The following is a 144,179-nucleotide window of genomic DNA, read 5'->3' on the forward strand; positions in this document are numbered from 1 at the left end:
CACTTTGGCTGCTGTGGGATTCCCAGTGTCTCTGTTATTGGGGCGGGAAGAATAAATTGTTAGTACCCTGATTATGGGAACTGTGCTTGGAACTGTACTTGGCCTTTTTGTTATGATGGAGGACTCACCATCAACTGAGTAGCACTCACTAGGCAAGGGACATGGGTTCCAAAACTCTGTGAATTGAGAGAGACTTGAGACAGGTATTAGTGCCTGGTGGTGTAGGCCCCTTTGTGAGGGCCTGAAGCACCAATTGCACCTCTGTCTCTCTCCACTGTGGAATGTCAGAGCTAATTTTGGGTCTATTAAGAGTTTTGTTACAGGTACTGTGCTGAATTCACTTCAGCCTTATGGTGCACCAGCACTAAGGCTCCCACTACTATGAGCTGAAATCACTGAGAGCTGAAATCACTGAGCACTGTGTCAAGTAGTGGGGAGCCAGAAGATCTAGTGTGCAGCGGAGCTATTTATGAGATGGCGAGCTGAGCGGAGCCGGTCGCGAGACGGCGGTGTGTTCGTGAGACGGCGAGCTGAGCGGAGCCGGTCGCGAGACGGCGGTGTGTTCGTGAGACGGCGAGCTGAGCGGAGCCGGTCGCGAGACGGCGGTGTGTTCGTGAGACGGCGAGCTGAGCGGAGCCGGTCGCGAGACGGCGGTGTGTTCGTGAGACGGCGAGCTGAGCGGAGCCGGTCGCGAGACGGCGGTGTGTTCGTGAGACGGCGAGCTGAGCGGAGCCGGTCGCGAGACGGCGGTGTGTTCGTGAGACGGCGAGCTGAGCGGAGCCGGTCGCGAGACGGCGGTGTGTTCGTGAGACGGCGAGCTGAGCGGAGCCGGTCGCGAGACGGCGGTGTGTTCGTGAGACGGCGAGCTGAGCGGAGCCGGTCGCGAGACGGCGGTGTGTTCGTGAGACGGCGAGCTGAGCGGAGCCGGTCGCGAGACGGCGGTGTGTTCGTGAGACGGCGAGCTGAGCGGAGCCGGTCGCGAGACGGCGGTGTGTTCGTGAGACGGCGAGCTGAGCGGAGCCGGTCGCGAGACGGCGGTGTGTTCGTGAGACGGCGAGCTGAGCGGAGCCGGTCGCGAGACGGCGGTGTGTTCGTGAGACGGCGAGCTGAGCGGAGCCGGTCGCGAGACGGCGGTGTGTTCGTGAGACGGCGAGCTGAGCGGAGCCGGTCGCGAGACGGCGGTGTGTTCGTGAGACGGCGAGCTGAGCGGAGCCGGTCGTGAGACGGCGGTGTGTTCGTGAGACGGCGAGCTGAGCGGAGCTGTTTGTGAGACGGCGAGCTGTGCAGAGCGGAGCCGGTCGTGGTGGAGCGGAGCAGAGCCCTGTGGGGCAGTCAGCTTCAGGACACGTAAGGTGCCCCTTACCTCTTTCCCCCACACCCAGGCACATTTTAGCCAGACTGGGGAGTAACACTCTGCAGATGAACTTTTGAACTCCGGGGCTGGACTTTTTTTTTGGACTTTGGGTGATTTGTGGATTGCTGGACTCAAGAGACGTTTGGGTTCTGGGACTCAAGAGCCTGAGGGAAAGGATGTGGCCCAATTTTTCTGGGGTGGGTCAGTGTTCATGGTTTGGTTAATTAACACTAGTTGTGGTGTTTCCCCAATTTAATGCTGATGTTGTTTACCTCATGTTATTAAAGATTCTCTACTACACCAAGACTCTGTGCTTGCGAGAGGGGAAGTATTGCCTCCTTGAGGCGCCCAGGGGGTGTGTAAGATTTTCCCAGGTCACTGGGTGGGGGTCGAGCCAGTTTTGCATTTGCTTTAATGAGAGGGAACCCCTGTGTACTGAACCCGGCCCTTGCTGCTATCAGCTTGGCCTGGCAGAAGGGTTACAAGTGTCTTTAGTACACACACTCTGGGCCTGATTTTCCTTTACATTAAGGTTCTAGGCACATAAAGGGACCTTAAAAGGGTGGCCAACATGGAAGTATTTGGACCTGATTCTCATTTACACTAAGTCCCCTTTAAACAATTTACACACATTTTATCAGTTCTAGTATCCATTCTTTCTATGGTTATGTAATGCAACTACCTGTGTTTTCAGAAGGATCACCGCAAAACTGTTCTTGTAATGATGAAAATTCTAAGAACCTATTGTTTCCAAATGCCTTGCAGAGAAGACAAATGTGATTAAAAAGGTTTATCTTAAAACTAAAGTGATTCCTCAGGAAATTCTTCTTCTGGATTTTGTTTTAAAGGACTGTTTGAATATGCATCATTCATTTTAGAAGTCGCAGGGCCAAATTACTCTTTAGCCTAATGGGTTGAAATTCTAATGAAGTCAAACCAAAGAGCTTAACTTGGCCTTCTCTGTCTGCTATTCCAGGGTCAAACCGCAGAGGTTACACAGCACAGGACTCCAGCATACCATTCTATACACTCACCTCACACATCCTGAGTCAATATACATGTTTTTTCCCCCATCTCTGGCTTCTGTACCATCTAAGTGATGAAACAGTAAGATCTCATCTTCTTTCTTCCTCAGTTACTACCCTACCTCATGCATAACTATACTTCAAAGACCAGTTTTTATGCCCAGCCATTCTGTTTGAGTACAGAGACTAAATAAATGCAGTAATTCCCAGTTTCACTTGGTCTTAAATTTACAGCTTTCTGAATTAAGGTGAGTCACAACCTTAACCTACTTCCTTTGAATCAATCTGGTGAAAGTACCTATGTGTCAGCACAGATTTCACTTTCCTTCTGGAGCCATCAAAGAGCATTTCCTTTTGAAGTGGTAAGTAGTTGGCGTTTTGGCTTAATGCATTAGTAGATTGTTTTGTTTGGCCTCAGACTCAGAGAATTGCTGGTCTGATCCTTAGCACAGCAGAAAACACTGGGATCTGAGAAATCTGGGTCTGAAGTGAGTAATTGCAGGAGCTTGGCTGCACTAAGCAAGGGGTCATGCCTTCATCTTTCCCTGCTAATGCCTGCTTTGTGTTCCTGTCTCATTTGGTAGATTAGAAAGAATTTTATAAGTGGAAAATACCAAATCCTTAGCATTTGTCTTCTGTTACATCATTTCCTTTGCATATCAATTATGTAGCATGCTGTTTTCAAGCAGTGAAACAGATTGATATGGTGGTGTGAACTGGTGGTTTACCACTTTAAGAAAAAAAGATCTCTGATATCATTTAGAGGCAAGGTTCTAATGATGCTACGGCGGGAAATTGATCTTTGATCACACATTCAACACTAATATCCTAGGATAGTCTTCCAAGTGTTAACCAATAAGCCGTTTGTTTCCTTAACTTGAATCAGTAGTATGCCAATTTGAAATGTTCACACATGAAATAATTAAGTGTAACTTAATAAATGTTCAAATTCCATTTTCCCCCCTGTTCTTCTCCATGTAACTGTCTTGTAGTTTATGTCATTATGGCCTACTTTTCAACAGGAGCATGTCTTAATATTGAGTGTATCAAATCTAATCCTACGGTTTATTGTGGGCAGCCCCAGTTGGTCCTGTTCTAAGACTTTTCCTCCTTTTCTGGTGAATAGAAGTTATACTGTTGCCCTGCTGGTGGCCTGAATCACCTCAATTTGTTCTAGCAATCAGAGGCAGCTGCTCCATGTGAAAGGAGCGTGGACCACTGAACAGAGCATTAGGACTGACCTCAGGCTGAATGCAAAAGGCTCGGCCTTTTCTACTAGGCCAGTCGAGCATGTGCAAACAGATTTGCTGAAGTACAAAATGGTCCAGTGATTTAAAGCAGGTTTTTTTTATTTCTTTCTCTCTTTCTCCCTTTTAGAAATGAAACAGGATCGAGGACAGACTGGGTACAATCTTAGCAACATCTGTTGCCTTTCACTCGGGTCTTGGCTGAGGACAATATCTTTTCAAAGAGGTACTGACATTTTACTGAAAGGAAAAAAGCCTTAAATAGAGAAGCATTTGGACATGTTTCCCAACACACACAGTTGGGTCTTTTTTATGGGTGTCTGTCAGAATGCATTGGGAAAAACACTTTTTTATCCCCTTCCTCCTGTTTCTGGAAAATTTGTCAGAAAACAACTCTTCAGCCAATTACCAAACTCACTGGGCTTATAGCATTGAAGAACAGTTATATTTTCCCCTTTTGGCTTTTATTCTCCTAACTAAAGGGTGTTTGACAGCCCAAATCTTAAACATACTTGCAAAGAAGTATGGAGGAATTTATGCTTAACATTGTTTCATATCTGCTACTTTCTATTTTTCTCATTAATTTAACTTTTAAACTGACTAATGATTGCACTGCAGTGTTTTAACGCTTGCCATGACTGATATTATATGAAGATTAATTTTAAAGTATTTGGATGTTTTTATATCCGTTTTCACATATATTTCCCCTCTCCCCCACAAAATAATTGCAATATGCATTAATTTTAGCCAACACTAAGAAACAGTTACCAGCTTTTTTCCCCCACATTGCTTTTCACAGGCAATTTTGCTCAGTCCAACCATGACACACCTTCATAAAAATGACAGATGAAGCAGCTGAGTAACTAGTGGGTATATTATCCTCCTGCAGGCATCTGCTGCTCAAAAAGCACCTATTTTTTAGTTGGCCTTAGGACTGAGACTGTATATGTAACTCATACATGCAACCATTATTACAGCAGTTCCACTATTTTGAAGATAGAGTAAATTAAATAAAAAGCTACTCAAAAGAATTCCAATAGATTCAGTCAATGTCACAGATTAGCAATAAGGATGTGTAGATATAAAGAAAAAGATTTAAACAAAGAGGAGAGCTCAACAATCCTTTACAAGAAAGTATATTGCTATTCAGGGTTCATAACTTATTTATTTAATGATTATGGCATGATTCAAAAAATAAAGAGCATACATATATACATGTTATAGGTTATATATATTTTGACTATAAATATTTCAAACTATCAGGTGATACAAAATACCTTAAAGTGACCTATATCTATCAGTGTGTGTGTGCTTATTCTTATTTATTGGTATTGTGATAGTGTGGTATGCAGGACATACCATATAGGTATGGTACTATGGTATGTAGTACATAGTGTGGTATGTAGTATACTACACAGTGTATGTAGTATATCATTTATGTAATAAAAAAATCTAACGAATCAGATAAAATAGTAGTAATTCTATTTAAAATCAAAGAAGCCTAGGATTGACAACACAAGAGCTGTCCCATGGGCCAGCAAGAACAGCATCCTGGCTCTGGCAGTAGACAACATCTGGTGCTTCTGAAAGCCAGATGATGGCCCATCCTGTGTACCTGTGCAAAGGAGTAAAAGGGTTAAGGTCCCCTTTACTTCCTACCACCAGTGCACTGTACCACCACTTCCTGCATGGGGTGGGGAGAGCAGGCTCCACAGGGGTGCTACTTTCTATCCCTCCTTACACACATATTCAGGCAGGAGTGGGAGGGGACATGGGAGAAGCGAATAGGTGGAGCCTTGAATAAATAATGAAAGAATCACTGGGCAGGGAAGTGAGAGCAAGAGAGAGACTCAGTAGACTGTTGGTTAGAGCACTCACCTAGGAGATGGGAGATGCAGCATCCAGTGCCCCTGCTCCAATGGGCTTCTAAAATTATTTACCTCAGTGGAACAGCTTCAACAGGAGAAACTGGGGGACATACCTTTCAGAATATCCCATGGACAAAAGGTGGCAACACCTATTTCAAATCCCTTCTCCCCCTCAGGCGGAGAGGGGACTTGCCCCACGGGTCTCAAACATACCAGGTCAATACCTTAACTACTAAAAGTTACAAGGGAGGTCCTTCCTCCCCACCCTGGCTTCTTGCTAAAATGGTATAAGTGCCTATTGCCAAGAGAAGGTTTGCAGCCGGGAATCCCAAGCAGGGGATGATGCTTCCCTGAAGCCTGGATTTAGGTGCCTATCTCTGAGAGAGGGGCAGGACTGAGCCCACATCCCTTGGCTTGGCACCTCTCATTGCCTGATTTAGGAGCCACCGTGCCAGTTTTTGCCAGTCCCATTTGCCATGCACATATCTCTCCCCATTCATTCGATAGGAAGCCTGGCACTGAACTAAACCTTTTCGCCTAAAAGTTAGGCATGACAATGCTCGGCATCGCCATACTTAAGTTTCTTTGTGCATCTAGCCCCTTGTGTCTTGTAGACATTTAAGGACACTATACCTAAACATATGGGTATTTAACAGTTTATATCATATTTAAATGCAGTCAGTACTCACAAAGAGTTACTTCACCCCAGAGCCTCAAAAAGAAGTATGCAGAAGACCTCTTACATTGAGTGGAGTCCCACTCAAGTCAGTGGGGCTGCCTGTACGTCACTCTTGGCAGGGCCATTCATACATTCTTGCAGTCTGTTGGAAAATTGTCATGATGTGTGCTACAATATAAACCAAAAATGTTGAGCTAAATAGCCTATGAAAATGTATTTCAAAATATCTTATATCTCAAATCTGTGTAATGTACTGTAGATATTTATTTATGCATGGATGCAATAGCTCCAAGCAGTGTCTGGCCCTTTACAGACATGTAGAAATACAAAGTCCCTACCTCAAAAAACTTAGTGTTGATAGATAATGAATAAATGGAAGCCGCAGGAGTGCAGAAAGGCCAGGAATATCCTTATGCTGAATATACTAGTAATAAAGGTTAGATTCTCTGCTACCAGAAAGCTTTTTGCCATGTCTTGACAGGTATTTTTTGCTGTTTTGAGAAATGGGAATGAAGGAAATAATTGTAGACTGAAGACAGTCAGTGCATGGTTCTGTATTTGATTTATAACTATATCAGCGTGGATATGGAAATCGACAACAATCTCACTTCTGAGATAGAAGGTCATAAATTAAAGTCATACACCTGAACTTATTCTCAGAACACTTCTGGGCAATAGGAAGAGTGCTTTCCTAAAGGTACTTAAAGTTGTACTGGTGCTTTTTTTCAAACCATATGGTATAGTTATTAGAGGTGCTATCCTTCAGGTGAAATGTTAAGCAGTAGACTCTTCTACTTTCGCGAATAGTAAGGGAAAGTTAACTTTATGTCTCTGAGTGTAATATATTCTAATATCCAAGGCACTGCGCAAGCTGTTGCTGAACACATAATGACTGTTATTTTTGCCTCCACAGTCACTGAGCTACAGCTACCAGCATCTAGTCATTGCTTTTTAAAGCACATACTTTTGAGTATGGATATAAATAACAGTGTTGGGAGACCGGACAGCTTAGGGGATTAGTAATGCGGTTTAGAACTTTTTATGTCTATATCATCAGTTCAGAACCAGCCGTGAGCAGCAATGGCCAAAAGTTGTTACCATCTGATAGCTGTTTGAGAGTCTATGTGAAATGAGTTCGTGATCTCAGTTCAGACCAAATGTCTGCAGCACAAAAATCATCCATTACCACTGGTATGAAAGAAAAAAGGCATCCCTGTTTGCAGTCTTAGTAGAGATATCAAGAAGTAAAAGGACATAGTGATAAAGGTACTTTCTCACACCTAGGAGTGGTTCCTTCAGGATGTAGCCAAGGCATATTCATAGGGTGATCCAGCTTATGTTGCTGCTCCCCCTGCCACACCTGTTTTTCTGACAAACTGAAAACTCTCACAATCACTAAATTCCATAGAAAACATGTAAAAAGAAAGATAAAGTCATTAGAAGTGTAGGTGACAGCCAAACTCAACTAGCCAATGTATTGGATATAGCCTGCCTCTCTGTCAAAAACTCATCAATAGGTCAGTGAAGAATATTTATATATATTTTATTAGCTTGTGTTACTAATAAGACTTTAGATTTCTAAAACCGAATAAGAATAATTTACTATTTTATATTTTATTCAGTTTGTGCAGTGAAACTAAACTGGTTTGTTCAATCAATTTCTTTTTTTGTTTTTGGAGTCACTGGGCTCAGATTTGCTCCCATATAAATCAATTGATTAAATAAATTTCATTTCAATTTCGGAATGTAAAAATTAACACAAAAGAAAAAAAATGCCTATTTTCATTATAATTTGTTTTTAAAATATACAACTATTCCATTTATTCCATTTCCATTTATTAATTCATGTTTTGATTTAGAGTGTAGATTTTTGGCACAATATACTTGACAGTGTGCCTTTAAACTTTTTAAGACACTAAAAGCTTTTAACTTGGCTAATACTGAGTATTAGTATTCTGCCTCAGCGGTATAGCAGAATCAAAATAAAGGTGAAATAGCCCTTGTTTCATGAATAGTTTAAAATCATCAGATAATTAATTAGCCCACACTATGATTCTCAAGGGGACAAAGCTTGTTGCTTTCAGTTAAAATTTATAATACTAGTTCCCTCCTACTGTTTCGCCTCCCTTCCTTGTCCCATGTTCAAAAATGAAAGATTCTTTTAAAAACATATTTTCATCATTGAAGTTGTGGCTATCAAATTAAGTGTGAAAATATAAGGATTCAAAATTCTGATTAAATCTCATAAAAAGTGACAGGACGCAAAGCCCAGGCATTTATTGTATTTGGTGACTTAACAATATTCTGTTCTTGAACCTTGTTTTTTTAGATCCGTGCCAACCTCCCTAATTACCTTATTCATGAAAGATGCACTAAAATATCCTTTTTTTTTGCAATCTTGGACAAGTTTTGAATAGTTCTGTACAGTCATGTATCAGGTTTTCTTGCTTGAATTCATCCTATTAGAATATGACTGAGTACTCATGTGCTATGTAGGTTACAGAATGCAGATTGCTTCTAGTTACATCTTTAAACCACTTCTCCCTCAGTTCCTACAAATGCTATGATTCTGTATTGCCTATCTCTCCTAGAAGGATGACTTCAGAAAACACATGCCTAAAAATGAAGCTAAAAGACAAGACACACATACTGCCACAGCAACTGTTCCATTTTGCATTTATTAAAACATTTGTGTTTGTAATTTAGTTATTGCAAACTGCAAACAAATCCAAAGATTTACAGTATTTAATACAGTAATTTAAAATAGACCTCTATTTGTAAAAATAAGCAAATGACACTACTTTCAAGGTATTTTGTTATAAGTAGTGCCACACTTCACAATATGATCTATCAGAGAGCAACATTTAATTTCAAAAAGGGCAGGTTTTATGCTCTTTGAAAGTTCCAGAAGGCTTTAAAGAAAAAAAGACTATAAATCAAAAGACAACATTGGCCCAGGCCTATTTCAAACAGTTGCCCTTGATATGATTCACTGTTCTAAAAGCAGTTGGTGTTAAAAATATTCTGAAACTAAGGAAAATATCAACCTACTACATCATTTGTACCCTGTGCCATTTATATAAGGAAGCATTCTGATTTCCTGGTAATATCACTTAAATGGTTTTCCGTTGTATTGCAGGAGGAAAATGTTTAAAGAATGTTGAAATGAAACAAAGTGGTACTTCTGCTTTCAAAGATTAACCGAATACAGTAAGTCAGCGATTAATATCTTACATTTTTGTCAACTCTCTCCTGAGCTGTGAGATTTAGAATGTGTGTGTATGTATTGTATATGCATGTGAGCGTGACAATGTGTCTTCCTTCTCTTTCCAGTGCATACAGCTTCAGCACTGAAACACTGCCATTTACTCAATCTTCTATTTCCACCATGTGGTTTATGATAAGCCCTTCTGGTTTTTGAAACCTGCGGTGGGTAGGAGGGGCAGTTGCACTTTATAGGCTAAGGCAGCCACAGTTCTAGGATCCTAATGTGATCACAATGACAGCCGAAGTCTGATCCAAACATTCCCTCTGTATTTATAAGTTCTTTGATCCCAAGGCGCTGGCAGCGCGGTGTAATTAGACTGTCAAAGCCCCAACACCCCGCCACCCTGTTACAAGGCTGTCGCCCTCCTCATCCAAGGGAGAGACCCTTGAAGGAGAGAATCTCTTCATACCATTAAGCGTCCCCCTACGGTCTCCTAAGCCGCTCCTCGCCCGAGCAGCAGCAGCTGGCTGCACGGCGTCCCCCTTTGCTCAGGTGCCCGTTTCACACGGGGAGCAGCTCACACCGGAGCGAAGTTTTACCCCAGTGAGCCGAGCGCGGGAGGAGGGGGGAGGCTTTCTCCGAGCGCAGAGAAGTGGAAGTGGGCCAGGCTGAGAGGAGACTGAAAGGGCAAAACTCTAAAGCCAGAAGTTCTGATGAGTTTGCTGACTTTGCTTCCATGCCTCGGGAGCTCACTTGACCACGGCTCCTATGACAAGCTTAATAATAATAATAATAAATCTTAAGCTCTCTCCTCCAGCTCCGTGCGTTCAAATGCAAAGAGCTCACCCTGAGATAGACTGGCTCCAGCCCCACCCCCTGTAAGCCCTGCTCCTGCTTTTTATCCAGAGGACTCCATCTGTGTCTCCTGTCAAGGAGGAGGCGCGGGGGGTTGTGGGGATGGGGAGGACGGCTTCGTCTTTGGATTCCTCTCCAGCAGCCACCAGTGGGTCTCCGGGAGGGAGGCAAAGTCTCAGAGCCTCCTCTGGACAGCCTCCGATGGAAGTGACGGCAGGCTCCAGCCGCTGAGCGGTGACATCCCCCATCCACACGAGCATCGCCCCCCGCCCCATGCTCGTCTCCCCCGCGCCCGCTCCGCGCCCAGTCTGAGCCGCGCTTGGCACGGGGAAGGAGCGCTCGCCTCCGCGCCGCGGACCAGGGGGCTCCGCTCCGTCAAACGCGGGCGCTTGGAGGGGGCACCGAGGCGGGAGACCGCGCTCCGGGAGGAGTCCCCCGCGGCGCTGCCTGGCGCTCGGCGCCCTGTGATTGGAGGGCGGGGAGCCCCCCGCGCCGGAGCTGCCCGGAGCGCAGACAGACTCGGCTGGCCGCGCAAGTTCTCCCCAGCGGAGCTAGCAGCCGCCCGGGCACATGTCTGAGAGCGCCCAGCGAGGACTTCGCCGGCGAGCCACCCCCAGCCGTTTGGATTAAAAGCCTCACTGCAGCGGCCGATCCAGGGGAAGAGGAGGCAGGTAAGTGCCGGCTCAGACTGGGTGCGGGTGTTTTCGGGGGGCGGGGAGCCTGAGGAGTTGCAGGGACGATTTTTGGCTCTGATTTTCTCCCTCGCTAAACTGTTCCCAGTCCAAAGTCAGATGGTGCTGATCTGCAGAGTCAGGAGGTGGCTTGGCGTTGTTCGCCTTCAGAAGTTTCCTTTTCGCTGTGTTCTCTGGTCTGTGTATTTCGAAAGAGACTATATGCAAATAGCCTGAGCTCAGAGAGAGAGAGAGAGAGAGAGAGAGAGAGATCAGTGCGGTTTGGACAAGCCATCAGAAATACAGACACCAGATGTGACAGCAGAAATCATCGAGAAGTGTAATAACGATTTCAAAAAGAAAATAGCAAGACAGTCGCCCTGTTTCTGCAGGTAAGTCACGCAGAAAAAGGGAGACGATTAAACACTTCTGCAACATTTAGGAAGGAGCAAGTCTTTTTTCATTAATTGATGCAAAACTCAAGTGGCTCTCTTTGTTGCACCCAAAATCCAGCGTCAGGTTTGCAAACGTGGAAATGAGAAAGGCTTATTTCTTTAATTAGTATTCAGCTGGTAAGGTTAGCTCTGCGGTGCTTGAGTATTTGATACTGACCCCCCCCCCCCATCCATACACATACAAGCTAGTCCTTCTTTCTTGGAGTAGAGTACATGCATTGCTGGTAAGTGTTTCATGGTCTGGATCCTCTGGCTTCAAGTTGATAAACGGAGAAAATGGCTTTGAGTATTTGATACTGACCCCCCCCCCCCCCCCCCGCTCAGTTCTTGCCCCTGTGCTTTCAATAAATGATGTAGTTCAGGTGAGTCAGGGTTATGTTGTGGTTGACTTCCCTGGTGATACAGGGAGGTTTTTTTGGGGTGGGGATGGGGGAAGGATTAATGCTACTGAGGCTTTCTGATTCTGTGAATTGAAACGTTGATACTTTAATCCGTTTCCATTGCAAAGAAAAATCTTCTGCTTGATTGATAACTTCTCAAGTCCAAGCACAGACTTGAAAGGGCAGCATATACTTTATAGTCCCTCTGACAAGACATACTGCCCTGCCATTTTTCATATCAAAATGGGTAATCACAAAACTTGTAGAAAATAAATTCATTCTCAGGGAAGGGAAAAATAAGAAAACAAACAAAACCCCAGTCCTATAGCTAAACAGTCTTGAAAGCCAATCTCTAGAAGCACCTCAGCTTGGTAATGAAGTGTAGACACTTTACTTTTCTCAGACTTTATTATGATTAATACTTTTTTTTCTCTTTGCAAAATGTTTTGAAGTTAACATGGCAAGGTATTTTATTGCGTGGTCATTAATGAGAGCCAGGTGAGTCGATGAGGGTCATTTAAAGATCAGGATTGACAGATTACATTAATGGCAGAAAAATTGTGTAACTATAACTTGCTTGAACTGCTGCCTAGAATAAGGCTTCTAAGGATACAGCAGGTAAAAATTGATTAGGAAAGATCATGCTGTCAGCAACATTAAAACAGTTTTAAACAATGACAGCAGTGTAGTTAGGCTGTTTAGAAATAATCTGGCCATGCCTCATTAGAACTAGCATGGTTTGACTGTGCTGGTATTACCTTTGAAATATTCAGCTAGGGTCCAAATGTGACTTCTTGTTGAAAGTCCTTGTCTAGACTCTCTAGCCCTTCCAGCTTGCAACTACCAGGGGATCTAATCTAGACAACCTTTTGTGTTTTTTGGAGCAGTGAAAAAAGATGAAAAAGTATTTAAGCAAGCAAACAAACAAAGCCCACGGCAAAGCGGAGAACAAAAAGAGAGTTAAGAGCTGACTCTGACAACTTCTTATATTAAAAAAAATATATTGTCCTTGGTTTGAGAACTTAACAGACACAAACTTCTAATAGTGTTAGGTAAATATCAGAGTCAATAGTCTGATCTAGTACTGTACACTGGAAGTCTTCTTTGATTGAACCATTTCCTGTTGGTGAGAAGGACAATCTTTTGAGATTACACAGAGCTCTTCTTCAGGTCAAGAGGTCTGTAAACTGGAAATCTTGTCTCTCTCATCAACAGAAGTTGGTCCAATAAAAGATATTCCATCACCCACCTTGTATCTCTAATATCCTGGGACTAACATGGCTAAACAATACTGCATACTTTGGAAACATGTCAATTAATGTGAAGAAAAAAAAAACAATAATCAGTAATGCAGACCATTTACCTGCAAAAAAAAAAAAAAAAGCCATTAAGCTTTGCAGTTTTAATCAGAGGTCATTATGCCCTGATAATGTGAGATATTATTGTAATTAAGGGTTGCTATGGGTCATTAGGACTGTGTTAACAATCAGATGACAGCCTCACAACTCTTTTAAGTCTACTTTTATTGATTTAATAGCAAAGTGCTTTTACTCTTCTGTATAAAAGTGCAATTGTAAAGCATCTGTATAACTGCAATTTATCCTTGAATTGACTGTAATGTCCTATGAACAGAAAGTGATGCAGCTTCAGTGTAGGCTTCTGTTTATCCTTCACATATATGCTCAACACATTGCAACTTTTTATGTGTATGTTGTGTTCATCTCTCTCTGTTCAATCTTGTTAGCAGTCAGGCAGTAAAGATTTGAGGAAATCTTCATTAATATATATTAAAAAAACTCCATGTTACTTTACTCTGAGCCAAAGTCCTTATTTATTAAACAAACATTGCTGAGGGTTTCTTAAGGCTTCTCAACACACAAATTGCATCCTCTGTGCATAGAAAATTGTAAGTTGGGTATTTTCAACTTGAAGTGATTTGGGGCTAAATTTGCTACTTAGGAGCTAGTTCATGAGTGCGGTGTTGGCTAATAAGTTTTCATTTTGCATTTCATTGGCTATTTCTAAACCTGATATTCTGATACCATTTTCAATGGATCCAACTTCTTAGCCGTCTAATTTGTCTTAGATGATCACATACAATTTGTTTATGTCTGCTTTCATGTCACTAATGGGTATTACTTTCAAGTGGCAATAAAGGATCAGTTAATTCTAGCTGAGGGAGGGTGCATAAGATATGTGATGATTCCCTCAATCCCTGTCTGTAACACCACGCTTAACCATAAGCAGTAATACAGGAGTGCCTCCTCTGGGGATTTAGTGGTTCTACAGGGAAATACCACAAAGTAATTTCTTTCCCTAGGTATTGTATGAAATTCTACAAACTAACTTAGAATGCAAAAATCAAACTAAGACCATTGCTGAAATTTTACTATTTGTGCTGTATATTCACAACTGTAAAAATACTGTTAAATATTTATTTTCAGATATCTACATAACTGATCAAGTTAGCATGATCCTTTTCAACAACAATTTAATATAGGGAGGCTACAAAGAACTTTCCTATGGAGAAAATGACAGACTTTTTAAAAGTATACTTTAAAAATAGCATTTCAGCCATATAATGTCACATAATCAACTCCAGAATACCATGGAAGACTGAATAACAATCACGTTGCTTTCTGTGTACATTTTGAAAGACTGTTATTTATTAAAGTCTGCCTGTTGTTTTTCTGTTGTCTTGCCAAATCCTTTCACCTGAGTCAGAGGGTACTGGAGCTAGTTTTGTGTAACAGTGCCATATGTTTAGAGTAGTGTTAGTTTTTTGCTTGATAACCAGATGCAGACTACAGGATGTGCACTCCATTTACAGTGCTCCCATGTGAATATTTAGGCCAGTTAGCGGCAGGAGGTTGTGGTCTGTAGTTGTAATGTCATCTGGCACAGGGAGTTAATGGGTTTGATCATGCTGGCTTGACTTGTAGACCCTCACTTGCTCAAAGGAGCTCTTTTTTTTGAGAAGAAAGGTAAAGCCAGCAGTTGCAATCTATACTATAATTATCTAGATTTGTTCTCATATCTTCACCCGTAGTTGTCTAAACAAGCATGGATTTGATGTTATTTAATGTAAAAGAGACACCTCTGATAGCAAAGCCATGTATGACACTCTTTAGAGCCTGCAGTCACTAAAAGGGGAATTTTATTTTGCACAGAAAATGATACCATTTCCAACTGGCATTGTAAAATAGAATGCCAAAACATAAATATTTCAGTTGTAGTAGCTCAGCTGTCAAGGGGCTAACCTGCTGATTCCACTATGTTCAAGGGATCATGGTTCAAGTTCCAGTGGCAATAGTCAATTTTAGAATTATCTCAGCACAGACGGTGTTACTTTATTGAGTGACTGACCTGTAGTGAGAAAATTAAGGGATAACTTTGCACTATTGACCCATCTGGGGCATCATTTACTGGATATTATTGTCTTGGTCCCACTTCAGGGATATTTCCGGAGACAGTGAAGATCAGGGTTAACCTCTGTGTATTGCCATGGTATTGAGAAGTTAAAGCCATTTAAAGAAAGGATAACAGATGTGGGGAAGGAAAAGGGATTAGAAGCGGTAAAATTGTTCAGTTACACTCTTAAAAAATTGTCATGAGCTGGCTGGGAGACTTCACAACAGATTATTACACTGTCGTGTGAAGAAATGTAGGATTAGAAAAACTTTCAGACTATCATTTCCCAGCCTAGAAGTATTTGACCACATGTATTGGGGTATGAAAGGCAAGGAAGTTAGGGTGGGGCTGAATAGGTGGGATAGGAGGAGTAACATGGTTCATGGACTAAACTGGCAATGAGACAGTAGTAGCAATGTGTGAGTGGAGGCCTATGAAAATAATGAGATAGATTTTCTCTGTAAAACAGAGGAGGTGGTGGGAGGAACCGAGGATCTTCTATTGAATGGCCTGGAAGCTTGGAGAAAGCAGGCAAAGGAAGAACTTACACCTGGATATCTAGAAAAGGTGAGGGGAAGAAGTAGGCTCACCCTTAACCACAAACAACAAGAACAAGTTTCATTACTGGTACAGACATTAGCAACTGAAACAAAATATTGGTCCAGATCTTCAGCTGGTTAAAATTGGCCTTGTTGCTTTGAAATTAATGGGCTTTGCCAGTTTATAACATTAAGGACCCATGATCTGGCTCTTTTCTTACAGTCAGGATTGCCCTTCTGAAACAATGTACAATATTCATTCTGACACCATCAGATTGTGCTGGCAAAATAAAAGCATATCATTTCTCAGTTTAAAAGTGTTCACTGAAACTCCTTTACTTGTCAAGTTTAGTTCAAATGCAGTTAAAATCTTCTCAGTAGCAAGATTCCTTTAGACTTGTGATTTTTTTATGCCATGATGTTTTACCGATCAACTAGCTAAATGTCTGTGTTTAACTTAGATGTTTAACTTACATCAGTTGCATCTGCATATAATGTCTCCCTCAATCATTTGCACCCGGAATGCTGTGTGAACAACCTTATTCAAAACAAGAACATTTTAAAACAAGATAGACAATAATTGAGAATCAGTTTCTCCTTCACTTGGTACCTAGTCCTTCAACAGCAGATGACGCAAATGACACTTAAATCAGAGGCCAGAGCTGCATTCCATACAGTGCTTTCAATGTTGGTTGCTTCAAGTGAAGCACAGAACCCTACATTTATGCCTAGGTAGGAAAATGCAGTTTACCTTTTGGCTTGCAGTTTACCTTTTGGCTCCATCAAAAGGATGATATTCCGTATAGATGCTGCAGATGATCCAGAAGAGATAGTTATTCCCCATATGTATATTATTCTATATACATACAGTGAGAGAGAGAATATAAGATGATATATATGAATATACTGTATTGTATATCTGTGCAATCATAGAGATATGAATGAGAGAGAAAATGAAATTCATTTTAATAAATAATTGTCTGTTCTTCCAGGAAGCAAAGAATATTATGCACTGGATATTGATTTTTTAAAAGGAATTATCATGTTGAAATACTAAACATGCTGGAAGGGCAAAAAAAAATCCCTAAAGAATTAGTTCAGATAAAATATCATATTAATAGTAAGAGGAATAAAATATCCATTGGAAAAAGTGTGTTGCCATTTATCTGAATAAAAGTAATAATAAAAGTAATTGGAACAATGAGACAGTGTGATAAAACTATTTGACAATGGGTAAGGAATGATTTTTTCTAAAGTACGAATATTGTATATACTGCTTTTTATTAGATTGTGTTCTCTAGAATATGGACTGTATTTTAGCTAGTATTTTGGGTGTGTTTTCAATTCCATGCTGTGGTGTGTGGCTAGGGACCACAAGGATGGCACTCCATTTGGTGGTTTCCATACTTTCCTTCAGGTGTAAAAGAACGGGGATCAGAAAATGTTCAAGATAAAGGTTACAGAAATACTAGGTTTTAAAAGTCTGTTCAGAGCAAGACATTTCAGAGTGCTCTGTAGAGAGACTGTAACATACTATAAATGTTTTACTGACATTTTTAATGAAAATCCATTTCATATTTTTATCTCTGATAGATATTAGTATGCTGCCTCTTTCAAATAAACAGATAGTTTATCAATAGCAGATGTCTGCAGCTAACCTGGTGTAACAGAGATGTTGAGTTGGTTCTCTGAGGGTGCATTTACAATTTCTGGTGTGAACAGCACTTCCCTGGAGAACCATCTCTTAACTGAACTGAATGGTGGAGTGAGAAACATGTCATTCAGCCAGTGAACAAATCCTCTCCTGGTATTCTTCATGCTATTATTTTTTCTGTTGTTGTTTTTTTTTAATAAGACTATTGTCTTAATGTACGGCTCACATCAAAGTTGAGCTTTGGCTATTCAGAAGTAATCATTCAAACATATAATAAATAATTCATACACCAGTTAGTTGAAACTGGCACTTTTATGTTAGTCCCACTGCAAAAGGAATCTTCCATGTTCCAGAGATGCTTCAGAATCGTAGCATTTAGAAATCAGGGTCATGAGATAATAAGTTGCTTATTTTCTTCATTGCCTGTAGCAAGGCGCTAGCTCTTTACATATGGAGCTTTCAAATTACTGCTGCTTAGTGAACATGCTTAGTGGGTTTGTGGTTTATCCCACCGGTCTCTAAGTAGAGCCTTTCTGTTGCAAGGCAGTACCCATAAGGGATTACTATAAAAAGGCATTAAATACAGACTGTAATCAGAAGGGCTTTTTATTTGTTTTGGTTTTTTTGCCCTCTAGCTACCTTTAGGAGATATATAGAAATTGCACAGCTAAAAAACGAAACAAAACAAAACCTCTGGATACTGTGCACAACTATCAGAAACTGTATTTCACTCAGTTCTAATAAAGATGGTTAGTAATATAAAAATTTACCTAAAACATTTAATGTGTAATCGGTAGTCCACTCAGTTAAGTAAACCATGCAAAAGATTAACTCTTTTTTTCTTACAAGGCTTTCTAGATTACAGTATTTCACTCTGTATGAATTACTGTACTTGGTAACCATTTTAACTTCATCCTCATTTGCCCTCTTATATTTGACACATTTCTAATGCATCTTCACTGCCTGACACATTGGCCTGATAAGGAGCAGAAATCCTTACTGCAGAAGGAAACATTGCTTACATAGAGTTCAACCAGTCAGATGATATCTCTGCAATGTAAGACCTACTTTTGGCCCTCTCAAATAACTCTATTTTTATTTAATTATTTCAGTTAAAGGTTTTGGGAGAATAACCACTTTGCAGTATAATTATATAAATATATTTGATAGATCAAAACATATTTAATAAATGCAAGAGGACAGGGAGTATATCAGAATGATTTAAATCCATGTTTTCGTAAATTTCCCATGCTATTTTGAGGCATTTTGTTGGGGTTGGTCATCTTTCCTAGTAAAGTCTGCCAGCTCCTGAATAACCAGAATTTTGAAAGTGAAACAGAGAAGATATAGTATAAGAAAATGTTTGTGCTACTACATAAGAATCATTCAGCCTCACACCAACTTTGCATTGAACATATGAAATCAAATTATTTTCTGACCTTTTTGAAAATATAAATAGTTGCATAACATGCTTCATATCATATCTGACACTTGGTTTTGAAATGGGAAAAAAATGAATGGGGAAACTCCTGGCTTTTTAGGTAATCAGATTCAAATCAGAACACATCAAAACATCTGGTGTACTGTGACCCAGAATCAATCAAGTTGTTCTGAGTCACCTTATACTACCTTCTATCACTTTAAGTCAACATATGTCCTATCCATTGGTATGAATCACTGCTGTTAGATGTTTTGTTCTTATGTGCTAATAATAACAAGTAAAATTAGCTCTAACAGAGAGGAGAAAAAAATCAAAGCTAGTAAATGTAAAATAATTAGAAGGGGGGGGGAGAGAAGAGAAAAGACTGTGTTAGGAAAACTGCATAAATCAAGAGAACGTTCATCAGAAAATTATAAAATTGTGTATGATTTTATTATTAAAATACAGATCAACCAGCAAAATTAATATAATCAAAGTAAGACAATATAAAATTTCAAAGCATTATTGTATAAGCTAAAGTCTGTTAATACTACTAATGATGAAGAGAAAAGTTTTAGTAAAGTATAAGATGCAGCAAGTGAAAGCTGAAAGCAAATGTATGTTTTTTAACTTCCTGACAACAGTTCTTGTCTTTTCCTCTGATAGGTACCTATTATACCATTTCTCTGGTGAAGGCTATTCAGCAGTGGTGACCTCTTCCAATCGAACATTCCACGAATTATTATCTCTGGAGTCCGGAGGCTAGAGCTACTGAGCCAACTGGAATTGCGCCCACCCTCTTATCAAGGTTTTTTCTTACACAGGGGAAAAAAAGATGAAGTTGGGCAAAGTGGAGTTCTGCCATTTTTTGCAGATAATAGCTCTTTTCCTGTGTCTTTCTGGGATGAATCAAGCTGAACTCTCAAGGTCCAGATCAAAGCCGTACTTTCAATCAGGGAGGCCGAGAACCAAGCGCAGCTGGGTGTGGAATCAATTCTTTGTGCTGGAGGAATACATGGGTACAGACCCTCTCTATGTAGGAAAGGTAGGGGATTTGATCAGCATTTGGAAAGTGAACATGCTTGTTTTCTTGATGCATTTTTACAGTATGACTCTGAATTGTCATTCTGTTGACTTGGTAGGAGTAGGCCAAATGGAATACATTTTTTTTAATAAAAAGATTGTTGGAATTACATAAAAACAGTAACAATACACTGTATCTTTGATTCCTCATTCAGAGTTTTTTTTCCCCAGAGCCATATATGGTAGCTATTAAAAAAAAGAATTAGGATAACCTAAGTATTTTACCATTGTTATCACAAATATGATTTCTAATTATTCAAATAAAGTTAATAGATGCTCATTACATTCAATAGGACATTGATTTGTTACATAGCTATATAGCAACATAACTATACGTAGTCGTTTACAAGAAATAAGAAAAAAGGCAAACAAAGAACAGAGTTTCTGCCCTATATTGCTTACAGTCTTAAGATCAGGGTCTACATCACTGAAGACAATGGTGAAAGGGCAGAATGGCAGGTTGTAGGTGGTGGCTAGGAGAATGAGGGAGTGTCTGGAATGCTGCTGTGCTCTGGCCTTCTTTGACAGTCATACTGGTACTTTTGGGCATAGCTGGCCACTAATCTTTAGCTCAACCCAAATGCTGGGCTACACTAAAGGGGGCACTGGGCCAGTATAAAACAACCTCCAGCATCAGGGAGTCCCAAATGGTTCTTTTGTATCCCCTTTAGCTACACGGAGTGCATACTGAGTGTAGCTGTGAAGCGGGGCCTAAGCTTAGTCAATGTTTTGTAGTGGCATGTAATATAGCTCCATCAGTACCTTTCCAAATGAGAAATGCTTAGGTTTTATTTAATATCTCTGGTAACTGTTTATTAAATGAAAGAAACATTTTTCTCCTATTTTACCATCTAGTTTCTTATTAAGAAATATCTACAAATTAATAAAAGTAGTTAGTTTCTTGGCTAAATTAAAGCAAACATAAAATACAATATAATTATTTCTGGCAAAATTATAAAAGTTTACAAGAAGTTGATAAGAAGATCCAGGGTCCAAATAAAATAATTTGAAGCCTACTGATGCAAACACTTGGGCATGTGAAAAAAAAATTATTTATGTGATCCGTCCCAGTGATGTCAAATTACTTATGCTGTAAGTGTTTGCAAAGTTGAGAACACCTTGATCCTACCAGGTGCTTTAACCACATGAGTAGCGCCAAAAAGATCAAAAGAGGGACGGTTCATATGCTTAAAGTTATGCACATGTGCTGTGCTGGGCAGGGGTCAGAGTGCTGAGCACCTTACACAATTGAGCCCATAAAGACCTACTAGGATCAGAGATGATGAGATGATCAGATTCCAGTTATTTCTTATTATAGGAGTTATGAAAAGGCCTGCTATATTTAAGGTTATGTAAGAGTTTCCATTCTGATATCCTATTTTCAGTCATTTATGGGTTTCAGCCTTTGAGGTTAAAATTGTTCCAGCTTGATCTCTATCTGAAGGTGTAGGTCTGTTTAAATATTCAGCCACTTTTGGCTGGTGGTAGAAAGTTGAAGTTTGGCTTGGAAATAGTCCTAGCTGAGAAATATCTATGGATATTTTAGAGAAAGTTGGTTTTGATTTGATCCATTGCAATTAACATTTTGCACATGTTTAATACATTTTGCATGGAGGTCTCATTATAGCAGTACTGTGCACAGGTAAAGAAGTCCACACTACGCGTGCATGGCTAATTTAGTGGTACAGTGAGGTATTTATTGAAGGTGCATAGTGAATGAGGCAGAGGCACTCCAAAGGCACTCTTGCCTCATTTAGGGGAACATTTTCAGAAGTCGGACTACAGTATGAGCTCTCTGTTTCTAGGTACAATTTGTATGCTGCCTATTTTTCTTTTTCATCCACAAAATGATTTGCTGGTACCAGAACTCATATTTGCACCAGAAAATCATTTTGCAGATGCAGAAAATATAGGCATACATTTGCATGTGGGAAAGAGACAATGCTTTACTGAAAAATACCCTTTTCTGTGCATATTGTAAGGTAAGATGCACAGATCATAATGTTCACAGGAGAGGCGATCTGTAGTGTGGACTTCCTATGGGTCAGATTGTGACGTTAGCTATGCTTCCATGGAGGGGAATGAAGGAAAGCAAGGAGTTACTTCTCTGTATGGGCTACTGTAACACAAGAGTGAGCAGGCATGGGTGAGCTGCTGCTTCCACCTGCATGCAAATGGTTGGTGAGTGGACAGGTGGGAGTGGTGATTGGGTGAGCCTTGCACCCCAGTTTTCGAGGAGGGGGGAAATAAGCTGTGTTGGGATAGTTTACTTCCCTTATGGAGCAAGGGGGAAACAGGACCAAACTCAAGTTACATGCCAATCTGCTCTGCTCTTGGGCAAGCTCAGTTGTGCATAGCTCCTTGTTCAAAATGCATTGCAAGGTGCCAGTCCAGGTCTAACTGCACAGGACAAGACACCTTCCTGCAGCCCTCAGAAACTGTGGGGGATAAAGTGTTTCAATAACGTTTATACAAATAGATCCACATTACTGTATGTGTTTTCCTATCATTTTATTTCAGAAGACCTAGGCATTTCAGTTTAAAAAGCAGTGTTAGGAGGATGTTAGAATTGCATGGGAAATCATGCAAAGTCATAAAGTGTCCACGTTAAATGCATGCTTCACATTAATTTTGTCCTCTTCTTTGTATGCATTTTGACACATCTGACACATGATGACAGAGGGTAAAGTCATAGCCCCAGTGAAGTTAATGGTCAAAGTCCCATTGAGTTCAATAGAAACAGGATTTCACCCATATTTTTTCAAATGATATAATATCATACAGTTTTTCTAGACTTTAGGTGAATATATGGAGTGTTTTGTAATATTGCATTTTTGTATCCTTAAACAATTTTCCCTGCCATAATAGATCAATATACTTTTATATGAAACAGGGCCTGCTTCTTCTCTCACATTGGTGTAAACCAGGTGTAGCTTCACTATTATTGGGGGAGGTACATCAGTTTAAAACTGTTAGAAGACAACAGAGAATGAGACTATTAGCCTGTTTATATACATTCTTTTCTCTCCAAGGTTAGAATTTTAATAGTTTAGGTCTGTCACAGGGAAACTCTACTCACCACTGGGGCACCTCCTTGTGGCTGCATCTGTGGATTAGCTCCATTCAGGTCTGACACCCCCTTCTGCTGGTCGCTGCACACCCTGTTGTTTTTCTCACACTCCTTGTGACTCTGTCTTCATGGCTTGACACTCCGGCCAGGTCATTATGGTCTTCCCCTTCTGGGGTATCAAAGACTTTACATACTAGTGGCCTTAGGCAGTCTTCTCATTCACTTCTCTGACGGTGCCACCTCCCCAGTGGCTGGTAGGGGAACCTAGGCCAACTCGGTACTTCAGGCTCCAGTCCAGGGACCCTATCGCTAGCAATGGTGGCCTGTTCACTCCCAGATCATGTTGCTCTTCCCCTGGACTCCGTCCTTCATCTTTCTACTTCTCAGTTCTGTTTTCTGGCTCCCTCGCCTCTCTGGGTTTTCCCTCCTTCCAGGGATTAACTGCAGGCTACCTGGCACTCTAGCCCCAACACCTCCCTTCTCCCAGGGAGTGATGGCAGACTACCTCCATGCAGCCCCTTTCTGTTGCCAGCTTCCTGTCTTTATAAACCTGGCCTACCCTCTCCCCCAGCTGGACTTCATCAGCAAATTAGGTCTTAGCAATACCTGACTTTGCTCCAGTGGCAGCCTATAGGTTATTTTTAATTCTGCCCCCTGGTGCATACGTGTTTCCCATCACAATGGCTCAATCCTGCATTATGTTCAGTGCCTCCTGGGATGTGCTTAATACCTAGCAGGATAAGGTGCTTAGCCATATACGGCACAATTTCTTTCCATCCATCAGCACAGCATACCTCAGGTACAATTCAGGGCATGCAGCAGTTAATTATTTAGCAAATCTAACTGAATAAGAAATTATTTAGCAAATCGAGCTGAGCACTCCTGCATACGAGAGGTGAAATGTAGGGGATAAGCTCTTTATTGCTCCATATAATACAAAGTGATAAGAGTTGATCCTTAAGTCAAAAGGGACACCACCATTCTTGTCAATGATATTGCACTGCAAGTGCTGCCGCTATTTGGAACAAATGGGAAATAAAATGAATCTAAACTCTACTTACACATCTCAGCATGTCTTTTCTTATGGGCTGCGGACAGCCACGCTACCCATTGTACTGTAGGGCATACAAAGGGCTGAAAGCTCCCCTCTGTGTTCCTGGCCAGGTTTATGGGCTTGTATGGTGAGTCGTGGCATGGGCCATGGCTCTATTTCCTCCCCACTACCTTAGGGTGGGTTGTGCTCCCAAGGTACAAGAGGCGGAAGTAGTCTTTGCAGTCCCCTAAGCATAGGGAATGTGATTGCTCTTTCTGGAGGGGACTTATTGGGAAGAAGATTCCTTACACTCTCACTCTTGCACCCACACAAGGGCCAAGGACAATTTTGACCTAACTTATTTATTAGAAAAGATAGCATGATTGAAATTTGTGTGATTGATTTAGTTGGGGATTGGTCCTGCTTTGAGCAGGGGTTTAGACTAGATGACCTCCTGAGGTCCCTTCCAACCCTGATATTCTATGATTCTATGAAAGAACTAACAGGGGATACCTACTGAACTAGGAACTGGACAGTGTCACTTTTTTGATCCTTTAGCATAAGATAGAACACTGACATTTAAAGTGACGTATTGTGGAAGGGAAAGTTTTATGGAAGTGGTGACATCACCAGTAAGTTAAGTTGCCTTCACCTGAGCCTTTTCTTCAATGTCACAGTCATGCTATTTAGATAATCTTTTAGTAGCTGGTTTCAGAGTAACAGCCGTGTTAGTCTGTATTTGCAAGAAGAAAAGGAGTACTTGTGGCACCTTAGAGACTAACCAATTTATCTGAGCATGAGCTTTCGTGAGCTACAGCTCACTATGAAGTGAGCTGTAGCTCACGAAAGCTCATGCTCAGATAAATTGGTTAGTCTCTAAGGTGCCACAAGTACTCCTTTTCTTTTAGTAGCTGTTCTGCATTTTGATTGGCCAGTGGCCTTCACCTATAGCATTATGCTTGATGTTTCTTTGGGAAGTTATTTTAAGCTACGTTTTAAGTGCTTCTCTAACTATATAGAAACGTAAAAGCTATTTTTGCAGTGACCTACTGTAGTTGCAGGTCTCACGCATGCTTGGCTAGTTATCAGAAAATGCCTTTTCTATATGAGGACATGAGCAGATTTACAATTTTGAGGACAGTCAAGCTCATGCTGCTTCAGCTTATATTATTTTAGTTTATTTGTTTTCCTTTCCTTCTGTTTTGCACTAGCATTTCCCCTCCTTTTCATCTTCTGAAATTGTTCTTTAGTTCTGTACCTATCGCTTTTGACCATCACTAATTGTACGGTTTTACCTCTGTCATATACTTTTATTGTTGCAAATTACTGACATGTGAAATGCAGAACCATTAAATGGAGGTTATTGGTAATGTTGTTGAGCCTAAAAAAAATAAATCCTACATTATTTTAAACTTCATGCACTGATAACTGTTTGTCCCACCTTTAAGATCTGTCTCATTTGTGGTCAACGACAGGTCAGGATGTATGTTTGGACCCCTTATCCTCCATGCCAGTGCCTAGCTAGCTGTCCATAGGTCTTATCCAAAGTCCGGTGAAGGCAATGGGAGTCCTTCTATTGACTTTAATGGGCTTTGGCTCATGCCCCTTGTGAGGTGATATCAGAAACATGCCTAGCAAGTCTGATTCTTTTACAATCTGCTAGCATAGTGCATCTCTTCCGGTCAATCTTTCTCTTTACTTTGACATCTTTTGCCAAACCTTCCTGAAGCATTTGACACAAATGTCTATCTGCAGACCCATCAGGCTTTCATTCCAGGTATTAATTGTTTTTCATCTCTCACAACAATAAAGTGATGCTAGACCTACTGCTGTTCTATAGGCGATTGCTTGCATCATAGTGCTTGTGCCGTCTCATGTACGCTCTGTTTCTCCAGCTGTTAAATAACAACCTTGCCTTCTTGTCACAACCCTTTGTTTCTTCCATAATTCTAGAGACTTGAGAAAATGTTTCTAATGGAAAGATCCAATACATAAAAATCATATTCCTGAGTGTATGTGTGAGTGCATATGGGTCTTTTTTCTGTATGAACTTTTCCTCTTTGTTAAACAGAACATTTATGACTTGTTTAAGGACACTTGGAGATCCTGTATGTTCTAGTTTCTAAAGATTAAAGGCTCAAAGTTTGCTTTGAGTGCACAGTCAAGTGAACTTAAACATAACGGAGATTTGTGTTGCAGAATTTCCTCTGTGTAAGTGTACATCTCCTCTACACTGACAACATACTTGAGAGGAGAGGGTGCACAGAGTGTAGGAGGGGTGCATGTTGGGGCAGGTGGAGCTGAGTTCTGTTATTTCTGATTAACTCACACTTCCCCATTAATGAGTGCGTATTACAGATCCTCCTTTGTGTCTGATCTACAGAGAAAATGTGACCATTAAGCTCCAATTAGAGAGGATTGACTCTTTAGTGGAAGCTATACAAGCTAATGCTTTTAGCTCTCGACATCTCTGATTAAGTCCTGAGTATGTCAGCCACAGTGGTGGCCATCACACGATTTCCAGCTTCCGCCAATGGTGGAAGTTAAAGAAGGTCTCCTGGTGCTCTAGCTTCCAATGGGGGTGGAGGGATGAGGATCAGTGAGCAACAATCAGTTCCCTGTATTTTCCATTGCCAACTACATCTGAATGGGGAATTGGGGAACAGGATGTTCTGTGTTCCAATAAAATATTTTATAACCTTTTATATGCATAGAATATCAAAAATGGAATGTAAAGCTAGATTCCTCACTGTATCTTACTTTTCCCCAACCCATGTGTGCATATAACCTACTCCTAGCTGGGCACACAGTAATAACTAAGTTCTTCAAAAGTGGTTATATTGTATCAGTTCCACAATTCCATATGCACTGTATTTCAGGAACACTATAGCTGATTTATATTTGTCAGTACTGGTGAAAGTCTACATTTCTTTACATTTAAATATTTATGTCCTAACCCAGATTATCTATTTTGCTGTTTGCTTTGTATTAAATGAAATGGAACATCAGAAGATAAATTTACTTTTGTCTCATTCATCTGTGCTGTCTGAAATGGGAAAACAAAAACAAAAAACCCAACGCCTAAACAACTTCTTAATAAAGGGGAAAAAGCCTCTCTTTTGCTCTCACTGAAGTCAATGGCCTAACTCCCATTGATTTTAGTAGACGTAAGCCATGGCCCTAATTGCTTACATATTCTTTATGTTCATGTTCTATTTGGTGGGTAGTATTAACTTTTATAATTTTATAGTTCAATTAACTACCATAGCTGGAAATTTTCTATTTCTAATTCTTTCAACTTCAAAGAGCAACTATTATTTTGTTATATGCTCTTTATAATATTGGAGATATTTTTCAGTACATTCATATGAGGAAGAAAGGAATCATACAGTTAATTGAAATTAGCATCAGTGTTTTTGCTGTACGTTTTGCTTTGGACAAAAAATATAGTGCATAAATATTTTGCTGCTAAGCTATACACTATGAAAGGGCTAGCAGGTTATAATAGCATAAAATACATAGTTTATTTTGCCCCCAAAACATTGATAGGAGAATGATTATGTATGGATTTTTATTTTAGGGTAGCTATTTTTTTTCAGATGCAAAAAGGTGCAGAATAACCATCAGTCTTATATCCTAAATATAATATTAATGGCTTGCAGTACATATTTGCATAGCAATTGCACTTTTGTTAGTCAAATTCAATACATTTCCCTTTATAATTCTTGGTTATATAGAAAACATCTATCTTACTTACCAAAGTTTATTTTCTTCCAGTTTAAAACAAACAAAAAGAATACCTCACTTGTTTAATATTATTTTGTACAATCATTATTTAGGATAATTAATTTTAGGTTAGGAAAAGCTGATGAGGAAGACCAACAGGAAATATTGAAGGAACATGTGGTAAAATGGTTGGGGCAACCTAAACTGGAAAATACATGTGCGCTAAATAACTGTGTATATTCAAGACTCAGTCTTCCAGATGGTTAGAGACAAGTTTTGCACGTGCTGCCTTGGATAAGCCCAATGCTCAATAGTGTTTTGAAGGACTGGACCATTGCGGCAGAGACATTGTCCTTGTATATGTGTGTATATCCTAAAATACATGGGAAGACAAACAGTGCTAATGGAACAGGAAAACACTGAGATACAAGTACAGTTTAGTAATTTGTGATAAGTACATGTACCTTTTGAAGGTACATAAGGGTCACAGAATTTGCCATAATGTGACTCTCAGTCTATGTTGCTCAGTATTCTGCCTCCAGGGGGGACAATACTGGCTGCTTCAGAAGAAGGTGAATACTCTATAATGTGCTTTTCTGATTGTACAGTGGGGTGGAGCTGAAGATTCAGTCCTGATGCCTGTATTATATTGGCGATGCAAGGGAGAGTGGCCATTCTGCTCGGGGATGTGGCCAGATGCCCATTCACCTTGGCTGGGTGTTGCAACCCTGGGTGTATCCTGCCACTTTTTAAAGAGGTGCAACCTGAAATGATCAGTTTACACTCTGAAGCATAAGTGCTACTGACTCTGTTACAGCACGTGCATAATTACCTATGTTATTTTTGGCCATAAAATTATTCAGTCTGTTTTTTTAAAATCCAGTCACAAGATTTAACTCTACGAGTTATTAAACAAAGAGTGCTGAGAATTGCTGGACAACAGATGGCAATATATTCCACAGTTTAGCAGTGGGGAAAAAGCACACCTTAACTTCCTAAAGTTCTGTGTTCTTCGTAGATTGCAGCTTATCTTAGTGCTTGATAGAGTTTCCCATGGATGAACAGGATACATTTTAGGAACAGGAAAAGAATATCTGGACCAAAAATTCTACCCTTTTTTTGTGGGCTGAGAGAAATGAATAAAGCCCTACATTTGCCAAGTGATGTCTGGGTTTCTGACTTCCCCTGAAATGAACTGGAGTCACTTGGCGTTATCATCCTTTCACATCTGTGGAGATCAGGAGCAACTGCATTGATGTCAACGGAGCTATTGAGTTACATTGATGTAAAACTGGTGTGAGTGGAAGGAGTCTTGAGCCCACAGGTTTGTGTTTCTGTGTAATGCATTGGGAAATTAAGAACAAGTCTGATTCTTAAACTATGTCTGCACTGCAGTCAGGTTGTATTTTGCTCTCTTATGTGATAGCTAGGTCGCTAAAATTATCAGTGAGAACACAGCGATGTGAGACATGGCATGGGTTACGCAAGCCTGCCTGGGTCAGTACTCACGTTGTAAGCCCACTCTGAATATTGCTCCCCCGTGTCCTCCCTGTTTTTTTTTAGCAAGCTAGCTTGGTTAAAGCTACTGTGCTGATTTCTACATGAGCTGCAAATTACACCTCTGGGTGCAGTAGACTTAGATACAGTATATGTAGCCTCAGATACAGTACAAAGAGGATAAGCTGTTAAAATATTTCTCACTGAAATATTAACTTGAAGTTCCTGTCTACTAGTAAATCAAAGCCAGTTCGGTTTTTTTCTATAAGGTTACACGAGTGTTCTGTTAATATAATTTTAGCTTGTGATTCTACAACAATGAACAATTTTCAATCACAATCTGGGAAGCATATACCCAGTTTTTAGCCTAGATATGTCACAGCAGCATACATAGGATACCATAAATGAGTAAATAGCTTTAACTAGTTTTACATTAAAGGTGCTTAAGTTACATGGTATAAACTTCCTTGAAATTCTGTGATGCATTTTTATGTTTCCCTTTTAAGTTACAGAACTGTGATACTGTATGGGGCTTCTTTGAAGACCATTTATTAACTCCTCTCACTCCTAGGTGTTTATATTCTTCAAATATTTGTAGACTGTTATTATGCCCCTTCCCACAACCACTTAGCTGTTGCTTAGTCAAGCAATATGTATATTTCACTCTTGTAATTTTTCCTCATTAATCAGCCCTCTAGCCCAGTGTCACGGTTCCTCCCCCACTCTGAACTCTAGGGTACAGATGTGGGGACCTGCATGAAAACCCTCCTAAGCTTATCTTTACCAGCTTAGGTCAAAACTTCCCCAAGGTACAAAATATTACCCCCGTTATCCTTGGACTGGCCGCTACCACCACCAAACTAATACTGTTTGGATGCGTCCTTCCCCCCAAAATACTTCCCAAAACCTTGCACCCCACTTCCTGGACAAGGTTTGGTAAAAAGCCTCACCAATTTGCCTAGGTGACTACAGACCCAGACCCTTGGATCTTAAGAACAATGAACAATCCTCCCAACACTTGAACCCCCCCTTTCCTGGGAAATGTTGGATAAAAAGCCTCACCAATTTGCATAGGTGACCACAGACCCAAACCCTTGGATCTGAGAACAATGAAAAAGCATTCAGTGTTTTACAAGAAGACTTTTAATAAAAAATAGAAGTAAATAGAAATAAAGAAATCCCCCCTGTAAAATCAGGATGGTAGATACCTTACAGGGTAATTAGATTCAAAAACATAGAGAACCCCTCTAGGCAAAACCTTAAGTTACAAAAAAGATACACAGACAGAAATAGTTATTCTATTCAGCACAATTCTTTTCTCAGCCATTTAAAGAAATCATAATCTAACACATACCTAGCTAGATTACTTACTAAAAGTTCTAAGACTCCATTCCTGTTCTGTCCCCGGCCAAGACGACTACAGACAGACACAGACCCTTTGTTTCTCTCCCTCCTCCCAGCTTTTGAAAGTATCTTGTCTCCTCATTGGTCATTTTGGTCAGGTGCCAGCGAGGTTACCTTTAGCTTCTTAACCCTTTACAGGTGAGAGGAGCTTTCCCCTGGCCAGGAGGGATTTCAAAGGGGTTTACCCTTCCCTTTATATTTATGACACGCCCCCCAAATCTCAGCTAGGGTGAAACACTGGCTGGGATTTCTTCCTGGAGCTCTAGGAAAACAGAGTTAATAAGACACATGCATCTCTAAATATACTACCAAGTACATAAAGACTAACAATATTTTCCACATCTCAAGGACGATTTTAACCAGTTGATTCTGGGAAACTTTCACGGGAGAGTGCATCAGCCACTTTGTTAGAAGCTCCTGAGATGTGTTGGATGTCAAAATCAAAATCTTGGAGAGCTAAACTCCACCGAAGAAGTTTTTTGTTAGTTTCTTTGACGGTGTGAAGCCACTTTAGTGCAGCATGGTCGGTTTGCAGGTGGAAACGCCGTCCCCAAACGTATGGGCGTAGCTTTTCCAGAGCGTAGACAATGGCATAACATTCTTTTTCAGTGACTGACCAGTTGCTTTCCCTCTCAGACAGTTTTTTGCTGAGAAACACTACAGGGTGGAATTCTTGATCAGGTCCTTTCTGCATTAAAACTGCTCCCACACCACGCTCGGATGCATCTGTGGTTACTAGGAACGGTTTGTCAAAGTCTGGGGCCCTTAGTACAGGGTCAGACATGAGTGTCGCTTTAAGCTTGTTAAAGGCCTTCTGACACTTTCCGGTCCACTGAACAGCATTTGGCTGTTTCTTTTTGGTTAGGTCTGTCAGTGGGGCAGCGATTTGGCTGTAGTGCGGTACAAATCGTCTGTAATAACCGGCCAAGCCTAAGAAGGATTGAACCTGTTTCTTTGACTTTGGGACAGGCCACTTTTGGATAGCATCCACTTTGGCCTGTAGGGGGCTGATAGTTCCTTGACCCACCTGGTGTCCAAGGTAAGTCACTCTGTTTAGGCCTATTTGACACTTCTTAGCCTTAACAGTTAGTCCTGCCTCCCTTATGCGCTCAAGGACTTTTTGTAGATGTTCCAGGTGGTCTGCCCAGGAATCCGAAAATATGGCCACATCGTCAAGGTAGGCGACTGCATATTCTCCTAATCCCACTAGGAGACCATCTACAAGTCTTTGGAAAGTGGCGGGTGCATTTCGCAGCCCGAAAGGGAGTACATTAAATTCATACAGCCCGAGATGTGTGATGAAGGCTGACCTTTCCTTGGCAGATTCATCTAGCGGTACCTGCCAGTACCCCTTGGTTAAGTCCAAGGTAGAGATGAACTGGGCCCGTCCCAGTTTCTCTAATAGTTCATCAGTGCGTGGCATTGGATAGTTGTCTGGGCGAGTTACAGCATTTAGCTTACGGTAGTCCACGCAAAAACGTATTTCCCCATCTGGTTTGGGAACTAGAACCACTGGAGATGCCCATGCACTTTCAGAGGGGCGGATTACACCCATCTGTAACATATCCTGGATCTCCCGTTCTATAGCAGTTTTAGCTTGAGGAGACACCCGGTAAGGGTGGACCCTAATTGGGTGAGCATTACCTGTGTCAATGGAGTGGTATGCCCGTTCAGTCAGTCCTGGGGTGGCTGAGAACGTTGGCGCGTAGCTAGTGCACAGCTCCTGGATCTGCTGTCGCTGCATACGCCCAAGGGTCATGGAGAGGTTCACCTCTTCCACACCACCAGCACATTTCCCTTCGTAATAGACACCTTCAGGCCACTCAGCGTCGTCTCCTCCCTGGGCTGTAAACTGACCAACCTTTAATTCTCTGGAATAAAAGGGCTTTAGAGAATTAATATGATACACCTTAGGCTTTCGGTTGGAGGTGGGGAATGCTATGAGATAATTAACAGCTCCCAGGCGCTCCTGGACCACGAATGGCCCTTCCCACGATGCTTCCATTTTATGGGCCTGGAGCGCCTTTAAGACCATGACCTGGTCTCCTACTTTGAAGGAACGCTCTCTGGCATGTTTATCATACCAGGCTTTTTGCTCTTTTTGAGCATCCTGTAAGTTTTCTCTAGCAAGGGCTAAAGAGGTTCGGAGGGTGTTTTGTAGGTTGGTTACAAAGTCCAGAATGTTAGTTCCTGGAGAAGGTGTAAATCCCTCCCATTGCTGCTTCACCAACTGCAATGGCCCCTTAACCTCACGGCCATATACAAGTTCAAATGGGGAAAACCCTAAACTGGGATGTGGTACAGCTCTGTAGGCAAAGAGCAACTGCTGCAATACTAGGTCCCAATCATTGGAGTGCTCATTTACGAATTTACGTATCATGGCCCCCAAAGTTCCATTAAACTTCTCCACCATGCCATTTGTTTGATGATGGTAAGGAGTGGCAACCAAGTTATTTACCCCATGAGCTTCCCAAAGGTTTTTCATAGTTCCTGCCAGGAAATTAGTCCCTGCATCTGTGAGGATGTCGGAGGGCCAACCTACCCTGGCAAAAATGTCTGCTAGTGCCTGGCACACACTTTTAGCCCTGGTGTTGCTTAGAGCTACTGCTTCCGGCCATCGGGTGGCAAAATCCATGAAAGTCAGTATGTACTGCTTTCCTCTGGGTGTCTTTTTCGGAAAAGGACCCAGAATATCCACAGCTACTCGCTGAAATGGAACTTCAATGATGGGGAGTGGCTGGAGAGGAGCTTTGACCTGGTCTTGGGGTTTTCCCACTCTTTGGCACACCTCACAAGACTGGACATAGGTAGAAACATCCTTGCCCATTCCCTCCCAGTGGAATGACCCCCCCAAACGGTCTTTGGTCCTGTTCACCCCAGCATGGCCACTAGGGTGATCCTGGGCTAAGCTCAAGAGCTTGGCCCGGTATTTAGTTGGAACTACCAACTGTCTCTGAGGATGCCAGTCTTCCTGGTGTCCCCCAAAAAGAGTTTCCTTGTATAAAAGTCCTCTTTCTACAACAAACCTGGATCGATTAGAAGAGCTGAGAGGCGGTGGGTTGCTCCGTGCCGCCGTCCACGCTCTCTGGAGGCTTTCATCTGCTTCCTGTTCGGTCTGGAACTGTTCCCTTGATGCTGGAGACATCAGTTCCTCATGGGATTGTGGACCTAGGCTTGGTCCCTCTGGAAACGATATAGGGGATGGAGCTGTTTCTGTTGACTGTGAACCGCTCTCCGCTGGTGCACTATGTTGGGATTCAGGCTCCGGCTGAGCCTCTTGTGTAGGGTTATCGGCTGCTGCCAGTTCAGGTTCGGTGGGGCCCTCTGGTGTTGAGGTTGCAAGTACTGGATTCAGTGCTGACACGGGGTCTGGTGTTTGTTGTTCGGCTGGTTCCGGTTCTGGGACTGGTTCCGTCTGGGTCTCTGGGACTGGATCCACTACTGCTGTTGCAGACATTGGCCTGGGGTCCAGGTCCATCACCTCTGACTGGGTCCTGATAGAAGTTTCCGGAACAGAGCTAGGCCTCACGGCTTGTTTAGCCTGGCTGCGGGTGACCATTCCCACCCTCTTGGCCTGCTTCACGTGATTGGCCAAGTCTTCCCCCAACAGCATGGGGATGGGATAATCATCATAGACTGCAAAAGTCCACATTCCTGACCAGCCCTTGTACTGGACAGGCAACTTGGCTGTAGGCAATTTGAAAGAGTTGGACTTGAAGGGTTGAATCGTCACTTGGATCTCTGGGTTGATTAAATTGGGGTCCACTAAGGAAGCATGGATAGCTGACACTTGTGCTCCGGTGTCCCTCCATGCGGTGATCTTCTTCCCGCCCACACTCACAGTTTCCCTCCGCTCCAAGGGTATCTGGGAGGTATCTGGGCCTGTGGACCTCTGGTGTGATTCCGGTGCAATGAACTGTAATCTGTTGGGGTTCTTGGGGCAGTTGGCCTTTACATGCCCCCGCTCGTTACATTTAAAACATCGTCCCGCTGACGGGTCACCGGGGCGAGGTGGGTTGCTGGAGAACGGGGTGGTGGGACGATAAGGGGTCTGGAGGGTTCTTTGGGAGGTAGGTGGGGCTTTGGGCGGCCCCCGGTAATAGGGTGTGGTCTGGGGTGGTCCCTTCTGGTCTCCGCTCCAACTGCGACCAGGTTTCTTCTTCTCTGCCACCTCCACCCATCTGGCTCCAATCTCTCCTGCCTCGATTACAGTTTTGGGTTTCCCATCTAGGATGTATCTTTCTATTTCCTCAGGAACACCCTCTAAGAATTGTTCCATTTGCATTAGGAAGGGCAAATTTACTGGAGATTCAACACTTGCTCCTGATATCCAGGCATCCTAATGTTTCACAATGTGGTAGGCATGTCGGGTAAATGACATGTCTGGTTTCCACCTTAGGGCTCGGAACCTCAGACGAGACTGCTCGGGTGTTATCCCCATTCTGACTCTCGCCTTGGATTTAAACAGTTCATACTTGTTCATATGTTCTTTAGGCATTTCAGCTGCCACCTCAGCTAAGGGTCCACTGAGCTGCGGCCTCAGCTCTACCATGTATTGGTCAGTAGAGATGTTGTACCCAAGGCAGGCCCTTTCGAAGTTTTCTAAGAAGGCCTCAGTATCATCACCTGCCTTGTAGGTGGGGAACTTTCTGGGATGGGAAGTGGTACCTGGAGAAGGATTGCTAGGGTTTGTTGGTATATTCTGCTGGGCCTTTATCCTCTCCATCTCCTCCACATGCTTCCTTGCCTCCATTTCCCTCTTGTGGGCAGCCTCCTGTACCTCCTTCTCCAGCCGCATGAGTTCTATCTGTCTTTCATGTTCCCTTTGTTTTTCCTCAGCCTGAAATTTGGCTAATTCCAGCTGTAGTCGAGCCGAGGATTTGGCCATTCTAACCTCTCTGTTTTTAACTAACTTTACACCCGAGGTTTAGAAATAAACAAACAAAACTTGGCTGTAAAATTTTGCTGTGCTGGAATAGAATACCTATTCTCTGATAGTGATTGTCAGCCTACAGAAAAAGACAATTCCCTTGTCTCTGCTCTGGGCCCAAATTAAAGCAAAAAACCTCCAACTACTTGGAAACCTGCTTACCCAGCCCAAAGAAAAAAAAAATTCTTTTCAAACCTGTGCTCCTTGTAAAACAAAAAAAAAAATCAAAATCCTAAAAAAAAACCCTGCCACTTTTGTCTCCAGGCAAATGGGTAGAGCACACACCCCCTATTTACTTTTAGGAAGAAAAGAAAAAAAAAACCTCTGGGTTGGAAGACTGTGAATTTCCCTGCAGGAGTTAAGTACCCTGCCTCCAGGCAAAGAAAACCTGCAATTCACAAGATAATCCCCTTTTGTCTCTGCTTGGCCACAAAGCAGAGAGAAACCAAGCTGCTTTCAGTTTCAAAGCTGCTTTCTGGACTTCCTAAAAATTCCTTTTTAAAATCTGTATTTCTAGTTCAAAAAATCTCAACTGGATCTCAAAATGATTTCAGGTTAATCCCACAACTGTGCCACCATGTCATGGTTCCTCCCCCACTCTGAACTCTAGGGTACAGATGTGGGGACCTGCATGAAAACCCTCCTAAGCTTATCTTTACCAGCTTAGGTCAAAACTTCCCCAAGGTACAAAATATTACCCCCGTTATCCTTGGACTGGCCGCTACCACCACCAAACTAATACTGGTTACTGGGGAAGAGCTGTTTGGACGCGTCCTTCCCCCCAAAATACTTCCCAAAACCTTGCACCCCACTTCCTGGACAAGGTTTGGTAAAAAGCCTCACCAATTTGCCTAGGTGACTACAGACCCAGACCCTTGGATCTTAAGAACAATGAACAATCCTCCCAACACTTGAACCCCCCCCTTTCCTGGGAAATGTTGGATAAAAAGCCTCACCAATTTGCATAGGTGACCACAGACCCAAACCCTTGGATCTGAGAACAATGAAAAAGCATTCAGTGTTTTACAAGAAGACTTTTAATAAAAAATAGAAGTAAATAGAAATAAAGAAATCCCCCCTGTAAAATCAGGATGGTAGATACCTTACAGGGTAATTAGATTCAAAAACATAGAGAACCCCTCTAGGCAAAACCTTAAGTTACAAAAAAGATACACAGACAGAAATAGTTATTCTATTCAGCACAATTCTTTTCTCAGCCATTTAAAGAAATCATAATCTAACACATACCTAGCTAGATTACTTACTAAAAGTTCTAAGACTCCATTCCTGTTCTGTCCCCGGCCAAGACGACTACAGACAGACACAGACCCTTTGTTTCTCTCCCTCCTCCCAGCTTTTGAAAGTATCTTGTCTCCTCATTGGTCATTTTGGTCAGGTGCCAGCGAGGTTACCTTTAGCTTCTTAACCCTTTACAGGTGAGAGGAGCTTTCCCCTGGCCAGGAGGGATTTCAAAGGGGTTTACCCTTCCCTTTATATTTATGACACCTAATCATTCTCAACCAGGGGTACCTGTATCCCTGGGTGTATGCAGAGGTCTTCCTGGGGTACATCAACTTATCTAAATATTTGCCTCATTTTACAACAGGCTACATAAAAAGCATTTGTGAAGTCAGTGCAAACTAAAATTTCATACAGACTGCTCTATATACTGTACACTGAAATGTAAGTACAATATTTATATTCCAGTTGATTTATTTTAAAATATTGTAAAAATGAGAAAGTAAGCAATTTTTCAATAAGAGTGTGCTGTGACACTTTCGTATTTTTATGTCTGATTTGTAAGCAAGTAGTTTTTAAGTGAGGTGAAACTTGGGGGTATGCAAGACAAATCAAACTCCTGAAAGGGATACACTAGTCTGGGAAGGTTGAGAGTCACTGCTCTAGCCCTCTGATCATTTTATTGCTTTTTTTTTTCGCTCCATCCAATTTTTCAATCTCTTCCTGGTAATGAAAAGCCCAGAAGTGAATAGTATAGTATAGCTTCAGCTAAACAAGAGCTGCAGAAGGAAACTCTTACCTCCTGCTCCGTTATATTATTCAGATTTTACAACTCAAAAGTTGCATGCCCCTTTTTATACCGTATTATATTGCAAACTGATGTCCACTACCACCCCTGGGTGGAGGTCGTTAAGCATAGCTGGCTTTCAGGGTTTCCCCCCCCATTGAATGCAACGTCCTTCCCCTGAGTCACCCCCTGAGGGTGTAACATACTTATGTGAGAGGCATTATATGGCCAGTGCTCTTGAGAGAGTGAAGTCCATTGCACCACTATAAAGTTTTCCCTGTAAATGGAAACAGTAGCTCTTGCAACTAGTTGTTCCGCTCTTTTTTCCACAGCTAATGCCATGCTGAGTATGACAGAGCAAATAAGGAAAGGAGGACATCAGGGTTACTTTCTTTTAGGGGGAAATAATAACAAAGACTACAAGGGGCTCCACAGTTCAGACTGCCTGATGTGGACTGACTAGTTAGCTAGGATTCCTTAGATGCCCAAGTACATCAACCTCTGACTGGTGTGAATACCCCAGGAGATGCCCTTTGATCATAGTTTAGTTAGTCAGCAAACCCTTGGGAAGAGGACAGGCGGGGTGTTGGATTTTTATTTGTATTGAATTTAAAACTCCTGGATTTTAAGCGCAGGATCACTGTTTGTCTTATGAAGAAAAGGAGGACTTGTGGCACCTTAGAGACTAACCAATTTATTTGAGCATGAGCTTTCGTGTAGCTCACGAAAGCTCATGCTCAAATAAATTGGTTAGTCTCTAAGGTGCCACAAGTCCTCCTTTTCTTTTTGCGAATACAGACTAACACGGCTGTTCCTCTGAAACCTGTTTGTCTTATGTGATTTCAAGAAACAGTTCAACATGTCGTTCTCATTTGGCTTGTATTCTTGAAAATGATTTAAAGTTGCTCTTGATCCATTGGCTGCACTTTGTAGACCAGCTGTATGCCACCAATGGCCAAAAGAAAAGGGAGCTCTTAAAAATCTTATTTTTAGCATTAATCTACTAGCTGGACCATTAGGATCACATGCAGAAGCTTCAGAGATCGAAGGGAGCAGACAGCTGGGTTTTGGGGTCTGTTAATGGATACACTGATGTTTTATAGCGTATTATCTATTCCTTTCAAGTCCTTTTGCTTGAATATACGTCCAGTATACTTATCCCCCTTATTTTCCTGTGCCTGGAGGTATTTATGATAATAGTTTATGTGTGTGTGTGTGTGACGGGGGGGTGTTTTTGTTTATTTCTACTTAGAGCACTGCGTATATTATGCACTGGAATTTTTCAGAGGCAGAACTTTCTCAGAAAGTTGTCAGAGGCAGGCTGACACCAACTGTATCCTCAGGGGGTTGGAGGTAACACTTTGAGTCCACTTGATTATTAACCCAATTCCAGTTGCTGCTAGACCAATGACACATCAAACCAGGTCAATGACATCTCAGCCTAGAAACCCAAAGCCCTTATGACCAGCCAGATAGTGCTGTTTAGTGGAATAGGGTTTTCATTCAGTATTACTTTGTGTTTTTCTAAGCTGAATTTCATTTTAATGTTTTAGAAATTCTCTAGTTCCCTTTTTATTATTTCGTTGGTCTTACTAATTTTTTCAACTCCTATTAGTTTACTATTGGTGACTTTTATTAATATGTTGCTTACATCCTCTTCCAGATCATGTAGATGTTTAATAAAACCATGGGTAACATTTTCAGAAGTCCCTAAGTTACTTACAAGTTTAAATCTCATTGAGTTTCAATGGGACTTAGACTCCTAAATACCTGTTACCTCTGAATATGGGATTTAGGCTTTTAATTCACTTAGGTGCTTTTGAAAATTTTAGTTGAGATCTCACACTGATTCCTTTCAGTACCTCAACAGATACCTTTCCCCAAATTGTTACTTTGGCATTAATCATTACATTTTGCTTAAGGTCCTTCAATTGGTTTTCAGTCTATGTGTGTGAGTTTGTGTGCAAGCTGATTGCAGCAAGTGTTTGTCCTCCTGTATTGCCAGGTCTATGTACATCTAAAATTCCTCCTTCTACTGGGTCCATTGCTAGGCTAGATTTTTGTCTCAAAATCTAGGGTTCCAGGGGGCTTCAAACCAAGTACCATAGCTCATGTTACCAGCTGCTGTACTTCAGAGAGCTCAGATGCTGCCACCATGTTTCTTTCACAAAGAGTGAAGCTGAAGGCAGGTTAAGTTGAACAATTGGAACTTTATTAAACCCTGTGGACTTCTCTGTCCATGCCACTGAGTTGCTTTCAGCCTATCTCCCTGTGTTCCATGTTCCAATGGTGTCCCCAAAATAAAAGGAAAGAGGGAGATAAACTAATTACATCAGATCCCATTGACCTCTCAGGAAGGCTGCCATCTTGGCTGATGCACCATAGCTTGAACTAGGAACCTCCAGAGTTAAAAACAAGAGTCTTGATAGTTTGAGCTGAAGAGCCAACACTGTTTGGTTGAGGCTGTGACAAATTTATATTCTCCGTGGATTGGGCACAGAGGGGGACCTTTAATACACACTCACCAGTGGGTTACATTCTCATGCTTTTCATGCAAATATTGGTGAAAATCTTAAGCCATAAAGAGAAAACAGGAACATTGCCTTGTACCACAGTATTAAGAATTAACAGTTGTAGTTCAGATTCACTTCCCTGGAAAATTACTTTACAGAATGGTTAGCAAGATATCACGTGAAACAAATTATGGCTTGATCATTAAGATCGGAAGAATAAAGTTGTAATAAAGAGTGGAGTGATTAACAGTATTAAAAGTTTTCATTGAGTCCAACATTATAGCAACTGTAAATAGCCCTTTATCCATAACAAAACAGATGTGTACAGTGAATTCAAGGAGAGTGGTTGTACAGAGTAATGGACTGAAACCAGACTGTTTTTCCAATAATTAGATTGTTCTGTTGAAAATGTGAGTAAAATTAATGATAGACAATGTGTTCAACACTTTCCTAATCCACTGCCAAAACCAAGATATGCTGCTAGCTTAGTTGGTGACAATGGAGGTATTGTAGTTGTTTATATCACATAAGATTGGATAGGTTTTTCCAGTCCAAAAGAGTAAGAGATTCTTTAATAATATGTGACAGAGGATAAAATGATATTTTAGCAGAGATTTTAAGAGTCTGACATTCATAAATGCCAGGGTATATTATTTTAACTCACAGAGTTTTACAGAATCTTGGAAAGAGAAATTTGTTTGTCCACATTTGTGTTCCTAAAATCTGTTGTAAAGTTTATTGAACTGGTGAACAAAGAAATGTTACAATTCTAAGATTGTAAACTCCTTGCGGGCAAGGGCTATCTTTTTGTTCCATTTTTGTAGAGCACCTAGCACAATGGGGTACTGGTCCATGTCTGGGGCTCCTTGGCACTACCATAATACTAATAAGATGTATTACTACTATTAGTAATAAGAATGAACTAGCACATATAATTCAGCTCAGAGAGCTCTTTGATATTGATAATTAAGGAGAGGAAGTTAATACCTTTAGTTGGATGTCCTTTTAGAATGTTTCAAAGGCTTCTTGTATATTTCCGTATATTACTTTGCTTATAGTGATTTTACCCTAAACAGTGACTGTGTAAAATGGTGCTTGCTTCCCCACAGATCAGCTCCCTGTGAGAGTCATATCTGCTTTCTTTGGTGACACAAATAATGTTTTCTGCTTTTTATTTCTGTTAGCCCTGCTGAGCCAACAGTGCTGAGAGAGAGAGAGTGAGCTGTTTTCTATTTGTGTGTGTGTATCATCTACAGAATTCTTTATGAGGTTCCAATGAGTTAATCCTGTGTAATCCAATTGCAGGCAATGTGACTATACATTTGATGAGGGCAGAATTTGAAAATCAGACAGTTTTTCATGGTGTAACTGCAGGACTTTTATTTCTAGTGATGATGCAGCAGAATGGTAGAACACAGCTTTACAAGACTTGATTAAGGTTGCAAGATAGACAGTTTGCTTTTCACTTGTCCACTGAGCCCATTTGATATGCCATAAATTGAGAGGCAATAAATACAGATTCTCACAATGCCATTTTTAACCAGTCATGTTTCAGAGTACAATGCACTTTAAGAGCAAAACTGTTTTCCTCTGAATATTTTTATTATTATATTTGTTTTAATTGGTAGGGCTGATTAAATCAGTTCTTTGACCAGTACAGTATTTAATTCATGGTGGTTTTGTTTTAGACGTTTCATACATACATATTTCCCCTCTGTCCAAACCAAAATTTTATCATTTGCATAGACTCAAGGCCTTCCTGGGCTTTGTTACTAGGCTGGCACTCCTCTGTTGTTGCAGTGACAAAAAATGGCATTTGGATAGCCCCTTCTTGCTTCCTTATCCACTTATCCATCCAGCTTAGTGTGATGAACTGGGGCTATATCTGTATGACTTTTTTTAATTCAGATTCATAATATGAAGTTGCATAATGAATAACAGCTGCGTCATGAGTGCCTATATGTCCGTCACTGCTGAGAAGTTCTGTAGCACCAGAGATATAATGGGGTAGTGCTTAGAATTCAGCAATCCTATTTAGACACAAACACTTGAACTGCATCCTTAGAAAACTAGTCTTAGGTTAATTCCTCTGAAGGGAGGGGGGAGGCACGAGCAGTGGAAATTACCTCAAAGACAGAACAAAGGAAGCCAGTTGGGTTTAAGCAGCTAGCCACACAAGAACAGGAGGAGAAGACAGAAAGAGAAAATGTGGGTAGGCAGGCCATTTGTTTGGTTTTAAACCAGACAGTCCGCTTTTTGAATGGCTTGTTCTCCCGTTCGGTACTGACACAAAACGAGATGGGGGTTTGTCCGGCATCAGATGGGGGATGCCACTTTGAAGAGTGCACCACTCTGCCCCCACCAGCCTGACCTCACATGCTCCATGCATGCAAAGTCACATCAGCAGGGCAGAGCGGCACACACTTTAAAATGGCATCCTTCATGTGATATGATTTCATATGCACGATGAGAGCAAGTTCATGCAAGGTCAAGTGCGGGCAGAGTCACACCATTTCCAGAAGTATCAGAATGTCCTGTATTCTGGAAATGCATGAGTGGCCACCTTAAGTGTGGTGTAGGGTAGAACAAAGTCACAGAAGTGGGGAAGGAGCTCCATGAGGGAGAAAGACCAGCTATAACTGCATGAGGAGGGGACATCTTGCCTGCCTGGACCCCAATGGTGTCCCCCCCCAGGGCTCACAAGGGAAGGATGAGCTAGAAAGTGAGGGATATTGCAGTTGCAGGTGTTTACTGTTTTGTATGATCAGTACTCTTCTGTGCTTTGCATGATTAAATATATATCCACACTTAAACCGTTACAACAGTGCAGCTGTAGTGGTTTAAGTGTAGACATATCCTTAAACTGTAAACCAAAAGCTTCACACCTTTGGGGTGGAGTTTTGACAGAAGGGTGTGTTTAAGAAGTAGTTTTCTGACAGTTTAGCACTGCACCCAGAGGGGGTAGGTGGTGGGACAGCAGGTTCCAACACTCAGAGGCAGATGCCAGATAGAAGGCCTGCACCCTGAGTGTGCACCTAGGAACCCTCAGATTGGGGCAGTGGCTGGATTCCCTTTAAGTTCCAGAAGCATGAAACAAATCAAGGATCAAGAACAGCCGAGGCTTGGATTCCTCTCACAGTAGTCTTAGTGTGTGGATAGGGAGGGATGCTCTCTCGGATCTATGACACTTCATAATCCATTTACACATTCTCCACTGGAGTCATTTAGTCCTCTCTGTGTTTGCTTAGTCATTTGTAGCAGCATAGCAGACCCAATGATTCCCAGCTCCCTCTTAGATGACACCATAGGTGGCCATCAACTCTAATTCTGAAGACTATTCATGTGCTGTAAACTACATACTTTAAGTCTGTTAACATATTTTTAAATGGAAGAAAAAAGCTCCCTGTCTTCTCCTCTTAACAAATATGATTAGAGAGGTGCATGAAAAACAAGATACAACAGCAAGGCAGAACACAGGGAAAAAAACAACAACTCAGCATTCCACTAGTGCAGGAATACTGGGCACTAGTTGCCTATGGATCCTGGGGGAAGGGACACGAGGCAGGAAAATTGAGCGCAGAGGACACCAAGTAAAAGGGGCATGATACTCATTTTTTAAACAGAATTTTGGTAATGGTGGTTGAGCGCATAGAGGGAATTAAGATCAAGCCTTGAGCTGATCATTGAATTGATCAAATAGAATTTTCCATTTCGCTCTAGTGCTTGATTTTAATTATGTCTGAAATTTATTCATCCATGGTCTTCATTAATTTGACCAGTGTGCTTCAGATTTTTTTAATGTTTTTATTTTAAATTTATTTATTTGTTTTATTTTAGACAGCTAGATCTCATTAATTCATAGGCAATGCAATTTCTGAAGAGATCACCTTGTTATTTAAGGATGGTTACTGTAACATGCTCATTTTAAGTAGGGGAAAAGTATGCTTAGGTAAGTGAAAAAATAGTAATAAACGTACAAAAGCATAATTAACATTTGAAAGATATATATCAATGGTTTTAAAGTAACTTTTTTATCTTTGAAAGTTATAAATTAGATGAAAAATTGGTGCAGTCCTTTAAACTCCCTTCATATATACAGGATTTGGAGCAATGGGGAAATGGTAGATTATTTTCCTCCCTAAAAATATAGGGACAGATTTTCAGTTGGTGTAAATTTACATATTTCCATTGACGTCAATGGAGCAATGTTGATTTACACCAGAAGATCTGGCCTGGAAGGGACTGCTCCCTTAAATAGGGTTAATTAACATGAACAGAGTGTTAAATAAAACACCTGTTATAAAAAAGCCCACAAGAAGGTGTTATACAAAGTGAAAATGCTTTGTGTAAAAAAAAAAAAGTACATTGGCTTTAGGGTACTATAATTGGTGACAGAAGGCCAATCAATGAGACAATAATCCTGTAAAAATACTGGAAGATCAGATTGCTTGTAGAATTAGAAAGCGTTAACATGGTTGCATGGAAGGGGATAGCAAAGGAGTTGGAAACATTCCATATGCTTTGTATACAAAGTAATTAGATTGTGATCACTTAGTCCAAGAGGATAGAAATGATACACAATTCTGCCAAGATGAGACATGCAAATTGGATCAATTAAGCTTTGAGAGTGCTCAAACAATCTGGTGGAGAAGTTTACATGCTGTGTCAAGTGAAACTTAGCAAAGATCAGTCTTGAACGCTGGGGGCAAGTATTACACTGATTTAAACTCTAATCTTCAAAAACAACACATTGGGAATTCAGGTTTAAAAATGAAGTGTTCAGACACTGTAATAAAAGTTTCCTTTAGGAAATGGTTGGTGATATACACAATCAAGGAGTATCAGAGGGATGCAAGTAACAGTAAATTTAATAGAGTTGATGTAGATGGGAGGAAACGTAAAGAAACTGATTTAGTTTGCAGTTAATGAAATAACTAATGCAAATAACTCCTCTATTTTCATGATGATCACAATCCTTAAAATACATGGTGTGTCCTCTTGGTATACTGGGAGTGCACTATCATTTCTATTCTTATCCTACCAGAGTTCATTCAGAGGGAAAAACAGCATGAAACCGATGATTAGATAGAAGTGCTCTAATTTCCTCAGTTTTGTTTGGGAGTCTTTGTACATTCAACTTGCTTTACTATGGGAAATCTTTTGTTGGGGTAAAATGAAATATTTGTGTCATATAATCAGATAAATATTTATGTAAATCTGAAGTTCCCCATGACATGGAATAGTGGAACCATCAGAAATGAGCTTCTGAACTGAGACTTTGAACATTTCCAGTAGAAACCAGACAACTTTCAAGATTAGCACAGAGACTTCACAATTTGAATTTTAATGTAGATTCAGCAACCCTACATATCCATAGTAAAACAGCACATGCCATTTTACTAATTTCTTACCATTTGGTTGTAAATTGAACATAAATCCATTATATCACCAGCAATTAACAGTGGAGGCTAATTTACAAGAAACACAGAGACAATGACACAGATATGAAAAACAGATAAAAATCATGTCATTCTCCTGGTATTAATGATCTAGATCAGAAAAGCTTATATATTCACAGAGATAGCTTTGATTTTAGTCAATTAATGTCTTCAGCTGATCATATCAAATGCTACAGGGTGCTCTTTTAAGGAAACAAGATGTACTGATAGAACAGGAGTGAGATGAGATTATATTTATTTAACACTCTGCATATTCAAAGGAATAGGAAGGGGAAAAAGAAATGCTGTCCACTTCAACTACCAGACTGGTATTACACCATTCACTATAAACCCAATCCAACTCCCAGTGAAGTCAATAGGTACTATAAGCAGTTAGTCTGATAATCGCCATCCATACCACAGGTAGGTGGTTTGTTTTTGTATTTGCCCCCTTCCACTCGTCCCAGTCACCTACATTAAAAGTGCCTATCAAAATGCAAATCACTACCCAGAGACCAATCTGGTTATATCCAGAAGTCCCAGTAGACCTGCAAATGTTAATGTTAAGAAAAAAATTGAGAAGAAACCAAACCATTTAAAGCACTTATTCACTGGGGATCACTTTAAATGATCTGAACAATTTAAGACAGACTCTGAAACATCCATATTTACTGTGCATACCATACTTCAGCTTGTTCTGAATACTGAACAGTTACACTATCAATTTATATAATAGAATCCCGTTGACTTTTAATGTTGCTTTTTGCAGTTAGTCTGTTCAGTGCTTCCCTCTCATAACCACATTTCTGTTCATTAAAACACCGTTGCTTTGCATGCACATTAAGGCCCCAGAGCAGGAAATCACCTACACATGTACTTAGCTTTAAACATCTGTTTAAGATCCATTGACTTCAATGGGAGATTTAAGCGTGTGTTGAACCTTCGCAAATATGTCTGATTTCCTGACTCAGAGTGTTATTGACACAGATTTGGTAAGGTGTAATATTGATTAAATTACTTAATTCTTGTTAGTGAGGTTAAAGTTTCAGCAATGTACTGGTTGACAAAAAAAAAAGAAATCTTGGGAAGAAGAGAACATAGAATATCAGTATAAATAAAAATGAGTAAGATGAGAAAAAGATGAAGTGAAAAGGTACTATCTTGCCCATAACTTCTGACTGCATAAAGGGATATGTCATCTATTCTTCCATCTGGTGGTCTGCCCTACAGAAACCGCAACTTTAAACAAACACTAGTGGTGGCTGGTGGAGAACACTAAAAAAGTGTTATGATTGAACATCAACCAAGCCAGTAGCAGTGAAGAACCACTACCCACCCTAATGTATATATATTAACTGAAAGCAAGAGCATTAAATTAAATGGGCATCAATGACCAGTGATTTGATCATTCTCCCAGACTACTGCACTGGGCAGAAGAGCATGGGAAGGAGGTGGCCAGCCCTCTGTGGAGAAAGAAGTGGTTCGGGACTATTAAGAAAAGCTGGATGAGCACAAGTCCATGGGGCCGGATGCGCTGCATCTGAGAGTGTTAAAGGAACTGGCGGATGTGATTGCAGAGCCATTGGCCATTTGAAATGATGGGCTAAACAATGGCAGTGGATTTTGCTGTTATTTTTTTTTAATGGACTTTACCCAGCACTGGCACTAAAACACAACACCAGCATCTAAGGGAGCATAATTAAATTGTGAGGTCCACTAACATAAGAAGCTGAGCTATGCACTGGTTTCATATGTTATCCTCTGACATATTAGGAATGGAGTGTCTATGGCATGGTATAGATTTTCATTGGTTCCCTTTTTTTTTGGTAAAATAATTTACCCATGCTAAAGCTCTTTACTCATGCTTCTCTGCTACTCTCGTCTTTTAATTTCTTTGCCCACTCTCAACTCCTTGCTGTTTGTCAGTGATGTGCCATAAGCATGGAATAGCCACCTATTGTACGTACATGAAGGCCCTGATCCAGGAAAGCACTTAATCTCATGATTAATTTTAAATCTGTGAATAGTCCCATTGAATTTAGTGGGAATATTCGTAGGAATAAATCGGAGCAAATTTCTTTAGTAATTCCTGGTTAAAGATCATTCTTTGAATGAATGAATGAACAACCCTCCTAAACCTAGTCTGTGGAACATTCTAAGTATAACCATATAACTTCCTTATACTATATAACACTGCACTGACTGTAACAGACTGTAAGCTTGTCAGAGCAGGGACCTGTTCATTGTTCAGCCCAGATCACCCATACAGTTATATGGTTCTATATTTAATTATAGTAACTTGTCTTTTAAGCAAAACAGCTAGAGTTGAGCAAGATGTCTTATAAGTGTGTGTTATGAGTGGGATTGAAAGTAAGAAGAGGGAGACAAGCGATGATAATGTTATTTTATTTTAATAGTTTCATAGATTTTATTTAACAACTCTTTAACTGTTTTCAGGGAATTAAAGGTTAAAGTGGATTTGGACCCAGTTTATTGCATCTGTTCTGCATTATAAATCTTTCATCATTAAAATGATCAGATCACGCATAGTGCTGCAGTCCAGTACTTTATAGACTTCTACAAAAACAATTAGTCACAGTAATTACTTTGACTGCTTTACATTTACACACTTTACCATTTTCACCCATCCTATTAGGGTTTCAGCACCTCCCAGACCCACTGATGTGCACTGTAATATTACAAGAGAATTTTTGGTAACATTAAAATTTCAACAGCAAAGGAAGTGTCAGTAAATGGATACAACATTGAAACAAAACATTGAAACAACAACAACAACAACAACAAAAACATGTACCCTCCAGGAATCTCTTTCTCTGTATTAATGGATTAATGTTCTTCAAAAGCAGGTTCCTATGAGAAAATCATTATCAACCAAATAGTGCTGCAAGCTATTTTAGATAGTTCAAATGGAAAAAGAATAATCTCTCTAAACTGTAGATCAGTAATTTGAGAAAAAAGACCACATAGAGTATATAATATGGTTTATACTCTATAAACACATGGAGGTTTGATATATGTACATATTTGTCTATACATAAGACTATGTTTTATGCCAAATGATTTTTCATTTCTAAATTAGAGATTATGGACATGGACAAACACGTACAGTGTATGCTTATCTACCCACTCTTCAAGTACTTACATAATAATGCTGTATGTTATGAGTGATGCTACTATTGTATCTACTTCTGAGGTCTTTCTTTCCTGGGTTTGTTTTTTTTTGGGGGGGGGTCTAAATGCTCTAAAAATGTTGATGGAAAAAATATACTTTTTTACATACCCCAGACTCCTGTGTATTTTATTCAGGTTTAGAATATCATGATTAACTAGTAGAATAAATATTGTGGCAGAACTAGCTTTCCTATAGGTAGGTCTGTTTTCTTTTCTTTTCTTTTATGTATTCCCAAAAGCAATGGGCAGGGGGGAAAAAAAATATTGCTTTTGCAGAATTGCACTTGCACGGACTATGCAGATTCCCCCCCGCCCCCCAAGTACAGAATCGAATCTTGCAATGTCAAAAAGAAATCTGAGTACTTTAAACATTACACAATTAATAAAAAAAGGGAAAAAACACTTTTTCCTCTAATATTCTGCAAACTCCATAAAACATAGATGACTTACATAATGCAATAAAACCATGCAGTTTCGGGAAGAGAGTTCGCTCTTTCAAATTTAGTCTCTATTTACATTATGCTAGCTAGTGCTTCTGGATGGCTTCCAACTGTGGGAGTAGAGGTGGGAAATAGGATTTGTTTTACATGTTTGGGGAAAATAATTTGGGGCAAATAGTTTAACCTTGTCAAATGCACTTGATACCTCGAGCTCTGCACTAACATCATAATCCCACAAGCTGCTCCATGTGAGCTGACCTATTGAAGTCAGTGGAGCTCTGTGCAAACACAGTGGTCCTTCTACATGGAACACCCTGTAGGATTGGGGTCTATGATATTCATTTATTACATTGCATTCCTAATGCCTATTCACTTTTATAGGAGTTAAACATGTGGAATACAGGGAGCCTTACAGAATTTGATTAGAAAGCTGAAACAGAGACTAGCTGGCTTTTATTTTACAGCTTCAGTGCTTCCTGGCAACAAAATGAATCAAGTCACTGGACTAGTAAATACATTGGCATAGTAAATAATATCAGGAAACATGGTGCATTATGAATAGACATGGAGAAAACCTGTAGAATTTTGGAAGAGAGGTGCGACTCTATCTTGACATTTAAAGTAAATTAAAAGGTCTAAATTTGCCTTCTCCAGCTAATGAGAATAATTATTCAGTAACTTTTAAGTAGAATTGTGCTTCAAGCATGTTCTCTCACTATTTGTTTTCATAAGCACTTGTATGAGCAAGGTTGGATCACTGATATTTGTTTGATCACAAAATGAAATCAGTTTTGGGTAGAAACAGAAGTAATTTATATTGGTTAGGTCAGAGAGAAGAAACAATACCATATAACTTATCTGGTGAATTATACAGTTTGAATATTGAAATAGTAATACTGAGTACTTGAAGAAATATTCACAGTAAACACAGTCCTATAAAATGCATGTTTCATCTAGTACATTGTTCAATGTACATTATTTTCCCTGTTCTAAGTTACAGCCTGATTGACTTCAGTGGAGTTGCATGTGTATAAGTGAGGGAAAAATTGGGTTCTATGTATGTAACCACGCAGTTATCCCTCCTTCTTTGCCCATTTCCCATTATGTAAGTGTGAAGTTGCCTGTGGGCTGTTGATGGTGCTACAGTACAGAATTGTTGCTTTTTTAAATTAAATATTTCACAATTAGTATGTAAAGATGTACAGTATACAAATGTTTTTTACCACTCAGAGCTTCCAAACTGTCATTTAAAAGCGTGAATGACAAATGACCATTTTGAAGCATGACATACCATGATGATGGCCCATTAAAACTCCTCAAGAATACTCATGGACTACATATGCCACTCAGCTCCATCTACAACAGCAGCTGCCTCTGTGCTGTTTCTCTAACTGTGCTAATCTTAATGGGCTTGCTGCACATTTCCTTGCAGCCACAGGGCATCCAGTGCTCTTATTAAAACTGGGGCAGGGGAAGGCAGAGGTTTAGGATTGCAGCATCTGCAGATGTAGAGAATTGAGAGGACCCAACAAGGAGATTTATATCTCTGTATGACATTATATATTATGTATATATTTAGTTGAGTGACATTTCCTTGAGAGGAAAAAAGTTGTGTACATGTTATAGAACGTGTGTGTGACTTGGCTGCTGTTATCACATCCAATTTTCTGTATTTTCTTATTAATTGTTCAACCTCCAGTCCTTAGATGACAGTAACTCATATTCCTAGGGGGACCCTGTCATCTGAACTTGGTGTTTCATTCAGAAACCTTGAGGGCTTACTTAAATTATAACTGAAATTTTTTGAGGAGTAGGTTTAAGAATATTGGCTTGGATTATGACTGAGTAATAATTTATCAAGCAATACAGATGTGTTTGCTTCAACATTACTTTATTTTATTGTTGGTTCAATGACTGTTCAGTTGGGTCCAAGGATGTTTAAAAATCTGATATGGGCTATACCGTGTGATATTAGCACCATATAGTACCAGTCTGGAAGGACAGACAGGCTCTGTGCTTCATAAAATCTCTTTGGCTACTTTAAAGATATAAAGGTTAAAATAAAAAGTGAGTCTTTTAAAAGGAAATTTATAATGCTTGTGGAAGTTGGAGGTTTGGCAGTCTGGTGAAGTCCTCCTTATTCACAGAACAGGTGCTGCGTATGGCTTTTGCAGTGCATGCATCACCAAACTGTCCCATCAAATGTCTCAACCCTTGACTTGTAGGAGTGAGAGGACAGTTGAGTCTTCTTGTCAATTCAAAACTTGGCCTCAAGAGATAGCAACTATATTTCCTTTGAGGAAATGAATAAAATTCTTAATTTTTTATCTCTGTGACCCAGTGCCTACTCTCAGCTCCGGCCCCTTTGTGTTACTCTAGTACCAAAAAGGGCCAGAAAGCTTCCATAACAGGATCAGTGAAGAGTCATCTGGCATATGTGTTACAGTGGGTCACAGATGAGAATATCAGATTCGGGACAAACTGCTGAAAAATAGGGCAGAATCACTCCCAAATCGGTGGTTATTCCATTGTAAAATATACCAAGCCAGTAACAAAAGTAAACTTCTGTCTCACCACACTGGTTACCAAGAAGTCTAAAATGCATCAGTGATAAGTCTAAAATGAATCTTGAGGCATTCCAGCCCTTGCTTTACCACTGGACTCTATGATGAGTGGTTACTGAAAACCAATTTAGTCACATATAGGGTCTTCTAATCTCAAGAGATCAGCCACATAGTCAGGTCAATATTTAACTCAGATGTTATCCAATAATCTACACTGTTGCCAATCCTTTATTATCTGATATCTAAAGGTTTATTTATAAGAGAAAAGAAAAGAAAGAGGAGAGAATTAAAATGGTTAAGGAAGTCTTATACATACAATCATTGCAAAGTTCTTGGATCAGGTTTGTAGCAGTGATGTTACAGACTGGTCACTTGTAACGTCTGTGGTAATTTCCAAAAGATTGGAAGGTCCTCTGACCATAGTAAATATGGTCCTTTTATTGTAAATCCGTAGTCCAGAGATCAGAGCAGGAAAGAGGCAAAGTGGAGATGGTTCCAGGGTCCTTCTTTTGTACTTTCTCCCATGTGGAGGGACTGCTTAGTTGATGGAAAATTACAGGCACAAGATGGAGTTCAAGGTCACGTGAGCAAGTCAAATACCCTTGCATGCTTCGATGACTCACAGAAGCAGCCATTACCCATATTTTGGCTAAAGCATCCACAGGAAGGACCACCAGGCGGGGAGAAGCTTCTCCTGTGGCCCATTGTGAGATTTAAGTGTTATTTAATGGGCCATCAACTTGAATAGTTCATTCATAATGTGTTGGCCAGATTGGATATAAATTACCTTGTGGATGTTATCTCAGGAGCAAACACATTTGATATATAGATCTATATAGCCAATATTCATAACTTCAGATACAAAAATGATACATGCATATAAACAGGATAATCATACTCAGCAAAACATATCTTTTCCATTGACACATTACATGACATACTTTGTACAAGATTTGTTGCAATTGTCTAACAGTGGCAATATTAATGATTCAAGTGGTCATATTTCAATCATACAGCATCACAATAGGAAAGCTGGTTGGCTAGAGTTGACATAGCCAACCCTATGCGATCTCTCTGACTGCCCATTGTATCAGAAGGGCTGCAGAGGCAGGAGATGGTGTGGCAATCATCAGTCAGCACAAAGGCCCTTAGTGGGGGGCTCTCAAAGCTGGCATAATTTAGAGCAGCCCCCGGCTGTTCTAAATTACTCTAGGGGCTCCAGTGACCCAATGCAGCCCGAGAGGTTAGTGAAGCACAAAAGTTGCTTAAAGCCATATTTCCATTTTCCCACTCAGCTATGCTCTGGAACAGAGCTCTGGAACAGCTGAGGATCTGAGCCTGTGACTCTAAATTTTGAAAAATACTCTAATTCTTTTCACTGCTCTGTGCATGTGTGGGCACTTGCATTTTTCCTTTTTTTCCCTCTAGTACCTGGTTCTGCTGATTCTCAACCTTTTAAAATTTACTACAGCCTTCACTGTGCCTCCCAATATATAATTTAACTGTTAATACAAATTTTCCCTGGAGACCATAGTTTCTCTGTAAACACAGGGTAGTTACAGCAAACATTTACAGTTACATGATGCTTGTCCAGCAGCAGAAAATGCTGTAAACATTCATAGGATATCCATTGCCCAAGATGGAATATTAAAAATGCTGGTGAGCTGCTACCATTCTATCCCAGAGATTCTTTCTCCACCCCTAGACTGCAAAATCAGCCCCATTCACTACTTTATTTTGTGCTTTCTTTCTTTTATACCATCTCCATAGCTCTTTATTTTTTCTTTCCATTCCTTTTCATTTTCTCTCTCTCCTGTTGTCTTTTCCCTCCATATTCTTCTACCCCTGTGCCTTCCCTCCTCCTCTGTTATCACTCTGACCTCCATGTCTGGTGTGCCCACTGCTTCCTGCCCCATGTCTGACATCTGATTTTCTCTCATTCTCCCCATATATGGTCTATGGCAAACAAAATGTCTCATGGCCTGCCAGGGGTTTACCCTGAAAAAGCCGTGAACCAAGTTTGGGAACCCCTGGTCTATGGTGTCATGTCTACTCTATTCTTTTCTCCCTGATGTCTTTTTTTTCTCACATTTCGCTGCTCCCCTTCCTGACCCATATGGATCTGTTCTCTTCATTATCTGCCCACGTCTCTGGGTTGCAAAGCCAATACTAGTCTCTTCTGCCATCTACATTCCATTCAGCATCTGCTCCTCATTGTATCTTCAGGCCAGTGCCCAGCAGATGCTGTGCTCTGGGTTGGACCAGGTTCTGAGTAATCCTTGATGTTTCTGCCTGTGTTACACAGAGTGAATGTGTGTTTACTGTGGTGCTACTTCCTCTATGGACTATGGTCATTTCTGCTCTTATATGACAAGATCCCAAAGCAACAGAGCCAAAAACATGTGTCAGAAGGGTGAATAGTGCCATTGTGGCATAATTATCTACATTGATTCCATTCACACGTTGATGGCATTGCTGAGAGTGAAGTCTTGGACACCATGACAAAAGCCAAGCCTTTAGAAAGCATATTATTTAGAATAGGGTGGTTTTTTCCCCTTAACATTCCCTGATTAAGATTATAGTTATTTTTGGACATCCAATTATATTTGGTACTTTTCTCTTTACTTTATCCCTTCCTATATTGATTCTTATATTAAAAAGCAGAACATAGAATAGAGTTTTTCCCCTGCGATCCTAGCATTGTACAGCAATGTAACATAAAATAACAAAAAACAAAACAAAAACAAAACAAAAGGAAACATTTGCCCTCCAGGAGTTGTTCCTCAGTGTTCTTTGGAAGCAGGTTTCTAAAAGAAAATCATTATCAGCTGGGAAGTACAATGGCTAGCTTCTGGGTGTGAGGTGAATGATGTGAATTACAAGCCTTTGCTGATGTCAGTTATGTGTATTACAATTATCTATTTCGATTTCACAAGATTTTGTGATGAGGCAAAATGTCAATTCATGATATATGGTTAGATTTTCAAAAGTGCTCAGTACCCAAGAACCCATTTTGAGAACAATAAGGTCAATAAGTGGGTGTGAGCCGGGGAGAGAGAGCACCCTGATTTTAACAGGAATATGACAAGTCTGCAAATCAAATTTAAATTTGCACTAGCACTACATAGACTAATTTCATTCTAGATTGAAACTTTTACTCAGGTTGAAATTATTCCAATTCACTGAGTCTTGTTCCCCAAACACCCTCCCATGTAACAAATAGTGTACAGGTATATATTTTATGGAAATATGTAACACATTTTAAATTAACAATCACAATTCAAAAGGCCAATACAAACAACAATATTAAAATATATGACAAAATTGCATAGTTACAATCAAATAAAATAGTAAATCCAATAATATTAAGTATTTAAGTAACAGCATTGTTGTTTGTGACCATTTAAATAAATACAATGGAAAAGAAAGGAGGCAAGCACATTGCTAAGATCATTTTGTTTGAGATTCCCCCTACTTTCATTCCGTCTTCGGACAATTTAATATTTGAAAAGTGCCTTTAGTTTCATCTGGGCATGTGGCTGTGCATTCCCTCCCAGCTCCCTTCTCAGTCTTGCCAATGGGATGGCAGCAGGTAGTTGTGAGTGTGTCCCCTTCACTTCACAATCCATCTCCAGTCTTTTTGGTGAGATGAGTGTGTGTGTGGGCGGGGGGAGGGGAGGAAAGGGGTGGAGGAGATGGGGAGAAGGGTGCTGCCAGGGACCTAGCTCATCCAAACTGTTGGCTGGACATAAAACTTGAAGAATCCACAATTGTAGAGCCAAAACAGAGAGTTCTGCCATTTTGTCTTTCTTTATTACTTCCCCCAACCCTCATCCTCCTATCTCCTCATCATCCCTGCTCAGTTTTAGTGTTAAGACAAGAGAGCAGGTACATTTGTGTCATCTCCACAGTACAGAGAACTATGAATGAGGAATCAGTTCTCCTTTGTCCTCCATCCCTTTCTCATACTTTTCATAGTGACAGGAAAGGGGTGAAGTGTGGTGACTCCTCTGCAAGAGACTTTCTCAGTTATGCTGAGAATAAGTATCTCTATTCGATTCAAAGCCCAATATTTCTGAATCTCTGAATACCGCAGCTTCTCATACTCTTTCTCTCTCCCTCTTTCTCACCACAGCCTTTGTGATCCTGTTGGTGGTGGAAAGCCTGCAGCTCCTCATGCTCTTTCTGTCCCTATGTTTTCCACTCTGCCCCAGGCCTTGCATCTCTGGACCTTGCAATGAAACAGCAGCCATTAACAATCCTGTCACCATGAGGAACAGCTGCAGATATAGATTTAAAATGTATTTAATGTTAAAAAGAGGAAGACAGGAATATTAGCATTCCACCTCTTTGGAGGGAGTCTGAAACCAGGGAAATAGCAGTCCGTGCCTCTAGAAGTCAGGGAGAGCCTTGCTGGTTAGACAAGTTGACTCCGGTGGCACAGGTATCCATAGTTATTGATGGAAATAGATTTTTAGCTCTATAGGAGATACTACAACAGCACACAGTAATGCTAAGTAATGCAAACCAGTGTTATCATTGGCCCTGTGAATCACAACCCACAAGATGGCTGAAAGCAGAGAGCATTTAGTGTCAGTGAATCTGAAAGAAATTGACTAGACATTTGTTAGACCCTGAATGGCAGAGTAATTGTTGTCCTAACTGAATAAATACACGCACAGTAGGTCAGACTGTACCCTAAGCTTTAGCCCTTCTGGTTCAGCGGGACCCACGGGTGTAACTGAGGGCAAAATTTGGTTCATTTTTTGATTAGAGAAGTAGTGTCTGCTGGTCAGAATCTAAAGAGCTCACTGTTTCTCTCTCTCACACATACACACAAGAATATTTGAAAGTGATTTTTTTTTTTAGGGCTTGATCCTGTGAAGCGCTAAGTGACCTTTATTGCTGTTGATTTCATTGGGAGTTAAGGGCTCTCAGCAACTTGCAGTGTCAAGCCCACAGTGAAAATAATTGCCATTAGTGATACATAAACCTCAAAAAATGTGTATATGTATTTCAGATAATTACCAAACCTCTGGAGATCTCGTCACTCCCAGCAGGCTCACATGACCCGACTTTCTAGAGTTGTTAGTTGTCCCTAAATATTTGTGATTATGGTAACATTCTCCCACTGTTAAGGGTGCATTCTGTGTTTTCTCTTTTAGAGCCTGGTGCCTTCACTTTTAGTTCTTGTGAGCTCTTGTGCACAATGCATGCCAGGGAAGATTAAACCACAGAACCTACAAAACCTAATAGTAGATGTGCTTGGGGCTCAGCTGAGAGGCATCTGGGCCCGTACAACAGATCTTGGAAGATAGAGATAATGTGACCTAGATCCCCACATGTGTGTATGTGTGGTGTAGCTAATGTGAGGGATTGACTAAAGGTGGACTTGCACGGAGGCATTAGGAATTGGGAGGAACATGTTGTTCCTTCTTTAAATGAAGAGATCTGAAATCCTTGAAAAAAAAAAGTTTGGGGTTTAGAGAAAGTAATGAAGACCATTCCCCCCTAATTATGGCCCCTTGTAAAGAAATCTGTGGTTGGTGGGGTAGGAGATCTCTGTGAGGTTAAGATCACTGGATTTCCTACAAACTGTGCCTGAAAGGCAATGAGTTAGGGGAACTCCAGAGTGGGAGTGGGCAAAATGTCCAAACCCTTTTGGATCCTTGGGACCACCCCCTCTGCAGAGACATGAGTCATTTATGTTGCTCTACTGGATAACCTCTCCCATGAAATCAATGTATTTGCACTGCTAATGGCTGAGTCCCCTTTTAGACTTCTGTGTTAGGTCCCTCTTGGATTTCTATGTGGGGAATCACAAGTGCAGTGGAGGGCCTATTGGGGGCAATGCCACAGAGCAATACTACTCTACCTTACACACCATCTGAGTTGCAGAAACTCACTGGAGCTCTTCCACGCAGAGTTCCATAGTAGGGTTTTCCTGGAAAACAGCTGGCAAAGAGCGCTGCAGAGGTGGCACCATCTCCTTTTGCATATTAATCCCCCAGGATCAACCCAGGTCAGTTACAAGGCCAAATGTTAATATTTAGCCCTTCCAAGGGTCTCAAAGTGCTTTGCAGACATGTATTAAGCTTTACAAAGCTTTAGACTCTGACCTGGGGAAATATCATTATTCCACTTTCAGACGGGGAAACCGAATAACAGAGTGTGACTAGTCCACAGGCACATTAATAGTCAGTAGCAGAGATGGAAGCAGAGCCCAGAACTCCTGGGTCTAAGTCCTATGCTTAGTCTGCAAGGTGAGTTACTTCCTCCATCTTAATAGTAGACTTACACTAAAGAGATCTAAAGCAAGGCTGATGTGTACATTCTCCAGCTCTCTGGATCCTTTCAGTACAGTTGAATTTTTTACATTGTTCCTTGCATGGAACTTTCATTTTTCTCATGCTGGTATGAAAATATTCAAAAAAAGTGTTTAAACAAACTTTTTAGGGTGTTCTTATAAAATGAGAGCACCACATTGCCTTCCGTGGTGATATAGGGTTTCCCCTAGGGTTAAATAAATAGGGAGTGCTTCTGCAGCTAGTTGAGGCCGGGGCACTGTTTTTTAAAGATTTAGAAGAACAAAATATTCTGTAATTCTAATAAAACAAAATGGGCATTGAGTGTAGCTCACCCACAGCCTGAATTTTGTAGTATCAAAGAACATTGCTGGTCACTCTTTCAGTCTACAAAGTATCAGTTGTCCACTAAAAGCTCAGACTGCAGTCCATCTATTAAGATTGGTAGAAGCTATAAGCTAGGTAATGTATATGTAATATGTAGCTCTTTATCCACTGGAAAAATTCAGAATTGGTCTCCAATTTTTCACAGCTGAAATGACACAGGCCTTTTGCAATTGTATTAAGTTCTGACTCAGACAGCAATTTTCTGCCCATGAATTCTGGCAGTGATTACAATCCTAGTGATACTCCCAGCTGAGAAAAAAATATATATATTAGTGATGGAAAGAATGATAATGAAGACGGTAAAATACAACAGGCTCAACCTGCATTTGATATGGGGGTGAAAGGTGTTCCAAAGAGGATAAAAGAAGCAACCAGTTTGAACATCTTTGTCATTGTCCTCAAGTAACATAATCTTTTAACAAAACAGCAGGTGCTAAAGTGCACATGACTAATGTTTTCACTTGTTCCCTACTGAAGTGTTTTTTGTTTGTTTGGGGCTTTATTGTGCAGGGGCGGGGGGGAGAGTTGGGGATGTGCATGTGTGGATTCTGTTACCTTCCCATTATAGCTACACTTGACATTCATGCTGTGAAGTGGTAGACATTATATAAAGGTGTTAGGCCATCTCTTGGTTCTTTTCATGTTCTAGCCGAATACCTGTGTGAAGCAGAGTTGGTTCTAGCTATGAAATGCAGCTGTACCATACAGTGCTCTTAATACCTGTGTAGGTGCAGATTGGTTATACTGTTCCTGTATTTTAGGACAGGCTTTAGGTGATGTATAATGAATAAACTGATATCATTCCTGGAGCATAGGAAGGTGTGACTGTTTTCCAGGTTTTTATTGATCTACACTTCTGCCATTTGTATTACAAAATTGCATTTTGCTCATGTTTTGGATGGAATTTTGTGAACTTTATCTTGATCTCAATGAAATGATAATTTTTAGCACTAGTGCAACTCTTTGCAGGCCGGTAAGGGTTATCCACATTTTACATATGAGGAAACTGAGGTACAGAATGAAGTGACTGGTTCAAGGCCATACAATATGTTAGTAGCAGAGCAAGACTCCTTGATTCTCTAATCTGTTCTGATTCTCCCAGCCTATGTTGTACATTGAACACTGGGAAAACTATCTTGTAGCTGATCTAGAGTACCCAAAAGGTAAGAGACAATTATTGAGATTTAGTTGACAGTAACTTTCCTCCAAAACCACAAACATCCTGTCAGATAGGCATTGATAGCTACTAAATGGTTACCCATATTTAAGAACAGATATCAGTATAGAACAGAAATACAGCATGAGGCTACTATTGTTTTGGAATGACATAAAATGCTTTTGAAAGTGAGATTGCATACAGAAAGGAAAGAAATGTTCTTGCTCACAAGAGCTAGCTGACAGATTCTAATAGTCTTTCACATGCCGCACACAATAAACATTCAGCTTATCTTTCCAAGAACAATAGAATTTCATGTACTGCTGCATGACATAAGAATTAGTTTTACATATCTCCATATCACTGACTCTCTTGTAAGTTAATCTCATCTCTCATCAATTTTTCACCAGCTTCACTCTGATGTTGATAAAGGAGATGGCTCCATCAAATACATCTTGTCAGGCGAAGGGGCAAGTTCCATTTTCATTATTGATGAGAACACGGGGGATATTCATGCTACAAAAAGGCTGGATCGGGAAGAGCAGGCCTACTACACGCTCCGAGCACAAGCACTAGATAGGCTCACTAATAAACCTGTGGAACCAGAGTCGGAGTTCGTCATTAAGATTCAGGACATCAATGACAATGAACCAAAATTTCTGGATGGCCCTTACACTGCTGGGGTTCCGGAGATGTCTCCCGTGGGTAAGTAGAGAATACATTGTTCATGTCTTGGGAAATCTGTTACTATCTTTCTTAAAACGTCATTATTTTTTACAGTATCACACCAAGCTATTTAATTATCTATGAGCCACCTGCACCAGTTGGATGTTTGCAGGCTTGATGGGAAAATAAGGCTTTACAAAATATTTATTCTTTCAAAAATGTAGAAAAACTAAAATTAGCTATATAGGGATTTAGACAGGCATTTTATGGTGTACTTCTCATTTCAGTGCCCAGACCTTTGTTTTATAGTTCTCATTAAGAACAGAAAGTTTCACACCTACGCTCTGGCACAGAGAGGTGATAATACCTCCTTTTTTATACAAAACTCCATTATGAACAAATTCCTTAAAAAGCCATTTAGTACATAAAGTTTTTAGTATGTGTTGCTTATATGGGTGTACTTGTGGCACCTTAGAGACTAACCAATTTATTTGAGCATGAGCTTTCGTGAGCTACAGCTCACTTCATCGGATGCATACCGTGGAAACTGCATCAGACATTATATACACACAGAGATCATGAAACAATACCTCCTCCCACCCCACTGTCCTGCTGGTAATAGCTTATCTAAAGTGTTCATCAAGTTGGGCCATTTCCAGCACAAATCCAGGTTTTCTCACCCTCCACCCCCCCACACACAAACTCACTCTCCTGCTGGTAATAGCCCATCCAAAGTGACAACTCTCTTCACAATGTGCATGATAATCAAGGTGGGCCATTTCCTGCACAAATCCAGGTTCTCTCACCCCCTCACCCCCCTCCAAAAACCACACACACAAACTCACTCTCCTGCTGGTAATAGCTCATCCAAAGTGACCACTCTCCCTACAATGTGCATGGTAATCAAGGTGGGCCATTTCCAGCACAAATCCAGGCTTTCTCACCCCCCCACCTGCCTTTTCCCGGGGACACACACACACACACACAAACTCACTCTCCTGCTGGCAATAGCTCATCCAAACTGACCATTCTCCAAGTTTAAATCCAAGTTTAACCAGAACGTCTGGGGGGGGGGGGGTAGGAAAAAACAAGGGGAAATAGGCTACCTTGCATAATGACTTAGCCACTCCCAGCCAATAGTATTAATTTAGGCTTAAAGAGAGACTGCGAGTGGCTAAGTCATTATGCAAGGTAGCCTATTTCCCCTTGTTTTTGCCTACCCCCCCCCCCCCCCAGATGTTCTGGTTAAACTTGGATTTAAACTTGGAGAGTGGTCAGTTTGGATGAGCTATTGCCAGCAGGAGAGTGAGTTTGTGTGTGTGTGTGTATGTGTGTCCCCGGGAAAAGGGGGGGGGGGTGAGAAAGCCTGGATTTGTGCTGGAAATGGCCCACCTTGATTACCATGCACATTGTAGGGAGAGTGGTCACTTTGGATGAGCTATTACCAGCAGGAGAGTGAGTTTGTGTGTGTGGTTTTTGGAGGGGGGTGAGGGGGTGAGAGAACCTGGATTTGTGCAGGAAATGGCCCACCTTGATTATCATGCACATTGTGAAGAGAGTTGTCACTTTGGATGGGCTATTACCAGCAGGAGAGTGAGTTTGTGTGTGGGGGGGTGGAGGGTGAGAAAACCTGGATTTGTGCTGGAAATGGCCCAACTTGATGAACACTTTAGATAAGCTATTACCAGCAGGACAGTGGGGTGGGAGGAGGTATTGTTTCATGATCTCTGTGTGTATATAATGTCTGATGCAGTTTCCACGGTATGCATCCGATGAAGTGAGCTGTAGCTCACGAAAGCTCATGCTCAAATAAATTGGTTAGTCTCTAAGGTGCCACAAGTACTCCTTTTCTTTTTGCGAATACAGACTAACACGGCTGTTACTCTGAAACCTGTTATATGGGTGTGTTAGAACTGTATCTCATCTGTAATAGCCAAATTATGCTCTGTGGGAACATGTGCATGGACCCAAGAGCAGAGCTTGGCCCAACTTAAGAGAGTTTTGAAGTTTATTGTAATTAGAGAGTGAAGCCTTGTAAGTAGTTCAAGTATTCTGCTGGAAGATAGCAATGTGAATAAGGCACATCTAAACCCTGTCTACATTCAGATCTATTATTTAGTCATTTTAAAGGACCAGCTCATCAACAGGTGTAAATTGGCAATGCTCTATTGGCTTCAATGGAGCTATGCTGATTTACACCAGCGGAGAATCTATTCCAGAAACTGGCTCACAGTGAGTTTTGTTCCGAGCTAAGGGCTTGTCTATGCATAAACTGGAATCGAAAAAAAAAAAAAACCCGAAATCAGTTGTAATTCAAACCTTTTGTTATTTCAGTGAAACTGTATATGTGGAAACTCTTCTTTCAGATTAAGACTGCCCTATATCAATTTAATTTAAATTGATTTTTTACTGATTTAAGTTATATCAAAATGGGAATTCAATCTGAATGAACAGTGTCCACACACAGACTTGCACTAATGATGTGAATTACAATCATTTTAGTTTTTTTCAGTTTGACTTTTGTATGTTGGCAAGCCCTACGTTACTGTTCCAGAATGAAAGGAGTAGAGAGACCAACAACAACAAAAAATCTCTTGCTTCGGAGTCTATTTAAATCATTAGTCACCATTACAAATAAAGGAGACTCACTTGAAATCGAAAATATTAACAGAGAGAACATAAATAGAACGTTGCTACTGCCATTTGATTTTACTTAGCAGAAGTCATAGATATGATCCCTCAGTTGATATTTTGCATTTATCCAAGGTCATTTCATTCTAGGTCAGTGTCAGAAGAGGCAGAAGCAACATTTAAAGGAAAGATGGGGATCAATATTCTTGTAAAATATTAGGGGGAAGGTTAAGGGGCGAGATACTTCTAAAAACTGTTTCCTACTGCACTCTGGAAAGAGAAGATGATTCAGATAATTCAAGAGACTTTTAAGAACAAATAATCCAAAAGGTTAAGAGCAATATATTCATTACCAAGAAAAGCCAAAATACCAATTTTTAGACTAAGTGGCCTCTCCCAGGGTTAAGCTAGTTTTACTGCAGCATCACTGTTTTCAGTCATCTTTGTACTAAATATATATCGTGTAGTATATACTAAACAATAGGGAATTTATCCAGAGTCAATTTATCCAGAGCGCAGCAAGAAGTAAGGTTTTAAAGCATCTAACTTGTTCATCTTGCACCCTGAAGAACGGTATCTCCATCTTTCCTCCTGGTGTAACTTCTGCCTTTTCCCACATTGATTTATATTGCTAAGTGACCATGGGTAAGTGCCACACTAAAAGTGAGGGCTTTTCCCCCCCAAAATATAGTGGGAAACAATCTTTTGGTTGTGCATTTGAAACTGGATTTTCACCTGACTCTTTTGCCATTTGATAGAAACACACACTGGTGTCATTATATATGGTAGAGAAAACACACACTATTGTTTAATGTGAGCTGCTTTCACATATTTCCTTGCTGCTTCACCAACATAAATGACTGGGTGAAATTCTCCCCTGAGCAGGGCATCAGCACAAAGTATATATACCATTTAACTCCTACTTAACTCCTCAGCATAGATCTTAAGTGGGACTTGAGTGGTGTGGAGGCCTTGTACTGACCTCTGCATGGGATTGAATTGCATCTCCTTTGAGATTTCTAGAATAATACATTTTAAACATCTTCAGAGTTTGCATTGTAGTAATACTGAATACTGCATTAATATTGGATTAAGGATTTAGTAGCATGAAGCCCTTGTGTGGCATTTATCTTATACAGTCACATTGATTCATAGTTTATTCATATTACATAATTTCTAATTAAACATCTACAGCATTCATGAAATATTAAGGGGGAACAAAGTATCTCTCTCCTATTTTGTCTAAAATTATATCCATGACAAGGATTTCTTAATTGAATATGAAACAGAATGAAAAAAAATCACAGGTTTATAAACCAAAATGAACTATAAAAGCATGAGAACTATAACCCCACACTTCCAAATAGGATTATTATGTAAGCATAATGATTCTACATTACATTTTGCAAATATTTTAGGACATTATCTGAGGACTATTGAAGCCAATCAGAGTCTTTCCTTCAGTGGGCTTTGGATTGGACCTTTTATGAAAATATTGGGCAGGGGAATATCTTCATAGACTCAGAGAACTGGAAGGGACCTCGAGAGGTCATCTAGTCCAGTCCCCTGCACTCATAGCAGGACTAAGTATTAACTAGACCATCCCTGAAAGGTGTTTGTCCAACCTGCTCTTAAAAATCCCCATTGATGGAGATTTCACAACCTCCCTAGGCAATTTATTCCAGTTAACCACTCTGATAGTTAGGAAATTTTTCCTAATGTCCAATCTATACCACTAAATTTTGATGGCTTGCAAATTTTTCCAATAATAAAATATGGAAATAAAAAAGCTCCAGAAGTATGGCCTATAGGAATGTCAGAGACAATAAAAAATGTTAAATTATGGATAGAGTTATGAGTGACGATGTATTTTGCTTATTGTAAAAATGTAACAGAATGTTATATTCTAAACAACAAAATAAACCCCTTTGCGAATGGATCTAATGATGTAGGCTGGAATTTCAAAAGGGCTCAGTATGCAAAAGCTTCCACATAGGCATCTAAAAAAGTGGATTTGCAGAACGCTTGAAAATCTGGCCCTACATGCTTCAAAAGTAAGGAGACTGAAAATTAAGATTTTTACGCCTACCTTAATTCTGTCTCTTTACTCTGCCAGTTTTTCACTTACTCACAAGAAATCCTCCCCATTGCCACATAAAAGAAACATATTTGTCCTGTTACATATATGATGTATAATGGTATGGGCTTTCATTATATGATGATTTATTAAATTCATTTTTTTAATCTGTTCCTGTGCCACAGGGGCTTACAATTTAAAAAAACAACAACAGACCTTTATCAAGCATAGCCAGTCACTAAATAGGTTTTTTTTACACAGGTTTTTCCTAATGGGCCATGTCAGCCCTAAAAACAATCTTCTCCCCAATATTCCTTGCACAACCTCATTTAAAACCCCTGCCCCCATACCTCTACTTTTTCTCAAGGTACTTACAATCTTTAAAAACCTACAAACACGCAGTCCCAAATAAGCTCCTCTGCAACAACCAGTTAACCTCAAGCCACCTTTTACCAACATGAATAACCTACGAGAATAGGTTTCAGAGTAACAGCCGTGTTAGTCTGTATTCGCAAAAAGAAAAGGAGGACTTGTGGCACCTTAGAGACTAACCAATTTATTAGAGCATAAGCTTTCGTGAGCTACAGCTCACTTCTTCAGATGCATATCGTGGAAACTGCAGCAGGCTTTATATATACACAGAGAATATGAAACAATACCTATTCCCACCCCACTGTCCTGCTGGTAATAGCTTATCTAAAGTGATTTCCAGCACAAATCCAGGTTTTCTCACCCTCCACCCCCCCACACAAATTCACTCTCCTGCTGGTGATAGCCCATCCAAAGTGATAACTCTTTACACAATGTGCATGACAATTAAGCTGGGCTATTTCCTGCATAAATCCAGGTTCTCACATCCCCCCCACCCCCATACACACACAAACTCACTCTCCTGCTGGTAATAGCTCATCCAAACTGACCACTCTTCAAGTTAAAATCCAAGTTAAACCAGAACATCTGGGGTGGGGGGTAGGAAAAAACAAGAGGAAACAGGCTACCTTGCATAATGACTTAGCCACTCCAAGTCTCTATTTAAGCCTAAATTAATAGTATCCAATTTGCAAATGAATTCCAATTCAGCAGTTTCTCGCTGGAGTCTGGATTTGAAGTTTTTTTGTTTTAAGATAGCGACCTTCATGTCTGTGATCGCGTGACCAGAGAGATTGAAGTGTTCTCCGACTGGTTTATGAATGTTATAATTCTTGACATCTGATTTGTGTCCATTTATTCTTTTACGTAGAGACTGTCCAGTTTGACCAATGTACATGGCAGAGGGGCATTGCTGGCACATGATGGCATATATCACATTGGTGGATGTGCAGGTGAACGAGCCTCTGATAGTGTGGCTGATGTTATTAGGCCCTGTGATGGTGTCCCCTGAATAGATATGTGGGCACAGTTGGCAACGGGCTTTGTTGCAAGGATAAGTTCCTGGGTTAGTGGTTCTGTTGTGTGGTATGTGGTTGTTGGTGAGTATTTGCTTCAGGTTGCGGGGCTGTCTGTAGGCAAGGACTGGCCTGTCTCCCAAGATTTGTGAGAGTGTTGGGTCATCCTTTAGGATAGGTTGTAGATCCTTAATAATGCGTTGGAGGGGTTTTAGTTGGGGGCTGAAGGTGACGGCTAGTGGCGTTCTGTTATTTTCTTTGTTAGGCCTGTCCTGTAGTAGGTAACTTCTGGGAACTCTTCTGGCTCTATCAATCTGTTTCTTTACTTCTGCAGGTAGGTATTGTAGTTGTAAGAAAGCTTGACAGAGATCTTGTAGGTGTTTGTCTCTGTCTGAGGGGTTGGAGCAAATGCGGTTGTATCGCAGAGCTTGGCTGTAGACGATGGATCGTGTGGTGTGGTCAGGGTGAAAGCTGGAGGCATGCAGGTAGGAATAGCGGTCAGTAGGTTTCCGGTATAGGGTGGTGTTTATGTGACCATTGTTTATTAGCACTGTAGTGTCCAGGAAGTGGATCTCTTGTGTGGACTGGACCAGGCTGAGGTTGGTGGTGGGATGGAAATTGTTGAAATCATGGTGGAATTCCTCAAGGGCTTCTTTTCCATGGGTCCAGATGATGAAGATGTCATCAATATAGCGCAAGTAGAGTAGGGGCTTTAGGGGACGAGAGCTGAGGAAGCGTTGTTCTAAATCAGCCATAAAAATGTTGGCATACTGTGGGGCCATGCGGGTACCCATAGCAGTGCCGCTGATCTGAAGGTATACATTGTCCCCAAATGTGAAGTAGTTATGGGTAAGGACAAAGTCACAAAGTTCAGCCACCAGGTTAGCCGTGACATTATCGGGGATAGTGTTCTTGACGGCTTGTAGTCCATCTTTGTGTGGAATGTTGGTGTAGAGGGCTTCTACATCCATAGTGGCCAGGATGGTGTTATCAGGAAGATCACCGATGGATTGTAGTTTCCTCAGGAAGTCAGTGGTGTCTCGAAGGTAGCTGGGAGTGCTGGTAGCGTAGGGCCTGAGGAGGGAGTCTACATAGCCAGACAATCCTGCTGTCAGGGTGCCAATGCCTGAGATGATGGGGCGCCCAGGATTTCCAGGTTTATGGATCTTGGGTAGTAGATAGAATATCCCAGGTCGGGGTTCCAGGGGTGTGTCTGTGCGGATTTGATCTTGTGCTTTTTCAGGAAGTTTCTTGAGCAAATGCTGTAGTTGCTTTTGGTAACTCTCAGTGGGATCAGAGGGTAATGGCTTGTAGAAACTCGTGTTGGAGAGCTGCCGAGCAGCCTCTTGTTCATATTCCGACCTATTCATGACGACAACAGCACCTCCTTTGTCAGCCTTTTTGATTATGATGTCAGAGTTGTTTCTGAGGCTGTGGATGGCATTGCGTTCCGCATGGCTGAGGTTATGGGGCAAGTGATAGGTGACCTTTTGCAGCATGTCCTGAATGGCACCAAATCTGGGCTCTGGTTTATCAAAGTGGGAATGAATTCTAAAGCCAACGGTTACTCACTCCAAATGTCCTGCTGCTATCCCCCAAATTTTTAAATAAGAGAGTAGTTAGGTCACGTGCTTCAGGTTATTATAACTCTCTCTCTCTCTTTATAGTAATATTTGCTCCCTGCATGAAACACCATTTAATAAGCACACTGCCCCATTCTGCATTAGCTGTATTTTCTGTAAGAGTTTAAGGTGTAGCATAATTACAGAGGTCCTACCTGGAAGTGACTAAGACATGGATAATTGTGGCTAGATCCACATCTAAAAGAAAAGGAAGAAACCTCCTTGGCAAGTACAGAGGATAAAATAACTTACACTCTTATTTTTGGCCGATACAAGTATAGGGGAACCACAAGACATTGTGAAGATGTGTATTTTGCTGTGGGTTCCACAGCCCACATATGTAGGTTGATATGGTGCAGATTAATCTTTTGCTTGTATATGTAGCTTGGGATCTCTGACCAATCTTGGGATGGTGAATGAGATTCATTGGGGCTCCCAGTTCATTAGTGGTGACAGAGGGGAATAAGGTGTGGTGTGGTTTGTATGTGCAGTATCAATTGCAAAATGTATCATACCTACCTCATACCTGGAGGCCAGAAAGGGTTTGGGTTTGTGGCTATAAGTAGTAAGTGGGTTCACACTTTACAAGCCAATATGTAGAACTGTCCATGGAATAGTGAGGTTCTGTAGCACATATTTGAATATTATGTGAAGAAAAGTGGTCAGAAGTAACAGGTAGCTTTAAAGTTGGTGTAGGAATCTTAATGTCCAATTTCCTTACTTAAAAGTGTTGGTTTTGAAATGTAACTACTATAGAAGAATCTATTATTTTTTTCTAAGCAATATAGATTATTGTCCTTAAATCTATCTTAAACTTTTGGCAATCATTCTTTTCTTTTCTTTTCTTTTCTTTTCTTTTCTTTTCTTTCGTAAAGTAAAACTTCCAAGTATTTTCATTTCTTTCCACTACTATTTTAAATTATTTTAATGAAGAACTTTTGAAAAAGAATGAAATAAAAATCTTGTTAACTATATATATATATATATATATATATATATATATAATCTTGTTAACTTATATAATAATGATTATATATATATATATATATATATATATATATAAAATGAAACAACAGCTGGGGGTGGTGGTGTATGTTCTACTCCTTGGAAGACCCAGAAGCAAGACTAAAGACTACCAGGGCTTTAGAGTGGTAGCCGTGTTAGTCTGTAGCAAAAACAACAAGGAGTCCTTGTGGCACTTTAGAGACTAACAAATTTATTCGTGGACTAGAACCCACGTCATCAGATGCATGGAGTGGAAAATACAGTAGCAGGTATATATAAACACAGTACATGAAAAGATGGGAGCTGGCTTACCAAGGGGGGGGGGGGGGACAGTGCTAACGAGACAATTCAATTAACAGTAGAATACCAAGGAAGGAAAAATCACTTTTATAGTAGTAATGAGGGTGGCCCATTTCAGACAGTTCACAAGAAGGTATGAGTAACAGTAGGGGGAAATTAGTATGGGTTAATTAGTTTTTGTAATGACCCATCCACTTCCAGCCTTTATTCAGACCTAATTTGATGGTGTCCAGTTTACAAATTAATTCCAGTTCTGCAGTTTCTCTTTGGAGTCTGTTTTTGAAGTTTTTTTGTAAAAATTGCCACTTTTAAGTCTGTTACTGAGTGACCAGGGAGATTGAAGTGTTCTCCTACTGGTTTTTGAATGTTATAATTCCTGATGTCAGATTTGTTATAATTCCCGATGTCTGATTTCTCTATGCAAAAGAATAAATGGACACAAATGCGATTTTTCCTCCCTTGGTATTCTACTGTTAATTGAATTGTCTCGTTAGCACTGACCCCCAACTTGATAAGACAACTCCTATCTTTTCATGTACTCTGTGTGTGTGTGTGTATATATATATATACACACACACACACCTGCTACTGTATTTTCCACTCCATACATCTGATGAAGTGGGTTCTAGCCCACAAAAGCTTATGGCCAAATAAATTTGTTAGTCTCTAAGGTGCCACAAGGAATCCTTGTTATTTTTTTTTACAAGGGCTTTGTATCACTATCCGCATTTTCTGAGAGCTACAAGTACTTACTCTCCAAACCCTTTTTTTTACTTCCCATAGAACACATCCTCCTCCTAGGAGGAATTTTCTATACACAATCTTCACATAGAAAACTTTCTATCTGAGGTGATTTTATGCTGAAAACTTGCTACACAAAGGCTTCTACATGCTAAATATCATATACATAAATAAGTAGGTTGCACACAACATTTCTTTTGTAAAAAGTCCTTTATAGAATATCTGCTCAGAAACACACGTGGTAGAAAGATTTCTATATGAAGGTTTCCTACCTAGAAAGTTTTCTGCAGGAGATATTTGTATGAAGGGACTTATTTTCACTCCAGAGGAGAGCCAGGTGCACCAAAGAATGGTTTCATAATTTAATAAGTCCCTGATTTATTCCTCTCCTGAAGTTTAGAAGCTCAATTGGCTTCATCAATGGAGTTTGAAAGTACACAAGCACAATTAAATTTGAAGAATTTACAAGCTCCCTATGTTGTGGCTGCAGAGCTTGTCATTTCCTTGCAGGCATTTATTTGCAGACCTTGAAAGAACCATGAGCAGTGAACAAAGACCTTACTGTCTGCAGATCTTGTAAGGATCACTGGCAATATTTGCAGACCTTGTAAGCTCCATTGACAATGCTTAGAGACCTTGTAAATTCCAACATAGTAAGCCTGGCATTCACAAGGAGCACAGAATGTTGAATAATGGTTATAATATTCATACACTCCAAAGTTAGGGATTCTGGCAGGGTTACACTAGGCCCCTGTTAGCTTTCATTGTAGAACAAGCTGTAGAACCAGTTTAAAGTACTGAATCAAAGGCCTTAAGTACGCACCAGGTCCCTAAGTTGCTGACAGGAAGGTGACAAAAACGCACCGTTCCCTGTCTAATCTGGCAGTGAAAGACAAATTCTTTCAAAGCTCCCAAAAGCTGACTAGCCTGATGCATGCTCCAAGGCCCAGAAACCCAGTCGTTCTCTAATCCCAAACAGGGGCAGGGTGGGAGTTGTTCATCCCAGATGCAGAATGGCACCTCAGGCAAAGGAAAGGGCTTATTAACCCTCCTCTCAAATGTATGGGAGCCAATGGGCTTCCTCTGAACCCTTTCAGCCAGCCAGCCTCCCCTCCCCAAGCCAACGAGGAGGCTGACAGCCCACAAGGAGGAGAGGACAATGAGGAGAGGCAATCCTTAAAGGGGCCAACGGTTTTCTTTCCCCAGTTGGCCCTAGACATGGGAGGGTGGTGGGGGTGGGGCATGTATAGAGTTGTTGCCATAGCTAATAATGAGTTGGGGTCTCAGCCCATTTCTGGGTGGACAAGTGTTTACATAGCAAATTACCATCACAGTGGGCCCGAATGCATTCCCTTATTGGTGATCTGATCACTGAGGGCAAATATTAAGTGGTCATAGGGAATGAATGTCCCTCTGATACCTAAATGTGGTCCCTCCAGTTCAGTGCTGAGCTACATTGATGGGGCAATGTGGGGTGGTTCTCACTGCCATTTACCATTGTGTACCTATCTTGTGGACTACTAAACCACTTACGTAACAACAGCCAAGCCAGCTCTTTCATCAGAATGGAAAATAACCATAAAGGCAAAATATTAAAATATTCAGTAAGATCATGTACTTATTATATATTTGATGAGGCAGTTTTAAAGGGCAGCAATGAATCTGTAGTGACGTTACAAACGTGTATCATAGCAGCCTCTAGTAGTCATTTAGAAAGGTTGAGCTGACATTCTGAGTAGGATCAGTGTGGAAATGTAGTGTGGGCAAGTCACAATGTTATGTGGAACCAGAGGGATGAAAAAACTATAACATTTTTTGTAAGTCTAGTTTGTTGCATTTATGTAATTCAGAACTGTGGGACATTTAACTAAAGTAGTGTCTTAAACCTTTTACAGGAACTTCTGTGGTTCAGGTAACAGCTACTGATGCAGATGACCCTACTTATGGGAATAGTGCCAGAGTCGTTTACAGTATTCTGCAAGGACAACCTTACTTTTCTGTGGAGCCAAAGACAGGTAACTTTCTCAGGTTCCCCCACAGATAAGTCCACAGTAATGCTGAGGTATAGTTTTAGTTTAGTTGAGTTTATAGTTTAAGTCCACATTTGTTTGAAACTCAGACGGGATACTTGCTAGTGAAGTGTGTTGTTATAAAAATGAATTGTGGTTTTAGCACTCTTATTTCCATATGTCAATAACATGTTCAGTTTGTAAATTAACAGTACATATTTGAAACATATAACCATTTGAAAATATTTATATCTGTCCTGTCCCTCGCTGTGATCTCACCAGCTTCATTGTCCATTGCCCCTACATACACCAGCCCTCTTCAGGCTTCCTGAGATTCCTCTTCTGTATGACCACTTTTCTCAGCTTCTCTTTGTTGCCAAATACTTCACTGTGGGGCTCAACTAGTCTCCATATCTGGATGAGGCCTGGCCTAGATTGCTCCTTTGAAACCTTGAACATTTCTGGATTGTCTGTAGATGTTCTCAGGTGAGCATAATTCTCTGGGCGTGCCTGTTTAAGAAGTCCCAATGGCATACAAGTAGCCAGCTCAGGACCGATACACAGCCATAAACCAGCTAGGCTCCAGGATTAAACCTTGCTCAAGGTATGGGAGTTTAGGCTGCTGTGTGGGTAGGGTGGTGGATTTGCAAGGAAAATATTTAAAAAATTCAGACATTTCTTAATGAAAAGATCAAAATTTCAACATCACCTGAAGCCTATTCCCACTTCCCACCATATCAGTACATGCCCGTAGGAACACAATGAGATTGAGCATCAGAGAAAGTAATTTCCGGCCCAAATTTTCAAGGTGTTCGTCACACACCACAAATTGATGTAATTTATTTTACTTAAAAGTGGACTGTAACAAACACTATGGTTTACACTGTGCGCATGCAAGCATTTTGTGCAGAAGAATCCATTATTCTATTCCATTCTGCTTTGATCCACATATTGTACTCATCACTGTAATATTGGTAAACATTTGCCATTAGTTGCTGCATAACTGCTGCAGTTATTGTTATCATTATTATTTTCATTTAAGCATTCATGATATGCTGTACAAGGCATACAAATCAAGACTTGCCTCCCTGCCTGATTTGATTTTGTACTCCTCTCGTTTCTGCGTTTTTATTCCCTTCTCCCATTTTGTAAATGCATGCCCTTTTTGGGTGTCTTCTGACTCCAGATTTCCTCCTCAGAAAGTGAAAATGAAAATTCGGTGAGAAATTTCAAATGATTCTTTTTATATTTTATTGACAAATTTTCATGGAAAATGTTTTGGTTTTTTTTTTTTGGCCCGGGGCTAAAAACAAGGCATTGTGCTTTTGAATGCCAATAATTACCTGGCACATTTTTGCCAGCCACCACCAAAAATATTTTTTTTTTTAAAACAATTTTCTGTATGTTCCACAGAAATTTATGAACTTTTACAGCCAAATCATTGTGCACATGTCCTTACAGTCTCCATGAAGTCTGTGAACATTATCCATTCTATTGTATCGGCTCTTATGAAGACAAAATTAGTAACTTTTGCCCTTTCTCTTTAAGTGTGTATCTGGTCCCTATCAATGTAGCATCTGAGTACTCAACAGTCATTAGTGAATTTACCCTCACAATGTCCCTGCGAAATAAGGAATTCTCTTATTATCCCTGTTTTACAGTTAGCACAAACTGAGGCACAAAAAAATAAAATGATTTACCCAAGACAACTTAAGAAGTCAGTGGCAGTGCTGGGAATGTAACTTTTCTGAGTCCCAGTGCAGAGCATTAACCACATGGCGAGCCTCTTTCCAACACTTTAACAATGCCTGAATTTATGGAAATGAGCTATATTCTGGTATAACTGCATTCGCATTAGGGGTTTTGTGCCATGGCAGCTATACCTGTTTCTAAATCGATATATTGGTATCCAAAATTTGTATAGCCCAGCCTCTTAGACAGTGGCATGGTAACTTCTGCTCAATCAAAATCTTTGAAGAATGCTACTGAAGTGTTTTGTTATGTTTTTATTAGTTGTGATGCCACAGTCCTCTATGTACATGACAATTATCTCCCAGAAATGATGACTAGCATTGGAAGAGTTATGACAGTAGCTATAAATGACCAAAAGCAAGCAAATCAGAACATTTAGAAACAGTTAAAAATGAATATGTTGTGAAATTAAGTATTCATTTTTTCCACAAATTTGTTGTACCATGAAATCTATTTGTAAAGCAAATATTTTTGCACAGAAAAGTTTAATGCGGAGCCCTGCGTTCAAAAGAAGTGAAGATAAATAGAACTGTAACTAAACATTTGACAAATCTCCAATGAAGTGATATGGGCCCCAGTGTGCCTCTCCTTTATTTTGGTTGTTTGTTTCTTTTGTTGGTGATACTAAGCATTGGTAGAGTAAATGCCTGCCTCTCTGGAAATCAGAGTTAGCAGCTGTACAATGTACGAAACATGAAATATTCATAAAGTCATTGTGGTTTGAGAAGGAATATTTATTTATCTGGTACATATCGACAGAGCAGAATGGGTAACGCACTGGATTTTTTGCTTCTTTTTTTTTAATTTCAAATCATAATTACAAATTGTATGTAAATGACTAAGTGAATATAACAATAATATTATTTCATATATTAGAGTATTTCAGTTAATACATCAAAGCCTAAATGGGGTGCTTTAGAAGTTGCAACTGTTTAAATAAATAGCAGCCAATACAAAATAGCTTCATTTGACGGTGTTAGAAGGATATGAGATAAATAATACTCAGAATCCGTTTGGTCAATGACGATTTCAAGACCTTTGTTAAATTGTTCACTCAGCGTGGAATCTTGAAAAACAATACAAATACATGTTTCTCCGTATCACCCCAATTGTGGGGAAACGAAGCTGTATGAGAGATCGGATGGCTGAGGACCCACAAGATGTGCAAGTGCCAGCAACTCCATGAAATCCACCCGGGACTTTTATATTGCTATTGATTTCTCATAGAGGGCTCTCGTCGTACAGTGACGTGTGGCAGTGTAAAACCATACGGCACAGAAAGCCTCTAGCCTATGCTACCATCGGTTGCAAATTGTTGCCTTCTGACAGCAGTGATTGGTGGAAACTTTGAAAGGAGTCTGTGGGTTCTGTTCAGTTCAGTTCCCAGTGAAAAAGTACCATGACAAAATTTATACTAATTACCCCCCTTCTTGGCACTCTCAGCAGAGATGCAAGGGATTGAATGGACATGGAAACTGACCCAGAGGTAGTTATTTCAGACCGAGCTTCAAACAATCCGCAGGAGCTTACACTACGTGGCTGATGCCTATGTAAAAGCTTTCTATGAGTAAACTACTTTTCTTGATCACTGATTTCACAATAGGAAAGACCCATCTATAGCTGTTGATGCTGTCCCATATTGACATAACAAGTACCTTCACCATTGTACCTGACAATATATTATAGATATGGAGAAACTAGTCCAAATCATCCTTTTATCTCATTACAACACTATTCTTTTAAGGCAAACATAATGTTTATGTCAATATATTTACCAATAATAAATGCAACCAATGATGTGTATTTTGTTGGTCTCCAGGTATTATCAAGACTGCCCTACCGAACATGGATAGGGAGGCCAAAGACCAGTATTTACTTGTTATTCAAGCAAAGGATATGGTTGGACAAAATGGTGGACTGTCTGGGACCACATCTGTAACTGTCACCTTGACCGATGTCAATGATAATCCACCACGGTTTCCACGGAGTAAGTTACTTTATGACAGTTGCTACCTTTTCTAAATGTTCTGCATGTTGTACATTACATGCCGTCTGTAAAATGGACCTTATCATACTTATCTCCTCTTTAAAGTGCTTTGAGATCTCTGGATAAAAATTGTTATATCACAGCTAGGTTATATTTTTAGTAGTATTAGTATTATTACATTGGAAAAATCTATCTTGTTTACCAGTCCACACATAAATATTTTTCAGATCAGTTTAAACACAGTGATGCACACTATGTACATGTATTAATATCTTTTGTTCTTTCACTGTCAAAGGAAAGATAAAAGATTTATAGTGCAGCATTTACTTCTGGGATTTCAAGATGCATATTTTTTTCTTTCTTGCATAAACTTCACATTCCTTTGGAAATACAGCAAGATTTTTCTTGTGCAGACACTCCGTGTTTCATAAGAAATCAATCTTGGAAGAAACAAAACCATCTGCCCTCAATTTACTTGTGTTGACCAAAATGGCTCTTGACTTAAGCAAGAAGAGGAAAGAAACAAGTATATTACCAAATTTGAGGCACCCTGTTTATAAATTACATTTTATCTCATCCCTTTTCTTTCTTCCAATGGTCTTCCTTGTAAAGTCATTGCTACGGGAAATTAGAATAATGTGCAGAATGTATTCATGCCCAATCTGGCCTCTTCTCAAGTGTATATGAAAAACAAATATGTCCAAAGAGAAGGAGAATTAGATTTACTGCCTCCAATTGCTTGTGGTATTAATAGAACAACAGTGAATCTATTTCTGGAGGTGAGAATGGTATTGGCTGCACACTACACTCCAAAATCTTTTCTAGCTGCATTGTATATCACTTTCTACTTGTACTACAAGGTTGAAATTTTCAAGGGAGAGGGAGATGCACTTATTAAAGGGTCAGAAACTGAGTATATCTCAAGATCCAGTCATGTCAAGTATGGGCAGGGCTTCCTTGAGATTTACAGTTATAAAAATTAGGACTAATACTCATTCTATTGGCTTTTATTTTATTCCTCTCATATTATAGGAAATATACCAAAAAAATCTTGTTCTCTTGAACCTTTTTAGTAACAGTTCATCTCATTACTTCACTCTTTAAATTTAGAGAGATGCTGTCTAAACAATCCCACAAACCTGGTGGGAGAGAGTGGAGGATGGAGAAATGATACCCACTGTCTTTCACCTCAAAGAACAATTGTTCTATTTTTCAACTAAGACGTTTATGTGGTACCTTCAACAGAGTTGTAAAGTTAATATAAGTCATGACCCCGGGTTCAATGATTGTTTTAAATTTTACAGGATCATATCAGTATAATGTCCCAGAGTCCTTGCCTGTGGCTTCAGTGGTGGCCAAAATAAAAGCTGCAGATGCTGATGTAGGCCCTAATGCTGAAATGGAATATAAGATTGTGGATGGTGATGGCCTTGGAGTTTTCAAAATTTCTGTTGACAAAGATACACAGGAGGGAATCATTACTATTCAGAAGGTAAAATTCACTTTTTTTTTTTTATTTGTGGTTGAGCAAGACCAATGTAGTAGGTATAAGGATGAGACTGTATGGTTAAGATGGGGAGGATCCTCACCTGCTTTTACTGGGTCATGTTAGCAGATCTCATTTTGATTTCAGTTTTTCTAAAAAAATGCCTGAATATCATTTGTACTGAGCCCAGTGATCTTTGGTGGGTTTTTTTAAAGCCCCAGCACCTATAGAATTATCTGAGAATTTCAGCTTTCATTTATTAACTGGTAGATTTCTAGCTCTCAAGATTGCAGAGAAAAGGTTGCCTGAGGGCACCCTTAAGACTCAATAGCCAGAAGGCAAATAAAACGGATCCCAAGTTTATTATTTTTTAAAATCTCATGATTTTTCAGCCATTCTCATAATTTTTCGGGGCCTGAATTCACAATTAGAGCTGTGTAGGATCCAGAATTTCCATTCTGTGGGAAATTCCAGTTTGTTTATATGCTGAAGAGGTGATTTCTTCATGATACAATTGCAATGTACTGCCTGATCCTGTGAAGGTACTGGCTACCTCCTGAGAGCTGCTGAACCCCCCTGAAGTCAGAGCAATGTGAGGATATTCAGCTTCCCCCAAAAAATCAGTTCCTAATACTGCAACGTGATTTTCAAATATCCTCTTTCAAGGCAGAAGCGATCAAGCATACTTCTTGCATACTGTGCTGATTTCTACTTAACACATATTTGAAATATAGCTAGTGAAAAGTTAGCCTTTTCTTTGTTCAGCAGCCAAATTCAATGTGGCTTCTTCAGCTTGCTCATTTAATGTCTCCAAGTACAGCTCTGGAAGATTTATGCCTGTCCTAGAGGGAGAACATTTGTCAGTGTCACACTGAACAATATTGAATCAGTCTGGGGTCTCTGATGATCCAAGTCAGAAGCTGATGCATATGTTTTAATTTTGCTATGAGCCTGTAGGCATGAAACTTGGACTCAGAGAATCTTGATTTCAGTGTTGTACAGAGTGGGTAAATAACTGCCATTTATTATTAATTATTATTATTATCTCTGTTGTCATTGTTATATTTATTGTTGGGTTTTGACCTGTCCTTTTCAGTGCTGAAAATTTGGTCTGAAAGGTGCTTCATGAAATGCCTGGTGAACCACATTAAAAAGGTTACCAAATTTTGACTCACTCTACTACTCCATTCCGTTAACCGTTTTGAAACCTTTGTTGGGTCAAAAAATAGTGCCTCAGAAATACGGTAATCTTTTATCCATTTTCCAGCATCCCATCCATTTTCCTCCTTTTAGCAGCCTGGCATCATCCGGACTCTAAAATCTACCTCTTGGACTCTAAAATCTACCCTTGCAGCATAGGGCAAGCTCAAGACCCTCCACAGTACATAAGCTCCACACTGGAGTTGCACGAGGGAACTCAGTGTGGGGTGGGTATGTAGGGATGCCTGTGCACAGTCGAAAGAGCCTCCTTGTTATGCTTGCATATCTCATTGCAAACAACATTGAGTGAGGGGGACGGGGATTGGCAGTGGAAGACTCCAGGACTGATTCCAGGCTTGGGGCAAGGATTTCATTTCCCAATTCCCCTTTCTCTGCAGTCCACTTACACAGAATTCAATTATGGGTACTGTATGCAGGTGGAATGGATTTCAACTATAATGTTGAACATGCTAGCTGACAACTGAATCAGCCAGACGGTGTCACTGCATGGTAACATGACTGAGCTCTGCATAAAAGTGTAAGGGAATGAGTGTAAGTCTGTAACTTGGAACTTACCTAACAGCAATGCTGTGCTACCAACTGCAGGAAGTATTCTACACAAGGGTCTGTAATTCATTGCCTTCTTCCCAAAAATCAGAGTAGAAATTAAGGAACAAAATTTCAAAGAAGCCTCAACCCAGCCTCAAATTTGTTTGCCCATAATTTAATGCATAATGTGTTTGTGTGTGCAGATGTCATTTGTGCACATACATCAAGCAATTAGATGTCATGGGAAACACTTCTGAATAGGGAGGCTTGTGTTCAATGTACAAAAATGCATGTGTAACTGTGCACCTTGGCTTTTGCACATAGTTACTATAGTCATTTGTGCAAACCAGGCAAATGGGCATGCAAAGGACCACTTGCTGTCAGAATAAATACAGAAACACACTTGGTTCTCTGTTTAATATTTGACTTCCTGCTACTTGATTTTCACATAGAAATTATGATTTTACTTTCTGGCTTTAGTAGGGCACAAATTTAGAGATAATTAAAATTTTGGTCTCATTGCTAAAGGTCTAGGTTTTGCTTAATCATACACAGACCTTATAGAATCATTAGTTAAAACAAATGAAGATGAGATTTCCTAAAAATAGGATATCAATGTTATAGAAAGAAATGAGATTTAGGGATATTAGCAAATAAAGCAGAACTTGTGTACATTCAGACTGAGTGGGAAAATGAAAGAAACTACCCAAGTCAGCAAAAGATGTAAGTAGTGTGTAATAAAATAATCTATTAAGGAAAGAGCTGGATGGATGTTTGGAAAGGGCCAGACACTGGGATGCTGATATTAAGACTCAGAAGCTAATTTATAGTTGTGTATTCAGTGAGATTATTTGTTTCTAATAGATCTTGCCCATTTAATATGGGTATTGTCTTTGCTGAGGTTGAGATTGAAGTATGAGTTTTGAGAGGGTGTTAGAAAGTTGTTTTCCTCCCATGCACATTTCAACACATCTCTTCTCTGCATCTTAGGGGCACACGTTCCAAAACAAGGAGTTGTAGCCTTTGTAGCTGTAATCTAAACTTCATGGGGTATATTCTGCCCTCACTTACACCTTTTCATTCCTACTCAATTCAGTGGAGTTGCACAGGTATAAGTGGGGGCTCCATGTAGGCTGATTTTAGACGAAATCTTTTAATGGTGGGAGATGCATTGGGGAGAAAAGTGGATCTTCTGTTCTCATGGTTCATGCTGCCATGACAGGACCTGGGAGGACATGGTGTTGAGAATGCTTTACTGCTGCTGCCTAGTGCCTGAGACAGTGCACAGTAACTGACTGGACTCCTAGTCACATTTCATAGCTGTTAGTTGAGGCCCCATTTGAAGCAATATTTGTTGTGACAGTAGCTTTGCCCTCTACTTACATTCCCCTGAGCATTAGGGGGAACTGGGCAAAGGGAAGAGAGGCTCCCTACATCTTCTTCCCACTCTTCCCTTGCAAGACAATAAAGAGCAGGATTTGGCCAGTGATATATTAGGCACCATTGCTATGCATGCAGGACAATGTAGAAGTCTTTCATATAGACCAGTAGAGACTCTGGGGCTCTTCTTTCCCAGAAAGTTTTGGAAGGACACCCTTCCCTACCCCCTCAGTTAATGGAAGAGCTGGGAACAAGATCCATCTTTTGATTGTGTGCATGTGCGTGTGATGCCTTACCCGACTCCATGCCAGGCAAACTAGGATTGGACACCACGACTGGATGAACAGGAGAAGCATTCAATATTTAAATTTGTTTCAAGCTCATGCCACATAAATTAATTGTTTTTATTTTCTTTTGATTTTGGAGATCGTTCCTTGGGATAAGAGCCATGTCTTCCACAAAGCAGAGCAGTCTGTTGGGGATTAAATAATAATAGTGGATGAAATCTTGGAACATTGAAATCAATGGGAGTTTTTCTATTCACCAAGTTTAATCTAGTAAATAATAATAATTATAGAAATGAGCCATTTACGTTGCTATTGGCATTTTAAAAAACCCAACCAACCAGCAAATTAAGTCCCTTCTATATCACATGAGACATATTATGCATTTGAATTACTAATCTGCTCCTTACCTAACAATGCATGCACTGTGTGTATGCGGAAACATTTTATCCTGCTTATATATAGAAACACACATACCAATAAACTGATACATTGTTCCTAGCATGTCAGTTTTCATTTACTGCCTGAAATCAGGATTGAAAAATTTACCAGATATGTGTGAGTCAGAAGACAAAACCTACTGGTCAGAAGCAAGTACAAATAATGAGTGAATGAGGACTCACTACCAACATCCCAGAGGCAATGGCCTCATGCAAAACCCAGCCCATACCTATCCCCAGCCACTGGAAGAATGGAAAGTGTTGGGACTAGTAGCAGGGTGCTGTCCTTGCAACCTGCTTAGAGTGTACATCTTTCATAGCAACTCCTGACTAGTAGTTACCTAATCAGTTTGGAGCCCCTTCCTCTCTCCGCTATGATTCCCCCTCTCCCTCACCAAACCAAACCAAACAATTCTTCTGGCTGCTGAAAGGGAGAAAAAGGTATGCTAGTTTTATTTTCTCTCCTAGCACAAAACTGCCTTCCTGACCTTTGTAAGGGCATATTTGCATGACTAACTCTTCACTACTCCCCTGGCTGCTGCAAATGGAAGGAGCGGTTTTTTGCTTCTCTATGTGTCCTCTAGCCTCAGGGTCTGTTTTTGTTACCCTTAGTGAATAGCTAAGTAAAATCAATGAGAGTTAGGCAATTCACCTACTTAGGTGTTTTGTAAACCCTGATAGGCACCTATATGCATCATTAGGGACCTAAATTTCTTTAAACATCTGGCCCTACATCATTTTTGAAAATGGAATGTAAGTACCTAACTCCCTTAGGTGCTTTTGAAATGTTTATCCTTGGTCTCTATGTGCTTCAGTTCTCCATCTCTGAAATGGGGATGATAGCTTTTCCTTTCCTCACAGGGCTGTTGCGAGGGTACATATTTTAAAGATGGTTTTGCAGAAGCAGCCGTGTTAGTCTGTATCCGCAAAAAGAAAAAGAGTACTTGTGGCAGACTAACAAATTCATTTGAGCATAAGCTTTATGTTTTTTGTTAGTCTCTAAGGTGCCACAAATACTCTTTTTCATTTTAAAGATGGTGAGGTATGAGGGGCATTATCAGAACTATGATTGATAGGAAACCTTTTTAAAGTTTAAAATCTATAGATGTGTATGGCACGGAGTCACCACTCACAAGAAAAAGTGCCAGCTGTACTTACCAGTCGTGCATGAAGTTTTAAAACTTTGCCTATCATTCTCTTTGTTGGTCTCCCTAACCTTTTTGTTGTCTTTTAAAAATATGAATGCTTAAAATTCACTTTATTTTTTCAAAAGGGATATGACTCTGTTGACATTGTGGGTTTTATTTGCTGAAAGAGTGAGCTGACGGGAAATGGAGGGGACATGATTGTAGCAGTTGCACAATGGACAAAGGGAGCATGACTATGGGCTTGTCTCTACTTATCTGGGGATTGACCCATGGCGATTGATCCACCAGCGGTCAATTTAGTGGGTCTAATGAAGACCCGCTAAATCGACCACCAATCGCTCTCCTATCTACTCCGGTACTCCATCAGAATGAAAAGCATAAGGTAAGTTGATGGGAGAGTTTCTCCCGTCGACCTAGTGTGGTGTAGACACCGCAATAAGTTGACCTAAGGTACGTTGACTCCAGCTACAAGAGTAACGTAGCTGGAGTTCCATAACTTAAGTTGACTTAACCCTGTAGTGTAGATCTGCCCTATGACTGCTCTTTCTATTGTTCGATTTTGGTGTTCTTGAATGAGCTTTATTCATGTTTAACTATTAATATTTTATTTAGTAAGGACCCATATAAATTACATACACACTCTAGTTAGCAGCATTTTGAAGGGAATAGTAATTTTCCTACTGATAAAGTAATTGTAGAAATTATGTCTCATTCTTCTCTCCAGAAGAAGCTCTGGAGTTGAAATAGAATTTTTGGAAGTGGAATCATGGTTTGATCAATTATTACCTCCAATCACAATAAAGGAAACTTACTTTTTCAAAGTGTCTGTACAGAATTGTGCTTGGACAATTGCAAAACAAATTTGCAGTGGCCGTTTACACAATCCTCACTGGTGTACACACATCAGAACATCAGATGTTTTGAACATGCTTCTCTTTCTATGTGAAAAAAGCATACATACAATTTTGCACAGGCCATAAGCATTTACACCTAAGGGTAATGGGTGGAGAAGAGAATCATGTGTACTGATTTCAGTTTTATTTACTTGTTTTTTAATTTAATGTATAAAAGAGCATCTGTACCCATGTTGTAGGCAACAGTTAATCTTACAGTCAGAAAAACATCACCCCATAACACAATACATTAAGAAAATGATCGTACAAGGCACTTGATAGATAACAAAGTCTCTTATATCCATCCCATCTCACTCCATCTAAAAGTTTGTCTTCCCCAGAAATACAAAGGTTTTAAAGTGGTAATGGTAGTAGTAGGTAGGTTGTGCATATTTTATTTTATTTCATTTAAATAGGATATATAATAAAGTGATAGAGCTTGATCCAAAGCACTTTGAAGTCAATGGAATGACTTCAGTGAACTTCAGAACAGACCTTTACTGCAGTGAGAAATCCTGAAAAGCAGTTGGAAGATGGTCATACTTGATTTTTGTCTAGTAACAAGTATCAAGAAGCAAGATTCACTTTGTAGGGCTGCTTTTGAGTTTGTCTTCATTTTCCTCTCATACACCCCCCCACCCCATCACCAATATCACCACCCAATTTGAATGTTATGTGAAAAAAATTGAAAACAAGTAATTCAAAGTAGTTATATATATATATATATATATATATATATATATATATATATATATATATATATATATATATATATATATATTGTGTGTGTGTGTATTGCTGTTAAGAGATTATTTTAAAACCTGAGCTGGCTACTAAAAGTAATATTGGCAATTATAAAAAGAGGGCTTTTATGAGTGAGCCTTTGAGTGTTAACATTCCATTTTTTCCAGCTAGAAAATTTGCTTTCAATTCTGTATCAGAGTTTACAATGTAAGAACTTGAGCCTTTCTTGGTTCCTTTGAGACTCAATGTGCATTTGTTTGATGTACTATGGTTTTCAATATGAGACCTCAACTGGGCTTAAAAATGGGATTTCCATCTCTGTAAAATACATTATTACAAAGTTACCATATAGTAAAAAATGAGCATTACAAAAATGGGCTTACTGTGAAGGATAACTGCATATCCAGCTTCTGTGCTATGGGTGACTTGTTTTGTAATTTCCTTCAGATAGGACAAAATCCCTATCCCCAAAAAAGAAAGGGAAAATAAAAAAAAGACAAGATGAATGGAGCCTGTACAGTATCTAATCAGATAACACTAATGCACAGATATTAATGAAGCTGTCAAGCTCTATTCACTGTACTGAAGAAAGAACTAAAGTATACATTGTCCTTTTAACCTTCAACACTGATGTAATGATTTGTAAGCTTTTGGCTTGGTATTGTTTTATTGGAAACTGTGCTTCTGTTATAACATGCAGTAATGAGGGGATAATCTGAAGGCCAGTTAAATGATGCTCTGTATAATATAAGCATCTAATATGCTAGTTAGATTGACAGAGAAAAAAAACAGCAGATCTTTCCAGTGTATTTTTCTGTCTTTTATTAGTGTCTGTAATGTGCAGTGTCTTCGTCATTTTCTATATTGAAAGTTAACCTTTTTTGGAACACGTTTCTTCCAGGTCAGTAATAAGATCTATTCCTTATACCATAACTGACAAAGGGTTTTCCATCCTCCCAGATTACCTAAAGTGTGTATCTTGATTTTCTGCCTTAAAGCCTGCCATAGAAGGCACAAATGTCCTATGCATGAGAGTTTGGGAAGTATATCCTAAGGCAGAATCAAACCCTTAGGGCTTGATCCTACAAATGCTTCCTTCTGATGCTGCTTCATCTTATTATTCGGATATCATTTTGCTGGATATTGTACACACATATGCTAAGAGACAGTCTCTTCTCCAAGAGAAGATGATCTGATGAAGTGAGCTGTAGCTCACGAAAGCTTATGCTCTAATAAATTGGTTAGTCTCTAAGGTGCCACAAGTACTCCTTTTCTCTTCTCCAAAGAATTTGTAATCTAAAAAGACAAGGCAGACAATATTATTATCCCTATATAATACCCATACTAGATTTATTATGACCTCCATATTACAGATGGGGAATTGAGGAACAGAGATATTTAGTGACTTGCCACGGTTACACGAGAAGTTTGTGATAGTCAGGAATTGAACCCCCGACATTGACTGAAAAACAGGACATCTTAATCTCTACTGTAAGTAGTTCCATTGAAGTCTGCATGGCACTACTCACAGTAGAGTAGAACACATTCCTCTGCTGGCCCCCTGTTCAGGACTGAATTTTACTCAGTACTGAGCATTACTTTTACTAGAAAGTATTTGTAAGGTTGGGTCCTCCTTTAGCAGTAAATTAGAACCTGCTGAATTAGCTATCCTAGGAACTGGCTTGACAATGGGTTTGAAAATCTGTTCTCATCATTTCCTGATAGCTAATTAGTAATTCAATCAACACACATATTTCCTCCATTGTTGAAAAATTGCTGATTGTTTTGCAATGTATAAATATCTGGACTGAGTTCAGATTGTTTTTTACAAGCCACTGGATAGTAGTTTAGCAAAAAAAAAATCAGTTAGTAATTTTTTAAGGATTATTTTCTTTAATCAAGGAAATATATTCTTCTCAAAAATAAATATTCTTCATAAACTAATTTATGCAGGCAGATTCCACTATTACTATTATGAGCATGAGCAATTTAAAAGGTCTAAATAGTGACTGAGCGCTAAGTGGTAGACCTTTTTATTTATGTATTATATAAGCATGTGGAACATGCATTCAAGAGTGCTTTCTTTGAGTTGTCTAATATAGACAGGAAATGCCAGTAGCTTCATATACTATAGTAGACTGGGATAGACTACTGAAGTAAACCTGGAATATACTTGTAACCCCCACCTCTCAACTCCCATACCATAAGGAGGCCCATGAAATTTACCTGGGACCAGCCAGGGTTGAAGATTGCATCCCAGAAGGGTTACTACCCTGTTGCCAGGCAACCGTCCCTTAAACCAAGAGGAAGCTCAAGGGAAGGAAATAAAGTGGCAATCCCAGATGTCCTGAAAGAGTGGAGCTCTGACTAGTTCTTTACCCAGAGAACAGGTGCCTGGGAGAGAGGAGGTAGCTCCTCCTTCGGGGGTGTCAGTTGAAAAGGAAAAGAAAGGTGTGGGGGGAAGAGGTGAAGAGAGCCAGAGAGGAAAGGAGCATCCATCTCCCCTCAGAAGATTGACTGATTTTTTTAAAGTTGCCCCACAGCTGCCCCAGCCTAGCAGGAAAAAAAGCAGAAAGCTTCTAAGTAATCTTGTCCCCCAGTGTGAGGAGGGGTTAGAGCTGAAAAGCTATTTCTGATATTTGCAGATCATCCGATCTCACAATCAAAATACACATCAGACCACAGTGCCTGTAGTATCTAGAGTTGCACCACAAATAGGTACCTGCACTTGGGACTGACATGTTAGAGGATGTGTGATGGGTTCGGTCACAGAGACCCCCTTGGGACTGTCACCTGATGTGCTGAAACGATCTCTGAGCCTGTTTTCCCTGATGGCTTGGAACTCCAGAACCCTGCCTTAGCCAGACACACTAGTCTGCTGCAACAGGTCTGGTCCATGCCCCCAAAGCTGCAGGCTTTAACTGAAAACCACTCAGCAAGTATTCCTTTCTCCAGCACGCAGACACCCAGCTCCTAATGGGATCCCCAAATAAATCCATTTTACTCTGTATAAAGCTTATACAGGGGAAACTCATAAATTGTCCGCCCTCTATAACACTGATAGAGAGATACGGAGAGCTGTTTGCTCCCCCAGGTATAAATCACTTACTCTGGGTTAATTAATAAACAAAAGTGACTTTATTAAGTATAAAAAGTAGGATTTAAGTGGTTTCAAGTAATAACAGAACAAAGGAAGTTACCAAGCAAAATAAAACAAAACACGCAAGTCTAAGCCTAATACATTAAGAAACTGAATACAGATAAATCTCACCCTCAGAGATGTTCCGATAAGCTTCTTTCACAGACTAGACTCCTTCTTAATCTGGGCGCAATCCTTTCCCCTGGTGCAGTTCTTGTTAGTTCCAGCTCAGGTGGTAACTAGGGGATTTCTCATGACTGCAGCCCACTTTGTTCTGTTCCACCCCCTTTTCTATTTTTGTCACAAGGTGGCAATCCTTTGTCTCTCTCTGGGTTCCCATCCTCCCTTCGAAATGGAAAAGCACCAGGTTTAAGATGGATTCCAGTATCGTGTGACATGTTCACATGTCCTGTGAGACTTCATTACCCACTGTCTGGCACACACATATACAGGAAGGCTTACAAGTAAACAGAGCCATTTATAACCAATTGTCCTAGTTAATGGGAGCCATCAAGATTCCAAGCCACCATTAATGGCCCACACTTTGCATAGTTACAATAGGACTTCAGAGTAACACTTCATATTTCTAGCTTCAGATACAAGAATGATACATTCATACAAATAGGGTGAACACGCTCAGTAGATTATAAGCTTACTATATGCTCAAATAAATTTGTTAGTCTCTAAGGTGCCACAAGTACTCCTTTTCTTTTTGCGGATACAGACTAACATGGCTGCTACTCTGAAACCTGTCATTATAAGCTTTGTAATGATACCTTACAAGAGACCTTTTGCATAAAGCATATTTTAGTTACATTATATTCACACTCATAAGCATATTTCCATAAACATATGGAATGCAACATCACAGGATGACTTAACAACTAAAATCAGGGAGACTTTGAGTGGTTGTGTTAAGTGACTAAAAAAGACAAAAAAAGAAGAGTTTTATGGTGTCCTCTATGGATACCTGTTTATATATTTTACAAATCTAGCCATATTAATATATATTTATTTAATATAACTTGTTCCTTGCATTTTTTGTGTTTATAGTTTGTATTATAGTTTATATTGTTTATATAAAGTTTATTGAAGTGCTTGGTAATTTATACTTATTTATGAAGGGAGTACAGTATTCATAGTTAGGATGGATCATCCATTATTTCCTAGGAGGTGCCACTATTACGGTAGCAGTTCGACTAATCCATATCACCAGTGGGGGGAGTCATGAGTTCATCGGAGAGACCCACATTGGCAGAAAGACCCAGGACCTCACCCCATACGTTCTGAGTTTGTACCTGCAGAGGTGTCAGGGGGATTATATACTGTATGCTTTTTTCTTTATCCTATGAGGCCAGTGATTTCTGCAGAGATCTGGGCCCCAGTTCAGCAAAACACTTATACACACATTTAATTTTAATCACATTAGTTATCCCGTCTCTGTTGAGCAATGGCCTAATCCGAAGTCCATTGTATTCAATGGGATTCCTTCCTTTGACTTCTGTGAACTTTGGGTCAGCCAGGCCCATTGACTTGGAATGTGTGCATTTAAATGTTTTACTCAACGGGGGGCCTGGAAAGGATGCTGTAATGAAGAACTGTAATTCTAGACAGACTTAAGCTGTCTCCTGCAGTCACCACTTCTCTTCCACAATGTAATGTTTTCCCTTTTCACCTCTTGATATCGGTGATCAGTTTTGAAAAATAAGGTTCTGTTCCTAAAGGGTAATGAGTATAGCAGTTTGAAAATTTTCTGACAGAACACTATTCAGTCAAAAAATACAGATTTGAGGGAACTGAATCATTCTGTGGGAAGGTGTTGATTCTGTTGAAAATTTTGATGCAAAACTAGGCAGGGAGGCAGTCTGTCCTGAAAGCTGAAATATTTCACTTCAGTTCTCCTGAAATAGAAGTTTTCACAATTTTTCCTCCTGTGAAAAATGTTGAATATTTGACTTTTTCTCTTGATTTGGGATGACTTTTTTTCCCAAAAATTCTAAATTTTCACAGGAGGGAAATGCCCTTTTCTGGGGGTCAGGTGCTGAACACCTTTTGCAGGGTGCTTAGTTACCATAGTTACCACTGATTTCTTTGAGAGTTGAAGGCTTCCATCATCTCATCGAAGGTGCCCAGCACCTTCCAGGACTGGCAATTCACAAGAATTAATGATGAGCCCAATTTCTTTCTTAAACATGTATAATTATTTCTGTGAACAAAGTCTACACTATATTACTAAATGCATTTTCCCATCAAAATTGTATTTTAAAAGTTTTTGGACCATATTTCTTTAGCAAGGGTCCCTGTAAGTTTAGGAAACTATTAGCATTGAATGCCCCATACTGCAGTCTCACTGCCCTTCAGATTCTGAAGTGAGCTGTAGCTCACAGAAGCTCATGCTCAAATAAATTGGTTAGTCTCTAAGGTGCCACAAGTATTCCTTTTCTTTTTGCGAATACAGACTAACACGGCTGTTACTCTGAAACCTAGTAAGCCTGCTTGTAAAACATATGTAAACTACATGACCTTAGTCATTCATCCTTCTCAATAATGAACTACCTCTCTCTTATGTATATGTAACTTATTTGCCCTTTACTGTTTCACAATGCATCCTCTATCACTCCTGTATCCTTGAATTACAATCTAAAAGAGAAGTCTGTTTCTGCCCTTAGAAAAAGAGGCCAATAAATGGTAACAAAATAAAGGTGCATGTCAATGTGCCAAATGTGACAATATTGCTTAATGTGTGGTAAGCAAACCAAAGGCCTAGATATGTTTTAATTTTTAAACTTACCAAAAATTTTAATTTAAATAATTTTTATGAACTGCACGTAAGAACAGGAATATCTGTCAAAATTGACCTTTGAATCATACTTTTTTTTAACTTCTTGTGCCCTGCTCTGTTTGAATGAGGCTTTGCAGAGTTTATCTGATGAGGTATATTGTACTGTTTACACATTTTCTTTTAAAATGGAATTCTTTCTGAATCTTTTTTTTCTTTGGAGTGCTGATTTTGGCACCGATGTTAGCTGGTCACTAATATCTAATAGAAAGATATTTTACTCTGCATCCTGGTAATATATTTCCACATGTGTGATGAAGTCCTCCTGTAATCTAAAACATCTTACTTCAACATATCCCACTGTTTAAGTATTGTATGCAACCTAAAACCAACCTAAAATTCTAAAATCAAAGGGACATTTGAAACATAAAATGAATGTATTTTTTTTTAAATAACTGCTATCAGGGCCATGCAGCAGAGAGTTAGCAATAGGTGATATATAGTATACAAATAAACCCCATATACATATACATACATATAAAACACATATACATTTTGTGTCCAGTGTTTCTAGCTCATAATATGGTCCTGTGAATTACTTGATTCTGCAGCATCAGAATTTGACATAGGGTGAAAACCTGGCCCTGTTGGAGTCAGTGGAAGTTTTGCCATTGCTTCCAATAAAGCCAGAATTTCACCCACAGAATATATTGGTTGTTGCAGAATTATAGAGTGAGATGTTAAATTACCTCTGTATTTGACACTGTGACATTGCAACTGCTGATGAAACACCATGTCCAGTTCTGGTGTCCTTACTTTCAAGAAGGATGCTGAAAAATTGGGGAGGGTGTAGAGAAGAACCAACAGAATGATTTAATTGGAAAACCTGCCTTTCAATAAAAGACTCAAGGAGGTCACTGTATTTAGCATAACAAAGAGAAGGTTAAAGGATGAATTTTCAGCATCTGTGAGTAGTTACATGAGGAAAAGAAATTTGATAAAGGTGTGTGTGTACCAAATGTGAAACCTGGGAAGCATGGAAACTTCAAAAAACTTATACTGATATGTGTCAGACTCTGTCACAGAGAATATTTATAAACATTTGTGAGCTAGGAATTGTATTCTAGCTCTATGGAGGAGAGTTACCAAGCCTCCTCCAGGAATTAAAGTCAGTGGGGTGTAATTACTGCAAATCTCAGGACAGGTAAACAACTCCAAAAAACTGTCACTCCCTGAGGGTAATTGCATATTATGTTTCAGACCACAGTCAACCAGTCCATGAGTCAAAGAAAGAGCTTTGTGTATAAAGGCTCACTCTGACCTGTCTGAGTGCCTCTCATTTAGATCTTTAAATTGACATGAATTTGTAACCCAGAGGGAAAACCCTGCTGGAAGGTTTTAAAGGACTTTCAACTTACCAGGGTCTCCGAGCGGAAGATGGGTAACACTTGGTAAGTGACTATGTGTGTAGACTGTTTCCTGTTTATGATATATTTTCTCTGTAATGATTTTTTCGTAAATAAATGTACTGTTGTCTGAAAACTGGCTGGTCACTGGAAGAGCAGAACAGCGGGCAATAGACTAAGGTCAGGCTGCTGGGATAATCGTAGTGAATTACAAGGGGGGCAGCAAACTTAAATCCCTAGTCTGGAGGAAGAGGGAAGAAGGTCCCCACTCACAGAGAGGTGATGGCTGGAGGTATGAGACCTACAGGGGAGCCCTTGAGCAGATCCCAGAGGCAGCAGCAGTTCAGTTAACCCTGGAACTGTGACAGGGGCTTCTCAATCTATCAGACAAAGGAGTAACAAGAACCAGTGACTGGAAGTTGAAATTAAATAAATTCAGACTAGAAAGAAGGCACTTTTTTAAAAAAAAATCAAGGGTTGTGAGGGATTCCCATAACTGGATATTTGAAATCAGGATTGGATTTTTTTTCTAGAAGATATGCTTTAGTTCAGTGGTTCCCAAACTTGTTCCGCTGCTTGTGCAGGGAAAGCCCCTGGCGGGCCGGGCTGGTTTGTTTACCTGCCGCGTCCACATGTTCGGCTGATCGCGGCTCCCAGTGGCTGCGGTTCACTGCTCCAGGCCACTGGGAGCTGCTGGAAGCGTCGCGGGCCAAGGGACATACTGGCCGCCATTGCTTTAATTCATGCACCACTATTGGACTTGAGGCAGGAATAAAATACAGGGAAATTGTATTGCTGTGTTATAAGGAGGTCAGAATGGATGATCACAGTGGTCCCTTCTAGCCTTAAAACCTACAGATATATGTTCCAGAAAAAATATTTTCTTTCTGTTTTGAAGTTTTGTTTCTGGCCTCATAACTGTGAACATAGGCTTGAAAATGTGAAGCAAGTGCAAACCAATAGATCGACGTTTTCCCAAATCTTCAGACAGCCTAAAACATTAGCTCTGAGGGGTGTGAGCTGCCCTATTCATCTTTATGTTTTTTTAAACTCTGAAATCTTAAGTTAAATAGCAACACTTGTTAACTCTTTTATTCCTGAGCATTTTAGCAGAAATATGCAACTTATGTCACACCTTTGCCCGGCTGCCACAAGCTCCAGCTACCCCCATGATGATTTTTATGATTCAGTTAAACATTGTCAGTACGATCACCAGCCACAGATTGAAAATGTTGGGACACTACATGTTAAACTGAAATTAATATAAAAATAAATGGAATGGGGCTAGTGTACTGACTGTATTATTCATTTGCATAGCTAGCTCATTAAAACCTCAATTTTCTAATTGTAAATGAAGCTGCCACCACCACAGCACAGTGCCACAGAATTCAAACACTTAGCTACAGAATTTGTGTGCCCTTTGCCTCAGAGTTCCCAGGCTTTGCTCGAAACATATCAGCTTTTTATCTTTAACATTTTCTCCCTCTTCTCTATGCCATTGTTTGGAACCTAATTTATTTCACTGGTATGGGTAGTTGCGCTAGAAAATAAGAATAGCCTTAACACATGGCAGGTTTCTTGTTCTCTCTGTAAGCCTGATGCACAGCATATCATATCAGTTGCTTCATTGCCCTGTTTCTGGAACTTCTCTTAGATACCATATGTACCACAATGCCTGTCATGCTACATCATGATAGCGGCACCATGGATACTGATGCTGAATGGCTGACACATGTGGATTCCTCAGATTGTTGTATTTCAGATGTAAAACTAAATGGAGGTTGAGATTCAAAATAACTGTACTTGTTTTTGTAACAAAAATTAAAAAAACAGTTCACTCATATATCAAAATTACGGTAGATCAAGAGAATCTACTTTATTTTAATACTTGAACTGCTCAGAATGACTGACTTGGACATGTTTTTTGAATGCTTTAGGCTCTGATTCAAGAAATCATTAAACATAGAATCATGGAGTCATAGAAGATTATGGTTGGAAGAGACCTCAGGAGGTCATGTAGTCCAACCCTCTGCTGAAAGCAGGACCAACCCCAACTAAATCATCCCAGCCAGGGCTTTGTCAAGCTGGGCCTTAAAAATCTCTAGGGATGGAGATTCCACCACCTCCCTAGTTAACCCGTTCCAGTGCTTCACCATGCTCTTAGTGAAATAGTTTTTCCTAATATCTAACCTAGACCTCCCCCACTGCAACTTGAGACCATTACTCCTTGTTGTCATCAGCTACCACTGAGAACAGTCTAGATCCATCCTCTTTGGAACCCCCTTTCAGGTAGTTGAAAGCAGCTATCAAATCCCCCCTCATTCTTCTCTTCTGCAGACTAAACAATCCCAGTTCCCTGAGCCTCTCCTCGTAAATCATGTGCCCCCTAATCATTTTCATTGCCCTCTGCTGGACTCTCTCCAATTCATCCACATCCTTTCTGTAGTAGTGGGCCCAAAACTGGATGCAGTATTCCAGATGTGGCCTCACCACTGCTGAATAGAGGGGAATGGTCACAACCCTCAATCTGCTGGCAATGCTCCTACTAATGCAGCCCAATATGGCGTTAGCCTTCTTGACAACAAGGGCACACTGTTGACTCATATCCAGCTTCTCATCCACTGTAATCTCCAGGCCCTTTTCTGCAGCCAGTCGATCCCCAGCCTGTTAGCACTGCATAGGATTCTTCCATTCTAAGTTCAGGACTCTGCACTTCTCCTTGTTGAACCTCAGCAGATTTCTTTTGGCTCAATCCTCCAATTTTTCTAGGTCACTCTGGACCGTATCCCTACCCTCCAGTATATCTACCCCCGCCCCCAGTTTAGTGTCATCCATGAACTTGCTGAGGGTACAATTAATCCCATCATCCAGATCATTAATGAAGATGTTGAACAAAACCGGCCTCAGGACCGACTCCTGGGGCACACCAATTGATACTGGCTGCCAACTAGATATTGAGTCATTGATCACTACCCGTTGTGCCTGACGATCTAGCCAGCTTTCTATTCACCTTATAGTCCATTCATCCAATCCATACTTCTTTAACTTACTGGCAAGAATACTGTAGGAGACTGTATCAAAAGCTTTGCTCAACTCAAGGTATATCACATCCACCACTTTCTCCATATCCACAGAGCCAGTTATCTCATCATAGAAGGCAATCAGGTTGGTTAGGTATGACTTGCCCTTGGTGAATCCATGTTGACTGTTCCTGATCACCTTCCTCTCCTCCAAGTGCTTCAAAATGGATTCCTTGAAGACCTGCTCCATGATTTTTGCAGGGCAGATGTGAGGCTGACCAGTCTGTAGTTCCCCGAATTCTCCTTCTTCCATTTTTTAAAGATGGGCACTATAGTTGCCTTTTTCCAATCATCCGGGACCTCCCCTGGTTGCCACGAGTTTTCAAAGATAATGGCCAATGGCTCTGCAATCACATCAGCCAACTCCCTCAGCACCATCGGATGCATTGCATCTGGCCCCGTGGACTTGTGCATGTTCAGCTTTTCTAAATAGTTCTTAACCTGCTCTTTCAACACTGAGGTCTGCTCACCTCCTCCCCATATTGTGCTGCCCAGTGCAGCCGTCTGGGAGCTGACCTTGTCTGTGATGACCGAGGCAAAAAAAGCATTATCTACTTAAGCTTTTTCACATCATCTGTCACTAGGTTGCCTCCCCCATTCAGTAAGGGTCCCATGCTTTCCTTGACCTTCTTCTTGTTGCTAATATACCTGTAGAAACCCTTCTTGTTATCTTTCACTTCCCTTGCTAGTTGCAACTCCATTTGTGCCTTGGCCTTTCTGATTACATCCCTGCATGCTTGAGCAATATTTTTATACTCCTCCCTAGTCATCTGCCCAAGTTTCAACTTCTTGTAAGCTTCCTTTTTTGTGTTTAAGCTCACAGAAGATTTCACTGTTAAGCCATATCTTCTATTCTTTCTCCACATTAGGGTCATTTGTTCCTACACCCTCAATAAGGCTTCTTTAAAATACAGACAACTCTCCTCAACTCCTTTCCCCCCCTCATATTAACCTCCTAGAGGATACTGCCCATCAGTTCCCTGAGAAGTCAAAGTCTGCTTTTCTGAAGTCTAGCATCCTTATTCTGCTGCTCTCCTTTCTTCCTTGTGTCAGGATCCTGAACTCGACCATCTCATGGTCACTGCTGCCCAGGTTGCCACACACTTCTACTTCCCCTACCAATTCTTTAAATGCATAACTTAAAGCACATGTCTAAGCCCATCCCTATTCAGCAAAACAGTGAACTTCCACATGGAGTTTAGAAAAGTTCATCTCCTTTTGAACACAATAGGCCAAATTCTTCTCTTATTTATGCAGGTATATACACTGTTTCAGGTTGGACTGTAAAATTAATGTAAACACCGTTGACTTTGATGGACTTACTTTGGATATATATATATCAGTGTAACTGAGAGGAGAGATTGGCCTACAATGTATGCAGGTTAGCAGATTTATGTTTCGGTTCTGATTTGGCTAATAATTCCCATAAATACTGTTCCTCCAAGTGTGTATAAAGACGTTTTGCAGATATCAGCAGGTTATTGTCGCAGGGCATTTCAGATGTTAACAATTGTTTCCAGTATCTGTACAATCATACCAATTTTCTGTAAGTATTTTATAGTCTCATGAATATAGTTTGAAAGTGTAGCTGATTAACCAAACTGCAGACTTAGCAAGGCTTCAGTCCCTTCATTGTTGTGTAGAAATGAATGCTTCTGTAATGTAGAAGGCAGCTCGGTAGCTAGGCACTCAGTGCATCCTGACTCTATCCGGCTCAGACCTTCATGGTAGCCAGAGACATTACATTGTAGAGTATGGGCATATCACTGATATTAATTCACTTCTTTCTTTCAGGGACTTCTTTTGCAGCAGGATGTAATATCAACATCAGTAAAATTTGTCCTCTAGTTTCATGGAGGCTACTATCCAAATCATATCCTTGTGTTCTGGAAAAGATTATTGGGTCTGGAATATTGAGTGCTGTGTGTTTCTTATTGACATCTAATATAGTATTGTCTGCGAAAAATATATTTATATAGTGGATATTAATGAGGCAAAACCAAGTGAAGCAACTTTTGCATAGACTGATAAATAGTCTAGATCAAATGTTCTCTGGGCTACATCCAGATGCAATATGCTACAATGCAGACAATACAGTGTGATGCTGATTTGCGGCAGTGCACTGTATCCAAACTGCTTCTGCATTTGGACCATCCCATTGGTCAGTATCTTCCTAACACTGTCTCAAAATTCTGTCCAATTGTTGTAGTCTTTTAAATGATAATTTCTAGTGAGTAGCTCCTGCCAAATGTGTGGCCCTAGACAGTGTAGTAAAAAGGAAATGATAAAGTGATATTATATGGATGGTAAATACTCATAACACAAAATGAAGGAGTCACACACATTAAAAACATTGGGCAAAATTCTGGCCCTGGGAAATCACAGGGATTTCATCCGTAGAGAGGGATTTTCAAAAATAGTCATCACTGGCCATCAGCTTTAGTAGGAGCAGAGTTAGTCCAATGCCGGGCATTTTTGAAAATCCCCTTCAGACAGGACATCTCATTTGTCTTTATACGTTTCAATAAGTGTTCATTAAAACCACATGGTAAAGTTTTGTTTTTTGTTTTGTACTCTCACTCCATTTTGGTTAAGCTGCACTGGCTTCTCCTGTTGAATTTTTGCTCTTTCCCTTGGCAGTTGCCTGTTGTTTTATAACTACTAAATTAATGCACTGATGGAAAATAACTTTAGCTTTAATTGGCAGCCTTAGAATCAATCAAAATATCTTGGATTAGACCAAGGGACATACTGCAAATAGTGGAAAGCTAAATGCTAAAGATCAGTAGTTTTCAGTGATCTGCCAGTCAAAAATGCTGCCTGGATACCAGTGGCAGAGTTCTTTATATATATCTATACTGACATTTGTAAATGCAAGAGCTTTGCTGCACCATCTATTTAATTAGTAATTAAATTTCAAAATAACTTTCTCTTTCTAGGAGCTGGATTTTGAAGCTAAAACAAGCTATACACTGAGGATAGAAGCAGCAAATAAGCATGTTGACTCTCGCTTTCAAAGTCTGGGGCCCTTTAGCGATATGACAACAGTGAAGATAATTGTGGAGGATGTGGATGAGCCTCCTGTATTCACTTCCCATTTGTATTCCATGGTAGTGTCTGAAGCAGCAAAGGTTGGCACCATCATTGGAACAGTTGCAGCCCATGACCCTGATATCTTGAACAGCCCTGTTAGGTAATTATGAGGCTTTGTTTATGTATGTACATACGTACGTATGCATGTTGTCCTTTGAAGTCATTTTGTCCAGTGTATTTCAGGATTATTAATTTATACCGGAAGGGATTATTTAGTTTTTTCAGCATATGTCCGTGCTGTTTAAAAAGTTTGTTTATTTTGACTCCAGTGTTGCAGTAGCTTTGATAAACAATTTATTTAAATCTCTTTAAAGATAGATATAGATATAGATATAGATATATATAATATATTCAGGTTTCTGAAACAAAAAAAATCACTTGATTATCCAAGTTCAGCAGCGGTTAGGAAGAATCCACAAACCATAATTTATGTCCCTATTAAATCATTTATGCCAAACCTATTATAGAGAAAACTATGTACAAAAAAGAAGTGATGCATTTTCTGGATGCATTGACAATGTGTATGTTGTAGAATTTGTATTCAAAAGAAGAACAAACTGGAGTTTCATTTGTTTAGCAAATTATATTTTTATAGTTATTTGTTTGAAAGATATGTGTTTGCATTATTTCAGCTTTATTATTCAGCTGCTTCAGGCTCACTCTTTCTATTACAATATAAAGATTAATTACTTATATATTTAATCTATACAGTCCACGCTTTGTATAATTACCAGACAAAAATGATTTTTAAGATAAAGGTTATAAATATATAAAGAGTGGGATTTTCAAAAGAACTTAGGAGCATGAGTCCTATTGATTTTCAGCCTTAGGTGCTTCTGAAATTCCTACCAGAAGCCCTAAGTGAAAAGACCTTATAACTAGGCCCTACAGTAATACATATAAGTAACAGTAAAAACAAAAACATTTTAATATTATAGTGCAGAAACTTGGACCTGAGGTTCCACAGTGCAAATTGTCCATATATCACAGAAATGGACAGAGTCAAGAAATATATTTGATGGCATACGGACAATGAAGACTCAGCAGGGGTTACAATAAGTATAAATGGTGTTCTAAACATGATAGAGGGGATGTCTCAGATACGTTGGCTGTGTGCCTTTTACTGGTCCCACTGAGGTAAAATATCTGCCATCACCACAGGGAAAGATGTGGTCACATTTCCCTCCTACGAGGGAGGGAATGAAAAATCTGTTTCAGGTATTTCCCTCCTTCTTTCTGCATGTTTAGATGGATAATCTGCCACAATATCATGCTTGGAATCCACATATTATGAACATATGACAAGGAGCCACATATAGAGAGTGAATTTTATGTTTGTGGTTGTGTGGGGGGAGAGGAACAGTGACAGAAAAAGAATTACAGTGATCTGGCTGTGTTTTAACTTATGTGATCACTTTCTAAGTACTGTATAGGTGTTAATACTAGATGTCACAATGCTATCCAAACGATAGGGACAGTATAAGTAAAAGTTTTATGTAATATTTCTGTCCCACTGAAATTCTAACCTATTTGAGACCTGTGGAAAATAGGGAAATGTGTTTAAGAGAAAGTTGCTGTTAAGTGTTATTATTGTTAATATTATTCATTTGGCATACACACTGAAAACTTTATATGGTACTAATTAATTATTTCACCTTTTCTGCTGTTATCTAATTTTTATTTACACTTATTCAAGGTGATTTTATCACTGTGTTGTGGCTCTGTACTTTACAATGCAGCAACCCTAACGTAAAAATAAAGCATGTATCTCACATGAAGAGGTGATGTATGTGTTCTCTCTCTCTCTTTCTCAATATATATTAGCAACAGATTGAAAATAAATGTACAAACAAGTACTAGATGGATGAGTTGGCATGGACTTACTTCTGAAATTTATCTTCACTAAGCTCTCTCTGCCACGGCAATGTTTTCTGGCAGTGTTGTTAGCATCTGGTTTATAAAATTTGGTTTTAGCAGAACTGCAAGGGTTAGTGTTAGTTCCAACTTCCATCTATATGCAATCCATCCTGACTGCTCTCTTTTTTTCCTGTAAAAGGGTGAGAGTCAAATTTTTAATCTCACTTTTGTCAATTTGCACCACTCCAGCAGCACAAAGCAGCCATAAAACTAGGTTAATTGGCATCTTGATGATTTCTCTGGGCTGAAGGGCATCCCAAGGTTGTGTGGACTCAGGGGTAGAGCAGGCCAAAATTTTTAAACAAAACTTTTTTCTGCCAAAAATGTAGATTCAGCTACATCAAAATGGTTCACTAATTTGTTTCAGTTTCACCTGATTGTTTGTGTAAAAAACAAACAAAAAAATCCTTTCCTTGAAACATTTTGTTTCAACATTTACAAAACATTTTTTGATTTTTTGATTCAAAATGAGTTTTCCTCTTGAAATTTCCTTTAGTTTTATTAATTAAATAAAAATGTTTAAATACTGCTCAAAATGGAAATGAAATTTTATTTTTTGATTTTTCAATTGTTTGAAAATTTCAAAAAATGATTGTCTTTGAGTTGTCCCAAAACAGTTTTTCAGAATTACAAGTGAACCAAAAAATCTGTTATTTGCATAGCTCCACATAGGGGGTGTGATTGGAGAAAGAAACCAGAGAAATAGACAGGATGTGCCAATGCCATCATAATCCCTGGGTGCCGAAATCATGCCGTGAGAAACCATTGATATAAATTAGAGCTGTCCTGAATCTGCTATAATTTACATAAAGGTTCAGACTCACCAGGATTGGAAGAGCATAAAAGAGTCTTTTACATATATATAGAATACATATATAATATATATAATATAATATATTACTTTTCTTGATCCATTTAGGAAGTTTAGATGATTATTTCAACAATATATGTTCGAAGAAGGAAAATGGATATTGACAAAAGAACTGAATTTATACATGTCTTGAAATATTGAGTGGGATATTGTGATTATAAGATTAGACACTTCTAAACCTTGACATCAAAGAAAAATAGAGGGTGTGGTAAGAAAAGCAGGGGTTATCTCAAAAGGTACTGAGAATTATTGAGGTTTGAAATAGCTTTGACAAAAGACCTGCCAAACTAATTTTCAAATACAACTGAGAGTAAGGAATTAAAAGATTAAATCACGTTGAAATAGATTTTTAGAATCTGAGTATGGATGCAGTACTTGTAAGTAAGTATTAGGGGAAATCTCTTTTTCAGAAACATTCATTTTTTTTTCTTCTTCTAGCCATATGTGTTGCAATTTATGTAATCTGTTGTTTTTAAACCAGTAAATCTTTGGCTCATCAGATTGCACAGTGATAGCGTTAATAACTGGAAAGCCTGATGTTTGGCAAGGGACTGAATCCCTACTGCTGGGCAAGACTGACTGCATTGCAAAGGTGACAGGTACAGCATAGTCTCTAGGGATAACATGCCAGCCATGAAACAGTTGATGAGCATTGCTGACCAAATACACAGCAGTTCTGGCATGGAGAAAAGGAAACGTTGAAATAGAAAAGACAAGAAATACAATAAAATAAAAAGGAGTGTTTGCTGATGAGAAAGGGAAAGTTCTAAATGTTGAATGCCAAAAAGTTTTTTCATTAGCGCTTCTGTTGCTATAGAACCCTCAGCACATAATATTCTACAGTAAAGCAACACCAAGTGTATAACAAGTTTCTGCTCCAGACAACTTGCAGTCTAAAGGGACAGATGAAAGCAATGTAGTACAGCACAGAACAAACTGGCATAGTACAATATAGTACAAATGCATAATGGTATATGGTCATTATATCTGGGAAGTGATCTCGTTGGGATATCTACTGTAATTCGACCGTTCCACATTTTTACAAGGTTTGATCAGTAATATACCACAAGTGAAGTTGTTGCATTGTTATGACAGTAATTATAATGTTTGGCCAGATGATGATTCTTTAACTCACACTGAGTAGTAAATAAGCATGGTATGTCAAGAAGTCATTGTTAGTAAACCTAAAACTGCATAATCCCATCTCCCATTTTCACACAGGAAAAGTAAACAATGGACAGGGTTCTCCCTTCCCTCTGTGTTTTCTGCTTGTTTTCTGTCTCCCCCTTCCTAGCAAACAATATGTTAAGCCAAGAAACTCAATGTGTTTGTCTAATGACAATAAAGCACCAGGAGCTGGCAGGCAAATATGTAATCCCCTGACCTCCAAGTATTTTTTTCCCCAGACCCATAGCACAGGGTAAGACAGGAGCTCTTCCACGAGTGACTTAAGTTCTGTTTCTGTCAGTGCCAGCTCTGCTGGGAGCTGCATGAATTTGATACAGCCCTGTAGCAAGCTTCCAGTTGTGATTCATATTAGGTTTGGGTTCAGGAGTATGCTATTCCATGAATAAATGAATGGCTCCCTTAAGGAGGAAAGTAAGAAAAGATAAGGAAATACCTGTAACCTCACTGAAGAAGGCATTATGTACGGGAACAGAGCCAGCATCTCTTAGCACTGTTCACTTTGTAGCCTCAAGAGGCAGCATATACAGTTTTGCTTCTTCCAGGAAACCTGAGCAATACCTGAGCAATGAAGAAAAAGAGTCAAAAAGGGGGAAACAATGAGTGCTCTTTCTATCTAATGAGAAATTAGTGAAATGTTTTGATAAACTATAGCTGAACATAGATCAGAAGTTTTCTTTAACCTTTCACCTAGGTACTCAATCGACCGAAACACAGACCTGGAGAGATATTTCAATATTGATGCCAACAGTGGAGTCATTACAACTGCCAAGTCTTTGGATAGAGAAACGAATGCTGTTCATAACATCACTGTCTTGGCTATGGAGAGTCGTAAGTTACAATTTAAAGGTTTTATACACAGAATGAACAAAAGATTCAGGTTCAATTATAATAATTGCTTGATGGCATTGAATAAAAATATGAAAATGTAGACCTATATATCTGATCTCACTATAGATAATGTGATGAGGACTGTGTTGTAAATAATAGATAGATAGATAGATAGATAGATAGATAGATAGATAGATAGATAGATAGATAGATAGATAGATAGATAGATAGATAGATAGATAGGACCTACCTACCTACCTACCTACCTAACACCTCCTCTGCCTCACACCTTGTGCAGTCAGTTAGACCTATCTCATTGCAGACAGGTATTTTATTCATTAAGACACATGTCCTCTGAACTCTGTGATTATCAGTTTACTGTGCAATACCCCTTTTACCACAGATTGGCAATTGTCTTGCACACCAATAGAAAGCATAGGTCCCTATTGCTAAAATCCATGATTGCTTCAATTTGGGGATGTAATTCAGGTTTGAGAGGAATTACACCATGTCTGCAAATAAAGGTGCTAGATTCCTAGAACTAGATTCACTCTTAATAGTAAGGGAATTGCAGGGAGAATGACTTGGGTGGTTAGATGGTACTTCTCTTATGCTACCCACAGTTACAGGGAAGCCATAAATTATGTCATAGGCTTCCCTGAATTACTGAGGGGAATTAACTGAATAAATGCATCTCATATCCATTCTAACCATGCCCCATCCTAGATGAATGGTACTATGCTGACTGGCTGTGAGCCCACTCGAGGTGGCTGGGTTTTTATGTCACCTCATTCCCATCCCCCCAGGGACTTTTTGCTCCTGAGGTTTATCCATTGGAATTTGAATTTGACCCCTGTGGTGAAATACGGTCCCACTGAAGTAAATGGCAAAACTCCCATTGTCTGAAAAAAGGCCAGGATTTCTATCCTAGAGTTTATTTTTCATTATGTTTCTAGGGGGTGTTTTAATTCATTTTGCAGGTGTGTGCACAAGACAAAATGCAAATGAAAGGCATATTGATCCAAAAAATAACTTGTAAAGAGTCTTTGTTTGTTTATGTGTTTGTTTGTTTTGCACAGAGAACCCAGCACAGATTGGGAGAGGATATGTGGCCATCACTATCCTTGACATCAACGACAATGCCCCCGAGTTTGCCATGGAGTACGAGACAACAGTCTGTGAAAATGCTCAGCCTGGCCAGGTGCAGATCAATATTTCCAGATGTTTATTCACATTAGTTAGGCAGTAATTTCTTTTGAAAAGATGCCAGCTTTAAGATAAAAGACAGTCAGCTTATTGCAATACAAATGACACTTTGCAATGACTGCGCAGCATAAACAAATATTAAGCAAAGTCTAAAAACTCCACCATACTGGCTATGGTGAAAGAGCTGCAGAAATAAAAATTAGATGTGCACAAGCCGTGTAAAACTCCAGATGTCCTTGCATAGCAAAATGATGCTTTTGTTTGCTTGATTCTGTACAGGGATGAGCACCCTTAATTCCCACTGATCTCACTAGGCAGTAAGAGTGCTCAGCACTTCACTTCCTATATCCTCTAGCACTCCTAAAACTTAAATGTGGGTGACATAAGTTTGGCTGAATTAGGAAAAAAGGGTCTAAGGGGCACAATATCCCCTGTGACAGTTCTCTTGTATTAGAAATTGTACAAGGTTGCCCTCACAAGGTCTGACTTTCAGAGGTTCCGAGCACCCCCTCCTTGCACACACTGACTTCAACTGGAGTTGTTTGTCCTTGGTACCTCTGAAAATCAGACCCAAAGAGATCCATTCACATTGCTCCAACCCCTCACCCCCTAGAAACCTGGAGGCCATTTTATTCCTGAAATTCACAGCATCCATGTACCATCCTGGATGCAATGGCCCTCTGCATGGAGGATTTCCACTTCTGTACTATCTCCCAGAGTCTCAGTCTTCCTCCTCTTTCATAAAAGACATCACTGTTCTGTCCATTTTTCAAAATTACAACAAAATTTAAAACTACAACAGAAATTAACATGATTAGCCTCATTTGCTCAAAAGAAACCTAGAATTGGACCAGCAGGAGTCTTGTAAGCCATAAAAAATTAAGATGGACTGACCAAATTGCATATGAGTATCTACCCACACTGTCCCTGGCTCTAATCAGTTATTCCAGATACTCATGACCACATACTCACAATTTATAAATATCAAAGACATGAGTCTAGTCCAGTGGTGGGCAACCTGCGTGACGCATGCGGCCCATCAGGGTAATCTGATTGCGGACCGCAAGACATTTTGCTGACTTTGACCGTCCACAGGCACGGCCCCCCGCAGCTCCCAGTGGCCGCAGTTGACCGTTCCTGGCCAATGGGCCCTGCATTGGATGGTTAACGTCAGCAAAATGTCTTGCTGCCCGCAATCAGATTACGCTGATGGGTCGCAGGTTGCCCATCACTGGTCTAGTCTGTTATATTTCGTATGGTTTGTCATGTTTCAGAAAATGTTGATTAAATTAATATTCAATTCTGTTTTACTCATCCTTAATTAACTCTAAAATCTGGGCTTTACATTTACACCTGTGGTTTGCAGACACAGTGTGGCATTAATTGCACCCACTAATAACTGTGAGAGGCTTGTCTCTCTCTCTCTGGTGCTAGATTATATCCACTGTTATTTTCACACATAAGGTGTCCCCTTTCCAACACTATAAAACTCTCATTCCTATCCTTAATGAGTGGTGATATATTAGATCGTAACCTGTCACTGGATGAATATTGGCTACATAGTGCCTCGAGCCAGTGCAGTTTGGGGTAGAGGAAGGAAAGGAAAAGTATTTATCTTCACCGTTTTCAGTGGGGAGATGGGAGATGAAAGTTAACGGTGTCTAAAATTGCTTACAAGGTTGAAATGTTAGAACAAGGTGTTGGGGGCAGAATGCAAGTCAGATGGCTGAAGGTGCATGATAAATGAGATTTACCACTTGACCATGAGCGCTGTGTGTATAGGGCATGCGTGTATATACTGCTTTGTATTATATAAAATATAAAACTCAATATAACTTCAACCGAACCCTCTCTTTTCAGGTAATCCAGAAAATCAGTGCTGTTGATAAAGATGACCCACCCAGTGGTCACCAGTTCTACTTCAGTTTGACAGTAGAAGCAGCAAATAACCACAACTTTTCTCTGCAAGACAACAAAGGTAAAAATATAAATGTTGTTGGGTGCCTTAGGGGAGCACTGACTTAGGCGCCTTAGGTAACCACCACTCTTTTTTCAGACACATAGTGATCATCACTGGGGTGCACTTCCCTGCCAGGGAGGGCATTAATTAAAGAGCAGTCTGCCCCCTAAGTAACTTTTATCTAGAGATTATCTGTCAAGAGGAAGAAACTGTTGTTTAAATCATTTTGAGCCTTGAGCTAAACAGTGGGGCTTCAAATCTTTTCTTTTCCCCCAAGTGCCTTTTCCCTCTTTTTTCCCTGTATTTTTATATCTTTATCCAAATTAGATTTTACCTTGAGGGCAGTGACTGAAAAATGTCCTGGGCCTCATGTTTTATTAATATAATTCAGGGCATAAAGAAATGAGCCCCAAAGGCATGGCAAAATGAGAATTCCTTTGGTGAAACCCCCACAAACACCTTTTCAGCAACTGAATGTTGTTTTTGGAGGTGAAGGCTGAGTGCTCATTTTTTAGGCTACCTACAATATTTACACATGCTGTCTAGGACTGTATTTCCCCAAAGATCTACACAGAGGACCATCATTGGCATCACATTCCCACTGGTGAAAAGAGATGAGAACACACTCCTTATTGGAGTTCTCATTAATTGCTGTATATGTATGGCAGCTAGACATTGGCAGTCTGCTTAGCTAATGGTTGAAGCAAATAGAATACAATAGACCCCCATCTCACTGCTGCACTGCTCTATTTGCTCTGCAGTGTGAAATGGAGTAAAAAACTTGCTCTTGTAATAAAATAAACGATTAACCATAATTTGAGTGAAAAGGTACTATTTTTGTGGACAATTTTTCAAACTGTATCCACACTTTGATTCACCTTTTGTCCTGAACAAAAATAAGAATACAAACTAAATATAAAATGAAATGACCACAATACAAAAAATCAGTCTGTTGATAAAGAGTCTTATTCAGCTGTCCACAGTTTGTTTTTCCAATGTGCTTAACTTTACTTATATGAACAACAGTACGGAAGTCAAGTAAGCATATGCTGAAGTGATTTTATAGATCATGACCTAAAGACTCAAATGCATTTATTATTATTAATATTATTACTTAGAATACATTAGCCCTCTGAAATTCTAGGCAGGGTTCTGGGACACACTGTGCAATGTACCATAACATTGTAAAAATACACTCTCTTCCCCAGAGAACATACAATCTAGATCAGTACACCCCATGCCACAGCAATAAAGTCAACAGAGGTGTAAGTAAGGGCAGAAGTTGTCCGTTTTTGATTATCTAACTTTGTACATACCAGACTTGTGTGCTCAGAAATAATTGCTCATACTTTCTAATGGGTGTGTGCAAAAGTGTATATGTACTTTTTTGTATGTACCACAGAAGGACAATAATCCCTGTATGTCAGGATTTGCACAGACACACACAGTTTTGTGCATCACTCTGAACATCTGGGCCTTTACAGCACTTAAGCATATGCTTAAGTTTAAGTATGTTGGTGGCCTTGTTGAATTCAGTGGGACAGTTAAGCATGGGTACAATTGTTTACGGATCACAAAGTGTTCATTTTACTGTAGTTAATATTAGGAAAAGTAAAATAATTGTGTGTTATTCTGAACTATTGAAACTTTAAAATGGGGAAGAAAAAGTCGCAAAAGAAGTCAGTAATACACTGTTCAATTGTTTTAATATATTTTAAAACATGTTTAATAAAACATATTTTAAAAGTGCAATACCTGCAAGATATACAGATTTGATTCTTTATTATCCATTCATTTGTTGAGTGCAGTCAGGAACCATCAGCAAATGGTCATTTCCCACTGTCTTTCTTCAGGAGGGCAAAATTATTATTTATATCTCTTAAATTGTAGTACTAAACATTACAAATCAGTTGTGACAGCCATGTCTCTTTGAGCAGCTTGATAACATTTTAAAAACCTATATTTGGGTGCTTGAGAGCTGTTAATTAAATCTCAGATATTCTACTATTTTATTGTTACTAGAGGCTATATGGCTTTTTATTTTCTTATGAAAAGATACCTGAGATGTGATTATGGATTTTGAAGTGATTGGTTCCATTGCCATATGTCTTTAAGTCACTAGGTGCACCATTTTGAGGAGCTCACTTGTGACCTTGAATATATAAACTAATTGTTCTTTCTAGGTCAGTTTTAAACTCCTGTACACTGGGTAAGCATGAAACATGTGCAGACTCCCATTATAGATTCTTGCATTATTTGTGTACACAAATGGGTCTTGGGTGCATGCAGACAAATAATTAGATGTGCTATTACCTAATTATGCATTTGCACACACAATTATGTGTTTGCGTGTGTGGATGCCATGTTTTTTTTGTGACCCAAGCTGTGACAATGTGGATTTCAGAGGTTTATTCTCCTCTTTTCCTCTTCCTGTGTGAATCTAACTTCCATTAATATCAATGCACATTTACAGTGGGGAAACAGAGCCTGCAAAATTAGAAGTGAAATCTATGTGTTGATACACCGTGTAGCTACTTAAAGAAACAAGTGAAGTGCAAATTTTTTTCATTTAATTTACTGTGCCCCACCCCTTCTGGGATTTTGCTTCATGAGTGTGGCACTGCAAGTGTGATTAAAGTTTATAGGCCTCCACAATTCCAGCATAAAACTTACTGGTAAATACAGGCCTTAATGGTTTTTGCATGGGCTAGAACTAAATTCTCAAGCAGAACATATCATCGCAGCTCCTTACGGTGGATGGCCAGGACAAAGAAGTTAATAAAATAATATAAAACTTTAAGTCCATCAGACAGAAAAAAAAATGCATTTTTCCCTTGGACTATTCCTATAGAAATTCTGAGTGTCTTACACTTGTCTTTTTCTTCCTCTAGACAACACCGCATCTGTGCTAACCAGGAGAAATGGATTCCGGAGACAGGAACAGGCTGTTTTCTACTTGCCAATATTCATTGTGGACAGTGGCTCGCCCTCACTTAGTAGCACCAATACCCTCACTATCAGAGTGTGTGACTGTGATGCCGACGGCAGAGCCCAAACATGCAATGCAGAGGCATACGTCTTGCCTGCAGGACTTAGCACTGGCGCACTTATAGCAATACTTGCTTGCGTCCTGACATTATTAGGTATGTCCTTGGTGTTTTGTTCATTTACACCCCAAGTACAGTATGACAAACAAACAAACAAACAAACAAAGCCCCCGCATCTCGTTTATTGTTTATCCTCAGTTTTCTTTAGGGAAGAAAAGCTAATAATCCAGCAACAGAGGCATTTTATAGTATGTAGGTAAATAATGTCAAAGGTAATCTGCCAGAAAGTAATGGTAGAAGGAATAATATCAGTTGCAGCTGATATAATAGTTATAGATAGACGTTGCAGGTGAAAAAGTGGATTTATGAACATCTCTCTCATTGAACATAATATAGCTGGTAGCGTTCACATTACTTACTGAGTATATAATTTGCACATTTATAAACAGTTTGTTTCTTTTAAAGATATTCATTTATAACATTTAATGATTTGCAAAGAGCAAAAGACTTACAGCAAATGTCACAAATGAATTTATTGATGAGAATTAGCATATTTAATTGAGTAGCATTTGCATGACGTCCTTTTGTTATTTAGCACAGTTGCATTTTACATTCTGTGTGAAAACTGAAACTAGAGACGGGAGGGAGAAAAGGTGAAATTGTGAAATCACGCTAGAAGCTTAGTTGTATCAGGATTTCTCACTTCCCTGTGGAGACTAAAGTGAAATTGACTAGGCGGTGACAGTATTAAAAACTCAAGATTGTGGAGCAGAAAAGGGAACCAAGGAGCTTCCCTAATCTTTTCACACCCAGTGCAAGATTCTGGTGCAGTCAGCATCCCAGTGTTGCTTGAGGCCCCAGCTGAGCACATGCTTAAGTGCTTTCCTGGATCAAGGCTTGTATGAGTACTCTTGGTGAGCGTATCATCCCAAAAGGAGTGGGGAGATTGTAATGTCCACAGTTCGGTATCGTAGCCACAGAGGTAGCTAAAATACAGAATCAGTTTAGGTGGTTCCCACCAATAGGCGTTTACTGTAGTTTCCTCCACTGTGTGTACAACAACTGGATCCGGCAGTGTCCCCTTCCTGCTGTTGGCTACTTCGAAGTCTCTAAGTGCAGTCCATTGCCTCTCCTTCCCTACAGGAGCCTGCATAGTGAATTAGGTGCATTGGTGGAGAGCAGGCCACACCTCCCCAAATAATGCCTTGTCCCTCCCTGAGACATCATTTCTTCTGGTACTCTGCACTGCCCAGACAGGCTCAAAACTAATAGGCAGAGACTGCCTGGATCACTGTTAACGGAACAATAAAACAACAAGAGTATTGAGAACCCAGTCAATTTACACAGTGGTTCTACACAGGTTGTAGTGTTTCCTGTTTCTGGTGTTTTAAGCCTGTGATGGGCAAAGTACGGAGCTTTTCAAATTTGTTCTTTACTCATTTTGCTGTACTTAAATTGCTCCTTCAATACTTAATAACAGTTTGTAAGGTTAATGAGGTTAAAAATGGAATGGAGCCATGTGAAAAAAAAATATTACTGCCCTGATCGTCAGCACAACTAAAGAAAGTTCCTGAACACATACATGCCCTCCCATATTTACACATTTGGATCAGTGACTAATGGCCAGATCCTTATCTGGTATAAATTGGCATTGCTTGGTTGAAGTCTACAGGGTGGCGCAAGTTTGGCCCAAAGTGATTTACAGAAATACAATTTCTGTACTCATAGAAAGTCACTCACCCAGCACTCTCATACCATCATTTCTGGCAAATAAAGAAATGAGACGGTTATTTTCAAAGTCCTGTAAAAACATACCATGGTTTACAGGATTGTTTGTGTGTGTGTGTGTGTATTTCTTAAACAGGAGACAATGTTTCTCAGGGAAGATATTCAGTAGAGACCCAACTTATTAGTTGTCAAGTTACCAGGTAGTAACTTGTTTATTCTCTTCAGTGCAACAGCGTTGGAATGCAGCAGATAACTCATGGTACCACAGTGCTGCTTCTCATCTCTTTGAGACTGTTCACAAGCACTGGCAAAGAGAAGAGGAGAGGATCTCAGAACATATTATCTAAATAATTTGTTCTGCAGCATATGAGGGACATGTCTGCTTGCTGCTTGGCTGTTGATGTTAGGTGTCAGAAGAATTGACATTCACTACATTTTGTGGGGTTTCAAAACTGGCCATCTGAATATCCCCAAAGAGCTCACTTTTACTTGTCTGAATTGACATTTGCATGGCTGAGCCCCTTACCATTTTCTGCCTACAAAGTCACATTTGGATGCTTACATGCAAAGCTGCCGGTGCATGTTAAACAGGTGGCATTGAAGTTGTCCTCTAGTGAATGCCAGAGTTAGAGCCTCAAAGTAGAGAGGCCAGAGGGGTGAGCTTTCCCCGCCCCTAATCTGACTGATGAAGATTGATTTCTAAACTCCGTTCCACAAGAAAGTTCCAATAGTCAGTCGATTACTTAGAAAAGCTGCACAGTATCAACTCTGCAGCAGAGCTGTTGTTTTCAACAAAAACATGGCTGTTATTTATGCTATGAAAATACATATGAAAAGTACTATGCTGGGTGTCATTCACTTTATACTGTATATAATTCTTTTCAGAAATAAGAGAGGAAATCTTTAACTCCTTTGAAAATTATATGGTAACTTCATTCAGTGTAATTTATTTTTCAGTTAACATCTCACAGATGCAATAATAAGTGTTTTTAGAATAAGCATTTAACATAGTGTGTAACTGCAATTTTATTATATGTAAAAGCTCACAAAAAGAAGTATTTGCATGTAAAGTTACATATAACTTATTTCCACAGCTCAGGAATTTCCATTACATTGAAACATCAGGTAGAATCAGAAATCTGGTTAGTAATGTGCTTTCCCTATTGGTAGTTCCATACTTGAAATGGTAACCCACCGTCAGCACCCACTTTCCTATCCCATTCTAAAAAAAGGTCTTTGCACCTCATTGTATACACTTCTATATGCTATAGTATATAATAATACAATGATTAAACTTCCCAAAGTAGATTTAAAAATTAAAATAAAAGTAGATACAAATTGTTTATTAATTGTTAATATTATTGTACCACGAATGAGTCCTAATGAGTTCAGGGACTCTGTGCAATTTTGGTACAAATACATTGTAAGACACAGTCCCTGTCCTAAAGAGCTTACATTCTAAATAAAAGATGGACACAGGATGTGAAACTGACTCAGAGATTATGTCTTGTATTTCTTTAAGTAAATGGTGTTTTGGGGTGAGTCAATATTGGGTGACCCAACCTGAGATACCTTGAAGGGGGGCTGATTTTCAGATGGTGCTAAGAACCTGCGCTCTGAAAATCATCCCCTGCTAAAATCTCTCAAATTGGGCATACAACATTACCAGTCACTTTTGAAAATTTAAACCAGGTTGATTTACTCAAGGTCACCCAGAAAACCTGTGCAGATCTGGGAACAGATCTCCTAGTCCCAATCTGCTTTAACCACAAGAGCTATCTGATTGCACTAGCCATGAGAGTGTATGAATTAGAAGGCTACTGAGGCATTTCTTAGATGGTGGAAGATACCCAGCCTTTAGCTTCAGGGTTCATAACACATCCAAGGCATGAACCAATAGTTTACTAATTCAAAGCCTGATGTGGTTTATTGCTATATTAGAGAATATGCTTAAGGGACTGTTGCATGGCAATGGGTATTAGCCAAAAGACAACCCGGAAGAGAGGACCACAAACACGGCTATAAAGAATGTCATACAGCTATTTATTACATCTTTAAAATGATGCAGCAATTGCCTTGAGTACAAAATGAAAGTCTAGAACAAAAACAGAGACAGGGAGACATGCTGGGTGACAGCCTACTAAGATAAGTGAGAACTTCAAATTTACACACATTGCACAATGGCTTTTAGAGGCAGTGACTTCAACAGGACTATATTTGGGACTGGTCTACACACAGTTTTTGCATTGACTGAACTGTATTTGTTCAGAAACAGCTTAAGGTAAATGGTTACAACCTTTCCTATGGTTGCAGTGACAGAAAGGTGTTAATTATTGGCATAGCTGATTTTGACAAAATGTATCCAAACAAGCTGTGCTGATATAAATACATTTATATCTGTATAACTGCATCCACATAAGGGCATTGTAATGATTTAACTCAATTGCTTTTTTCTACCAAGCTAGTTAAATTGGTACAAAATCTGAGTGTAGTCCCAGCCATTAGTTGTTCTGGTTGTTCATGGATTAGTTGTTTGTAGCAAATGGTATTAGGTGTTTTGCTTATTAAATATAACAACCAGTGATGTTATTGTCTGTGTGGTTGTTTAGAGTTAATATGTATACCTAATGCTTGCACTATACTTTTATTTCCATTGTACAATCTATAAAATTAGCTTTTTTAGTCATTCAGTCAGGCACTCTTTACCGCCTTGATCACTGGTTCTGTGACGAACATGGGAAAGGAAATAGGCCATAATGGGAAATAGACTACATTTAAAATCAGACGTGCTTGCTTTAGGTACCACAGATATTTGGTTTTGGCCTGTAATAATCTCCACAGTCCCTGCAATGCAGCTAAGGCTTTGTTCATTTAGAGGTTAAATGTTATTGTTCATAGCTGCTGGAGTAGTTAGAAATTAATAATCTCTTCAAGCCATCTAAATGCTAAAATGTTTAACCTTTTGAAAGACTTCATATTTTTCTTGGCTTCAAGCAAGAGTGGGATGTACAAGGCATACTACATAAAACATTCATTTTATCTTGATTTTTATTGTACCTCTAGGCAGGCGTATCTACTAAGTTTCATATTTTTCACTTATTAGCAGGTATTTAAATCTCAAAATGAAGTCTGCTCAGCATGACAGGAGTGTGAAAACACATTTACACTTGACTAAAGGAAGTGATTAGATGCTTGCTACATGGCAATAAAAATTGTCACACTGACATGGTAAAAAATATAAAAGAAGAACTAAAAGATGAAGAAAACCCTTAGTTCTGTCTATAGTGATCTTAAATTAAATCACAAATTTATCACTGTTAGCAATGTAATTTGTCTTTCATTTAAAAATATCACTTTTAGTAAGAAAACCTGTTAAGAGTGAAATTTAACCATTGCATGTAGGAGATAGATAGATAGATAAGGTTAGATGGGGGGAGAGACAGTGTACATATTATGTTCACCATACTATAATTTACAACAAAACAGATTCTGCTAATACAAAAATGTTTGGCAACTACTTTAAATCCCTTTTAAAGGTCAAACTCCTAATATTTCAGACTTATGTAAATGTGGCTCCGAATAGGGTTTGCCAAACCATTGCCGCCTCAAAGTAACGTGTGTCTTTCTTGTGCCAGTAGATGTCATACAAAAAATATAGGCTGGTGCCACAATAATTCACAATCACAAGGCATCTGCTAATAGATGGATCATTAGATGCATGCCCTGTAGCTATTACATGAAAAATAATGCATTGCTTACTATATTTGTCAAAAAGAGAAAACTTCAGGAAGAAAACTTGTTTCAGTCTTACTTTTAGAAGGCACAGAAGGTGCCCAGGAAGGAACTGCAAAGACCGGTCTTCGAAGTCTGATTATGCTGTAGGCCAATTTGACACTGGGCTGGAAAAGCTACATAAGGAGGATGGTGTGGTACTTCTAAACAGAAAAGAAGTCTGAATGGCTTTGAGTTGCTTAGGTATTTTTACCACCTGACCCACATCTTAAATTATGCCCTGTGTGTAGCTTTACTTCTTGGTAGAAAATACCTCCCTGAAAAGATGTTCTTATGAGGATGATGTACTGCACAGATGTCACACATGAGAATACTTGGGGAGAGTTCACGTAGTTGGGGAGTGTCCCAAGGTAGTTATTTATGTATTTAATGCCCATAATTTGTCTTTGGGTTAATGGTATCTAATTTATATTTCATTATGTAGTTGCTCAATTCAACTACTCTTATTATTGTGGTATACCCTAATATTGCTATATGTCTGGTTGTGCTTCTGTTTATATTATAAAGCCTTATGTTCAGTGTTTTGCATTCTGAAACAAAAGTTCAGTCCATGAAGAAGCATGGCATGCAAAGAATCAGCCCAAAGGAGAACTGAGTTCCTTTAAACCAAAATTAATCTAAATTAGCTTTCAGGAACTTTTCCCTTTAAGAAGTCTGTGTAACATCCAGCAGAAGTATGTGAGTGCTATGGGGTGAAGGATATAACCCTGGATCATGCATTTTTTTACAAAAATATATTCTTAGGATAGTTTAAAAATAGCACCAAGGCACAATGCTCTGAGATAGGGTGGAAGAGCAGCTTTACCACCGAATGTCTTCTGATTTTTACAACCTTAAGTATACATTATAGCTCCCACTAATCCCATCAAAGTTATTCAGAGGCTTCAACGTTAAAATAAAAAAATCATTTTTAGGAGGATAAGTAACAGTCTGTCATGTTTCAGACATGAATGTAGTACTCACATTAATCCCTTCAAATTATGTTTATGAATAGTACCTGTTTGTTTACCAAAAACATATTTAAACTGTAAATGACTGCAAGTATATTACATGCCTGGAGTGAATCCCCTCCTTATACTTTGGCTAAGTCTCTATAAATTAATCTTGGCTTTTAAGCTGAAAAAAAGAAACCCGAAGTATCAGAATTTTTTAAATCATTACTTTAGGGGTTGATCCAGTAAACGCACGCAGCCTTAGCAATTCTCATCAGATATTCACAGGCACCAACTATGGTATTTTGCACATTAAAGCAAAGTGCAGTCTAATACAGAGATGCTTTTAGTCCATGAAGTCAGGCTTATATTAGACATTATTTAATAACTCAGAGTTTCCCAATCAAGGAACAGGTATTTTATCAGTGAACCTATGGTGGCATACTTTAATTCAATCCCTTCCCAAACTACGGTTGTTAAAATCCATGTGGTATCTTTATGAATGCGCTTTTACCACTTGGGCAATTAGGAGTTCAGAAAAAGGTCTCTTTTTTCATTTTGTGGCTGTACGATTGTAATAATCAGCCTCAACTGGCTCTTAAATTTATGTTTAGCAGATAGCGTGGGATATAGCAATAAAGATGAAGACATTAAGTCAGAATTACTCTGGAAATATATTCTGTAATATCTAAAAGGTCTTTGTTTAAAAGCCATTTTAGAACCTACTAGTGATTCAAAATCTAACTGCATGATGTGGGCATTGTGTTCCTTGGATAAGGAAAGGATCTGTGTGGTGTAAACTGAGGAATAGTTCCTCTACTGGGAAAGATCTGAGTGGAGGATAAATTCAAACTTCATCATCACTAAAACTTTGGTCTTTTGTGTTCCAGTGCTGGTCTTGCTGATTGTCACCATGAGACGGCGGAAAAAAGAGCCACTCATTTTTGATGAGGAGAGAGATATCAGGGAAAACATAGTCAGATATGATGATGAGGGTGGCGGAGAAGAAGACACGGAGGCTTTTGATATGGCTGCCTTGAGAAACCTCAACATCATCCGAGACACCAAGACCAGAAGGGATGTGACTCCCGAGATTCAGTTCTTGAGCAGACCAACTTTTAAAAGTATCCCAGATAATGTCATTTTTAGGGAATTTATCTGGGAGAGACTAAAAGAGGCTGATGTGGATCCCTGTGCCCCGCCATATGATTCCTTGCAGACGTATGCCTTTGAGGGAAGTGGCTCAGTGGCTGAGTCACTCAGCTCTTTAGATTCCATCAGTTCAAACTCTGATCAGAATTACGATTACCTCAGCGACTGGGGGCCTCGTTTTAAACGACTCGCGGATATGTACGGAACTGGCCCTGACAGCTTGTACTCATAGCCTTGGAACCTTTCTATGTAAATGCACCGAAGAAAAACAAAAACAAAAACTTAACATCTGGACAAAGGCAAGTTGTAAATATTTCTCCATTTTTAACCTTTTAGGTTTTTTTGCCTTGGTGAAGCATATTTTCATTAGACTTGTCCTAGGGACTGCACTGACCACACGCAGATCCTGAGCATTTGATGGCATTTTTGATAAAATGAGACGCTCAGCCATATCCAAATAGATAGCAACCCTTATATACCTGCAGAGGCAACTGACTTCTAAGAGTATGTAGTGCACTGTGACTTCAATGAGCCAATGATACCCTAGAGATGCCTTCACAGTACTGCCATGTCTAGATTGCAAAGTCTCTAATAAGGGATAAGTAGAAGAGGAAACAAACAAAACACAATATCCCATTCAAAACAGTCTTACAATATTGTAGTTTTCTGATTTAAAAAAAAAAAAACTGTTGGCAAATTTTATTTACAGTGTTGCATGCAGCTTGCTTGCTCAAAAAACTCCAAACAAACAAAAGACAAAAAAAACAAAAAACCCAGCAGAATATTTTTATTGGTGGCGATGGTGGTGACGAGAGCTATTTAATTAGAAATCTCTGTACATACCTAGGTTATCAAAACAAACAAAAATAATTGCAAACCATGCTAAGAAAACCTGCAATATTTGTCATCGTCTTACTGAAATAATTTACAATCCCCATAAAATAAAAAATATGGAAAGGGATTCTTAACGTTGAAAATGGGCTTGTGATGCCTGTGTAGGTACGCAAAAAGTTGCTGTCTATTTGTTATTTTTTATTGTCTCTTCTGATTTGTACAGGAGAATTTATCTTTTGTTTCTTTTTTTAATTTAACATAGAGAGTTATATTTATTTTGGAGCTCCAGTCTCCACTAAATTCAGGTCCATTTTACTGCCTCATGGTATTACACGCGTCAGAACATGCTGATTTTTCTCCAGTCTCAGATACGTGAAGGAAATGAAGCATGGAAATGGAGAAATTACAGTACAGCAATCGAGCCCGCCATTCATCTCTCAAAAAGGAGCACAGCTACAAGGACACACAGTCATTCTTCTGAGCTATTACCATGTCTGAGACATTTGAATAAAATATTTGTACATTGCATTTTCGAAAGAAGACTCAGAGGTAGTTGGGAGTGTCTTTAGTGCGAGATTTAGTTTTCAAGGTCACATGTCCTATGCGCTTGGAAGACTTTAAAGACCGTGGTTTTTTCTCCCCTTCTCTTTTGCTGTTAATGAATCACAGTGAAAGACTGTTTAAAATTTCTTTCATATGTTAAGCAATGTAATGCTATAAACTCCAGAATCCATCTTTTGATCCTGATTCACATAAATATTTTCCCCAGAGGAATTAACTTCACAACACATAATTTCTACACTGATTCAGGAGTGCCAAAATAGAAGGACAATTGCAGTAGGTTAAAATATTGTACAATTTTGAAGTAGGGTTTCCTAGAATAAGACTTTTTTTTATAATTCTGACAATATTTATACTTCATCTTTCATGATTTATTATTAGAAAATAAGGCATATATTCAAGTAGTAATAATGTTTTCTTTTAATATTCTTTCCATTTTTTTCCTTTTTGAAGCATATGTAGACGAGTTCCTAAATAAGGCCCTGATTTTACAAACATTATTCATGTGTTAAATTTCAGTGACTTGACTTTGTTAGGACTTCAGCATAAGTGTTGAAGGGTCGGGGCCGAAGTATGCCACGAGTAGTTCACTCTGAAAGTGCTTCTTTCTGAAAAGAGGAGCCTTACAGTGAAATCCTAATGTATGGATGCACATGGGGGTGGGGGAAGATATCCTTAAGGCTTTGTAATTCTTGCAATCCAGCATTATCAATTAACTATGTGAAAGTGGCCTTCAGCCTCATTAAAAACATAATTTTGATTATCTGCAACAAATTTATTTAATTTGGATAACGTTTTTGTAGACAATCATTGCTTCATGATTGAGTAGATTTGCTTATAGTTGTATTAAATCTATATATATATATAGATATATATATAGAGAGAGAGATAGATAGATAAATAGATAGATAGATGACCGATTTTGTAATGGAATTGAAAGATATTACCCATGACTTTTAGTCACATATGTAAGATTTTCAATAAAAGAAAGTGAAAAAAGTATCAAGCGTATGCAGTTCAATAAAAGTAAGGTGTTATGTTGGTGTTAAATCAGCAAAGTGCTGGGAGAACAATTTTATAATAATCTCCTTGTTGGTGGGAAGATAAAATAATTCATGCATTTGGATTATGAAGTCAAAAGTGCTGATTTTAGCACATATCACTCAAAGGAGATTTCAGTGTTATTTAAGTAAACAGCACAACTGCCTTGCTTTTTTCCTGTTTTATATTTATAAAAAAAAATATATCCCCTTTCTCATAAAAATGTGTCAGCTTTGCCTTGCATTTGCTATGGGAAGAAATCCGTTCCACTTTATTTAATGCATTGAAAATTCTTGCATGTATCCATTTTCCATTACACAATTTGAAGATGATCCTGAAACTCTGTTGTTACACTACACACATTTGTCTGTTGGGTATAAAAAGTATTATATTTAAAAAATCTCTAATATTTGATGAGAGATATTACTATAGTACATATAATGCAATTTTTAAAAGGACTTTTCACAGCGTATCACAATTATGGTGTTTCATATTTTTTCATTGGATTAAAATTCTTTATTTTAGGGGGGTTTGTTGTTGTTCTGGGGCCTAATGTTGAAAGCCTTATTAAAGACTAAGTGGCTGACTAACTATAAGATCTTAAGAATGGCTAAAATGGATCAGACCAATGGTCCATCTAGCTCAGTATCCTGTCTTCTGACAGTGACTGGAGCCAGATGCTTCAGTGGGCATGAATAGAAGAGGGCAATTCCGAGTGACCCATCCCCTGGCATCCAGTCCCAGCTTCTGGCAGTTGGAAGTTTAGGGCATCCGGAACATGGAGTTGAATCCCTAACCATCTTGGCTAATAGCCATTGATGGACCTATCCTCCATAAACTTATCTAATTTTTTTTTTTCTAACCTGGTTATACATCTGGCCTTCATGACATCCCAGATTGACTTGTGTGAAGAAATACTTCTTTTTGTTTGTTTTAAACCTGCTGCCTATAATTTTATTGGTTGACCCCTGGTTCTTGTGTTATGTGAAGGGCTAAATAACATTTCCTTATTCATTTGCTCCTCACCATTCATGGTTTTCTAGACCTCTATTGTATCCCCAGCTTAATCATCTCTTTTCTAAGCTGAACAGTCCCAATCTTTTTAGTCTCTCCTCATACAGAAGCTGTCCCATACCCCTATTCATTTTTGTTGCCCCTCTGTACTTTTCCAGTCCTAAACGGTGAAAGTAAATGGTGCTACTTCTTTTTGTGTGTCCCACAAGGACAATGGAACTTTCCTGAAGAGCTCTTTTGAACAGACTTTCCTTCACATTTTTTTTACAAAGTTTTCATGAAAATTTTTAAAATTTCTAACTAGCTCTTGTAGTTAATGAGAGTTCATTGAAGTCCTCATTTGGCAGAATATCAAACAATCTGCCACCCATAATTAAAATGTAACTCCTTCCTGTTCCCGCCAAGTCACAACTGAGTTGTATGGTGTGCATGTCTAGCTGAAATTCCCCGAGGCCTTTACAATTGTCTCGCAGGACTATTGATAAAGTCTGGGTAAACCTGTCACACTCAGGTGAGATTATGGGCCAGGATCTTCACTCTGCTATAAACATGTACATCCACTGTAATCAGTGGAGTTACTCTTGTGTAAAACTGATGTAACGGAGTGAGTAATCTGACCCTATGTTTCTTATTACCAAAGGAATAAGGTCAGTATCTACACAGCACTAATATTCAAGAGAGATCTCAGTCCTTCTTGAAATAAATGATCCCGTTAGATGAACTGATGTGATCACTCCAGTACTTTTACCAGGTGTCATGACATCAACTGTTACGAAAACAGATTATTAAGGATTGAAGATATTATTGCTTCTGTTGTGTTTGCTTTTTTTCACTGAGGGTTTTTTCTTCAAGGATTTCTCTCTTGAATCAATGTTTCCCTTCTAAATTACTTATCTTTATTGATTTTCTGTGTATGCATACTTGTCAATATCAAAACGTTTCCCGTTCCTCGTTTCTTGTACAGATTATCGGTGAAACCATGTTATGCAATATAAAATACCAATCACTTATGTTTCCAAAGTACCCACCACTGGATGACACAAAGTCAAGTGGTATTTTCTGACATGGTCATCATGAAAAGCAAATACATTCCAAACCACACAGTTGTATGCACTTGTAAGAATACTGCAGAGCTGAAACGGGAACACACTGCTGTTGACTGTGGTTTCCAGCAAATCTATGATCAAATTCATGGTTGTAGCTGATCACATGGATGATTTTTTTATATAGAGAGCACTTCTCCTTGAAGTGCTATGCCCATTTTAAAAATCTGTGGATAGTTATACTGATCTGAGGAATGCTAAGCAGCTTCACATTCACATCAGCACAGATAGCTGAAATAAGGATCACACATAAATGATACCTAACTGTAATATAGCACTTTTTCATCCATCCAGCTCAAAATGCTTTGCAAAAAGGAGTGAAACATCATCATCCCCATTTTACAGATGAGGAAAGTCAATGAAAGCTAGGAACAGAATGCAAGTCTGCTGAGTCCCAGTTCAGAGCCCTGGCCATGACATCACATCCCCTCCCACATTGTCCCATCTCGGCACATAGATCAGTCTTGCAACTGATCTATAAACTATAAACAACTGTGTCTTAACTCAGATTCATCACAAGTGCAGCAGGAAACGTTCAGCACTGTTCACAAAAATGGTTTTAGGGATGGCTAATTGTCCTTGTGATCTCTGAGCTACAAGAGTCAGAGATCACAACAGGAGTCTGTCTTATCCAGCATATCCTCTAATGGCTCAATTCACTGTGTGAGACAAGCTTGCCAACCAGTGTGTGTAGTAAAGCATCCTGGCTAGGGAAAAATGTCATAGTGTAAATTACGTTTTGGCTTGCTAGGGAATCATTTTCTATAAGATGAGTGGGATACTTGAAAATACAGGAGAGGTGTTGCATGAAATCTGCAAACTCATAGATCATATTGTTACTGCCAGAAAACAACTGGACAAGTATTGCCTGAAGAAATCAACTTACCTAATTATTCTGAAGATTCTGCAACAAAAGAAAGGGATGTGTGGAAATCACAAGAAAGAACAAGTACAAAGTACTTCTATCAAGTGAAATCCTGTTGTCATTTTGACTAACATCTTCTGACTGTTTGTTCCAGCAGCCGTAATGATGATACATATAGGCCATGTGCTGCTCCTTGTGAGGTATCTCCACTTCCTCTTTGCAAACTGAATACCTGAACTGAAGAGAACACTGGAGAAACCTAGAGTACTAATATTGTAAACATAGATATTGCTCTCTATAAACTCTCAAATCAGTGGAACATTTGCTTCCAAGTAAAATATAGTGAAAATATTTCTTAATCTATGTATACAGATTGTTCTAAAGAACCGGAAGTCAATGGGGTCATGTATCATTATGCATTTTATCTTTATTCTCTTTAGATCCCAAAAGGGAAAACACATCTCCTGCAATTAAATGTGCATTTAACCATCCCACACACCTTTTTTTTATGGAAAAGGACCTAGCGTCAGTGTGTATCCCAAAGAATCAGGTCAAAGAATCTTCCCTAAAACCATAGGCCATCCCTATGCATAATGGTGTGATAGCAGTGAAGAATAATCATTTACATGTGTTGGTGATTGTATCACAGGCCCACCCCAAAAATGCTATGATTGGCTTTGACGGGAAAATCTGGTATGCTTATAATATGTTTGACACAAATAAATTCAGGAAGTGTTGGAAATATTTCTGGAACTCCTATTCCTATGAGATTTATAGTCCATTTGTTGCATACCTGCCGTAGTCTCAAACTAAGAACACAGAGCAGTTCACTTTACTCACTACGACTGCGAAGTTCCTCTGAGATGGAATGGTTTAGCCATTCTACTTTACACGCAGCAACATGCCACAGTTTAAGTTACAAGAGAATTTTAAGCAGGAAGAAGCAACTGGGATTTTATTTGAACCCCATCACTCTCCCAAAAAGCACAATGCTAATTTCCAAACAGATCCTAGCTCTCCTTAGTTACAAGACCCAACAACTTGTAAGTTGCTGGGCCCCTCATTCCTCCCAACTATAAAGGATGAGGGAAAGAGAAGAACCAACCCAACCCTGACTTCTCCTCTGCTGGTTCCTAGAGAGAGAAGATCACGAGTCAGCATAGCTCCTCCATCTACTTTTCTGCCTCATAAACATTAGTGAACTTATTCTTACAATATCTCTAGGAGGGAGGTAAGTTTAAACCCTATTTTATGGATGGGGATGGGAAGTACAGCGTAACTAAAGTGGCACACTGATTCTGTGGCAGATCCTAAATTGAAATTCTCAATCCTAGTTTTGTTCCTTAACCACAAGAACCATTCTTCCTCTTCTGGATGTAAGAGGAAAGGTACCTCCTTCTCTCATCTCAGAGGCTGGGGAGAAAGACCTATACACAAAGGAACATCAGATGACAAGGTGTTATAGTGACCATTAATAAGGTTACTCTGTTATTAACATCACCATTCATATGGTACTCTAGGGCTAATACTTCACCTTCAGAATAGTGTCATTTTCTACTAGTTTTATTAGTAACATTTAGGTGTTTAGCAAAACTAAACCTTAGGATTTTTTGAGGTTCATTACCTTTAACATGGTTTCTTCACTATAATTTATAGCATTCACTTTATCTATGTGCAGAAAGAGAACAAAAAATAGAAAATTAAACTGAACCAGCACATGTGCAAAATGCCCTATGTACACTGACATTTATTGCCTTCCTTTAATTACTGCTTTGCCTCAGTACTCCACAATACACTGAGAGCTTTTCCTCTTATTGAGACTAACTACTCATCAGTTAGGCATAAGTGTGCTATCAAATTAGACATTCAAGCCACATTAGACCATTTGAGTCTGACAAGATTGGGCAGTCTGAATTGTCTTTTTATTTCCTTACTGATTAAAAAAAACAACCCTACTGCATGAAAAATAATATCACATTGATGAGGTGGTGGTAGGAAGAAAGACGAATCCATTAATACACAAAAGATGAAGGGTAAAATCACCCTCAGTGAAGGATAGAAAAGGAAGAGTGATAAAATGACGATTGAAAGTGGCAGGAGAAAGGATAGTTGGTCAAGTTTGATGCTCTCTCCTTTCTATCATTGCTTTATTCCCCTTCCTCTGTTAAGAGTCACTTTTCCTTGGCCTACCATCAACCAAGCATCATCCACATATTTTATGGTACTACACCTATCTTACTAGGATGGTTTTAATGGCATAATCTAGTTGCTTTCAACAGAGTGCATTTAACCTTGATGTCACAGATAATACACTTGCTCTCACAGGTCATTTCTGAAGATTGATACCTCTGCACACACTAAATATGAATAGTGTTGCAAGAGGTTTATATTTTTGCATGATGTACAATACTGACTGGGAAAATAGCATTTCAGTGTTTTCTAAAATCCAGAAAATGTGCCTTGTGATGCTGCAAGAGATCTTCATGTAGGGCCAGATTCTGATGTCCTTACACACACTGAGTAATTCACAGGCAATTCCATTAACTTCAGTGGGACTAACAGTGGGGTACGGTACTATTCAAGTGTATCACAACCCTTTCTGTTTGTGTGTGGGGGGGTCACTTAATTGTCATTTTTGTTCTAATAAACGAAATAAATAGAAGGGGGGAGAAAGGAGGACAGAGACATGAAACAAAAACATTTTGCCTTGCTGCTTTCATTGCTTCAAAAATGATCCAGTGACAAAAGGGAGTAGTTTTGCAGGAATAAAATTTCCCCAGGGAAAATGAAATTGCCCTATGGATTAAAAAGTTCCAGTCTTAATAATGCATAATAATAGGAATGATACCACATAGCAAGCTTAATGGGAAGTATGAAATTCCCAAAAGCAACACGTTTTTGCCAATGGGTATTTACCCATACTGATCCTTATCAATGAATGAAGTCCTCAGAAGAAATGCATTTTGTTGTTGCTGTTAGTATATTTAGTAGGGAATAGCTCCATGTCTTTTGATGTTTTGTTTTTTTCCCCCTTCAATTCCTAGCAGTGTTTGACTGTAGCATACGGCAGACACCCAGAGGGATAAAAAGGTGTCCTTCTTCTGATGGTATATGGTAAATCCAAGGACATTGCAAGAATTCATGCAATGTATGAGGCTAAAAATTGCTTCCTCTCATTTGAACTAAATAGACTAGTGGAAAGATGTGTGTTTCTGTGTTCTTTTTGTACAATTCCTGTTGGTCCCCAAGACACAATATGATTGAGGTTTTTGTTAGATATCATTTTTCTTCTTTGGGTACTTATTCATTTATTCTCCCTCACAGTGAATGTGTATATGGTGTAGAATAACCAGGCAACACAGCTGAAGCTTGGAAATAAGAAAAGGGATTTAATAGTTTCTTCCTCTTCACTATTTGGGTGATCTTGGCAAACTGGTTGCAAGGAAATTAAATGCTCATATTTCCAGAAGGGACAATTATCCTACAATGTACAGGGATCAGCAACCTTTGGCATGCAGCCCTCCAGGGTAAGCTCTTGGCAGGCCGGGCCAGTTTGTTTACCTGCCACATCATCAGCCAAACCTGCGGACGCGGCAGGTAAACAAACCTGCCCGGCCCGCCAAGGAGCTTTACCCTGGCGGTCTGCATGCCAAAGGTTGCCGATCCCTGTCCTACAACAATACAAAAATATAAAAATAAAAATTAATAATGGTGAATAATTAATCATAAAAATAGATGAATAAACCATAATCCAATTCTTATGACATGGCAGAACCCAATACCAATGATTAGAACCAAATATCAACACTGATAACTGGAAGCCTAAGTTTAACCTAGACATTCTGGTCCAGATGCTGCATCAATCCTTGGGGGGAGGGATAGCTCAGTGGTTTGAGCATTGGCCTGCTAAACCTAGGGTTGTGAGTTCAATCCTTGAGGGGGCCATTTAGGGATCTGGGGCAAAAATTGGGGATTGGTCCTGCTTTGAGCAGGGGGTTGGACTAGATGACCTCCTGAGGTCCCTTCCAACCCTGAGATTCCATGATCACTTGTATGAAGTGACTTTTATTCAAATACCTAGCAGCAGACCTGGTGATGAATCAAAACTCAAAGTGCTGTACTCTCATGGAAAGATGCTGAGATAAGCAGCAGCCTTAGGATTTCCATTTTCCTTGAGGGTGGAAATAGTTTCACATGGAGTTGGAGGTGAGGAGTTAAATTCAATGGCAGCTGTGCACATCTAGAGCTAAGGGCAAAAATCTGACCCTACGAGCATTGCTGCAATTGGATGATTAGTTGAACACCATTTTAAAGAACCCCTGGAGGCTGGAAAAGGAATTCTATTGTAGTACTGAATGTAGGGTGACCAGATGTCCCAATTTTATAGGGACAGTCCCAATTTTGGGGGCTTTTTCTTATATAAGCACCTATTACCCCCCACCCCCATCCCAATTTTTTACACTTGCTGTCTGATCACCCTAACTGAATGATGCTATAGTGGAAAAAGTCATCAGCCTCACAATGAAAGGGTGATGATTCACTGTGTTGTAATGATGGATTAGAAGGACATAGAGAAAGAAATTGTAGTTTTGGACATTTTAGAAAACAGTAATAAAATGTAAGAGGTAAGAAATGTTTAATATAGTGCATGAAAAAAGGTCATTAGGCCCACCAAGTTTCACAACATGACAACATGGTTGTGTCCTCTGCTGGTGTATATCAGCAAGCATTGAGTTCAGTCAAGCTACACAGGTTTAGAGTAGCTGAAGACCTGGCACAACATTTTCAGGTAAAGGTAACAACTGTGGTACGTCTACCATTTCTGTATGCACATAGATGCATATCTGTAGTTATTCTTTATTGAGACAATGTGTGGCTGTGTCTAAATCTTGTTAATTCTTCCTTTCTGTAAGGTAAGGCCTTTCCTCTCCATCCACACAGCTAAAACTCTTGTCCATGCTTTTATCTTCTCATGTCTCAGTTATTGCAACATCTTTTTCTCTTGCCTTGACAAATGCATTCTTGCCCTGCTCAGACTCATTCAGAATGCTGCTGAAAAGGTCATTTTCCTAGGTCATCACTTTAATTATGTCACCTTTCATTTTGCAACGCTCCTTTGGTTCCCCCTTCTCTGTTGCATCAAGCATAAGCTGCTTGTCTTCACTTTGAAGGCCCTTCACAACCTATACCTATCTGTCTGTATCTACCTGTAGTCTCTGTTTTATATGCTTCTTGGGGCACAGAACATCTTTTTGTTTTGTGTTTGTACAGTGCCTAGTACAACGGAGTCCTGGTCCACGTCTGGGGCTCCTAGGTAAATAGTAATTAATAACATGGTCAAGCAGCAAGGCCACTGGGCTTGGAGTCAGCAAACCTGAAACTCTATTCCCAGCCTACCACTGACCTGCGTGGGACCTTGGGCATGTCCCCCACTCTGTGTCTTCCATATTCAAATCTACAGATATAAAGTTCTGTATAAGGGTTAGTGTTCTAATTCTAAATACAACACATCAAATACTATGGCTTTGTACCCCCAAATAAATGTTTGTCAAGTTTTTAATTGAAGCCACTGCACATAATAATGGATAAAATTCAGCCCTAGTATAAGGCTGGAGTAAGCAGTTTTAGGGTCAAATTCAGCAACAGTGTAATTTAAATGTTGGTTATAGGACAGCAAATGTGTGTAAGTGGCAAAGGTACATAGCTTGAACTGAGCTGGAATTCAGGCTGTGTTCAAAATGAATGCAACTTATGTGCCAAGGGACATAGAAGGAAAAACAAGTAACAGGAGCTAGGAAGTGCTTTCACTATTTCAGAAGTTCCTGCAAAACAATTCCCCCTTGGTCTTGATATACCGATGTCCCAAACACTTTCAGAGGGGAAAGGTGGGAGGCTCGGATAGCTGCTCATTTGTTTTCCCTTTCAGGTGCTTTTTCAAGTCCCTAACCAAGAAATCAACACCACTGGGCCTCCAGATATATGAAGGGCAATGTCTGCTACTAGCCTGTCTGCTCAGCCCAGTTGGATACAGTGCTATGCCCCAAGTCTTTCAGGTACTTGCCCAGGATGTAGTGTTTTTATCTTTTGTCTAAATTTTATGTTTAAACAATAAAAAGCAGGTCCTCTATCCACACTAGTTACAGCTTCTAGAGGCTCTACCCCTTGCCTCTCTGTGTTGAAAGAAGGTGAAGCCCATCCAGTCCCCCGCTTCAAGTCTTACTGCGGGAGCCAAGCGAGGCCAAACCAAGCCAAGACCCTCCCCCAGATCTCCCTTCAGCTGAGTTCTCTCAGCCCTTTATAGGGATCGCTCTAATCCTTTCCCAGCTGGGCCTGATAATTGAACAGAGCTGGCTGGCCCCAGCCCTCCTGGCACAGGCAGTTTTAAGGAAGAGTTTATACTTTGTTCCTGAAAAAAAGAAACAAGTTGAGTATATGAGTAAACAAAGCCCAATATTCAATTGGCGATCTAAACTGGTGAATGAAGACATATTTTCCTGTATGACTAGGAGGAGGGTTTGAGTGTATCCTTCTCTGCTTTTTTTTCTTTTTTGTTGGGGAGGGGGGAGAGCACAATATCTGATACTTGTTCTAAACCATTCCAAAACCAAAATATTTGCTCTTCAGAAGTAATATTGTAAGTCCCAGGCTGAATTAATTTCAGAGGGGAATACATTAAAAATTCAGGGAGGGGCAACTGCATCAGAGGAAAATAATTTCATCCTTCCTGCAGTTCAGTCATATAAATCAGAAATTAACAAAAATTTGAAAGCTGAGCCTCTTCAGAAAAAGGAACTCTATTGTACCCCCTGCAGACAAGTCATGTTAGCAAGCAGCATGGAGGAAACTTACATGGCTGCTGTTGCATGCCCCAACTGGGTACTCTCCTTCATGCCTCACCCCTAAAGAAAACATGACCCATACTTTGGGAAATACCAATTTAAATGTTATAATTCTAAGGAAAACAGTTCAATCAGCTAAGACATCTTGGGTAAGTTCACTTAATAAGTTATAAAAATAGTTCTGCTTTGTTATTTCTGTTTCCTGATTTGCCAACATATGTGATTGGCCAATACAGCAAATGTTTCAAATTGTGAATTTTACAGTCAAGTAGACAATCTGGGAGAAATTTTCTAGGTAAAAATTGGCTTTTCATGAGGATTCATGCTGGTGAAGCTCAAGTGCTCAAATATTGGTTGAAAGAGAATTCAAAAGTATTGGAAATAAAATGATTTTCAAATCAAAATGACTGTCCATAAAGACATGTTTTCTGTTATGAGCTCTGCTCTATAGAAGATCCTATCCAAATGAAAATTCAAGAGGAATTGAAGTTAGGACACAGGTGGTTAACGGCCCTGCTCTTTCACAAAGTCCAGTAGGATTTTTAGCAACCACAAGGGGACAAAGTCTTGGTTTTAGATCTCATCCAGCAGAATACACCTTTAGTAGAGCAATACCATTCTTTAATTCTGTGCTGGGGCAATTGTTCAATACTGACTCAGAAAGCAGAGTACCACCAACCACTGAATAGCCAATAGCTCTGGGGAGTATCACCTACACTCCCTAGAGCGCTTCCAACGAATTATTGACTAAGTCTAACTTTGCTTAGTCTATTAAATGTGGCAAGATTGACTGTAGAAGAAAGGGAGGTCATATGCAATCTTCACCTTTTCATGTTATGTTATTATAGTGAAACAGATCACATCAGCTTTTTATCCTGATATGTCCAAAGCACTGCATGAGTTTTCAGCTGCACAATTCCTTCTGAAGCCACATAACCTAAAATTCTTTTGAAGACTCTCCCTTGATCTTACTTGGGGATCTTTGGTAGCTTACATAGAAAACTTTTATGATCTCTAATTATTTTTCAGTTGCCCTGCTTCCCATCTCCAGCTGCTGCATGAGGAGACATATGATTGGTCAAATAATACACCTTCTCTCTTTCTTATTTGCAGTTTTTATAAACATAGTCACTTTGACATACAACATGAGCCCAATTTTAGCACCAAACTATCTTTCTGATTTAGAAGAATAATGAGCTGGCTAAGTTTAGAAGTGTACAGTATACGATTATCTCTCATCAACCATCCCATGTGTTGTTGTGCGTTATTTTTGTTTTGTTGTTGTTTATAAATGAGTGCTTTTATTTTTGCTGACTTTTACATTCCAAGACACAAAGCAAATTAAGTACTTTTATGCATATTATCTTAGGAGTCAGAGTGACACATCATTTACAGCCAACAGGCAGGACTGTGAGTCATGTACAGGGTGACCTGATGTTAGCATATGAGGCTACAACCCTCACCAGCCCAGAAACAGGATGTCTTGTTTACAACTGTCTGTATTCATCAGAGAGCTGTTAACTGGGAAGTATTAAATTTAGTGCACTTTAGAAAATGTAAAATGGAGCACAGGAGACTGAGGGTATAAATTGTATTCTAGAGGCAAATAAATCTAACCTTCTCCCAGGTCTAAAATAGGTATAAATACACAGTGTAATGTTAGAAGACAATTTAGAGGTCAATCATTGTGGTAGTCCATCAGTATTTTATAGGGTTGCACCTTGGTGGCTTGAAAATAAATAGCTAGTCACATGATCTCTTAGACTTCCTTTGCTCTTGCATGCCTTCACTCTTCCCTCTGTTTTTTCCTCTCTTCAGTTCCCTTTCCTTTTTCCCTAATAAATTGATTTTATTGTACAGACGCTCAGTCTTATAAAGGTAAAGATTTACCAGGTACACTTGCTAACACAGAAACAAAATCATTGGGCTGAAAAATTAGACTGCAGTCCTGGGCCCTTTAATCAGTGCCTCTCAAAGTGCTTCATTCTCTTACGGTTGTTTAGAACCAAATTCTTCACTGATTTGCATATGGGGGTTGTATTTGGTATAATTCAGTAGAGAATTTGGCCCTTAACCAAGTGGAAGACTGAGATGAGGTGTTTAAAAATAAAAAGGCAATTTACTCTTGCCTTTATTCCTATCTTTGTATCCTTAAAGCTTTCAAAAATAGATCTGCTTTGTAGAAGAAATGATTAACAGGCAAAAAGGAGGTTATGGCTCAGGAGATTAATAATTACCTAAGAATACTTCCCCTGTACAGTAAAATGCTCATTTGAATGGGGCTCTGGTCAATAGTCTCTGAACTGCATTATCTTCTGGTGGCTATTGTGTGGTCTGTGTGAAATGTTTGTTATACGAGTCCAGTTCACAGAGGACAACTGTCCACTTTACATCTTGACCATGAAACTTGCACCTTTTTTGGCAGTTTCAGCATAGAGGGAGAGTATTGAATTGATACAGAGATTAAACTGTTTTCTTGCCCTAGAACTGTTCCCTTCAGCTCATTTTTGAGCCATGTTGGTGGAGAGAAATTGGTGGGTACTAGCCGCTGGTCAGCAAGAGCAATATAAGATTTCAGATGCTAAAGGATGGTAAATTCAGCATCTTTCATGAGCAACACAAAAACAAGGAAAGTAAAACAGCTGAGTAGGCTAAGACAACTCAGGCTAAGTTATGGTCACTTATAAAAACTCTTCTGATATTTAATCAGCTATCAGGCTTAACATTCGAAACCTCCAGCAGTTATGTTCTAAGGTAGCTTCAAGTCGTCATTAGCATTTATGCCACGGATCCATTTTACCTTTCTTTTAAAAAATACAATATTACTCCAGTTGGCTAAGATTCCAGCATTCTGTTTTTTATATCTTTGTACCTCAACTTACAAAAACTGCAGATGTTCACGATGTATTCAGCTGTGAGTGTACATTACATATAAACTTTGTTGATCAACTTACCAACCAAACAACAGTCAATGCACTGCCAGGGCTGTTGAACTTATTTTGCAGATGTTGAAACCCCAAATTAGTTGACTGACTTGTGCAAAGACACCAAATCAATGTTAGAACAGGAAACAGAACTTGGATTCTCTGACTCCCATTTTTGTGCTTTAGCCACTAGACAATAATTTATTGTTCAAATTCGGATAATATATAAACATATTGATAATAGCTGTGGGCGTAGACCCTTTAAATCTTTGGGGGCCTGATTCCAGTCTTACTAACACTTGTCATTCTAAAATATATAGTGAGAGTAACTCTGCTGAAGTTAATGGAGTTAAATATGGTCTAGGATCAGAATCAGGCCCTTGCATTCTATTTTGTTGCCCAGGAAAATTCATTTGCACAGCCATGAAATGTGTGTGAAATTGAAAAATTTAGGACATGAAAGAATAATATTCTGGCTGTTATAGTTAGTTGAATGCTGCATATAACCACATCTGCCAAGTCCCTGGCTTTTGGCCAGAGATGCTGGCTTTCTCCTCTGTCTTCACACACACTTTGGCTCACCTCTCACTACCTCCAGCTTTCCTGGCTGGCTGTCAGAAACTTTTTTTTGTGTTATTGTTCACTTTCTGCCCGCCACTGAGGCCAACACTCCCTGCAGCTGATAGGCAAGAAATAGGTCACCCTGGCAGAATCTTCCTTTTCACAGCTCTGCACGGAGCTCTCTGCTTCTCAACTATACTTGCTCCTGCTCCATAGCTCATTGTGGAATTGGAGGTGTTGAAGAGAAATGAGGAGACAGAGCTCCTTTTGTATATGATATCATGCGGCACCACTCCAACACCCTCCTCTTCCTCCGTGGGGAACGGTGCTCCAGAAGGGCAGGCAAGCAGCAGTGAATGCAAGGGCAGAGGATCTATGAGGGTCGAAAAAATGATAGCCTGAGAGCGAGGAAAGAGGAAACATGAATCTGGATGTTGATTTTGATGGAGTTGGAGAGGAGATTTGTATAGCTGGGATCCATTTGAATTTTATTGCAATTTTTATATTGTTTTTCCCCAAGGCTTTTTGGTGTGCCAGAATAGGCAGGTCTGGACCACCTCTATAGGAGCCCTTGTTTTATTTTTGGGGGTTTTGTTTTTGTTTTTATTTTTCCAGTATCTTTTCCTGATATAGTCTGATATGGATGGTAGTCAGGGAATTTGTTGTACCTTTAATTGCTTTTTTAAAATTAATTTATTTATTTTATTTTTGACTTTGAGCAAGTGTTCATTAGTTTGTACATAATAGCTTTTTTACCAAAAATATTTGTTTGTGAGTAAAGCCATTCATCTAAGGAAAGGAGAAAATTTAATGCCTTGAAATATTAAAATAACTTCCTGACAGCTGAATCATGCTATATTTTAAAACCGTAATGTAATTGTTTCCCTTCATCAGGGAAAGGCTAATAAAAGTATAAGAATTAAGATCATAATACTGTACATTTATATTGAGCTTTTCCTCTGAGGATTTCAAAGCACTTTGCAAGCTTCCCTAAACCCAGTAAGGTAGGTGTTAGTGCCCTATTATCCCATTAGAGACTGGGCAATGTTAAATGTTTAAATGACTTGCCAAAAGTCACATGGCAATTCATTTGCAGAACCATAAATTAGAATCCAAGATTCCTTGCTCCTTGTCCCCTCTTTCCTGCCAAGCATCTTTCTTGTAGACAAATATCCTACTGCTTAGTGTTGATGTAAAATAAGAGGAAATGGAGGCCGCCTTGTATGATTTTATGGGGGCTTGTCTATATGGTGGGGTAATGCACTCAACAGGGGTATGCTTTCTAAAGTGCACTAATGTGCTGCTTATAAATTGGTTGGTGTAGAGCAAAGATGGCACGCGAGCCGATTTTCAATGGCACGCTGCTGCCGGCCGGGTCCCGGCCGCTGGCCCTGCTCAGCCCACTGCCGAATCCAGGCCGGGACCCTGGCAGGCAGCAGCATGCCATTAAAAATCCTGCCTGCCCCATTCCGCTCTTCTCTGCCCTCCTCCCATGGGGACAGGGTGAAGAAGCTTGGTCCTGTTGGCTGCTGCAGTAGGGCAGGCAAGGTCCCTCTTCCCCTGCCTCCTCCCCGCCATGCTGGGTTCCTGCCCCCCCTCCTCTCCCTCCCTCTTGCCCATCAGCTGATGGCCCTTGCGAGGGAGGGGGAGGAGTGGAGCCGCAGTGCACGCTGCTCCGGGGAGGAGGCGGAGAAGAGGTGGGGACAGGGCCATGGGGACAGGGGGTGGAATCAGGACATATCCATTCCAGCCCCCTGCCATGAGCCGCTCAGGGCAGGGGACTGGAAGCACCCCCATGACCCCAGCCCACACCCGCAGCCCTCTGCCCTGACCCCTGCACCCCCCCCACACACCCAGTCCTCTGCTCTGACCCCTGCACCCCCACACACCCTCCCAGCCCTCTGCCCTGACCCCTGCACCTCCCTCACACACTCCCAGCCCTCTGTCCTGACCCCTTCACCTCCCCACACACCCTCCCAGCCCTCTGTCCTGACCCCTGCACCTCCCCACACACCCTCCCAGCCCTCTGTCCTGACCCCTGCACCTCCCCACACACCCTCCCAGCCCTTTGCCCTGACCCCTGCACCCCCCACACACCCACCCAGCCCTCCGCCCTGACCCCTAGACCCCCCTCACACACACCCAGCCCTGACTCCAGCACCCCCACACATACCCAGCCCCCCCATGCCCTGACTCCTGCACCCCCCCACATGCCCAGCCCCCCCGCAGCCCATGCCCTGACTCTTGCACCCCCCGTATTCCCACCCCCACCCTGAGCACCAAACGGGAGCTCCTGCACCCCCACACATTCCCAACTGCACCCCTTGCACCAAATGGGAGCTTCCCAGGTAAGCGCTCCACACCCAAACCTCCTGCCCCAACCCTGAGCCCCCTCCCCCATTCTAGCTCCTGGCCAGACCCTGCTCCCCAACCCCCAGCCTGCTCCTTCATCCCTAGCCCTCAGCTCTGTGCATAGAGAGAGGAAGAGAATGGGCTAGAACCATGGAGAAGGTAGGTACCCACTCTGTGTGGGCAGGGCCGGGATCCCAGACCGGCAGCGAGCTGAGCGGGGCTGGCAGCTGGGACCCTGGCTGGCAGGAGCCAGAGGATGGAACCCCAGACCGGCAGCGGGCTGAGTGGCAGCGGACTGAGCCGCTTAGCTCACTGCTGGTCTGGGGTCCCGGCCGCTGACCCCACGTAGCCCACTGCCGGTCTGGGGTTCTGGCTGCTGGCCCCTTGCCAGCCAGGTTCCCGGCCGTAGGCACCGCTCAGCCTGCTGCCGGCCTAGGTGAACGGAACCCCAGGCTGGCAGCGGGCTGAGCGGGCCGGCGGCATAAGATCATCATTTTAATTTAATTTTCAATGAAGCTTCTTAAACATTTTGAAAACCTTGTTTACTTTACATACGACAATAGTTTAGTTATATAATATATAGACTTATAGAGCGAGACCTTCTAAAAAACGTTAAAATGTATTACTGGCATGCGGAACCTTAAATGAAAGTGAATAAATGAAGACTCGGAACACCACTTCTGAAAGGTTGCCGACCCCTGGTGTAGACCTTGCTGGTGTGCATTAAAGGTTCCACAGTATGCTTTAACACAGTACTTTTTCAAACAGTAATATGTTAAAGCACAGTAGGGAACCTTTAGTGCATGCCAGCAGAGTCTACATGGACCAATTAATGCTCAGGATGCTAGTGTGCTTTAGAAATCACACCCACCCATAGGTCAGATTACCCCACTGTATAGGCCAGTTCTTAGTTGACGTCATGACAATGCTGCATGGATTTTACCTTTCTGGGCCCAAACGTATAAATAATTTTCTTTTATTTTTCTCCTGTAAACCATTCTGATTTAAGAAAGATGCAGCTGTGCATGTGAATAAGTAAAAAATTATAATAATAAAACTTTGCTCACATGGCAACAGTGGTGGACTGAAGAGTAGTAAGGAGTAGCTGTGATAGCGAAGGACTGACTGCATTAAGAACTTAAACAAAAGTCAATGCTGTATTAGATAGAAATGTGCAGGAAAATAAATACTTTCAATCTAAATATACATATGCTGCCACTGCTGTTTCCGAGGTAACACAATGTGCCGCTCTGAACTGTCATTCCCCAAAAGGAGCCGTAACTTTCAAGGGATGCAGAAAGACATTCAGTCCCACAACATCTCTAACACCAATTAGTTATTTTAGTTGATTTTTTTCAGTCCTAGACCTTTATATAAATACCATGCACAATTCCCTCTCCGTATGGGTACAGAGAATGAATGGTAAACTATCAATCTTCTGGCTATCTTCATCTCTGTTTCTTTCTGCATAACCTAAGCTATAGTAAGTCATTAGCAATCAGTACCAAAAAAAAAAAAAGAGGGAGAGAGAGAGGCTGAGAAGAAAGGCAAGTCAAGGAGCCAGGTGAGCATTCGCTGGAGCTCTGCTGTCTAACAATTTTGAAGCTCTTGTCTGTCAACCATTTTGTAAATCCTGTGCTTTTGCAAAACTGGGCAATCGACTAGGAACAGGATTGCAGTTCTGAACAAGCTGCGGGAGGCAGTGTGTCTAAAGCCTGATCTGTACTTGAAACTTAGGCTGATAGAGCAACAGTGTCAGTGGTGTAAAAACACAGCTAGGACAAAGGATGCATTTTTCCATTGTCCTATCTACCACCACTTGGGGAGGTGGCGTTCCTACAGCAATGAAAAACCCCTTAGAATCATAGAATCATAGAATATCAGGGTTGGAAGGGACCCCAGAAGGTCATCTAGTCCAACCCCCTGCTCAAAGCAGGACCAATTCCCAGTTAAATCATCCCAGCCAGGGCTTTGTCAAGCCTGACCTTAAAAACCTCTAAGGAAGGAGATTCTACCACCTCCCTAGGTAACGCATTCCAGTGTTTCACCACCCTCTTAGTGAAAAAGTTTTTCCTAATATCCAATCTAAACCTCCCCCACTGCAACTTGAGACCATTACTCCTCGTTCTGTCATCTGCTACCATTGAGAACAGTCTAGAGCCATCCTCTTTGGAACCCCCTTTCAGGTAGTTGAAAGCAGCTATCAAATCCCCCCTCATTCTTCTCTTCTGCAGGCTAAACAATCCCAGCTCCCTCAGCCTCTCCTCATAACTCATGTGTTCCAGTCCCCTAATCATTTTTGTTGCCCTTCGCTGGACTCTCTCCAATTTATCCACATCCTTCTTGAAGTGTGGGGCCCAAAACTGGACACAGTACTCCAGATGAGGCCTCACCAATGTCGAATAGAGGGGAACGATCACGTCCCTCGATCTGCTCGCTATGCCCCTACTTATACATCCCAAAATGCCATTGGCCTTCTTGGCAACAAGGGCACACTGCTGACTCATATCCAGCTTCTCGTCCACTGTCACCCCTAGGTCCTTTTCTGCAGAACTGCTGCCTAGCCATTCTGTCCCTAGTCTGTAGCTGTGCATTGGGTTCTTCCGTCCTAAGTGCAGGACCCTGCACTTATCCTTATTGAACCTCATCAGATTCCTTTTGGCCCAATCTTCCAATTGGTCTAGGTCCTTCTGTATCCTATCCCTCCCCTCCAGCGTATCTACCACTCCTCCCAGTTTAGTATCATCCGCAAATTTGCTGAGAGTGCAATCCACACCATCTTCCAGATCATTTATGAAGATATTGAATAAAACCGGCCCCAGGACCGACCCTTGGGGCACTCCACTTGATACCGGCTGCCAACTAGACATGGAGCCATTGATCACTACCCGTTGAGCCCGACAATTTAGCCAGCTTTCTACCCACCTTATAGTGCATTCATCCAGCCCATACTTCCTTAACTTGCTGACAAGAATACTATGGGAGACCGTGTCAAAAGCTTTGCTAAAGTCAAGAAACAATACATCCACTGCTTTCCCTTCATCCACAGAACCAGTAATCTCATCATAAAAGGCGATTAGATTAGTCAGGCATGACCTTCCCTTGGTGAATCCATGCTGGCTGTTCCTGATCACTTTCCTCTCATGCAAGTGCTTCAGGATTGATTCTTTGAGGACCTGCTCCATGATTTTTCCAGGGACTGAGGTGAGGCTGACTGGCCTGTAGTTCCCAGGATCTTCCTTCTTCCCTTTTTTAAAGATTGGCACTACATTAGCCTTTTTCCAGTCATCCGGGACTTCCCCGGTTCGCCACGAGTTTTCAAAGATAATGGCCAGTGGCTCTGCAATCACAGCCGCCAATTCCTTCAGCACTCTCGGATGCAACTCGTCCGGCCCCATGGACTTGTGCACGTCCAGCTTTTCTAAATAGTCCCTAACCGCCTCTATCTCCACAGAGGGCTGGCCATCTCTTCCGCATTTTGTGATGCCCAGCGCAGCAGTCTGGGAGCTGACCTTGTTAGTGAAAACAGAGGCAAAAAAAGCATTGAGTACATTAGCTTTTTCCACATCCTCTGTCACTAGGTTGCCTCCCTCATTCAGTAAGGGGCCCACACATTCCTTGGCTTTCTTCTTGTTGCCAACATACCTGAAGAAACCCTTCTTGTTACTCTTGACATCTCTGGCTAGCTGCAGCTCCAGGTGCGATTTGGCCCTCCTGATAACATTCCTACATGCCCGAGCAATATTTTTATACTCTTCCCTGGTCATATGTCCAACCTTCCACTTCTTGTAAGCTTCTTTTTTATGTTTAAGATCCGCTAGGATTTCACCATTAAGCCAAGTTGGTCGCCTGCCATATTTACTATTCTTTCGACTCATCGGGATGGTTTGTCCCTGTAACCTCAACAGGGATTCCTTGAAATACAGCCAGCTCTCCTGGACTCCTTTCCCCTTCAAGTTAGTCCCCCAGGGGATCCTGGCCATCCGTTCCCTGAGGGAGTCGAAGTCTGCTTTCCTGAAGTCCAGGGTCCGTATCCTGCTGCTTACCTTTGTTCCCTGCATCAGGATCCTGAACTCAACCAACTCATGGTCACTGCCTCCCAGATTCCCATCCACTTTTGCTTCCCCCACTAATTCTACCCGGTTTGTGAGCAGCAGGTCAAGAAAAGCACCCCCCCTAGTTGGCTCCTCTAGCACTTGCGCCAGGAAATTGTCCCCTACGCTTTCCAAAAACTTCCTGGATTGTCTATGCACCGCTGTATTGCTCTCCCAGCAGATATCAGGAAAATTAAAGTCACCCATGAGAATCAGGGCATGCGATCTAGTAGCTTCCGTGAGCTGCCGGAAGAAAGCCTCATCCACCTCATCCCCCTGGTCCGGTGGTCTATAGCAGACTCCCACCACTACATCACTCTTGTTGCACACACTTCTAAACTTAATCCAGAGACACTCAGGTTTTTCTGCAGTTTCGTACCGGAGCTCTGAGCAGTCATACTGCTCCCTTACATACAGTGCTACTCCCCCACCTTTTCTGCCCTGCCTGTCCTTCCTGAACAGTTTATAACCATCCATGACAGTACTCCAGTCATATGAGTTATCCCACCAAGTCTCTGTTATTCCGATCACGTCATAGTTCCTTGACATCACCAGGACCTCCAGTTCTCCCTGCTTGTTTCCAAGGCTTTGTGCATTTGTATATAAGCACTTGAGATAACCTGTTGATCGCCCCTCATTGCCAGTATGAGGCAGGAGCCCTCCCCTCACAGACATTCCTGCCTGTGCTTCCTCCCGGTATCCCGCTTTCCCACTTACCTCAGGGCTTTGGTCTCCTTCCCCCGGTGAACCTAGTTTAAAGCCCTCCTCACTAGGTTAGCCAGCCTGCTGGCAAAGATGCTCTTCCCTCTCTTCGTAAGATGGAGCCCGTCTCTACCCAGCACTCCTCCTTCATGGAACACCATCCCATGGTCAAAGAAACCAAAGCCTTCTCTCCGACACCATCTGCGTAGCCATTCGTTGACTTCCACGATTCGACGCTCCCTACCTAGGCCTTTTCCTTCCACGGGGAGGATGGACGAGAACACCACTTGCGCCTCCAACTCCTTTATTCTTCTTCCTAGAGCCACATAGTCTGCAGTGATCCGCTCAAGGTCATTCTTGGCAGTATCATTGGTGCCCACGTGGAGAAGCAGGAAGGGGTAGCGATCCGAGGGCTTGATGAGTCTCGGCAGTCTCTCCGTCACATCACGAATCTTAGCCCCTGGCAAGCAGCAGACTTCTCGGTTTTCCCGGTCAGGGCGGCAGATAGATGACTCAGTCCCCCGGAGGAGAGAGTCCCCGACCACCACCACCCGCCTTCTCCTCTTGGGGGTGGTGGTCGTGGAACCCCCAACCTCAGGACAGCGCATCTCATGCCTTCCAACCAGCGGAGTCTCCTTCTGCTTTCTCGCCCCAGACATATCATCTGGTCCACTCTCCGCAACGATACCTGTGGAGAGAACATGAAAGCGGTTAGTTACCTGTGTCTGTGTTACTGGAACCCGGACATTCCGCTTACCTCTTCTGGAGGTCACATGTTGCCAAGCTTCTTCACTGGTCTCTTGGCTCCTCTGTGCAACCTGCTCTATATCTGTAGAGCTTTGTGCCCCTAGAAGCCTATCCTGAGTTTCGTCCAGGAAATCCTCAGTTTCCCGTATGCAACGCAGGGTTGTTATCTGTTGCTCCAGACCTTCAATCTTCTCTTCCAATATGGAGACCAGCTTGCACTTTGTACAGACAAAGTCGCTTCTGTCCTGTGGAAGAAAGACAAACATGGCACATCCAGTGCAGGTCACAACAGCTGAACCCCCCCCTTCCATATCACCTTCCTACTATGAGCTTCCTCAGAGCAGTTTGCAAGACGTAAGCCTCACTGGGCTCCCTCCAGGCGAACTCCCAGGCAAACTCCTGCTGTGTGCTGCTCTGCTGTCCCTGCTGCTCAGCTGGTTCTCCGCCGCTCAGCTGGTTCGCGAAGCTCTGGCTATTTTTAAACAGCCAGGCTTCCCTGTCGCAAACAAACAGACACCCTACTGCCCGCCCCCTGCAGGCTAGCAGCCAATCAGACACTCACTCAGGCTCTCACACTGCCCCCCCAGCAAACACACGCTCGGATACTTCCTCAGCAAGCAAACAAACACAGACTCGGATACTTACCAGTCCCAGGCAAACTCCTGCTGTGTGCTGCTCTGCTGTCCCCCCCCTTCCATCACTGTAGTCTAAATCTAAACTATGGGATTACAGTGGCATTGCTAGATGCTGCTAGAGCGCCGGTAGTATAGACCTCACCACAGCCTTTTAGCTTGTGCAGTAATTTATACTTGTACAAAGTGGTGTACAATTCTACCATTCTGATTTCTACTCGACTCCTTTTTGCACAGATATAAATGATTACGTAAGACAATGGAGAATCAGGCTCATTCATGTTATGGGGACAAAAACTAGGACAAGGATGAATGAGCGCATTTCCATAGATCTTAACTTTGCAATAAGAGTCATCAAATAATATGTATGAAAGTGAATAATTATAACAAATATTCAAATTGTGTAAAATCTTCTAGTAGGATACCAATGTATTAAAAGCTATTTGCAAAAATATATTTCTTAACATATCATTATCAAATGTCATAGAATTATCTCTGCAGAAATCTATTTGAAATACGCACTAATTGAGAAAACTATAAAGTTATTACTTTCAGGACTCCATAGTGTGCCTATTAGCATGTCATTCAAAGTGCTGGTGGACTAAAAAATCCAACAATGTATGCAGTCAATATACAATATTTCTTTGTTAATCTTTTATATAGTCCCTTTGTTTATCTTGCTGCACATAACTTAGTTAATTTGTCATATACCCTGAGGCTGCTTTACCACCAGAGATTGTGGTTTTGCAATTTAAACAGCCTTTGTGGGATTATTCTTGTACATGGTGAAATAGTCCAGACAAGGCTTTTACAGACATGATTGACTATTTGTTTCTCATTCTTACTCATAATCTTCCTTCATAAATTCAAAATAGAGTCCTTCAGCCAAAGGCTGTTTAATTAGCTGTATTTGAACACTATGGCTCAGAGCCATCATCCATAATGTCAGGTTTCAGAGTAACAGCCGTGTTAGTCTGTATTCGCAAAAAGAAAAGGAGTACTTGTGGCACTTTAGAGACTAACCAATTTATTTGAGCATGAGCTTTCGTGAGCTGTGAGCACGAAAGCTCATGCTCAAATAAATTGGTTAGTCTCTAAGGTGCCACAAGTACTCCTTTTCTTCATCCATAATGTGTATTTCACCCCTGGCAGATTATGGCCCTGAAGACATTGTAGCTGGTCATAGGAGGAATGCTGTAGTGTAAGGGACTTAAGGGGGGGCTTAAGGAGGACAGTACACCACCACCCACTCAAGTTCTGTCCCTGACACCTTGCAGACCCAACTCCCTACAGAACTCCAGTTTGGGGAATTGTGTGGAGTGTACAGGAGGCGATGTGTTTATTTCCTCCTAGTGCATATGGGGCAGAGGTCTGATGGATCACTATACATTGTTTAATAATTAAAAAATATTAATCTAGGACTCAGTTATGCGTTGGTAGTTTGGAAAGGGGCAGAACTTCTCCCAGGGCAGAATAATCCCCCTGCTGCACCTGCACAGTCAGATAACTCCACTGGCCAGTGAAGAGAGGCAGTATGGGTGAGTCTTCCTGGCAACTTTTGAGGTATCTTGTGTTCCAGTGCTCAAGATGCAAAGAGAGAGCAGCTTCCAAGCTTCGGAATGCAGGTCTGTCAGATTACAAAAGGTGTATCTAGGAGATATTCTTTGCCCCAGCCTCATTTTGTACATCTGCAGAACAGGCAAATGCAAATCAGTCCCTAACAAATGTAAGGGGACTGTTGCCCCTTTACTAACATTCACTGGGGGTCTTTTAGTTGCTAGCTCCCAGGACTAAAAAGGGGAAGGGTCGATGGGGAATCAGGACCCTGAGACTGACAGGGTGGGCAGGCCAATCAGAGAGTCAGGAGCCCAGAGAGGTCATGTCCTCTGTGTGAGCTGGATTTGCCTGGGTCAGACAGAGTGGGGTCCAGCTAAGGAGAAAGCAGGGTCCCAAGCTGAGCTGGGGAGCAGAGCTGTGCCAGATCCAGAGGGACCAGAAAAGCAGCCCAGAGAGAGCAGACCCTGTCCTGGGAGCAGAGCTGCAGCCCCAAAGCCAGAGGCACAGCCCAGAGAGAGCAGACTTGGCCTGGGAGAAGAGCTGCAGCAGCCAGAGCCAAAGGGGCCAGAAAAGCAGCCCAGGAAGCAGGTCAGTGCTGGGAGCAGAGTCACAGAAGCAGCCTGCAGAGCAGACCTGTCCTGGGAGCAAAGCTGCAGCAACCAGAGCCAGAGGGGCCAGAAAAGCAGCCCAGGGAGCTGGAGGCAGAGCAGCAGCTGCAGCAGTGCAGAGACCAAGTGGTGCAGGTGGGGCTGGAGCAGTCCAGAGCTGGGTGTGGTGAGCAGCTGGGGAGAGCGAGGGGGACCCTGGGCAGCAGGCCCAGCACAGGGAGACACCTCAGCCAAGAGGCTCTGCAGGCCAGGCTTGGATCATAACCCCGACAGGGCGGGGGTGACACTGGGAAGAAGGGCCCTACCACTTAGAGCCTGAGAGTGTGTGGCCACCACCAGAGCAAGTGTCCAACTCACAGCATCCCTGCAGCACAGGCAGGGCCTGAGAAGAAGGCCTGGGACTTACAAGGAACAGACTGTGAACTGCCCTGACATTCCAGAGACACTGTTTGTGATGTTCCCTGCCACAGAGTGGGATGATGTGTTTCCTTTAACCTTTCCCATTTTTCCTTATTCTTTTTAATGTTAATTGTTGATTAAATAACTTGTGTTTGCTTTAAATTGTATGTAATGGTCAGTGGGTCAGAGAAGTGCCCAGGGCAGAGAGAGTACCCCAGAGTGGGGACACCCTAGCCCCTGTCCTAGGTGACCCCAGCAGGGTTAGGGGTCGAGCCTGGGCCCAGCCTTGTTGGGGTTACGAGGACTCTGCCAGACAGGAGAGTGGAAGCGGAGTCCACAAGGGCACGGAGGCCACTGGGTAAAGTACAGAAGCCAGAAAGGTTCCCCACAACAGCGGGACTATTCCCCCGTTTACACAAAGTAGTACAACATGTGCTGAACAAACAAATCAAAGAATTATTGTCCTGATGTTAATGCAGGAAGTCCAGAAGTGAAATACAAAGAAAATTTCATATAGCTGTGTTTAAAAAACAAACAACAAATTATACAATGCATTGCCTATTGTGTCCAGTAGCTTCAGTTTACAATTTATCATCAATTTTCCCCATTGTGTACTCTATAAACTTTAAGTGGAGTGTGAGTGAAAACTGCACAGATTAATGAGTAGGCAGCTGTTTAGAATGTTAACAACAAGCTGCCTAAATTTACAGTCTAATTTTTAAAGTAATTTTGATCATCTCACTGTTGGGAGGTTGGTCACTGTATAGTTAATATCACTTTGTTTCAATTCTGAACCTTAGTTTAAACATTCTGTCAATGGTTGTTTTTCCTCCTTTTTTCTTTTTTAAACAAGAAATAAATAAAACTAATACTTAACAGCTATGAGCCAACAACCACTAAGATGAGTTCTCTGATGACAACTTAACTGTGAAACATCATTTTTTGTTCTTTGGACAGCTCTCAGAATCTTGCTGTTTTCAATTCCTGCTTTTTGTTTAGCCCCTGTGGTGGCTTGATTACATGACTCAGCAGAAGGCGTTGGGCCTGATCCAGAGTCAGTGGAAGTTATTACATTGTCTTCAATGGGCATTTGATCATGCTACTGATCATTAGTTGGGGGAAAGGAGCCATATATTTAGCTGTGGTGTCCCTAGGTGGTTTCCACTGCACAGAACAAAGATGCAGACGAGACAGTAGGGACTTTTAAGTCTGAATTTAGGTTCACAGCCAAAGAAACAGAAGCAGCAGCAGCATTCCCCAGCTGTGCTTATTACGATGGCACAACAATTATAATTACCGAATTTCTATATTTATAAAAAACTCATGCCTTCAAAAATATCCAGCTGTGCTTTTATCTACATACGGTATGTGACCATTTTCTATAAATAGAGAACTTTTG

General features: G+C 40.3%; 1 protein-coding gene across 2 annotated transcripts; it reads left to right on the forward strand.

The window, feature by feature from the left end:
• The first annotated feature begins 10,346 nt into the window (after positions 1-10,346).
• CDH7 (cadherin 7) lies at positions 10,347-118,297 on the forward strand. Of its 2 annotated transcripts, XM_073331690.2 has the most exons (12): positions 10,347-10,907; positions 19,433-19,811; positions 59,941-60,235; positions 71,853-71,972; positions 75,538-75,705; positions 77,010-77,197; positions 97,173-97,426; positions 101,994-102,130; positions 103,210-103,331; positions 105,197-105,314; positions 108,188-108,439; positions 115,686-118,297. In XM_073331690.2, the coding sequence occupies exons 2-12, from the start codon at positions 19,602-19,604 to the stop codon at positions 116,177-116,179; spliced, it is 2,358 nt and encodes a 785-aa protein (XP_073187791.1). In that variant the 5' UTR covers positions 10,347-10,907; positions 19,433-19,601; the 3' UTR covers positions 116,180-118,297. The 2 variants fall into 2 exon arrangements, with proteins under 2 accessions (XP_073187791.1, XP_073187793.1); XM_073331692.2 differs by lacking the exons at positions 10,347-10,907; positions 19,433-19,811; positions 59,941-60,235; ... (1 more) ...; positions 75,538-75,705; positions 77,010-77,197 and adding an exon at positions 91,132-91,198.
• The last annotated feature ends 25,882 nt before the right edge of the window (positions 118,298-144,179 follow it).

This window comes from Lepidochelys kempii, chromosome 2 (genome assembly GCF_965140285.1).
Source record: "Lepidochelys kempii isolate rLepKem1 chromosome 2, rLepKem1.hap1, whole genome shotgun sequence".
Lineage (NCBI taxonomy): Eukaryota > Metazoa > Chordata > Testudines > Cheloniidae > Lepidochelys > Lepidochelys kempii.

Excerpts from the sequence above, each read along its gene's own strand:
- CDH7 (XM_073331690.2), top strand. The coding sequence starts at position 19,602 with ATGAAGTTGGGCAAAGTGGAGTTCTGCCATTTTTTGCAGATAATAGCT. Across the intron at positions 102,131-103,209 it reads TGTCTTGGCTATGGAGAGTC|AGAACCCAGCACAGATTGGG; the intron begins GTAAGTTACAAT and ends TGTTTTGCACAG. Across the intron at positions 103,332-105,196 it reads AAAATGCTCAGCCTGGCCAG|GTAATCCAGAAAATCAGTGC; the intron begins GTGCAGATCAAT and ends CTCTCTTTTCAG.